This window comes from Neoarius graeffei, chromosome 19 (genome assembly GCF_027579695.1).
Source record: "Neoarius graeffei isolate fNeoGra1 chromosome 19, fNeoGra1.pri, whole genome shotgun sequence".
Lineage (NCBI taxonomy): Eukaryota > Metazoa > Chordata > Actinopteri > Siluriformes > Ariidae > Neoarius > Neoarius graeffei.
In genome coordinates this window covers 30,009,079-30,153,257 of record NC_083587.1, presented here as the reverse complement: position 1 = coordinate 30,153,257, position 144,179 = coordinate 30,009,079, and the positions used below count along the sequence as shown (strand labels likewise).

General features: G+C 40.5%; 2 protein-coding genes across 7 annotated transcripts; one reads left to right on the top strand and one right to left on the bottom strand.

Moving 5' to 3' along the window:
- Positions 1–26,327: 26,327 nt before the first annotated feature.
- gdap1 (ganglioside induced differentiation associated protein 1) lies at positions 26,328–54,340 on the bottom strand. The gene is made up of 8 exons (XM_060900583.1): positions 54,322–54,340; positions 51,823–51,876; positions 51,448–51,611; positions 42,184–42,376; positions 33,307–33,480; positions 32,472–32,566; positions 32,187–32,301; positions 26,328–30,665 (listed from the first exon to the last, which is right to left on the bottom strand). Exons 1-8 carry the CDS (start codon positions 54,338–54,340, stop codon positions 30,313–30,315), a joined length of 1,167 nt encoding a protein of 388 aa, XP_060756566.1. The 3' UTR covers positions 26,328–30,312.
- Positions 54,341–60,813: 6,473 nt separating this feature from the next.
- Positions 60,814–142,079, top strand: jph1a (junctophilin 1a). 6 transcript variants are annotated; one of them, XR_009650692.1, is made up of 7 exons: positions 60,814–61,372; positions 63,397–64,132; positions 112,911–113,029; positions 126,641–127,302; positions 127,451–127,547; positions 135,547–139,597; positions 140,461–142,079. XR_009650692.1 is itself a non-coding variant. In XM_060899980.1 (6 exons), exons 1-5 carry the CDS (start codon positions 60,994–60,996, stop codon positions 127,529–127,531), a joined length of 1,977 nt encoding a protein of 658 aa, XP_060755963.1. In that variant the 5' UTR covers positions 60,814–60,993; the 3' UTR covers positions 127,532–127,547; positions 140,727–142,079. The 6 variants fall into 6 exon arrangements, 5 of the variants coding, with proteins under 5 accessions (XP_060755963.1, XP_060755962.1, XP_060755964.1 ...); XM_060899980.1 differs by lacking the exon at positions 135,547–139,597 and having other exon boundaries at positions 140,727–142,079; XM_060899979.1 differs by having other exon boundaries at positions 135,547–142,079.
- Positions 142,080–144,179: the final 2,100 nt, after the last annotated feature.

The following is a 144,179-nucleotide window of genomic DNA, read 5'->3' as shown; positions in this document are numbered from 1 at the left end:
GCTTTTTCTGAGGTAAAGGCTGCACTGTGTGGGGGGCCACTTTTACACTCCCCTGACTTTTCTCTCCCCTTTATGTTACAGACGGATGCGTCGGACAGAGGGCTGGGGGCTGTTTTGTCCCAGGAGGTGGAGGGGGAGGACCGCCCAGTCTTGTACATCAGTAGAAAGCTGTCGGTGCATGAGGGGCGCTACAGCACCATTGAAAAAGACTGCTTAGCAATCAAGTGGGCGGTCCTCGCCCTCCGTTACTACCTGCTGGGACGCCCTTTCACCCTCTGTTCGGACCACGTGCCCCTCCAGTGGCTCCACTGCATGAAGGATGCCAATGCGCGGATCACCCGTTGGTATCTGGCACTCCAACCCTTTAACTTCAAGGTGATCCACAGGCCGGGGGCGCAGATGGTCATGGCGGACTTCCTCTCCCGTCGGGGGGGGAGTCGGCTGCAGGCCGGACAGTCGCCCGGCCTGAGTTGGGCGGTGGGGGTATGTGGCAGCGGGGGTGTGGTCAAGCATCGGTCTGTGACCGGAGGGCGGAGTCAGGGAAGATAAGTGGCAGAATCACTGCACCTGATGTTAATTAATGTGTTTGTGTGTCTTCCCCAGTGACCGCGCCCTATTTAAGGAGGGAGAGCGAGAGCAGAGGGAGCTCTTCCCCGAACCAGACGCCGGTTGTGTGTGTGTGTGTGTGTGTGTGTGTGTGTGTGTGTGTGCGTTTATTTTCTGAGTGTTCACTGAAAAGTGTGACAATAAAAAAACGGTTTACCAACCTGAACTCTGTCCTGCCGTCTTCTGTGCTCCGCCCTTGTGTAAGAACTGCCACATACACTCATTCTGAATTTGATGCCTGCAACACATTCCAGGAGGGGGCAACAAAAGACTGGGAAAGTTGTGGAATGCTCAAGAAACACCTGTTTGGAACAGTCTACAGGTAAACAGGTTAACTGGTAATTGGAATGGCTCAGTTGTTCACAAGCAAGGATGGGGTGAGGGTCACCACTTTGCATAAACAGTTCATCAGTTTAAAAACAATAGTTCTCAAAGTACAATTGTAAGGAATTTAAGGATTTCATCATCGAAAATCCATATCATCATCAAAAGATTCAGAGTGTCTGGAGAAGTCTCTGCACATGGGCACTCTACAAGGGGCAAGGCTGATAACCAACAGTGAACACCCATGACCTTCGATCCCTCAGGTAACACTGCATTAAAATCTGACATGATTATATAAAGGATATATTACTACATCAGCTCAGGAACACTTCAGAAAACCACTGTCAGTAAACACAGTTTGTCACTGCATCTACAAATGCAAAGTGAAAGCCATATATCAACAACATCCAGAAACACCACTGAATTCTCTGGGCCAGAGCTCATCTGAGATGGACTGACGCAAAGTGGAAAAGTGTGCTATGGTCTGATGAGTCCACATTTCAAATTATCTTTGGAAATCATGGATGTTGTATCCTATGGGCTAAAGAGAAAAAGAAACATCCAGATTGTTATCAGCACAAAGTTCAAAAGCCAGCATCTGTGATGGTATGGGGGAGTGTTAGTGCCCATGGCATGGGTAACTTGCATATCTGTGAAGGCACCATTAATGCTGAAAGGTACATATAGCTTTTAGAGCAACATATGCTGCCATCCAGACAACATCTTTTTCAGGGACGTCCCTGCTTATTCCAGCAAGACAATGCCAAGCCACATTCTGTACGTTACAGCAACATGGCTTTGTAGTAAAAGAGTGCGGGTGCTAAACTGGCCTGCACGTTTCCCATTGAAAAAACGTGGTACATTATGAAGTGCAAAATATGACAACAGAGACCCTGGACTGTGAAAATATTTCAAATCTGTCTTCTCAAATCACTAATGATGATTTATTATGGATGGTCAGTAACATATAAGCTCAGGACTACCAGCCCAAATGGAGATAAAATCTAGGCTCTAGGACCATTTCAATCTGCGGACTCAGTTTAAAGGTGCATTAATCTACAGTCTGGGTTAGAAAGGAATCAACCTCAATGTTACTTTTCCATACCATTCTATATACTGAGTGGTCAAAAAGTCAGGAACTAATGAGAGGAAAACTACATATACTTGATTTTGTATTTATTATTGACAATATATGCTCTCTCTATATGTTACCCCATGCTGTATGCATTTTCTCAGCTGCTGTATCATGTTTTTGTGGATTTTGCTCAACATATTCATATGGATTCCTGGTTTTTGTTTGTTTGTTTGTTGTTGTGGGGTTTTTTTTGACATCCTGTGTTTTTTTTACAAACATTGGTGGTGTTCTTGCACTTGCTTCAACAAAAGTCCAAAATAATCAACCTTAGGACACATGTTAACAGTGAATATTCTGATGTGGATGTCAGACGTTACACTGTATAGCCTATTTATTCAGACGTATCTTTGAAAGGCAATGAGGCTTATCCCTGCTAGCCCATTTATCCAGACGTATCTTTGAAAGGCAATGAGGCTTATCCCTGCTAGCCCATTTATCCATGTATAACTGCCTTGCCTGACTAAGGAAGATTTTGTGTTTAGGCATATGAGTAATCCTCATATGAAACCGAGATGTGTCTGTAAATCCTATTCACCTGTTTTGTTTTTTTTCCCAGGCCTGACAGAGGGATTAAGATCAGGATGGAAACAATATACACTGCACAAAATACCCCAGAATCCAGACATGGTTTTGTCTGGATATTTCAAACCGTGACCTATACATGATGAGATCCATGTTGGGTATTCTCCAATCATGGCACTGTCAAAAAAGCTCAAGATATAATCCAGATTCTTGCAAGATTTTAAAAAGATATCTCTGGATTCTTGGGGTTTAGCGCTGGTCTACAATGCTTTAATAGGATGACATATTTAACAAAGCAATTTACAGATGGTTAACAAATTAAAGAAAGAAATGAAGAAATGGGATGTTGTGCCGATACGGTTGAGGTCACTTGTCTTCTTAGAAGGAAGTGTCATGTCAAATCAATACAGAGTTCTTCTGACTGATCACCTTTATCCTATAATGAAACATTTCTATCCTGATGGGAGTGGTCTCATCCAGGATGACCCAACACCCATCCACAGTACAGTGTGGACACAGTGAATAGTTTGATGAAGATGAAAATGATGTAAATCCTTCACTATGACCTTCACACTCACCAGATCTCAAACCAATTGAACACATTTGGAAGATTTTGGAGGAAAGTATTATACAAGGCTCTTTACCTCCATAATGAAAACACCAGTAAATGGAAATCTTTTGAAAGCATGGTGTTAGGGGGAAGCCAAGGCCTAAAGGTTAGAGAAGCAACTTTGGGACCAAAAGGTCGCTGGTTTGATTCCCTGGACCAGCAGGAATGGCTGAAGTTCCCTTGAGCAAGGCACCTAACCCCCAACTGCTGCCCAGGCTACTCTGGGTATGTTGTATGTCGCTCAAGATAAGAGTGTCTGCCAAATGCTTGTAATGTAATCTTATCATTTCAGTACAATTCCAGGGACTTGCAGAATGTATTGAAGCTGTTCTGATGTCTCATGGTGGACCAATCTTACTAAGGCAATATATCTTGTTTTTCCTTTAATTTGTCACACAATTTATTTCTGTTAACAGGACAAATTTAGTGGACTGTACAGTATCTTACACATTACAGTGACTTACACTTTGGACACTGAGGTATCTAAGGAAAAGTTTGAGAGTTACTTTAGGAACCAGTCCATGTTCGAATAATAAAGTGAGCAGGAATGCTTGGCATGGCAGATTGTATAACATTGCAGGGCAATTTTTTTGCTGCTCTGCCCTGGTTGTGTTTATGCTCAACTTGTTTAAACATTTGAAAAGTGCATTTCAGACAGACAAGTGCAGCAGATTTCATCATAAACCTGCAATGGGCAAACTTACAGGAGGGCCATTCACGCACTCATGTCAACAGGCTAAACAGTTCAATCAGCAAATACCATAAAACTCCAACTGAAAGAGTTTCGGGAAGAAAAGCCCCTCTTTCTCCAAATGCCTTTCAGTGGGGCCAGTTTATTTGACATTCATGTTGTTCTCGGGCCATAAGGTCCCATTTTACATTTTTCTAAAAGTAAAGAAGTAAGAAGGACTTGTTCAGGTTCCTTTTTTGTCCTAAGTGAAATGAGATGGAATACAAGTGTAATAATAAATCTGAAAAAAAAAGATGATGTTAGTGGCATCCCATCCCCTGCATCTCTTAATTTTATATCCACCTGTACACACACACACACACACCTGCTTTTTAGGAGGACTCCCCAGCATGTGAACAGACTATGAGGCTCCATCTCATCTCTGAAATGATGGGAAGAAAGATTTTAGAATATATGACATATCTGGTACAAATGGGAACAACATCCATCCATCCATTATCTATACCACTTATCCATCAGCGTCACAGGGGACGCTAGAGTCAATCCCTGCTGACTTCAAACAAGACGCAGGGTACATCCTGGGCAGTTCGCCTACCTATCATCATTCAACCATTCACACTCACGGGTAATTTAGAGTAAACAGTTGACCTAATCTGCATGTCTTTGAACTGTGGGAGGAAACCAGAGCATCTGGAGGAAACCCATAGGCACAGGGAGAATGTGCAAACTCCATGCAGAAAAACCCCAAATGGCCATAAGGTGGAACCTTCTTGCTGGAAGGTCATTGTCCTAACCACTGCACCACCATGGGAACAATTTACATATGTACTATATAGTGTTTATAGTGTTGTGATAATATTGAAAATCCTACAGTCAGATTAGTGGGAATTCATTCACACCTACTCCACACACCCAGTAACCCAAGCTCAGGATCAAATGGGAACCCTGGAGTTTTGAAGTGGCGATATTTGGCATTGAAGCCAATTAAAATGAACCTTACTTTAAAAATAGTCACATGTGAAGTCACATGATGAGTAGAAGTAGAAGCATCATCTGTGTACATGCAGTAATGATTTAATGAAGGTTAATTCAGTGTTGTGTAGATACAGATTAGTCTAATACAACTGGCAACATCACTGAGTGAATTCATTTAAAGTGACATTTCAGTGAATAAGGACATCTGATAGAGATATTTGTTTGGCATGCTTGCAACTTGTTTTGTCTAGTTTCAGTTAAATCCTTGAAACTTATCTTCGCTCACACATCTGCTCTCTGTTTTTCATTAGGCTCTCCTGATCAGTAATTTTCCATCACTCGTTGAAGCTACCCTATCACACTCCGCCAACTCGGCTTTCTGAAATTATATCCTCCAATCATATCACTACACCACACTCTTGAATGTGGATATACAGTGCCTTGAAAAAGTATTCATACCCCTTGAACTTTTTCACATTTTTCCACCTTACAACCACAAACTTAAAAGTTTTTTATTGAGATTTTATGTGATAGACCAACACAGAGTAGCACAATTGTGAAGTGAAATGAAAATGATAAATGGTCTTCAAAATTTTAAACAAATAAAAATCTGAAAAATGTGGTGTGCATTAGTATTCAGCCCCCTGTACTCTGATACCTCTAAATACAATCCAGTGCAATCACTTGCCTTCAGAAGTCATCCAATTAGTTAATAGAGTCCTACTGTGTGTAATTTACTCTCAACATAAATACACTTGTTCTGTGAAGGCCTCAGTGGTTTGTTAGAGAACACTGAAGAACAAACAGCATCATGAAGACCAAAGAACTCACCAGACAGGTCAGGGATAAAGTTCTGGAGAAGTTTAAAGCAGAGTTAGGTTATAAAAAAATATCCCAAGCTCTGAACATCTCAAGAAGCACTGCTCAATCCATCATTCAAAAATGGAAAAAGTATGGCACAACTGCAAACCTACCAAGACATGGCCGTCCACCTAAACTGACAGAGCGAGCAAGGAGAGCACTGGTCAGAGAAGCAGCCAAGAAGCCCATGATCACCCTGGAGGAGCTGCAGAAATCCACAGCTCAGGTGGGAGAATCTGTGCACAGGACAACTATAAGTCGTACACTCCACAAATCTGGCCTTTTTGGAAGAGTGGCAAGAAGAAAGCCATTGTTGAAAGACGGGCATAAGAAGTCCCGTTTGCAGTTTGCCAGAAGCCATGTAGGGGACACAGCAAACATGTGGAAGAAGGTGCTTTGGTCAGATGAGACCAAAGTTGAACTTTGTCTAAATGCAAAGTGCTATGTGTGGCAGAAAACTAACACTGCTCATCACCCTGCACACACCATCCCCACTGTGAAACATGGTGGTGGCAGCATCATGCTATGGGGATGTTTTTCTTCAGCAGGGACAGGGAAGCTGGTCAGAGTTGATGGGAAGATGGATGGAGCTAAATACAGGGCAATCCTGGAAGAAAACCTGTCGGAGGCTGCAAAAGACTTAAGACTGGGAAGGAGATTCACCTTCCAGCAAGACAATGACCCTAAACATACAGCCAGAGCTACAATGGAATGGTTTAGATCAAAGAATATTCATGTGTTAGAATGGCCCAGTCAAAGTCCAGACCTAAATCCCATTGAGCATCTGTGGCAAGACTTGAAAATTGCTGTTCACAGATGCTCTCCATCCAATCTGGCTGAGCTTGAGCTATTTTGCAAAGAAGAATGGGCAAAAATTTCAGTGCTCTGAACACCTCAAGAAGCACTGTTCTTCTTCTTCTTCAAAGCTGGTAGAGACATACCACAAAAGACTTGCAGCTGTAATTGCAGCAAAAGGTGGCTCTACAAAGTATTGACGCAGGGGGGCTGAATACTAATGCACATCACATTTTTCAGATTTTTATTTGTTTAAAATTTTGAAGACCATTTATCATTTTCGTTTCACTTCACAATTATGTGCTACACTGTGTTGGTCTATCACATAAAATCTAATAAAAAACTTAAAGTTCATGGTTGTAAGGTGGAAAAATGTGAAAAAGTTCAAGGGGTATGAATACTTTTTCAAGGCACTGTATACTCATGTTTGTCTTTTAATAAACTGAGAAACCTCTCTGAACAGCTGTGTCCGAGTCAGGGACTGTTGCTCCTGGATATCAGTGAGGCAAAATCTCCTAGGTGGCAGAAGACTTGTATTTCTAGATCACTCATACTTTATCAATTCAACTTTCTTCAGTACAGACAACTCAAAATCTATCAACATCTCAACTGGTGAAACTACGTTCGTCCTTGATTCCTCCTGTCCTGATTTCCACCTTTTCCTTGCTTCCAGATGAAGGAGCTAAGAAGTGAAAAAGAGAAGCAAGGAATATGTCACTGAATTGATCTGATACCAGTCATTTAAATAACATGACTTGAGTTGATGAAGTAACAGACCAGAATTTATTAAAATGGCCAAGGAGACTCAACCAAGGTGAAAAGGATAAGGGAAATTTAAAGAAAGCTGTGTAAAAACTACACTGGAAAGCATGTCTGAATAAAGAGGTTAAATTTCTACTTTTGGAAGAAAGGATGGTGGAAACTCCATCAGGCAGGCAGAGAGAGAGAGAGAGAGAGAGAGAGAGAGAGAGAGAGAGAGAGAGAGAGACACTCTGGCATGGGGGGAAAAAGACAAATATCATCCCACACAGCTGAAAGTGAAGTGGCTACTGTCCCAGTCTGAGACAGGGAGGAGTTCATGGAAACTTTCATAAAGAGAGAGAGAGTGATGGATGCTATACCACATGTTTGCAATCCAAAAAAGATTTTCTGCATTGTAAAATAAATGCAAGCATTAATAACAAAACACAGAGTACCTCATTCATTATTGTAGTTGGGTGTAGGTTTTCAGATATTTTTTGAGTTTGTTAAATTACAGTTTTAAAAATAAGTAAGACCTGTGCAATGCTTAATATTAACCTTTCATAACACTGTGGAGGTTTTTTAGTTTATAAGTGTAAAATTAAAATTTTTATAAACAAATGTATTGCTTTGCCTTGCATTCATGCTGGTAGACATTTTTCACCTCACATTTCTCAAACTCACTCTAAGTTGGTTGCTCATGGGCAATCCTGTGCCATTCCTGCAGTTATGGTACTTTGATGGAGGACAAAGTACCACAGCAGTAATAGGCAGTCCTGTTTTAAATTTCCCTGGGAGCATCTGGCTAGTGCAATGTAGCAGCATAAACTACATCTCTAGCTGAACACGGAAGAAGGTTCCGGGTTTGAGCCTCAAGGCTAGTGGGGGCCTTTCTGTGTGGAGTTTGCATGTTCTCCCCGTGTCTGCGTGGGTTTCCCCCAGGTGCTCCAGTTTCCTCCCACAGTACAAAGACATGCAGATTAGGTAAAAAATACCCACTCCCTGGGGTTGCACAAGCCAGTGCATACTTAGTGATGGTCCCAAGCCCAGATAGATTGGGGAGGGCTGTGTCAGGAAGGGCATCCGGTGTAAAAACCTATGCCAACTCAAATATGTGGATCACAAATTAGGAAGGATGATCCACTGTGACGACCCCCAACAGGAGCAGCCAAGAAATAGATGATAATTGCAGTTGTGCAGTGTGTCATTGTCTGTGCATATCAAAATACACCCACAACAATGCCTACTTTTTGTAAATGCTATACAGACTGTCTGCAGAGAAAACGTCAGCAACATGTTTGTCGCAAATCCAGGGGGTCGGGTGCAAGTGCAGAAGTCTTTAGAAGAAGAAGAAGCCTTGTTTGATTAAATACAAACAAGACACAGTAAAGAACCAAAAATCTAAAACAAAGGACTAGACTAAGGTAAAGCAGGGCAAGGTCAGGAGACCTCACCATGAACACAATGCTTGGCAACTTAAGGAGGCAAAAACGCAGAACTTTATAAAGGTAAATAATTAGGGGAACACAAAACAGCTGTGCATAAACACAGGAAGTGAGGCAGACAACAAAGGAAGAAATTCAAAACTGTGAGTGAGAGTGCCCTCTGGCAGTCTGGGGGTGAAGTGTCCATGGTGAACGTAAGAATTTTGTTTGGGTTCATCAAATACTTCAGGCTCATAGAAAGCACGGTGAGCTTGATCAAGAATGAATATCTGAGAGAGTTGCTCCTCATTTGTAAGTTAAAATCCCTGTGTCCACATTGTGTCAGTAACAAATTGTTAATCACATATGTAAGGAATAAAAAACTTGAGGGTTTGCTGTTATAGAAAAATACCCAAGACAAGATGGTGTAATACAGCCCAATGTTAAGCAGAGTTATTAATCCCAACCTGAAGAGGCTTAGTTTCACTATTCATCTTTATTTATTAAAGAACAACACATCATACTTTTATACTGTTTTACATTTAATGACACACAACATCCAAGAAACAGGTTCCTGTTTATAACTTAAGTTATAGTAGGTACACGCAGTCATTTCCTCACTTTCTCTTGCAGTTAATAAGACCTCACAAAAGCAGCTTTTTGCCAAGAAAACATAAAGGGCAAAGTATTCTGTAATTAAGATTTACATATATTTTACGTTATTATGCCGTAATGGTGTCCTGTGGGAATGGGAGCAAAATGGCAAAGTCAAAACTTTAATCTATCCCCTGTCAACCTAGTAACATTTATGTGTTGTGACTGGTCACGACTTTGCTGGTGGTGACATAAATGATGTAGTGATAGTGCACTAGTACTACTTGTCCAGCCTCAATATAAAGCAACCACTGGCAAATTCAAAACAACAAGCAAAATAAACATCAGATATAAGCAAAAATGTTATAAATAATCTTTGCTTGAGCAAAACAAATGTTCAGAAACAGGAAGAGAACTCTCTCATAAGAGACATGATGCAGCTGAAATTGTGCCATGTTGTTAACTAGCCAGTGTCTCAGCTTGGGCATTTTACAACAGTAGACATGCCACTTTGTGAATTATATGTTATATCCAGTCTAGCATGGTTCATACGTCTCAGAAATCAGAGTTTAAGCCTAACTTTACAGGTAGCCTGAAGCTACATTTTGTGCTAAAATGAATAATAAGCATGTATGCCAAATACTTCAAGGCAAAATCAAATGTCTGAGACACATTGTGTATCTACTCTTTATTTATTTACTGTTGTGCTGGAGTTACAAGGCTAATGTTAATAACTAGGGCATTTTTTTGCTGATTGGCTACTTTTGGGTTAATGGGAAACATTGCTTCCTAGATTTGATTTTTCACCAAAACACTCCATTACAAGCTTTCTCGAAATTACTGTCATGTTTAAATCAAATTCATTACAAATACTGTAGGAGCAGATCAGTATGTCACACTAAATACACCCAGTTGTGTTGTCTGTGCTGTGACTTTCAAGAAGTGCTGTTAGATTTCAAAGCCCTCATATGACTTCGATGAAGCCTGCGTGTGAATACAAACTCAAAATTGGGCAGCAGTTCTAACAAGCTAACTGCATCAGCCAAATGGCTCCGTATTAAAAGGCTTTCAGACAAATTTCCCTTAACAGGTTCAAACTGTTGAGTACTGTCTGTTTTATAGGTGTATGCAAATGACTGGGAACTTCTAGCTGAATTAAAATTAAAAGAGTCTGTAAGTATTAATGCACAGATAATTTACTATATTTGATGAACTTAAAAAAATGCATGTGGGGGGGCACTACTTAGTAATGCCCTATTTGGCAGATATCACAGCTTGCAGATGCTTTTTGTAGCCAAGTGTTTTGTATAGAAGTCTTTCTATTCAATGTTCAAGATGGATGTTTTGAATCATTGACCTGTTGTAGAAGTCAGCCTCTTTCAGCTTCTTGATTGACCATCTCATTTGCTTCCAGAATTTGCCACACAATCCGAAAGTATAATTAAAGCCGCTAGCGGCCTTGATGGGCCCTCGCACATGTGGTTCCGCAACCCAGGACATCCCGCCACCCAACAAAACAGTCACATGTCATACGGTATATTCATCAAATGTTTAAAGGTGATGTGCATGTTGCAAATGCCATGACTGCTTGACAGATGAGAGATAGTCAGACAAAGACTGTGTGTGTGTGTGTGTGTGTGTGTGTGTGTGTGTGTGTGTGTGTGTGTGTGTTTCTGTGGTGTGAAAATGTACATTTATATATGTATAAAACTATACGTGTCTCCTCCTTATCTCTATCTCACGCTGTAATCTTACCGTAAGTCATCTTAGCTTTCCTGTGTCTGCAGTGTGTGTGTGTGTGTGTGTGTACATGCAGAGTTTTCATATGTCTGCAACAAAATGCACAATGATGGCAGGTCACTAATATATAGATTTAGGCACTACCTAAAAGCGGAGCTCCCATCTGCTTCTGGGCTGTAGAATTTTCTTATATCCTAGCCAGTCTCTTTTGTTTTATTTCTTTACTGGCTAGCACTGGCTTTACTGGCCACTAGGCGGTATGTATGACTGGTAATTACTAACACTGGCCACTGGGTGGTGTGTATGACTGGTAATTACTAACACTGGCCACTAGGCGGTGTGTATGACTGGCAATTACTAACACTGGCCACTAGGCGGTGTGTATGACTGGTAATTACTAACACTGGCCACTAGGCGGTGTGTATGACTGGTAATTACTAACACTGGCCACTAAGCGGTATGTATGACTGGTAATTACTAACACTGGCCACTGGGTGGTGTGTATGACTGGTAATTACTAACACTGGCCACTGGGTGGTGTGTATGACTGGTAATTACTAACACTGGCCACTAGGCGGTGTGTATGACTGGTAATTACTAACACTGGCCACTAGGCGGTGTGTATGACTGGTAATTACTAACACTGGCCACTAGGCGGTGTGTATGAGTGGTAATTACTAACACTGAGCACTAGGCGGTGTGTATGAGTGGTGGTACACGTACACCGACAAACCACAAAAAATCGACTCGATGGGTTTACCATTTTTTCTTAGGTATGGTGCTCTGCTGGAGCTCCACTATTATTGTGTGTGTGTGTGTGTGTGTGTGTGTCTGTTTGTCAGAAGGAGAGAGCGAGGGAGAGAAAGTGTGTGTGTGAGAGTGTGCTCATAGATGTTGCGTGTGCATGTGAGTGCATACTTGTGAGAGAGTGTATGTGTGTATGCATAAATATGCATATGACTGTGTGTGTGTATGAGTGTGCACAGAATTGTATATCATCAGACTCATGATATCCAATATTTTGTAAAGTTTCAGATCAATCCATCAATGAATTGAACATTTTTTCCCCATTTCCTGCTTGGCCAGATGGTGGCGATGTGCTAGGCATCTGAATTACACATGTGAATATCATCACAATCATAATACACAATATTTTGTAAAGTGTCAGATCAATCAGTTAAGGCATTGCCAATTTCTGGCACATTTCCTGCTTGGCCAGGTGGTGGCGCTATAACAGACAGGCCCATTGGGCATCAGGTTATCATAATAATCATAATATTTATTGAAGTAAGAAGTGTCCGACCATACAGTCAATGCACTGTGGCTTTCTGACACGTTTCCTGTTTATGTGGCAAGATATTAAAATCATAAGGCCATTTCAACATCTCATCTCATCATCTCTAGCCGCTTTATCCTGTTCTACAGGATCGCAGGCAAGCTGGAGCCTATCCCAGCTGACTACGGGCGAAAGGCGGGGTACACCCTGGACAAGTCGCCAGGTCATCACAGGGCTGACACATAGACACAGACAACCATACTGCATGTCTTTGGACTGTGGGGGAAACCGGAGCACCCGGAGGAAACCCACGCGGACACGGGGAGAACATGCAAACTCCACACAGAAAGGCCCTCGCCGGCCACGGGGCTCGAACCCGGACCTTCTTGCTGTGAGGCGACAGCGCTAACCACTACACCACCGTGCCGCCCCCCATTTCAACATATTACAAGATATCAAAAATCCCTTCGCAATTTAATATCAGTGACATCTTGGCATCACATAACAAATTTCACATGGATCTCATGAACCGTCTAGGAGGAACACGTTAAAATTCATCATGTGTCAAAACACACATATTCAAAATCCTATTCTTTCCTTGGCCAGTCGCTATACCAGACAGGCCCATAACGGTGAAAGAGTATCAGAATCAGAATCATATTACAAGATATGAAGTTCAACACTCAGCAATATCTTGGCATATGTTATAATATTTCAACATATTACAACATATCAAAAATCCCTTAGCAATTCAACTTCAGCAATATCTTGGCATTATGTTTGCCAAGTTTGACATGAATTTGATGAACTGTCTAGGAGGAGTACGTTAAAAATGACCACGTGTAATTTCATTCCAAATGGCCTTATGACATCATCATTCCAAAGTTCTACCCATTCATTTCAATGGGAAATGGAAAAAGGGGCGCTATGAAGTCCCTGGGCCATGCCCGGGGCCAAAAGTCTGTGGCTGAGTAGCAATGACAATGACTGATGTGTGTATCAAATTTCATGAGTTTTCGTGCATGGGAAATGCCTCAAATAAGACCAAACGCGGCAGAATAATAATAATAATAATAGTAATAATAATAATAATAATAATCCTTCGAAAAACAATAGGGTCTCACACCGAACGGTGCTCGGGCCCTAATAAATCCACCATCATGCTTAACAATTGGCAAGGTGCTCTTTTCATCAAATATTACTAATTCTTTTTCTCCAAACATACAGTACCAGTCAAAAGTTTGGACGCACCTTCTGATTTAATGGCTTTTCTTTATTTTTATTAATTAAAAGGCACTTCATGTCTTAAAGTAATGATGGCTGTCGTTTTTCTTTACTTAGTTGAGCGGTTCTTGACATAATATGGCTCACTATAGTTGTCAAATAAGGCTATTTACTGTATGTTTATTATTTACTATTTGATCTCAGATGCATTACGAAATTAAGAAATTGCACTAATTAACTTTTGACGAGGCACACCTTTTAATTGAAAAGCATTCCAGGTGACTACCTTATGTGCACCATTGGTGTGCCAGCTAAACCTTCCTGCAGGTCCTTAGTGTCATATACAGGTTTTGATTTGCTTTTATGGCCAGTATATGAGCAGTTCTATCTGAAAGTTTTCTTGGTCTTGCAAATTTTGCCTTGCCTTCTACAGTTCCCCCTTAACTACCACTTTTCAATGATATTTTGGACAGTGGAAACTGTGAGCTGGAAGCACTTTGATATCTTTTTGTAGCCTTCCTCTACTTTGCATCTATTAGCTTCATTTTCAGATCCTTAGTCAGCTGTTTAGAGGAGCCCATGGTTGTTGGGTGTTGGCACAAGGTTTGAGTAATAAAGTCAGAGAATTTATTACACTCTGGAATTGTTATTCCTAATAACAACTCTTGATCTGCCTAATGAGTCAATATTAAAGCTGAAACATGCTTGCAATGTATTGTGGGTAATGCACAAGTGTAATAGAGCAGTGTAGAAATAGTTTCCATAGATGTTTAACTTTTTTCCTGATTTCCTGATTTATCTAAAAGATAAACTTTTATTATTGTGAAATTATTATCTACAGCCTAACATATATGTGGAATAACACTTCTTAATTATATACAGTGCCCTCCATGCTTATTGATGCCCCTTGTAAAGATTAGTAAAAAGGGTTAGAAAAAAATCCCCCTTTTGGTGAAGTCGCTTCATCTCACACTGAAAAAATAAGAACAAGAGTGCTCCAAGAGCACAATATCCCCCACTGGCAACTATGCCATAACTCTGGTAAATGCAACTGAATTGAACGAAATTACAATATGCGTATTACTGACATATAACAAAGAATCCTGCCAAGTTTCGTGAAATTCCTCCAAAAATTGTGAGAGGAGTTGATTTCAGAAAGGGAGTACCCTTCCCAGGACGGATGGACGGACATCGCCACAACATAATTCCCCTTCGGGCCTTTCAGCCAGTGGGGGATAATAAAAAATTGTGAGGGAAGTTGATTTCAGAAAGCAAGCACACCTTGATGAAATTGCCAAAGTACAAGTTTGTTAATAATCAAGGGCATCACTCTGGTAAAATTTCCCCCAATTAAACAAAATTTCAATATGTGTATAACTGTCAAAGCCTTTTGCCAAGTTTGGTGAAATTCCTCCATAAATTGTGAGAGGAGTTGATTTCAGAAGGACGTACACCCTCATGAAATTGTCAAAGTACAAGTTATTTAATCAAGGATCAAAACTCTGGGAAACTTTCCACAAACGAAATTAAATCGCAATATGTGTATTACTGTCATATCACAAGGCCTTCTGCCAAGCTTTGAGAAATTCGTCCAAAAATTGTGAGAGGAGTTGATGTCAGAAGGCAAGCACACCTTCATGAAATTGTGAAAGTACAAGGTTGTTAATCAAGGGCCACAACTCTGGTAAAATGCGACCGAATTGAACAAAACAATATGCGTAGTACCGACATACACCGCCTCTTGTCAAGTTTGGTGAAATTCCTGCACAAACTGTGAGAGGAGTTGATTTCAGAAGGAAAACACACTCTCATGAAATTGTCAAAGTATAATTTTGTTAATCAAGGGCTGTAACGCTGGTAAAATGTCACCCAATTTAACGAAATTACAATATGCATCCTACTGACATATAACAAAGAATCCTGCCAAGTTTCATGAAATTTCTCCAAAAATTGTGAGATGAGTTGATTTCAGAAAGTGAGCACCCTTCCCGGGATGGACGGATGGATGGACAGACATCGCCACGGCATAATCCCTCTTTGGGCCTTTCGGCCAGCGGGGGATAAAAATCCAACCTTTAACTGAAATACATTTATCCAGAGAAAACAAATCCCTCATCAAGAAAAAATTATTTTCAACAAAAACACATATGCCACTATTATTGGGACCCCTGGAAATTATAGTGAACACAATGTAACTGAAGGATGTTTCCCATTTAAATTCTACATATTTGACCTGGGCGGCACGGTGGTGTAGTGGTTAGCACTGTCGCCTCACAGCAAGAAGATCCGGGTTCGAGCCCCGTGGCTGGCGAGGGCCCTTCTGTGTGGAGTTTGCATGTTCTCCCCGTGTCCACGTGGGTTTCCTCCGGGTGCTCCGGTTTCCCCCACAGTCCAAAGACATGCAGGTTAGGTTAACTGGTGACTCTAAATTGACCGTAGGTGTGAATGTGAGTGTGAATGGCTGTCTGTGTCTATGTGTCAGCCCTGTGATGACCTGGCGACTTGTCCAGGGTGTACCCCGCCTTTCGCCCGTAGTCAGCTGGGATAGGCTCCAGCTTGCCTGCGACCCTGTAGAACAGGATAAAGTGGCTAGAGATAATGAGATGAGATGAGATATTTTACCTGATTGGAGTGTGTAGTAACTTTCAAGCTGTAATCCATGACTTCCTGATGAACTGGGGTACAAATATGAGGTGACACAGAGGCCCAGTTCCCCCAGTCATCCATCAACATGGGAAAGATAAAACACACAAACTAGATGAAGAAGTATGTTGACCTTCATAAGTCAAGGAATGGTTATAAAAAATAGCTACTCACCTGAAAATGTCCATTTCTACTGTTAGGGCAATAATAATAAAAAAGTGGACACCAACTGGAACTGTTACAAACTTGCCTGGAAGAGGACCCAAGTTTATTTTTCCACCATGTACAGTGAGGAGGAGGGTAAGAGAGGCGCAAAAAAAAAAATCCCAAAGGATCACAGTTGGTGAATTACAAGAAAAAGTAAAATCTTAGGGTTTCCAAGTCTTCAAAACCACCATCAGACTCCACCTCCATGCCAACAGATTATTTGGAAGGTTTGCCAGAAAAAAAAAAGTCTGTCAGTTAACCACAAATGTAAGTGCCTGGAGTTTGAGAAACACGACTACAACTTTGACTGGAACTGTGTTCTATGGTCTGATGTAACAAAAATGGAACTTTTTGGCAATAAACACTCAAGGTCGGTTTGGCATAAAAAGAAGGGTGGTTATAATGAAAAGAACCCAATCCCAACTGTAAAATATGGTGGAAGTTCTATGATGTTTTGGGGGCTGTTTTTCCTCCAGAGGCCCTGGAAACCTTGTTATGGTACATGGCATCATGGACTCCATGAAATACCAGGATATTTTAAATCAAAATCTGGCCGCCGCTGCCAGAAAACTAAAACTGGGTCGTCATTGGATCTTCCAGCAGGACAATGATCCGAAGCATATGTATAAATCAACACAAAATTGGTTAGCTGAGCACAGACTCAAGCTTCTGCCATGGCCCTCTCAGTCCCCTGACCTGAACCCCACTGAAAACCTGTGGGGTGAGCTGAAGAGGAGAGAGCACAAGAGAGGGCCTCAGACCCTGGATGATCTGGTGAGATTATGTAAAAAGGAATGGTTTCAGATACCCTGCTCTGGATCTCCAAGCTCATAAACTGTTAGAGGAGAGACTCAGTGCTGTTTTACTGGTAAAGGGAGGGTATACAAAGTATTACAAAGCAGGGGTGCCAATAATAGTGACACGTGTTTTTGTTGAAAATAATTTTCTCTTCATGAGGGATTTGTTTTCCTCTGAATAAATTCATTTCAATTAAAGGTTGGGTTTTTCTCAATTTTTCAGTGTGAGATGACGCTACTTCACCGAAAGGTGGATTTTTTCTAACCCTCTTTACTAATCTTTACAAGGGGGTCAATAATCATGGAAGGTACTGTATAATTCATATATAATTATATAACCATTTCAAATCTCTTTTATTACAACATACCATCACTCCATATAGCCATACCTCTAACAGTCAAAAATGAAAATACTCTCACCAGCCATTTTACTGGGAACACCTGCACATTATTGGAATTAGGACCATATTGCCTGTTTTGTTTTGTTTTTCAGTCTTCAACTGCCTGGTTTTAGTGACCCTGTGTTCTCAGTTTCCTGTTCTTGGCTGACAGGTCTAGAACCCAATGTGGTCTTTTGATACCATAGCTCATCCACCTCAAGGTTTCACTTGTTATGCATTTTGAGATGCTTTTTTACACACCAGGGTTGTAAAGAGTGATTATTTGAGTTAATGCAACCTTCCTGTCAGCTCGAACCAGTCTGGCCATTCTCCGGTGGCCTCTCTGATCAACAAGTTGTTTCCACCTGCCGAATTGGATTTTTTTTTTTTTGTATTTCACCCCATTCTGTATAAACTCTAGCAACTAGGTTTATGTGTGAAAATCTCAGGAGATCAGCAATTTCTTAATACTCAAATTAGCCAGTCTGGCTTCAACAACTATGCTGAAATGTAAGTCACTGCAATTACATTTTCCCCATTCTAATGTCTGGTGTGAATATAACTGTGTACACATGATTTTATACAAACACAGTTAATATCTATATGGCCGGCACGGCGGTGTAGTGGTTAGCACTGTCGCCTCGCAGCAAGGAGCTTCCGGGTTCAAACCTCACGGCTCACAGGGGCCTTTCTGTGTGGAGTTTGCGTGTTCTCCCCGTGTCTGCGTGGGTTTCCCCCAGGTGCTCCGGTTTCCTCCCACAGTACAAAGACATGCAGATTAGGTAAAAAATACCCACCCCCTGGGGTTGCACAAGCCATACTTAGTGCTGGTCCCAAGCCCGGATAGATTGGGGAGGGCTGCATCAGGAAAGGCATCCAGTTTAAAAACCTATGCCAAATCAAATATGTGGAACAAATCCACTGTGGTGACCCCTAAAGGGAGCAGCCAAAAGAAGGAAAAGAAGATGCATTGCGCTGCTGAGTGTTTGGATAATTGCAGGAGTTTCTAATATCGAGTGTACGTTAAACCCTTCTTCTTCTCCCTGTTGCTGGGTTTCAGTCACGTGACTTTTCTTAGCGGTTTTACCGGAAGTGAAATAGCTGGTGGTCTGAACGGCTGCCGTAGTGCAAACAACTAGCAATAACTTATCAGAGTACGCTCGTAATCTAGAAGCCACTGCTCGCTTTAGATATATTCAGAAGATTGCTATGTGCAATGGAATCGACCCCTACAGTCTGGGAAAGAAGGATTTGTCATACGATCTCGAAAACTACCCTTCAGTCGAGTTCCCAGACATCTTGAACTATCTGGTGTTGCAGACGTCTTTCTACACCGCAAAACAGATGAAAGCGTGGAAGAGTATGGAGGCTTACAACTTTTTTGTACATCGCTGGGTAAAGGACCTCGGTATCGAGTCACTGCCGAATGAATCCTGTGTTGTTTTTGCCCGTGTAATACCCTGTCCACACTAGGGATTTTGTACCGATACGAAACTACTTTCGTACCGCAACACCTGTCCATACTAGCAACTATACCGGTACTGTAGCGGTATAACTGTATCGGTACGAAACCCACAAATGTATGGGTTTCGTACCGGTACAGTATCGGTACTGTAGCGCTTCGCGTAGTGTGGACAGATGAAGCGGCTCTGTATCGATACAAATATAATGCGCATGCGCAAAGTCACACACCTCAATTGATGTCTTCGCTGAATAAAATAGTGAAGAACGGAGATTCGTTTGTTTCTTTCTCAACTGCCTCGCACATTTTATACGATTCGACTGAATAAATGACCACCAGAAATACAGACTGTACACTGACAACAAAAAGCACACACACGCTGTTTCATCCGCCATATTCTCGGAAGGAAGTTACTCGGTAACCACGGAAACATTTCGCGCACGCGCATTTCAACTACCGTGAAAGAAAACCGCAAACATTTCTCGCTAGTGTGGACAGATGCACTAAACTGTACCGGTATACTTTGTATCGATACAGTTATACCACTTTCGTACCGGTATAAGTGTGAACACAGCACAAGTGTGTGTTTTTTTTTTAAGCTTTTCGTTCGCGTCTTTACAACGAAGCACTGCAAGCTGAAGTGTAAACAAACAACAGTTCGCTTGATTCTCACTTGTGTTCGTTCTTATCTCTCACGTAAATCATTCACAAAGATCATCAGAATCCCTTTTAAAAACCTGGATCTTACTGAAACAAGACAGAGAAGTGATCACGGCACATTGTAACTGTACGGCTGGGTAAGAATTCTGTCGCGACCTTCATGCATATGGACTTTGTGAGGAGGAAACAGAAACAGCTGGGGACTTTAGCGCTTCGTGACTAAAAACAGTACTGTAAAATAACGACACATAGCAAGAAAAGTACTTGGACAACACTAAGGACAGAGCTGAGAGGGATATACAAACCTTTCACCAAGTGATCACTGCAAACTCGAGCATGCTTCGACTCGGCTCCCTTCAATTTCAGCGAGAGGTTCAAAAGCCACCTTTGTCGACGTCTTTGTGAAATCCTGTGTTCGTTCACCCTTTTTTTATTAGTTCACAGGGAACCCTGAAGAAACTTTTTAATCAGTTTCACGTTTTGATTGATTCGAACAACCTAAAACAACGCAAGTGTGAGGCATTTTTCATGCGAGCAATGCACCTTCTCCGTACAAACGCTTTGTCAACTGAGCTTTGGTAGACCACCAGCTAAAGTTTTGAATAACTAATCAGGTGGATGTGACGTCACATGAAACCCAGCAATAGCTAGTAAGGGCTGTAAGTGCACCACTCATGGCATTTTAACAGTCCATCATTGGTGTGTCATTTAAACTTGGCAGATCCCATCCCTCTCCAAGCTTGATCAACGGACAATTTAGAGCAGCAGCCAGTTAGCCTAACCTGCATGTCTTTGGACTGTGGGGGAAACCGGAGCACCCGGAGGAAACCCATGCAGATACAGGGAGAACATGGAAACTCCACACAGAAAGGCCCCTCATCAGCCACGAGGCTTGAACCCGAAACCTTCTTGCTGTGAGTGAGGCGACAGTGCTAACTAGGGGTGGGTATTGCCAAGGACCTCACGATACGATACGCATCACGATACTTGAGTCACGATACGATATTGCGATATTCTACATAGTTCACTGAAAAATGTAAAATGCATTATGCATCTTAAAATCCGAGTTGTATGTATAGAGATGATAGTGATAATTCATGGGACAAACTGAGTTAAAACAATGTAATTCAAATTATCCATGCCATTTTATTGTAACTATACAAGCGCAAGTTACAACATATTTGCAGGAACAACACACTGTCTGAAACATTGAAAAGTGCAGTGGGCATCTTAGTCTCCCTGAGCACGATTATGAAACAAAGTGCAGTGTGGGTCAGTGTCCACACACTGAAACTGAATTGAAACCTCAGTGAATCATGTTTCTTCTGAACTTGGAGTAAATACTCAAAATAAAAAATGCAGTGTCTCACACACACTAAAATTGAAAATGCAAAATAAAGTGCAGCTTCTTGCCTTTGGCCTTAAATGACAAAATTAAGTTCACAGTTACAGTAAGTCACACATCACTGAAGTAGACGGGAGGACTTTGGCGCTGTCCAGTGTAGTTTGCTTCGGGTCGGGTTTCGGTGGCTCCGGCTGAGCTAATATGTCGGGGTGGTGTCGTGCTAAGTAAGTTCGCAAGTTTGTTGTGTTACCTGAATATCTAATTGGAGCAAAACAGGTTTTGCAAAGTGCGTACTCTTTGTCCAGCTCACTGTTTTTTTCTCCTTTCCTTTGGAATCCAAAGTACCTCCAAACATCTGCTTTAAAGTTTGGCGGTGTCTCTAGGTTTACGTTAACAGCCATGCTTGCTTGTTTTTTTTCCTCATTGCAACCGCCGGGGAAAAAAGAGAAGACGAAAAGTGCCTTGCAGTGAGGTAGGGGCACAGCGACACCTCGCGGAGCGGCGGTGCGGAAGTCGTACTGGATTTACAACCCGTCTGAAACATGATTTATTACTTGAAAAAATATCGCTATTCAAATTTTGAGTATCGATATTGAATCGGAAGACAAAGTATCGCGATATAATCACCATATCGATATTTTTGCCCACCCCTAGTGCTAACCCACTGCATCACCACGCTGCCCCATTAAGCCCTACAATAGCCTATATGTGAAAATGATACTTTTTGATTGAAACCACCCATTTCAGGGATTAAACTGAATACAAATTCCCATCTAATAAAATTCTTCACATGATTATTTTTTGGATTTCAATAAGGTTCCAACTCCCAAAATAATAATAATTTTACCCTCATAATAATAATAATAAAGCATCCAAATAACAGGAAACTTCAGTGAAATGCAAGTCATTACAGTATGTGCAAATAATGCATGTTATAATGAACTGTTGTATTTGTTCTACTTCACAATGACAGCTAAGCCATGCCAAAATGAAATCTGCACTTGAATATATTGTGCAACATTATAGGGCAGCATCCTTTTTGGCAGACGTTTGCATCATACTGTTATTCTTTTGTCTGAGGTTTGAAGTTCTTGAACTGGGATTTTTGAGATTTACCCTTCACAGAATCCCTCTCTGCTTGCGTTTGCCAAATATATTTGACTTCCTTGGATCCACAACGGCTCTATTGAACCAATTCGGATTCCTGGAGAGCTGCAATGGAAAAATACTGTCTAGATTTTGGCCCTGTCCTGTTGCCACAAAACACCTGCTGAATTTTAAACAACGGAATAGTGAGATGTCAAGTCCAATCATTTGAACAATAGGATACGTAATACACATATCCAGCTTGTGGTTTGTTTTTCCAGCTGCACCTTAACTAGATTACAGGCCACACTTGTTCTGTGTGCCAATTCTCTTTTTAATGCACCTTCGTTCACTTACCCCACTTCATGATCCCTTGGTTTAATCCTTAGATATCTCAAGAACTGTTTCCAATATTTTATTTTTGTTCAGATCACTTCAGGTAAATCTGTCAAGGTCATGTATAATCCTGCTCTTAATTACAGCCTCCATCATTTTGTGCTGCAAGTGCACACTTGTGCGATGGAACTGGTACACACTTCAGAGGTTTGAGGGAAGGTCGATGAGGGTGCAATGGAAACAGGTTTGGAACGCAGAGGAAATCTGATACTAAATAAGGAACTGCACTCAGCAGGGTCGAGGAAACAAGGGTTTACTGCCATCTAGAGGAAAACTAAATAATTATTAAATCATTACTGTTATTAACAATACAGAAACATTGTTTTGTTACCAATTAATAATTAGGGTTAGCGTTAGGATCAACATCATCAATGAAGATTTTATTTTATTATTTCATCCTTTATTTTTTGTTCTTTTTTTCACCCACATTTCTGTCCAAGTATGCCATTAGATGTGACAGAGGTCTTTTATTGGACCATAATGTATGTAAAGAGTTTTTTAAAAGTACACTACCGTTCAAAAGTTTGGGGTCACTTTGAAATGTCCTTATTTTTGAAAGAAAAGCACTGTTCTTTTCAATGAAGATCACTTTAAACTAATCAGAAATCCACTCTATACATTGCTAATGTGGTAAATGACTATTCTAGCTGCAAATGTCTGGTTTTTGGTGCAATATCTCCATAGGTGTATAGAGGCCCATTTCCAGCAACTCTCACTCCAGTGTTCTAATGGTACAATGTGTTTGCTCATTGCCTCAGAAGGCTAATGGATGATTAGAAAACCCTTGTACAATCATGTTAGCACAGCTGAAAACAGTTTAGCTCTTTAGAGAAGCTATAAAACTGACCTTCCTTTGAGCAGATTGAGTTTCTGGAGCATCACATTTGTGGGGTCGATTAAATGCTCAAAATGGCCAGAAAAATGTCTTGACTATATTTTCTATTCATTTTACAACTTATGGTGGTAAATAAAAGTGTGACTTTTCATGGAAAAACACAAAATTGTCTGGGTGACCCCAAACTTTTGAACGGTAGTGTATATTTGTTTACCATATCAATGAAATATTAATATAATATTTGAAATCACAAGCTCATGCGTCATTGCCAGAACAGTCGGTTCTTATTATCTACAAAGTTACATATATTAAATGGACCTGAAAAAAATGGCCAAACTGATATAATAAACAACTGTAGTTACTGTATTCGCCTTATATACTGTACACTGTCAAGCTCAAAAGTTTACTCTTAAGACAAAATGAAGAAGCCATAAGTTATAGCTTTTAGTCTGTAAGGTTCCATGGACAGTTATGTTTTCCCTCATGTAATAACACAAGTGTATCTTGATATTTTAAATGCTAACTTCTATAATTCCTGTACCATTTGTATTGTAACATGCTAACTGTAGTCCATGTGGAACAGTGTAAACATGATTCACTGTTAAACCATAGCTGTATGTATATGAAGTAGGACCAAAGTTTGCACTTCTCCTTTTGAATACAATTTTAATTGTACAGTAAATTATCTGATTGGTCAGACAGTGTTGAAGTAAGGAATAAAATACATGGGAGTATGATGTGATCTGAAAGGAAGTAGAGTTACCGCCACAAAGTTTATCATCTTCCAGTAACATGCCAAAAACTTTCTACTTCTTTTAAACTACAGTGATTTTATCACCTAGCAAACAATATACGTTTTATCCATTTATAGCTATACTTCATGTTGTGAGAGAATACTTATATACTTTATAGCACGTATAAACAATCCCAAATTGTTTGAGCAAGGTGTTCTGCAAGGTTCTCTGCTTGGGCCCTTTTTTTTTCTTTTCTTAACATACATGCTGCCACTTGGTCAAATAATTGGTTGCCATGTTCTGTGATTTCACTTTTATGCTGATGATATGCAGATCTTATATTGGTACTAGGTATAACTCATCTCTCCCACCCCCTCCACCATCTTCCTGCATCCATTATGTAAAGACTTGGTTGGAGTCCATCTCAGAGTGAACACAGATACAACAGAAGCTCTACTCACTGGCACAAAATATCTCTTATCTAACCAGCCTTCTCTACAACTTAATACTGAGGGTAATATTGTTGAGTCTAAATTTAAAAAAAAAAAGTATGCTGAAACTTGCGATTTTAGATCAAAAGCACTTTCCTTTGATTCTCATGTAAACTCTGTGGTTAAAACAGCATTCTTCTACCTTTGAAATATTGCACGCCTTCGTAACAGTCTCTCAGTGGATGATGGTGAAATGTTTGTCCATGCTTTCATTACATCATCATGCTTAGATTATTGCATTGCCCTTCTTTTTGGCCTCCCAGTTAAAACACTTGCTTGTTTGCAATATATTCAAAATTCAGCAGCCAGACTTCTCACTCTCTCTTACATCTTCTCAGTCATACTTTCTTTTTGCATCCATTACAAACTTCTGCCTGACACTTTAAAGGCCCTTTGTAGCCTCATTCCCACCTACCTACAAGACTTGTTACATCCTTATAACCACTTCCCACAGCTTAAATCAACCGATTCTGGTTTACTATTGATTTCCCAATATAGACTCTCTTCTATAGGTGGCAGAGCTTTCAGTGTTGTAGCTCCAAAACTCTGGAACATACTTTGCAAAAGCCTCAGGGACATTCCTTCCATCACACAATTTAGGACTCATCTTATACTATATAAAAAATCACCTTTTCTCCTTATGTTATCACTCTGGGTCTATCTAGCCCTGTTGTCATGTAGTGTTTAAACTGTGTCTAATCCCCCCCCCCACTCTGTCAAGTGTCCTTTTGTTTGAAAAAGGCACAATAATAATTTCAATTTATATTATCATCATCAACCAAAATAAAATATGTGGCTTGTTCAGTTACAGAGAAACCAGAGAAAGTACAGAGAATAGTATCATATGTTTTTGTTAAATAATTTTTTCTTGATGAGGGATTTGTTTTTCTCTGAATAAATTTATTTCAGTTAAAAGTTGGATTTTTCTCATTTTTTCAGAAGCTCCTTCACCACAAGGTGGATTTTTTTTTTTTTTTTTGGGGGGGGGGGGGATCCTTTGTACTAATCTTTACAAGGGAGGCCAATAATTGTGAAGGGCTCTGTAATTGTAAATGATATGTTTGGCTAAAAACAAAACAGCTCATCAGTCAAAGAACACCACACCTACAATGAAACATGGTGGTGGAAGCATCACGCGACAGGGTTGCGTCACTTCAGCTGTTACTGGGGCTCTCGTCCAGATAAAGGGAATCATGGATAGCTCCAAGTATCAATCTAGTTTGGCAGAAACCTGCAGGCTTCTGTTAGACAGCTGATTTCACCTTCCAGCAGGATAAATGACCCAAAGCACAAATTCAACAAACAAGTCAATAAAGGAATGGCTTCAGAAGAAGATAATCAAAGTTTTGAAACAGCCCAGTCAGAGTCCTATCAGAAACCTGTGAAATGACTTGATGATGGCTTTGCACAGGTAATCCCCTTTCAATTGATAGCTCTGGAATATTTTTGCAAAGAAGAGTGGAATAAAATTCCCAAAGCAAGATGTGCAAAGCAAAAGGTGCTTTAAGAAAAGTCTTAGTTAAGGGGTGTGCATACTTATGCAGCTAAAAACGAATGTACATTTGATACCTCCCCCCCATAACATTCCTATTTGGTTTGAGCTTATATTTGTTGGTTGCTATTCCATATTAAAGATGCAAAAAGATCTGACATGATTTATCTTGCTTTCATTTGTTGCATCATAAAAACCTGCAATTTTAACAGGAGTGTGTAGACTTTTTTAATCCACTGTATATAAATTTAAAAAAAAATGATGCATATAAAAACACAGTACACTGCCAAACAGTCATTTAATTATAGTATAGGACAGTTTTCAGACAGTTCCATACAGCACAGTTAAAGGAATGCCAAGTGTTTTATCTGACTCTGGGGTTCACTGTTGTCTGATACAGAATGCAAGCCTAATTAAATGCATAGCTTCACTAAATAAACCAAAGCAGTAATGAGATAAAGCAACCTCCCATGAGCAGGAATGTGCTGATATTACGGTTTCAATCCAAGATAATTCCCCAATTTCCTGTCACATGCTCTGAATTAGTTGCTGTGGAAAATTCAGGACAATAAAGAGGGTGTTTATCACCTTATATACATAAATTACAAAAAAGAAAGTGCTTAATATGCATATATTTTCACAATCACTGTATTTTCCAGACAATATCCTGAGTATGAGACGTAAATAATCTCATCGCCACGGACACACATTGCTTTGATGAATACGTCACAAAGTATTGCAAATGCTTGTGTATCATCGCTATAATGAAAACATCACAAACACGAGACTGTGTGAATTCTGGTTCTGACAGTTCCTCAACCTCAGCTATCACTCGAGAGATGTGTTGGACTGTTTTTAACACCGTTTTCATCATTATTTTTATTTGTACTTGCAGATGAATGAATTTAGTTATGTCCATTTCCCAGTATAATATAGATATTGAGGCAGTGCCTAAAAGCAGAGGTCCTGAAGAGTGTATGAGCAAAATATTTGCAAGGGCACAAAATCAACCTGATTGGAATAATAGGAGCGAGCAGCCGCAGATGACAACATGCACGCAGTGCCATTAGAACTAATTACCATGCAGCTGTTCCTGATTAGAGCGCAATCACAGCACAAACATCTAAGGACTCTCACACAGACTTTGTGAAGTATACATTCTGTACCCTGTGTCTAACGTTACCAAGCCTTGTACTTTGTATCAGTTTTCTGGTCTTGACCCCGTTTGTGTTTTTAGAATTTCAGTATTGTATTACCTCCGATATCCTGTCTGTGCCTCACTCCACCACTGCCTGTTTTTTTGACTCTGCCTTTGTCGATGTTTTGGATTGGTTTTCTAGCATGCTTTCAATAAAACTCTTCCTGCACTTACATGACAGAAACTGTCAACTGTCCAACAAGCTAGTGGACTAATAAAACTGTTTTAACTTGTTTTATATGAAACTGTCATGAGTATTATCCATAAAATGTATTAGTAAATAATCCCACGTTATTTTCTGAAAAGGCAAATTAAAAATAAGCGCTGGATAAAAACCCATCTGTCTTATGTAAATAAAGATACAAATTTCATTGTCCAGTAGTCAAGTGTTTATGTGATACGTTGCCTTGCACTTACAATCGGGTTCCCTGTGGTGGTACATTTTGTATGCAAAGACGTCGTATGGTCAAGCCATCAAAAATCAGGTCGATGCATTCTCTGAAGTATAGGGCTCTGCTCCACATGCAATGCACGTGGGGAGCTCTGTAATAAACAAACTAGTAGCTTAATTTAAAAGACTGTGACCCTGACCACACTAAGGACTGATCTTTATTTAAGCTTCAAATCTGACCACTCACTTGTACGGAAGTTAAAACTTCCTACTACCTAAAGGTTACTCCTGATGCTTATTAGCCATGTTTGCTAGCTAGCTAGTCAAGTTAACTAACCAATGCTTCCTGCAAACATCAGCATACTAACTTAGGGCGTATTCACACCTACGTTGTTTGGTCCGGACCAAACGACCAAAATTTCCCTTGGTCCGGACCTTTTGGGTTGGTCTGAATACAAACCACCGAACTCTGGTCCGGACCAAACAAGCGGACCGAGACCGAGCTGCAAGGTCGGACTCGGTCCGGACCAAAGGAACCCTGGTGCGGACCTTTTGGAGGTGTGAAAGCAGACCGGACCTAATCCGACAGTTTTGCTTTTTTGTACCTCGTGAGCTTCCGTCGTTTGTCGAGCATTATGGGAAACAGAGGCTTGACACTCCACCGCAAAGTGCAAACACTGTTTCGGTTGTCAAGGGAACCTTACAACAGTCGTTCAGTCATTCAGACCAGTGGTAGGCTAGACTACAGAGTACAAAAAATGAGTAGGGGGCAAACGTGGGCCGAGGAAGAAACGTGCACCCTTGTGGATATATGGGCAGATGTCCACATATCTGAGCTTTTGGAGAGAACACACAAAAATGCCGACGTGTTTGCTGTATTCAGTGAGAAAATGAAGGAGAAGGGGTTCACGCGCTCCCCAGAACAATGTCGGCTAAAAGTGAAGAAACTCCATCAGACCTACATTAAAATCAGGGACATTCTTTCAAAAAGTGGCAGTACTAGCGACTTGCGTGAAGAGCCAGAACTGTCACAACATGATGTGCGCTCATCAGCGCTATCCTCCGTGACTACTTTTGAACTTAACGCTTTGTGCACGTGTCGTCTCTGACCAATAGCTGAACGACCTCAGGGCGCGTGGCTTTGTTGACAGATTTTGGTCCGCTTACTAAAATGTACAGTGTGAAAGCGAACCGCACCAAAATGAAAAAAAAAAAAAATTTGGTTCGGACCAAAGCAAGTGAACTATCGAACTATCCTGGTCTGAATACACCCTTAGACTACTTATATGAACCAGTTTAGTTAAGTCTGGGCTATCTAATACTTCTATACCATTACACTATTTCATAGCTAACTTTTTACATGATGTCAATAGGTCAGATTTTGCCCGAGTGCTACAACACATTTCTAAGTAATGATTTTCTTTTTCAGCTTGTTGGCTTGAAGAACCATTTTACAAAGCATTGTTAACCTTTAACAGCTCACCAACATGTCAGCAGAAACTGAAAAAAATGTATTGTATTGGGGAGGAAAAATGGATAAAAACACTCAACTGATCGTTTTGGTCACATTTTGTAAAATCGATGAAAATTCAAGTCTATGGTGCGTATCTCAACAAGTATATTTATCATTAAGACTTAAACGACTAACGAGTGAATATTACAATCAGGATAATGCCACATACACGTTAGTTTGCTGCACGGCATCTCAACACATCATCTCTCGTCCAGAAATGGCAGTATACACTCACAAAGCACTTTATTAGGAACACTATACTAATACTGGGTAGGGTCTCAATTCTTCATGCCATGGATTTAACATCATGTTGGAAACATTCCTTTAAGATTCTGGTCCATGTTGATATGAATTGCATATCCCGCAGACTATTTTTAGGTGCACTTTCACAGTGCAAATCTCCCGTTCTACCACTTCCCAAAGGTGTTCTAGTGGATTCAGATCTGATGACTGGGAAGGCCACTGAAGAACAATGAACGCACTGTCATGTTCATGAAACCAGTTTGAGACGACTTTGGCTTCGTGACATAGTGCATTATTATGCTGAAGTAGCCATTACAAGATGGGCAAATTGCGGCTATGAAGGGAGTCAGCAACAAAAATAGTCTGTGGCATTCAAGTGATGATAGATTAGTATTAATGAGCCAAAAGTATGGCAAAAAAACATTCCCCACACCATTACATCACCTCCACCAGCCTGGACTCTCGACACAAGGCAGGTTGTGTCCATGGATTCATGCTGTTGGTGCCAAATTTTGACCCTACCATCTGTGTGCCTCAGGAGAAATCAAAATCCATCAGACCAGGCTACATTTTTCCAGTCTCCTTGTCCAGTTTTGTTGAGCCTGTGCTCACTGCAGCCTCAACCCATCTGGCACCAAAAATCATGCCATGGTCTAAATCACGGAGATCATATTTTTCTCCATTCTGATGCTTGATGCATCAGATGCATTACACAAGCTGCTGACCCGTATCTGCAGGATTTTATGCACTGCACTGCTACCACATGATTGGCTGATTAGATAATCGCATGAACGAGTAGGTGTACAGATGTTCCTAATAAAGTGCTCAGTCAGTGTACATGCATAGGCTTTGTTAAATTAAAAAAAAATTTTAAATTAAAAAAAAAAAAATTCAGGCCATGAAAAACCGACTATGGCTACTTCAGGACATAAGCATTCGCCTTTTCAAATAAAGAAACGCGAAATACGTTGCACCTCCTAACAATCCAATTAACACCGTGGTGCCTATGAAGGTTGGCGCTCTTTTCTTGGCCACTCTGAAAGCAGCTGGTAACACGGCTGATATGAGGATGTTGTTGACGTGTCCGAGGACCCTGCAGAACGTGGGGCGCGCAAGGACGCGTTCATAGTACGACTCCAGATTGAGCCGCGTCCCGTTGCCCCAGTAACGACGCGAGAGGCCGAGGAACTTAAGCCGATGGAGCGTGACGGCGAGCGAAATGTCGGCCATGCTGAAAAACTCACCACACAACCACGACTGCTGAGTTCCTTCCTCTATGGACAGAAAGAGAGGAGAAATTAAAATGGAAGACAAAAATGGAGATCTCTTAAAGGTCCCATGGCATGAAATTTTCACTTTCTGAGGTTTTTTAACGTTAAAATGAGTTCCTCTGACCTTCTTAAGTCACCCCAGTGGCTAGAAATTTCATAATGCGTAAACCAAACTATGCCCAACATTTGAGAATGGCGCATCAAAACGGCGCGTTGATAAGCTCTTCCCTTTACTACGTCAGCAAGGGAGATGATCCCCACGCCCCCCCTCTGGATTCCCACCCACTGTATGGATTGCCCCGCCCAGTTGTAGTGAGGAGACCATAGAGGACACAACAACATGGCATCAACTAAGCGAGCGAAACATGGAAATTGCGCTGTACATGGATGTGACAACACAGAAAAGAGTCTGTTTTTACTGCCGACGGGAGAGCCCCTGAAGACGCAGTGGCTTAATTTTATTTACTTCAATAATACGCCGTCGAGTCTACCTAAGACGGTGTATGTTTGTCGGAAGCATTTTCCTGAGGAATGTTTCCACAACTTGGGACAGTACAGGGCAGGTTTTGCACATCAACTGTCACTGAAGCCTGGGTCCGTACCAAGCATCCCTGCCGCATCAGCAACAAACACCGAACAAGTAAGTGTATAACTGGTCGTTTTGCCGTGTTTTAAAATCGGTGCGTTAGCCTAGCAATGGCTACATTAGCTGTGCAGCTAACCGCTTCCTGCAGTTAGCCAGGTAATCTGCGCTACAAAACTAAAGAGCATGCAGCATGCTCTGTTAAACTGAGTTTAGTCTGGAAATTGACTGTAACTTATGAGCTTATGTTTGACTATTGCTCCGCAATGCATGTCTTCTGTTGGATAAGCGATATGTTGCTGTAGTTGCTGCTTCTATCCTCTTTGGTTATGGAGTGCGTGTTCAAGCCTAGGATATTATACGTTCGTAAACTACCACTCCGAACACTCTCACTCTCTGTTCTCTGTGTCACGTTGAGTTTACGAAAGGAGTCCGAGGGAGAACGGGGTTTTGTCTTAGCAGCGTGGCTACAGGCGCTGATAGCAGCGAGTATGTGTGCGCAGCTTGGTCAAGCCCCTCCCCCTCCCCCCATGGCCCGCCCCCACCCTCTACCCTTCCCCGCCTCATGCTTCTCATTAGCAAAACGACGCACTGGGAAAAGGGCTGAAATGGGGCTTTCTCCCAGGAGGCTATATTTACGTGCCGAGGGTTCATTTCGAGAAAGGCTGCGGATATAACATCCGGAAGCCTCCACGAGCCCGTTTAAAGCATCAACAAACCACCATGCCATGGGCCCTTTAAGGGAAAGGGGTGAAGCTGAGGTGGTCAGTTCCAGCTCCATCAGAGTGAAATAAAGAAACTGAAGTTTGATTGAATGCACAGCAATATTGCGAACCACCAGTTGAAAACCTGGTATGATTACTACAAGTATAGAAACACTTATGACAAATTTCAAATGCCACCTTCAATTTGCACCGAAGCTAAGCGTGGAGTTTTGATACCTGGTGTCTCCTCTGCTCTTCTCTGCAGCTCTGTCTCCACCTGATCCATAACTTTCTCCAGCTCATCCAGAATCTTCTTCAGGAATTTCACATTGTCATGATCGAACAGCTTTGTCTAGACAGATTGATGTGAATTTCTTATTGAAGTCACGCACTGCTGCTTAATATTCTCAAAAATAAGGTAGTAATATTTTCTCGCATAAACAATATGCGTCATGATCCTATACGTTTTCATCTAATAGCCAAAGAAAAGATACTAATTTAGAGCAAGTGGACATTTCTTACTTTTAGACGTCTCTGTTTTGAGATATAAGCATCTTTAAGCTCAGGGTTTTCTTCTGCCAGTTTCTTCAGCTCAGATTCTGTGTTCCCGATTTGTGCTGTGAGAGAGAGAGAGAGAGAGAGAGAGAGAGAGAGAGAGAGAGATTATTACTTGGTAATAATATTCATTTATTGCCCCCCTTTGTGGTTTTTTTTCGTTTTTTACACTGAATGCATGCAATTCATACCTTTAATTCAACAATGATCAACTATAAAGAATGTCAAAGAATGAAAAAGGCTCATGAACAAACAGATCTATTACTTCAATAACCAGACTATCAGTAACCATGTGTAAATAACAAGCTTAATATTTGAAACGGTAGATTATGTTTCATAAATCTGCCCTGAGGGATCTGTGGAACTTATTTGATTGTTAAAAGTGGTCCATGGCTGTAAAAAGGTTGAGAACCCATGATCTATGAGATACAAAAGTGAGTTGCAACTCATTCTTTCTGAACTTGAAGGAAGAGTAATAAACCTTTAAAAAGAAGCCTGTTAACTGCTATAGGAAATTTCAGAAAGCTATGACGTCTTAAGCATTAACTGGCTGCCAAAACTTTCGCACACACCACAGTTCACGGTTCTCCCCGTGAATATTCATTTGACACCACCACCCAATATGTAAAACCACCAAGTAAACCGTACTTGTGCATGACATTTTTTGGTAAACTTATATTCTTATATTCGTGATCATTTTCTTTTCAAAGTCTATCGAAGAATATTTGTCCAAAATAAGGAATCTTTTCAAGAAGAAGTCAGCTCCAAGGTGTCAGTAAGCACAAATTTGTGTGTTGCTTACCGCGGATGCGCGTGTTCGCGTAGGCCGGGATGTGAGAGTCCACAGTGAGCTCAGGATGGAGAATGCAGCCATGTGTGTAAGCGTCCATGGGCAGGGAGTCCAGCAGCTCACGATAATGCTGAACTCTGTGATAATATGTACTTCCCGTCTCTGGAATCAGCTTTGGGGTTTTCTCTGAATCACACAGGATAAACACATACACATTAAATTCCTGTTTAAATCTGTTTCTGAGGAATGTAATTAATGATATTAAAAAGGAGTTGTGTGAAGAGTTCCTATGACTTGACAGCTGGTTTTTAAACCAGTAATAACCATATGATGTCTAAAATACCTTTAAAAAAACTGTGAGTCACAATACTGGTGTGCAATGGATCCAGCTAGTGTTTAATTTCAAGCTTCAGTTTACATTTTTATGGCCCTGATCTTAGTCAGAACAGATCTGCTCAGCACTGCACACATTTTTATTTGGATTTTTTTCCCCCCACATTTTCTCTCCAGTTTGGCTACCAATTTTTCCAAGACAGATGAAGGCAGCCAACTGCATCTTTTTCTTAAAGGTGACATATTATAGCCCTTTTCCACAGGGTGACACAGTTCCCAGAGGTCTTAATTAAATGTCTGACATGCTTTGGTCAAAATACCACAAGGGTAAAGCACCACAGCTCCCTTCTCACCCTGTTTAAACAGCCCTGTTCAAAACGGCCGATTTGAGCGCCTGTTCCTTTAAATATTAAATGAGCCACTGCTCACCCCTCTCTTCTTCTGCTGGCCAATCAAATGGCTCTTTCGTCATAAATATTCATTCACAAAGGCCATCAGTGGAGCTACTCAGACGAGAAGGTGGTATAATTCTTGTGACATAGAAAGTGGAGCCAAATCTAAACTGCTTGGTGAAACGTGATTTCTGAAATAGGCAGAACAAAAGAAATTGACTGGATTGTCTTACTTCAGAGTTTGTGGGTTATTAGACACCCAAACATATGTGCACAAGCACTAATGGCCCTTTTCCACTACCCTTTTTCAGCTCACTTCAGCCCGACACGGCTCGCGTTTCGACTATCTCAAAACAGCACGACTCAGCTCGCTTCAGCCCTGCTTAGCCCCCAAAACTCGCACGGTTTTGGAGTGGGGCTGAAGCGAGCCAAACCGAGCTGAGTGGGGCTGGGGGCGTGAGCAGACACTCCCCTGTGCACTGATTGGTGAGGAGGAGTGTCCTCACATGCCCACACACGCCCCGCGAGCGCGCTGGGATCTGTAAACACCGTAAACCCGGAAGAAGGAGAATTACGAGAATTATGAAGCCTTATGCGCCTCGCCTCATCTATACGCTCTTGCCAGTATCTGTTGGCGTTGTCGGTGACAACAAGCCACAGCACCAAGACCAGCAACACTAACGACTCCATGTCCTCCATGTTTATTGTTTACTATCCAGGTCGTGAGACTACCGCTTAAAAGATCACTGATGTCACTGTTTGCACCGCTTAACGACATCACGTGACGTCCACCCACTTTCGCTAACTCCACCCAATGTGTCCACCCACTTCCAGCCAGCACAGTTCAGCGCGGTTGTAGTCGAAATGCAACTCCAACAGCCCCGCTCAGCCCGACTCAGCCCAACTCAGCACGGCACGGCTCAGCCCAACTCAGCCGCGTTTGTAGTGGAAAAGCGGCATATGTGTTTTTCATAATACGTCCCCCTTTAACTGCTGCGCATGCTGTATCACAGGGCAGTATAACACACTCGAAAGAAAGCGCCATCTACCCTCTTCTGCATACATGAGCTCTCAGACATCCATAATTGGCCAATAGTACTGTGAGCTCCGCCCTTTTTCATTAAAAGATCTCTCACAAGGCATTCATACTTTGACAGAGCAGGTGGAGTCAAATGAAAGGAAGGCTTATAAATGTTTTCACTCCGATTACAATTAGTCACATAGTTTTAGAGGGCTCTAAAATTACAAAGTGCTTCTTTAAACAAAAATTCCATAATAACACTAAGAAATCACATACTCACCATTCACTGTCTGTCACTTTTATCCACATTTCAGGTCATGATGAACTTAAAATGGTGATGAAAACATAAAAACGTAAACAAAAGGAACACTTCCCTCGAACTGTAATGAACATGAAGGGTAAAATTATAAACAAACATGCAACAAATAATATAAACTATTTTTTTAAAGGTAGACTGCCTTTCAGATTTTTCAAGTTTAGGTCATAAAAAGAAATTTTCCCTGACATCCAATTATTTTTGTTTAGTGGACCAAAAGCTACTGAATTCAAATCACAGACTTTCAATTTTATTAGTTTTGTTTTTTTTAAAATACAACAATTAATGAATTTAGGGCCACATGGCCCTAAATTCTCCAGCTATTTTTTCCTTCTTCACCATGACCCAATTCAAGATACTATGTCATGCATCACATAGTGGGCTTTCCCTGTTCGTGCAAGGCATTATGGGATACAAATTTGAAACAGGAGAGAAAAATGGAGTACACGAATGAAACGTGAAAGACCGACTACAGTAACGGAAAGCGAGAAGAAAAGACGTTATGTTGCGAAGGAAAGGAAATGCAAGCCTAAACTAATAAATATCAGCGGTCAGCGAGCACCTCGGTGTGATCAGCTGTTCGTTTAGTGACAGAATTATGTAACTGTCAGTGCATGGTCAAAGTAAACTTGTAGATGGCAGTAATACAACACTGTGGATGCCAGCTGCCATAAAACCCAAAAGAAGAAGAAGAAGAAGGTAAACCTGCGCATGCGCACACAGACTTCCTCTGTCTGCTTGACTGCATGAAGCGAGTGATTTCATGCACATTATTTGCTCGGGAATCTCCTCAAATTAAATAACTTCCCAACCACAGAATGGCCTGGGTTTTTTTTAGATATTACAGAAATAAATATGTATCACAATGAACAAATTTCAGAGGGAACTAAATTTCACCGATTTTATGAAATTGAAAGGCCGTCTAGCTTTAATAAAAGTAAAATAAGGTTTATTAAATGGATATAAATAAAATGATAGACAACACTGAATTTAATATCAACAGATCTTCAATTAAGATACGTGAATCTTTTCATCATGGCACACCTTCAGCCTGTTCAGTGTGCTGAGTGCAGTATGTTTAGCCGTTCTTCCTCCATCGCTAGTGACAGCTTTATTTGTGATAAGTGCAGATTAGTTAGCTCTCTGACGGAGAAGATTATAGTGTTAGAAACGCGTGTCCAGGCTTTAGAGAAGGTTAGTGAGCGTCAGAACAGTGTAGTTTCTGTAGGGGAAACTCTGGATGCCCTAGGTGGAGTTAGTAATCCCCCAACTCCAGCGTTAGAGCCCTTACAGCAGGGCGAATGGGTGATGGCTCGGCGGCATAAGCGTAGAGCCAAAGCTACCGCTGAGGCTCGCCCACAGGAGCACCACTCCTCTCCGCTTCACGTGTCGAACAGGTTTGCTCTCCTTAGTGATGCACCCGCTGAGAAACCTGAAAGAGCTCTGGTTATAGGGGACTCTATCATACGGCACGTGAAATTAGCTCAGCCTTTTGGGGCACCAGCAGCTTTAGTCAGGTGTATACCGGGAGCCAGGGCGCCGGACATAGCAGGTAATCTTAGGGTCCTAGGCAAGCACAGGTTCTCAAAGATAGTTATCCATGCAGGAGCTAATGATCTACGCCTTCGTCAGTCTGAGGTTACTAAGAGTAACTTTGTAGAGGTGTTTAAATTAGTGAAGGCGATATCCGATGCTGTAGTATGCTCTAGCCCCATCCCAATGCGGCGTGGCGATGTAGCTTACAGCAGGTTATGGTCGCTGAACTGCTGGTTGTCCAGGTGGTGCTCTGAAAACAGTGTGGGCTTTATAGATAATTGGGCTAATTTTGAGGGCACTGCTGGCCTGTTAGGGCGGGACGGTATCCATCCCACTCGGGAAGATGCTGCTCTCATTTCCTGCAGCATAGGTCATAGTCTCAGAACAGGCCTAGTTAATTTCTGACAATCCAGAGCCAAGGCCAGGGAGCAGACGAACAGGCTAAACCAACTGTCTGCTAGCTGCACAGAGTTGTCACTCAGGGTCCACTACATCGAGACTGTGTCTGTTCCCCGGGCTAAACAAAAAGGTAGAAATATTCAGAGAGTTTGTTCCAGTAACCTAATCAATATAAAATTAGATCATACTGACTGTACAGCTGCTGCCAGCACCTTTGATCTAAAGGTGGGGCTAATAAATATTAGATCTCTTACATCTAAAGCGCTAATGGTTAATGAACTCATTACTGATCAGGAGTTTAATGTACTTTGTTTACCTGAAACATGGATTAAGCCAAATGAATATATAGTATTAAATGAAGCGAGTCCTCCTGGATACAGTTATATACACCAGCTTCGTCTAACTGGCAGAGGAGGAGGCGTCGCGGTGATTTATAATGATTATCTAGGTGTAGCACACAAACCTAGTTATAAATTTAATACATTTGAAGTTCTTCATACTCATATAATGTATGTAGCCTCAAAAAATAAGTCTACCCAGTTAATTCCGTTACTTATTATTTACAGACCCCCAGGGCCATATTCTGAGTTTCTTTCTGAATTTGTAGATTCTCTCAGATCTGGTTATTTCCTTAGACAAAGCTTTAGTTGTCGGAGATTTTAATATTCACTTCGATAACCCAGAAGACCCTTTGAACACAGCGTTTGTGTCCATTTTAGATCCAGTAGGGATTAACCAGAATGTCATAGAACCGACCCATAATGGTGGTCACACCCTCAATCTAATACTAACATTCGGGTTAAACGTAGAAAATATAGTCATACTTCCACAGTCTGAAGTTCTCAGATCATTATCTCATCTCATTCAAAATATGTCTGAGTAATAATATATGCACCTCACCATGTGCATTCACGTCAACTACTGCACAGAGCTTTATAAATGATCTCCCAGAATTATCAGCTTTGATTGGGTCACTGTCAGCCCCTGTAGAACTTGATCAGACAACTGAATGCTTAGAGTCAACGTTCCGCCATACCTTAGATAATGTAGCTCCTCTTAAAAGGAAAATGGTCAGAGACAAAAAATTAGCACCTTGATATAATGATGACACTCACACATTAAAACAGACCACTCGAAAATTGGAACGTAAATGGCAAATTAGTAAGTGTTCAAATTAGCGTGGAAGGAGAGCTTCCTGAAGTATAGAAAAGCTCTTAGTGCTGTGAGATCAACATATCTCTCCTCCCTAATAGAAGATAACAAAAATAACCCTAGATTCCTATTTAATACTGTAGCAAAATTAACCAGGAATAAGTCCACTATAGACACATGCACGCCTGTAGTACGTAGTAGCAACGATTTCATGAATTTTTTTAATGATAAAATTGAGAATATTCGACAAAAAATTCAAACTACTAATTTAAGGTCAGACAATGTAAGTGACCCTGTAGGTAACAATATAACTGTATTAGATCAGCAATTAGAATGCTTTACTCCCCTAAAAGAAACTGAATTACTTTCATTAATCTTGGCATCAAAAGCCTCAACTTGTGTACTAGATCCCTTACCTACACATCTATTCAAACAGATAATACCTGAAGTAATTGAACCGCTTCTAAAAATAGTAAATTCTTCTCTTACGATTGGCTATGTACCCAAATCCTTTAAACTAGCAGTTATCAAACCTGATTAAAAAACCTGACCTTGATCCCTGTCAGCTGTCCAATTATCGGCCGATATCAAACCCCCCCCTTTATCTCCAAGATCCTTGAAAAAGCTGTGGCACAGCAGTTATGCTTATATTTACATAGGAATAACGTCCATGAAATGTATCAGTCAGGATTTAGACCTCATCATAGCACAGAGACAGTACTGGTTAAAGTAGTAAATGACCTACCGTTGGCGTCTGATCAGGGCTGTGTCTCGCTGCTTGTGTTGCTTGACCTTAGTGCAGCATTTGATACCACTGATCATTCCATTCTTCTGGATAGACTAGAAAATGTGGCAGTTAAGGGAACGGCCCTCTCCTGGCTCAGGTCTTATTTAACTGATCGCTATCAGTATGTTGATATAAATGATATAAAAACTGATCTGGTTTTTGCACTGTTTATACAATGTCATAATACTCAGGTATCTGTCTGAATGTCCCTGCTCTGCACTTTATCAACATTGATGACTTGAACTTATGCTGCTATTTGCTATGCTGCTTTTTGTTGTACTGATGTAATACTGGGTCAAATGCTTACACTGGGTTACTTAGGGGGGTATTTATTTATTTATTTATGGGTTTGCACTTTATTAACTCTGCTGTATGGATGCTCCAAACGAAATTTCGTTGTTCTTTTTTGTAACAATGACAATAAATATTCTGAATCTGAATCTAAATGGTGATGTTTCTAGACGTACTGAGGTAAAGTTTGGTGTTCCACAAGGTTCTGTCTTGGGTCCACTTGTATTAGTTTCCACTGTTATGCTGATGACACACAGTCATATGTTTCTGCAAAACCTGATGAGAGACACCAGCTTAATAGAATTGAGGAATGTGTAAAGGACATTAGACACTGGATGCTTATTAATTTCCTTCTGCTTAACTCTGACAAGACTGAAGTACTTGTACTAGGAGCACATGCAGCTAGACGCAAGTTTTCTGATTACACAGTAACTCTGGATGGCCTTTCTGTTTCTTCACGTGCAGCAGTAAAAGACCTCGGGGTGATTATTGACCCCAGTCTTTCATTTGAAACTCACATTGATAACATTACCTGGATAGTTTTCTTTCATCTCAGAAATATTGCTAAGATAAGAAATTTAATGTCACTACATGACGCGGAAAAACTAGTTCATGCTTTCGTTACCTCCAGGTTGGATTATTGTAATGCCTTACTGTCTGGATGTTCCAATAAGTGCATAAACAAGCTCCAGTTAGTTCAAAATGCCGCAGCAAGAGTCCTTACTAGAACTAGAAAATATAACCACATCACCCCTGTCTTATCCACACTGCATTGGCTCCCAATCAAATTTCGTATTGATTATAAAATAATACTATTGACCTTTAAAAGCACTGAATGGTCTCGCACCACAGTACCTGAGTGAACTTCTGCTTCTCTGTGACCCGCCACACTTACTTAGATCAAAAGGTGCAGGCTATCTGCTGGTACCTCGTATAGTGAAGGCTACATCAGGGGACAGAGCTTTTTCTTACAAAGCCCCACAGTTATGGAACAGCCTTCCAAGTAATATTCGGGAATCAGACACAGTCTCAGTGTTTAAGTCTAGGCTGAAAACATATCTGTTTAGTTAAGCCTTTTGTTAATGGTATTTATGAGGTAAAGGTGTAGATCTGGAGGGTTCTCAGACATAGAGTGTTTGGTAAACTGGGATGTATGGATGCTGTCAGTCCCCACTCGCTTGCTCACTCGAGTTTGCTGACGGTGTAGCGGCTGCTGCTTTATGTCCCGGGGCTCCCTCATGCCTGTGTTACCTTCTGGCTCTCTCCTTTTAGTTATGCTGTCATAGTTAGTTGCCGGAATCCCTGCTTGTACTCAGTGCAATATGTATACTGTTCCTACTTATTCAGGTGACATTGGGCATACCAAACAACCTGTGTTGTCTGGTTGGCGTCTCATCGCAACGCTCCTGTGGAGGGTGGCCCCATGTGGACGGTTGGGGGTCGCGCCTGGAGGACGCTCTGGACTCTTGCAGTGCTGCTTTTGTGGCTGGAGACTGCAGTTGACTTGCTGACTTTGTGACTGCGGCTGTCGTGAACAGTTTTGCGCTCGGGTTTCCGTCGGTGGGGGGTTTATAGCATCAACGAAGCTGACTTTATGTTAGGACTGTTAATGTTATAGTCACGTTGTCTGTTGTTGCCCAGATGGGGATGGGTTCCCTTTTGAGTCTGGTTACTCTCAAGGTTTCTTCCTCATGTCGTCTGAGGGAGTTTTTCCTTGCCACCGTCGCCACAGGCTTGCTCATTGGGGATAGATTAGGGATAAAATTAGCTCATATTTTAAGTCGTTCAAATTCTGTAAAGCTGCTTTGCGACAATGTTTATTGTTAAAAGTGCTATACAAATAAACTTGACTTGACTTTAAAAATCCTGACAGGTGAGCCAATTCTACTTAGCATCATAAATACACAATGAACGTCATGTATATGGTTGCATCTGCCAAATAACTAAATCTAAACACAGTCCTGGTCAATACGACATACAAGCTCAATATTGTGATAAATGATATCATGGACGGCGGCACGGTGGTGTAGTGGTTAGCACTGTTGCCTCACAGCAAGAAGGTCCGGGTTCGAGCCCCGTGGCCGGCGAGGGCCTTTCTGTGCAGAGTTTGCATGTTCTCCCTGTGTCCGCGTGGGTTTCCTCCAGGTGCTCCGGTTTCCCCCACAGTCCAAAGACATGCAGGTTAGGTTAACTGGTGACACTAAATTGACCGTAGGTGTGAATGTGAGTGTGAATGGTTGTCTGTGTCTATGTGTCAGCCCTGTGATGACCTGGCGACTTGTCCAGGGTGTACCCCGCCTTTCGCCCGTAGTCAGCTGGGATAGGCTCCAGCTTGCCTGCGACCCTGTAGAACAGGATAAAGCGGCTACAGATAATGAGATGAGATGAGATATCATGGACATAATCAGTATTATCACTGAAGTTAGATTTCCATAGGTTCTTTTTCAATGATGTTTTCTGATATTTTATTCAATAACCTGTATATTGTGATACATCTTGTGCATCATGGAAATCAAGTCTTATGATAGGATATGTTATATTTGTCATGTCATTTTGCTTACTCATATATAAATGTAAATATTTAACCAATAATTTGACTAAACTTGCCAAAGCTCATTTAAGTCCTCATAATAAAGATTAAACGAGAGTTTAGTGTGTTTACCATCAGTGAAAGTTTCCTCCAAGTAATCCATGATCTGAGTCGGGTCACAGATGACACGATCATCATGCACCAGAACAGGCACCTCGCCAGCTGGGTTCAGACGCATGAACCATGGCTCGTTGTGTTCACTCAGGGGCAAGCTCACATCATATTCCTTACACTGCAAACCCTTTTCTGCTATGGCCAGCCTCACCTGCAACACACATACAACAGACACCGTGCTTTGACTGACTCACTGTCTGGGCTCATGTAGCGGTTTAGTGAAAAGCTATGGCTGTATATGGCACATCTGTTACTGGACTGACTGTGCAGGACGAATACTAAATTTCTGAACATTCTTCATGCATAAAAAAAAACAAGTAATTTTACAATTTGACAGTTTTAACATGGTTGCAGTTATTGCTGCACAAGGGGGTCACACCAGATACTGAAAGCAAAGGTTCACATACTTTTGCCACTCATAGATATGTAATATTGGATCATTTTCCTCAATAAATAAATAACCAAGTATAATGTTTTTGTCTCATTTGTTTTACTGGGTTCTCTTTATCTACTTTTAGGACTCGTGTGAAAATCTGACGATGTTTTAGGTCATATTTATGCAGAAATATAGACAATTCTAAAGGGTTCACAAACTTTCAAGCACCACCGTAAATACTAAAGCAAGTGGTAATTGTATATTTATAAATGTGCATCAACTTTGTGACTAGCTTTTTTTTTTTTTACTGGAATTTTCCCACTTACATCCATCAAAGATATTGCATTCCGTGACGTGCTGTGTACAACACACATGGTTTGCATTATTTTGTCCCAATGTATAAATGTACATGAATGGGAGAACAATAAAATGTTTAGCATTGGTCAGATAAATCATGAGCATCATGACTTGAGCCAAGAAAATATGGAGAAGGTCACAATTCACACAGCATGTCATGCCTTAAGACAAACTGGGAGTAGTGTGGCAGCAAGAAACATGCTCCACGGTCGCCGGTTCAATCCGGAGGCCAAACCTGGGTGGATTTTCACACGTTCTCCACGTAGCCATGTGGGTTTCCTCCCAACTCCCAAAAGCATAGTCAAGGAGCATATGTAACCTACTTTGCAAAATTTGCCAAGTCTGGTTTCTCAGTATTAACCCTTTATTTACATCCCAAACAAATTATTTTTACTTGTTGTAATGTCAGCAATCACCATTTTCACCAAAAAAAGGAAATGCTAAATATCGCATGTAAAAATGTAAAAAAAAAAAACATCCGTATCACTTAAGTCCATTATAACATCTGTATTTTTTTTAAAGGGCAGCACGGTGGTGTAGTGGTTAGCGCTGCCGCCTCACAGCAAGAAGGTCCGGGTTCGAGCCCCGTGGCCGGCGAGGGTCTTTCTGTGTGGAGTTTGCATGTTCTCCCCGTGTCCGCGTGGGTTTCCTCCGGGTGCTCCGGTTTCCCCCACAGTCCAAAGACATGCAGGTTAGGTTAACTGGTGACTCTAAATTGACCATAGGTGTGAATGTGAGTGTGAATGGTTGTCTGTGTCTATGTGTCAGCCCTGTGATGACCTGGCGACTTGTCCAGGGTGTACCCCACCTTTCGCCCGTAGTCAGCTGGGATAGGCTCCAGCTTGCCTGCGACCCTGTAGAACAGGATAAAGCGGCTAGAGATAATGAGATGAGATTTTTTTTTTAAATTACCCGTTTACTAACTATGTGAATAGAAATCATATATTTACATGATATTATCAAGTTAAGTTTAAAATGAGATATTTAAGTACATAGAAAACATATAAAAGCCAGAAATATTTTACACTATTGCTACAGAACTTGAGAATATTTATAGCTTATCTACATTCCAGAACTCGGCTCACAATCTCTCATTTCAGAAACTTCTGTGATACATTTTTTACTAAGCTGCTAGCAGTTTCTGTTTTTTTTAATGTCCAAACTACATCAAGAAGTAACACTCTGCCTAACACAAAACACGAAGGTAAAAGTAGTTATTGGTAACACATATTATGACCAGAAATAAAGCAGAATGAGCATTTTCTAAGAGCAGGCACGTTAAGCTACCTTCAAATGCGTCTACATGTTTATGATGCAATGAACTCTTCATCATTTGATATTCCATATTAATGAATAAGTACAAAACAAATGATGCTTCTAATTCGAAATATTATATTTGATGTGCAGGCTTCAAATTTTCATCTCATCTCATCATCTCTAGCCGCTTTATCCTGTTCTACAGGGTTGCAGGCAAGCTGGAGCCTATCCCAGCTGACTACGGGCGAAAGGCGGGGTACACCCTGGACAAGTCGCCAGGTCATCACAGGGCTGACACATAGACACAGACAACCATTCACACCTACGGTCAATTTAGAGTCACCAGTTAACCTAACCTGCATGTGTTTGGACTGTGGGGGAAACTGGAGCACCCGGAGGAAACCCACGCGGACACGGGGAGAACATGCAAACTCCGCACAGAAAGGCCCTCGCCGGCCACGGGGCTCGAACCCGGACCTTCTTGCTGTGAGGCGACAGCGCTAACCACTACACCACCGTGCCGCCGCTTCAAATTTTGTCTTATAAAATATTTTATTCAAATAAGGAATCACTTATCCCAGCTTTTTATTAAAAAGAGTTGGTATGTGGACACATTGTTATTAAGCATTAGCAGATTAGCACAAAGCATATTTACAGGATCGGTGCAAGGATGAAGAATCTGTTGTGGTTGTGTATGGCGAGTGCATGGACAGATAAGCATCAGACATTTCAGTAACTCTATAACTAACAGGTTCACTAGTTATCTACAATTTGTAAGAAAAGAGTTATATTCTTAATTATGGCAGACATCTGAGACAATCATGCAAACATACAGATAGGCAAAGATCGACACACAAAGAAGCGACTAACTTGCTGAAATATTTTTGCAACAAATCTCAGAGTTATGGGACCTCAACAGAAAATCAGTCACCTTGTTAAACACTTTTTTTCATCAATCTTGAAACAAACACACTTTTAGATAAAGAATCTATAGAGTAACAAACTCCTAAAAGCAAAAAGTTACGTCAGGTGAATAGACTGAGCAGTACACCACACCACCTCTGAGGTTCGAACTGATCCCACTCAGTAGCTTAGGTCCTTTTAGGGTTAAATGGGTATCTAACGTATGAACCATGCTTTTGACCTGAGTAAAAAGGTTGTGTGCCACAAATAACACCCATTATGGATATAATAATTGCATATTAGTATAGGTAATCGTATGGGGCCGAGTAAAATAAAGGATTAATTTCACAAGTGATTTCGAAGTTTTGAAAATTGCCCGAGTCGCAAAGCGACGAAGGCAATTTCAAAACTTCGAAATCACGAGTGAAATTGATCCTTAATTTTACTCGGCCCCATACAATTACTTGTTTATAACATATAGGGCCAAATTCATACTTCGGAAGCCGTTCAAGTTCACAACATTTGTCATTCACGTTTTCTGAACCAATCAGGGCGCAAGACTATCTTGCACATTTGAATCAGTTTCTAAAGCATTCCTTGTTTTCGCAAATCTCTCGCTTTTCCCTCGACGATTTTTCGTGATTCTTGAAAAGTAACATCTTTCAGGATTGATCCCGGATATTTCTCTTGTCTCAGATGCCGATCCAATGCTGCCTGCATTACTTTAAGAGAGTCTGGTTCGTAGTTTTCCCCATTTTTCTTTCCTCACTTCTGCATAAAACTGCGATAGCACCTTGTCTAACTCACAGTGTTCATATGCCACTAGAGAATCGGCTATTTGTCTTTCTGTGGCCCATTTGTTAAACGCGGAAAGCCAAAAATTCGTACTTTTTTTGGTATTTTCATTTTCGTTTGCAGCTTTCAATTGGTTTATCATCATTTCTTCATGGCGGCATGGTGGTGTAGTGGTTAGCGCTGTCGCCTCACAGCAAGAAGGTCCGGGTTCGAGCCCCGTGGCCGGTGAGGGCCTTTCTGTGTGGAGTTTGCATGTTCTCCCCGTGTCCACGTGGGTTTCCTCCGGGTGCTCCGGTTTCCCCCACAGTCCAAAGACATGCAGGTTAGGTTAACTGGTGACTCTAAATTGAGCGTAGGTGTGAATGTGAGTGTGAATGGTTGTCTGTGTCTATGTGTCAGCCCTGTGATGACCTGGCGACTTGTCCAGGGTGTACCCCACCTTTCGCCCGTAGTCAGCTGGGATAGGCTCCAGCTTGCCTGCGACCCTGTAGAACAGGATAAAGCGGCTACAGATAATGAGATGAGATGAGATCATTTCTTCATCAAATATAGCGAAACGCAGCATTGCAGAGTCAGCCATTTTGTTGACAAAATTTGCTAATTTTTGTAACCGTAACCAAGCAACGAACTAGCCAACAGCATTTCAGAAATACACCGTGTTAAGGAAAAAAAGCCCTCCTTGATTGACCAATCAGAATTGAGTAATTTGGCCTTATGTACACTACTGTTCAAAAGTTTGGGGTCACTTTGAAATGTCCTTATTTTTGAAAGAAAAGCACTGTTCTTTTCAATGAAGATCACTTTAAACTAATCAGAAATCCACTCTATACATTGCTAATGTGGTAAATGACTATTCTAGCTGCAAATGTCTGGTTTTTGGTGCAATATCTCCATAGGTGTATAGAGGCCCATTTCCAGCAACTCTCACTCCAGTGTTCTAATGGTACAATGTGTTTGCTCATTGCCTCAGAAGGCTAATGGATGATTAGAAAACCCTTGTACAATCATGTTAGCACAGCTGAAAACAGTTGAGCTCTTTAGAGAAGCTATAAAACTGACCTTCCTTTGAGCAGATTGAGTTTCTGGAGCGTCACATTTGTGGGGTCGATTAAATGCTCAAAATGGCCAGAAAAATGTCTTGACTATAGACCCCTTCGCAGTAAACGTCATTCATACGTAAGAGGAAATTGCGCGCGCAGCCTGGACTCAAAAAAGACTCAGCGATGCCTAGTTGTTGTGTTGTCGGTGTCAGAATCGTAGCAGCGATGGGGTTAAAATGTACAGAATTCCAGCAGGATCTCACCCATTCCAAAAAAAAAAAAATCGCCGACGTCTATGGCTACAAGCCATCAAACGTGTAGACTGGGATGAAAGCACTATCAAAAATGCGCGGGTTTGCAGCACCCATTTCATCACAGGTAAGATCAGGCTATTTATTAAATCTTTCTTTTTTATTCTTTCTAGTCTTCGTTTATCGATGTAGCAAAATACTTTGGTAACGTTTGTCTGATTAGCTGGGTCATAGTTACACAATGTAATGAATATTGTTAGCATGTTACCTTAGCTTTGCATGCAATTTTGTTTGTAGGAGAGGTCTCGCTTGACTCAAGCAGTCCAGATTTTGTGCCATCATTATTTGTGCATGCCGAAAATCACAATTTTAAAGCAAGGATGGAAAGGTAAAATTGTGTGCCCTCACTCTAAATGCCAACTTACGTTGACTGCTCTAACCTAGCTCCCGCCCCGTTCAGTTTCATTTCTGCTCTCTGCCTCTCGCTTTTTACGCAGCTCTGATTTCTCTTAGCTGCACTCTTTACACTATCATTCCTTTCATGCCATTCCCTCCTGCAAACTGCTGTTTAGTGTTGGTATTTGCTGTTGTAGCTAAAGCCACATTGCCATCACATCACTGGCATAATTTGATTAAAACAAAATTAATATGAATGTCCCATTGTTAATCAAGTTGTACATGCCCGCACATAACAATCATATGCGTCTAAAGACTTGTAGGCACGAAGTTTTTCGTGGGTGTACACTGAAGTCTTGTCAATAAGGTATGAGTATATATCTGGCCATTGTATACCAGGGAACTTACTAACATCGTCCGTCCACTCTTTAATTAAATGCGGATCCGGTAGGCGATATCCACTTGTTAGAGTTAACTTATTTATGTAGCATTCTCAATCTTGTAACGACAATTGTTTTGCATAATCTGACCGCTCATAATGCCGGTCTATGGGCAGCGCCATTGTTTCTGGGTCCAGGCTGCGCGCGCATCCTGGCAACGGTCGGTTTGTTTACAAACATGCGAAGGGGTCTATATTTTCTATTCATTTTACAACTTATGGTGCAGGGGCGATTTCTCAGAGACAACAAAGGAAGCCGAGCTTCCCCTAAAATTCTCTCCCCAAACTGCGGCGTCTACGACGTTGAATTCTCATTAAAACAATAACTTGCATAACATAATATATGCCCAAGATTGTATTTATGTTCATAACTATCCTGTAACTTATTTGAGTGATGTCTGACGAACTTACAGTTCGCTACGAGAATCACCTTTGCTGCCAGGCTGTAACCTTTCTTATTTCAATGGGCTCTATGGACTGGCAGCAGTGTTGCCAGATTGGGCGGTTTTAAGTGCATTTTGGCAGGTTTTGAATATATTTTGGGATGGAAAACATCAGCAGTATCTGGCAACACTGACTGGCAGCCGGGTATCCGTTGCAGTCTACGAGACGGCTCTGAACAGCCAATTTCGGCTAGTTGTTATTGGTTAAAATCAACAAAATCGTCACTTCCAGGGAAGCCGGGCTTCTCTGGGACTAAACGAGACAGTGGGAGGGACAAGAAGCCGGGCTGATAAAGGATTATTGGAGGTGGTGTTTGAAAGACATGAGGAGGGTGGTACTTCGGCGAGGAACACGGAAGCATGATCAGTCAGTCCCTAGCGGATGTCAAGAAAGTGTAGTCGTGTGCCAAAGTGCTGTCCGAATTTCTTTTCATATAAACGGTTCTTCTCATTGATGTCTCTGTACATTACTCTGTAAATAAATGTAAATATTACTTGTTGTGCTCTGTTAACTTTCATCCATTCTATCAGTTTGATCATTTGTGAATTCACTCGTTTATTTCATTTGTAGTTCAATCTGGTTGTAGGCTAGCTTGAGCCTTATTGGGATCTGCAGTGCTAGCTGCTAACAGAAATTGGTGAAGTCTCTGGAAAGCACAACCAGCTGGTATGACAGGGTCACAGACCATTTTCTGGAAAAGGAGCGGAGGGCAGAATTTGTGTATAAATAGTGTTCATGTTCATGAATCTGAAGTGTGTATATTGTTCAGTAATGTTAAGAGAATGGTGGGCTCTGTGTTATAGGTTATACCTGGGTATAATATTCAAGGTTCTGTGTGTTGCATAGCCTACCTGGTTATGAATTTCCAGACTGTGTTGCAGAAGATGTTCAAGGATGTGTTGCACAGCTGGGTGTTGTGTTAAAGACTCTGTGTTGCATATCAGGGTATGATGTTCAAGGCTCTTCGTTGAATAGCCAGTGATTTTTGGATGTTTGATATTTTTGATGAGGCACTAGCCTGGCAAGCCAGACTATAACATGAAATGTACAAGCAAAAATACTTTCTGCCACTAGGTAGGGTTGTCTAGTTCACTATGCTAATGGGGCACACCTTTCTATGCTTTGATATCCGGCCTACAGGTTTTACGATGAACGCGTAAAATGGGCTTCCCCTGTTTTAAAAACCAGCAGCCGCCACTGTTATGGTGGTAAATAAAAGTATGACTTTTCATGGAAAACACAAAATTGTCTGGGTGACCCCAAACTTTTGAACGGTAGTGTATTATAAACTATGAAACAGGAGCCTACAAACATTACAACAAGTCCAGATTTATGAATTTATATCTGAGCTTGTATATTATTACCAAAAACAAGATTGGCAAATTTTGCAAAGTAGCCTCCAAATATAAACAAATACCACCTGACTAAGGCCCCGGTCACACCGCCCGAACTTTGCTGGAGCGTTCCTTGAACGGTAGGGAGGGGGGGCCGAATTTCGACAACGCTCGTCACCGCACACAAAATGGGAAAAAAATCGAAAACACGGGCGTTGGCTTAGCGGTGCACCGCTGAAGCTGGCGTTGCTTTAGCGGTAGCGAGCGTTGGTATAGTGGCGTTCTGCGCATGCGGGCTTTGGCTCGGTGGGGGTATAAAGTTGGTTTAGCGGCATACCGCTTGTGACTACGGAGCTGAACGGATCGTTTTGATACAAGTTCTGATAGATTTTAGATAGAAGCTCCACCATCAGCTTGTCATACAGTCCATGTTCAGGCCTTCTCAGTATCCACTGTCTGACCCACACAACTCTGTCTCTCCTTCTTCTCTCTCTTCTCCTTCTGTCAACAGCTTGTTGCAATCTGAAGAGGTTCTGATTCTGCTGCTGGACTAGTGCACCAATCATAGCAAGTCTCTCAGCATCCATGGTGATACAGTTTTACTGTAACTTTGAGCAAATTCGATATAGATGAGGTCTGAACTCAACGGCAGCTCGATTCCAAATGAGCTCCTGGTCCATTTCTCCCCATATTTATAGCCAAATTCTGGTCCCGCTCCGACACCTCTATACCAACGCCAAACCAAAGTTCATCGCCGCCATGGATAGCTGCTTCAACGCCCGACACCGTTCCAGCAACCCCGTGTCCGCTCGTAAAACGCTTACAACCGCTCCACCGAAGTTTGTGCAATGTTTAATCGCCGCCCGGGCAACGCTGGCGAAGCAGCGGTGGTCCAGCGTTCAAGATTTCTGCGTTGGCCTAGCGGACCCAAGCGTCCACGAACTTGCGTCTAGCGGTGCCAAACTTTGACTGGGCGTTGGTGGAGTGGGGGTGAACTTTGCCGGGGCGGAAAATTGCCCCCTCCTCACCGCTCGCAATATTTTGTGCAGCTCAAAACTTTCGGAGCGGTAGGAGGGCCCCTCGAGAAACATCAGCGGTGGCCGAGCGTACACGGCGTTGCTTTAACGGGGGCCAACTTTTGTTAAACGGTGGTGAACGGTTACGAGTGGTGATGAATTTTTTTCACCATTCCAGGAACGCTCCAGCAAAGTTCGGGCGGTGTGACCGGGGCCTAATACCAGTATGTGAGTGCAGGGTTCTGTGCAATGAATTGTGATAGGCTCCAGATTAATAGTGACGCTGACCAGAATAGAGCATTTACAGAAAGGATGGGTGGATGAACTGATATCTACAGTATGTCTGTAACCACACCCTATTCAGTATAAAGTACTGAAAGCACCATTTTAGAGGTTTGGCCAGTTTGTAGTCACCATTGTGCTCAAAGGGAATGGGGCACCATTTATACACAATTCTACAGTTTACTTGTATTTTGCTGGAACTTTATGTAATAACTGTAGGTATAAAGGCAGCATTATATGTCATAATGCAGTAATTCAACAGCTTGTTGTGTTTTTAATGCTATGACCTACCCCATTCTTCCAGACTTTGTCATGCTTCCATGCTCACTTACCTTCTGTGAACTGAAAGACTGGGTCCAGTGATACAGAACCAGTTTCGACTCCTTCGTTTTGAGGCTTTCCATTTTCGCCTCGCTGCCTTTCAGCATCTCTGCACCTGCCTCTTCCTGGAGGAGAGAATCCTGCTCGTCCTGAGCCGCCATTTTAAATATCAACACTAGGGAGAGAGCCTTCAGCTATGAGACTTAGAAGGGAAAAACAACAACAACATGCAGCAGAGTCGCTTTTACAACATAGAGTTTATTGACCAGTCAAATCATGCGGGCTTTTTTTAAATACGCAGTTTTAAGCTCTATTTTTTAAATAAATATTTAATATATTGTTAGAATAAATATATTAGATCAGGTCCGTTGTCCCCGTTTTTTTACCCTCAACTTTAGTTCCTACTTGCGATTGGTTCCTATGTGCCTCAGTTTCAAGAACTAGTTAAGCATGATGGTTGTAAGAAAGGCGGAAATGTACAGTATAACTAGTGTTTCCTTCTCACATAAAGAGCATCATCTCAAGAACTTCGCTGTCATTAACCTTCATCCTACCAAGTGGGGTCCATCTGGACCCCGCACCTATATGTTTGTTTGCCATTTTAAAAATATGTGACATACTGCCTCACCGTTTTATGAATTTGTCGGAATTTATGTCTTAATTAAAACACTAAAGCACCGGAAGATCAGCTTTTTGCATTGTGAAGGTATAATTAATTTGTTACTGGGGTCCAACCGGACCCCAGAGTAAAGTTTATCTGTCTTTCATTTTATAATTGAATAGCACACTGAAAGTTAACTTATTTTATTTCTTTTATGTTCCATAATGAAACTACCAAGGCATTCCTTCTTGGGGTCCGTGTGGACCCCACTGCTGCAATAAGCACAGGCTGCAAAACAAAAGCCCGAAATTATTTTACAATTACTTTTTTGTTTTAAATTCTGTAAGAAAAGACCTAAGTTGTAATCCAGAATGTTTTACAGCTGCATGAGCTGCAAAAATCATGTATATAATGCCTTTTTTTTTTTGTGGCGCTATAATTTGCTACATGTATGCTAGTTATTGCAATGTTATTGCATTTATAATACATCATTGATATTCAGCCATAGTGGATTTTGTTCTTCAATAAAGTTATGTCTGTTTGCTGCATTGAATTGGTTCTTACTGCATTGATTTCAAGGTATTCCCTCCTGGGGTCCATACGGACCCCGCCTGGTAGTTTGTGTATGTAAAATTGGCTGGTAGGATGAAGGTTAAGTGTGTTCTTTATGCCTTGGGCCCTTAGTGTATTGCTGTTATTAATACAAGATGTTCTGAACAAAACTTATCTGGTGATTTTGTCTTTATAAGCTTTAATTTTAAAGAAAAGTATTGGGGTCCAAACGGACCCCACATGGTAAGATTAAGGTGTAAAATAGCATGGTAGGATGAGGGTTAAATAAAATGCATTTATTACTTTTAAAAAAAGCTACGTATTACTAAAACACCTTCAATTGACCAGTAGGTGTCACTGTATTATCGTTCCCCCAGTTCCACAGTAGGCCTACTAGTCAGAGCTGTAGAAAGTTTATGGAGTTTACTACTACACCTATGGCCTGATTTTGTATTTTGAAATACAGATACAGTGGCATTGCTCTTATACAATAGGTTTTTGAAGTGTACATTTTGTTATAATTACAATATACGTTATTTTAAAACAGACAATTAAACACAATTCTGAAGCACTTCTTGTAATATAGGTTTTAATTGTTTGGAGAGAACCTATAGCTAAATGGAGCATCTCTTTATGTTACTGGTTTGATAGTGTATGTGGGGGGTATTTACTTTCTGAATATTCTTTGTGCATAAAACCAATTTACAATATGATGACCTATCATGGGCGGCACGGTGGTGTAGTGGTTAGCACTGTCACTTCACAGCAAGAAGGTTCTGGGTTCAAGCCCAGCGGCCGGCGAGGGCCTTTCTGTGTGGAGTTTGCATGTTCTCCCCGTGTCCGCGTGGGTTTCCTCCAGGTGCTCCGGTTTCCCCCACAGTCCAAAGGCATGCAGGTTAGACTAATTGGTGGCTCTAAACTGACCATAGGTGTGAATGTGAGCATGAATGGTTGTCTGTGTCTATGTGTCAGCCCTGTGATGACCTGGCGACTTGTCCAGGGTGTACCCCGCCTTTCGCCCGTAGTCAGCTGGGATAGGCTCCAGCTTGCCTGCGACCCTGTAGAAGGATAAAGCGGCTAGAGATAATGAGATGAGATGAGATTTATAAAGCACATTTAAAAATGAAAGTTGACCAAAGTGATAGCTATACATAAAATATGTATAAAGGAAAAAACAAAACCAAAAAAACACTGAACATATAAAATGCTTGGTAAAGACTACCCTATATATAACCACACAGATTAAAATGCTAATTGGTAATGGTGTACGGTGGTGTAGTGGTTAGCACTGTTGCCTCACATCAAGAAGGTTCTGGGTTCAAGCCCAGTGGCTGATGGGGGCCTTTCTGTGTAGAGTTTGCATGCTCTCCCCATGTCTGCATGGGTTTCCCCTACAGTCCAAAGACATGCAGGTTAAGCTAATTGGTGGCTCTAAATTGACTGTAGGTGTGAGTGTGAATGGTTGTTTGTGTCTATGTGTCAGCCCTGTGATGATTTGGCAACAGGGTGTATCCCACCTGTTGCCCATAGTGAGCTGGGATAGGCTCCAGCTTGCCTTCAACCCTGCATAGGATAAGTGGTTACGGGTAATGGATGGACGGTAAAGGTGTGTTTTTCATCTTGATTTAAAAAACACAACTGAGCAGGCACGTCTGTCTTACACTATCCTGTTTTGCTAATTGTTTTATTGTATTGAGCTGCACTTCTTGTTTTACACAAACTGTAATCTTACACTCATATGTTACAACCATTTTCCACACTGCATAACCCTGTTTATAGCACATTAAATTGTCATGCTGTATAAATGTATATGGATGTGAGATCCATAAAAAAATATATTGAAATATAATTATCCATTGATCATTAGAGCTTCTGTTTTGTTATTCTAGTGCCATGATATGTATTATTTGGGTAGTTAAGCTGACTTCTGTGGAGTGAGATAACACTATGTTTATTAAAATACTAAAAAAAAAAGTATTACTACTAATATGACTAAGTGCAGACTAATAGACTAAAATATAGCAATACATCATTTTTGGACACTTAGCCTACCTGCTGCTTTTCCCTAAATATCACCTGTTTAGCTCAGGATGAAATATTTTATTTGGTAATAACTGTCTAGCTAAATTCACATAACAATTAATAAAGCATATCAACAAACTGATAATGTTACATGGGACAAAAGATTAATAGAAAACACGTTTTGATTCGTTCGTGCTTGTGAATCAGTTCTCCTGACTGACTCACGCTCAAAGAGTCGTTTAAAAAAGAACCGATTCGTTAATCAAACTAGGGTTGCCTGATTGGTCTCTTTTGGATAGTTTGTGCAACTAAATCGTGCTATGACAGGTGGACAGGTGGATGGATGGATGGATGGATTGGTGACAGTATTGTTTACATTAACTTTATTGCCTTGTTGTTTGGTGTCCCATTGATTTCAATAACCGTGATTTCAAATTTTATTTTGTATATTTCAAAACTCGGGCGGCACGGTGGTGTAGTGGTTAGCACTGTCGCCTGACAGCAAGAAGGTTCTGTGTTCGAGCCCCGTGGCTGGCGAGGGCCTTTCTGAATGTTCTCCGCGTGGGTTTCCTCCAGGTGCTCCGGTTTCCCCCACAGTCCAAAGAATGGTTGTCTGTTACCCTTTTTCCACCAAATCAGTTCCAGGGCTGGTTCGGGGCCGGTGCTGGTTCACAATTCGTTCAACCTGCGAGCCAGCTGAGAACCAGTTTGCTTTTCCATAGCTCGCGGTGCTAAGCGGAGCCACATCATTACGTCGCTGTATACGTCAGTTACGTCGCTACATTTGCATAAACCTTGGCGCGAATATCGAAGCAAAAACAACACGGAAGAAGCAGCAGCAACAACAACAATAATAATGGATGACTTCGCGTTTGTACAGCTGCTGCTTCTCGTCACTTAAAAATGTCGATCTTTTGCGGTCTTGTTATTGTTGTTGGTCTTAACAACTCCGCCCCCCCGCTGACATAAGCGGTTTTTTCCTCTGGCCCAGCAGAGAGTTGGTGCTACCCTGGAACCGATTTTTCTGGCCCCAGAGCCAGTTCTTTGTCAGTGGAAACAGAAAACACGGTTCCAAACTAAGCACTGGCCCCGAAACCAGCCCTGGAACTGCTTTGGTGGAAAAGGGGCATGTGTCTATGTGTCAGCCTTGCGATGACCTGGCGACTTGTCCAGGGTGTACCCCGCCTTTCGCCCGTAGTCAGCTGGGATAGGCTCCAGCTTGCCTGCGACCCTGTAGAACAGGATAAAGCGGCTACAGATAATGAGATGAGATATTTCAAAACTCAGTATGCTGAAAATAACTGTATGGCTCACCCTCTTTTTCAACAACAAACTAGGTTGCAAATATCAGAAATGTAAAAAAAAATGCAAACTATGTAATTCTATATGTAACTATAGAATTATGATTAGAGAAAATAAGGGAGTGTCTAATGTTTTATATACGTAGACTACTGCTCAGTCCATACAAATATACAAAGCCTTTCAGACCCAAAAAATGCTGATACAAACTATGCACTATGGAGGGGTGAAGGGAATACTGGTATCTGTGCTGATACATTTTTTGCATTTCTCACTCATAACATAAAACATTTTTAATTTAATTAATTTTTTTCTCTTGTAGATCTGGAACCGGGCGGCACGGTGGTGTAGTGGTTAGCGCTGTTGCCTGACAGCAAGAAGGTTCTGGGTTCGAGCCCCGTGGCCGGTGAGGGCCTTTCTGTGCGGAGTTTGCATGTTGTCTGCGTGGGTTTCCTCTGGGTGCTCCGGTTTCCCCCACAGTCCAAAGACATGCAGGTTAGGTTAACTGGTGACTCTAAATTGAGCGTAGGTGTGAATGTGAGTGTGAATGGTTGTCTGTGTCTCTGTGTAAGCCCTGTGATGACCTGGCGACTTGTCCAGGGTGTACCCCGCCTTTCGCCCGTAGTCAGCTGGGATAGGCTCCAGCTTGCCTGCGACCCTGTAGAACAGGATAAGCGGCTAGAGATAATGAGATGATACGAGAGATGAAATCTGGAACCTTCCCCATTTTAGAGCTGCTGCTGGAGGGTCAGAGGGTTCAGACTAGCTCTGGATCTGTCTGACAATGACCTTGACTGGTTAGGATCTGGAAAGGACCGCTGTCTTATGAATTTGAGGCTGCTCGCAGAAAATTCTCCTGTGATCCTGACATTGATACCCTGCCTTGGTATCACTGTAATCCAATAACCATTGTATATTTTTTTGTGCTGCTCATAGCTGCTTCTTTCTGCCCTGTGCTCATCAAGAGAACATTTTTGTACTTTTTGGGACAGTGCGTTGCTGTCTGTTCAAACAAAGACAGATGAAGTCACCCCCCTGGCTTTCACTTCAGTGACTTTTTCTAATGGTACTCAAGCTGGTTGCAAGCTTTATAGTACTCAAAACCAGAGATAAATTAAATGCACAAGAAAATGTATTGCATTCAATCAGGGTTGATAGCTGAGGTCTCTGAGACCACAAACAGAAGTTGTCCAGGCCTATATACTTCTGTAAGTGATAGCAGGACAAAACCATTGTTCATAACATATAATTAGGAAAAGTCATTCCTAAACTCCAACCTCCAGTAGAAAACCTTCCTAGAAGAGGTTATTAAAACAGCAAAGGGGGATTAATACTGGAATAGGATAGAGCTACTCAGAAAGAATATATGGGTCTGAAGGTCAGGTGTCCAGACACTTTTGTCAATGTAGTGTAATTTGATATTTAGATAAGATAAGATAACATCTCATCTCATTATCTCTAGCCGCTTTATCCTGTTCTACAGGGTCGCAGGCAAGCTGGAGCCTATCCCAGCTGACTACGGGTGAAAGGCGGGGTACACGCTGGACAAGTCGCCAGGTCATCACAGGGCTGACACATAGACACAGACAACCATTCACACTCACATTCACACCTACGGTCAATTTAGAGTCACCAGTTAACCTAACCTGCATGTCTTTGGACTGTGGGGGAAACCGGAGCACCCGGAGGAAACCCACGCGGACACGGGGAGAACATGCAAACTCCGCACAGAAAGGCCCCCGTCGGCCACGGGGCTCGAACCCGGACCTTCTTGCTGTGAGGCGACAGCGCTAACCACTACACCACCGTGCCACCCTATAAGATAACATAAGATATACTTTCATGATCCTTTGCAGGAAATTAGATTGTTACAGCAGCAAAGGCACAAACATTTTAACAATCAGTCCCACATGCACACACAGAGTCCATATTACATAAACACATACATATTACTGACAGAGTCCATATTGCATAAACAGACATATTGCTAAAAAAGTGTATCGACAATGAGCATAAAAGTGCTGGCAGTATATCTAGTCTAAAACAATGTCAAAAATAAATCTCATCTCATCTCATTATCTGTAGCCGCTTTATCCTTCTACAGGGTCGCAGGCAAGCTGGAGCCTATCCCAGCTGACTACGGGCGAAAGGCGGGGTACACCCTGGACAAGTCACCAGGTCATCACAGGGCTGACACATAGACACAGACAACCATTCACACTCACATTCACACCTACGGTCAATTTAGAGTCACCAGTTAACCTAACCTGCATGTCTTTGGACTGTGGGGGAAACCGGAGCACCCGGAGGAAACCAGGCAAAAATAAATAAATAAATAAATAAATAAATAGAGGGTTTAAAAACTAAAGCTAAGAGCATGTGGATAAAAGGATAGAAGCAATTATTGCACATTAAACAGTCTGATAGCAGTAGGCAGGAAAGACTTCCTGATCCTCTCAGTCCTACAGTTTGGAAGGATGAACCTGTGACTGAAAGAGCTGCGTTGGAAGGCCCCAAGGGCACAGAGAGGGTGAGTGATGATCAAGAATTGAGCTCAGTTTTGATAAAACTCTCACTCTGCCACATGCTGGAGTTTGTCAAGTTTTAGACCTATGATGGAGCCAGCCTTCTTGATTAATTTGTTAATTCTGTTCTTGTCTGCTGAGCGTGCCACCTCACCCCAACATACAACTCCAAAAAAAAAAAAAGACACTAGCTATAACTGTTTGATAAAAAGTGCACAGGAGAATGATGCACCTAGTTTCTTGACAGTGTAATAATCAAATACACTGTGATGTTCAAGTTCACGATGCTAAACTGAAGATTATGATAGAACGGCGTATGGGCGCCATGGTGGTGTAAGCACCAGTAGCCCTGGTACTCGTCTCACAGCAAGAAGGTTCTAGGTTCGAGCCCAGCGGCTGGCGAGGGCCTTTCTGTGTGGAGTTTGCATGTTATCCCTGTGTCTGCGTGGGTTTCTTCTGGATGCTCCGGTTTCCCCCACAGTTCAAAGACATGCGGTTAGGTTAACATGGGACGGCCTTGGGTTGAGGTGCCGTTGAGCGAGGCACCTATCCCCGGGCGCTGTTAGCATGGCTGCTCTGGGTATACAGTGGTGCTTGAAAGTTTGTGAACCCTTTAGAATTTTCTATATTTCTGCATAAATATGACCTAAAACGTCATCAGATTTTCACACAAGTCCTAAAAGTAGATAAAGAGAACCCAGTTAAACAAATGCGATAAAAATATTATACTTGGTCATTTATTTATTGAGGAAAACTATCCAATATTACATATCTGTGAGTGGCAAAAGTATGTGAACCTTTGCTTTCAGTATCTGGTGTGACCCCCTTGTGCAGCAATAACTGCAGCTAAACGTTTCTGGTAACTGTTGATCAGTCCTGCACACCGGCTTGGAGGAATTTTAGCCCATTCCTCCGTACAGAACAGCTTCAACTCTGGGATGTTGGTGGGTTTCCTCACATGAACTGCTCACTTCAGGTCCTTCCACAACATTTCAATTGGATTAAGGTCAGGACTTTGACTTGGCCATTCCAAAACATTAACTTTATTCTTCTTTAACCATTCTTTGGTAGAACGACTTGTGTGCTTAGGGTCATTGTCTTGCTGCATGACCCACCTTCTCTTGAGATTCAGTTCATGGACAGATATCCTGACATTTTCCTTTAGAATTCGCTGGTATAATTCAGAATTCATTGTTCCATCAATGATGGCAAGCCGTCCTGGCCCAGATGCAGCAAAACAGACCCAATCCATGATACTACCACCACCATGTTTCACAGATGGGATAAGGTTCTTATGCTGGAATGCAGTGTTTTCCTTTCTCCAAACATAATGCTTCTCATTTAAACCAAAAAGTTCTATTTTGGTCTCATCCATCCACAGAACATTTTTCCAATAGCCTTCTGGCTTGTCCACGTGATCTTTAGCAAACTTCAGATGAGCAGCAATGTTCTTTTTGGAGAGCAGTGGCTTTCTCCTTGCAACCCTGCCATGCACACCATTGTTGTTCAGTGTTCGCCTGATGGTGGACTCATGAACATTAACATTAGCCAATGTGATAGAGGCCTTCAGTTGCTTAGAAGTTACCCTGGGGTCCTTTGACCTCGCCGACTATTACACGCCTTGCTCTTGGAGTGATCTTTGTTGGTTGACCACTCCTGGGGAGGGTAACAATGGTCTTGAATTTCCTCCATTTGTACACAATCTGTCTGACTGTGGATTGGTGGAGTCCAAACTCTTTAGAGATGGTTTTGTAACCTTTTCCAGCCTGATGAGCATCAACAATGCTTTTTCTGAGGTCCTCAGAAATCTCCTTTGTTTGTGCCATGACACGCTTCCACAGACATGTGTTGTGAAGATCAGACTTTGATAGATCCCTGTTCTTTAAATAAAACAGGGTGCCCACTCACACCTGATTGTCATCCCATTGATTGAAAACACCTGACTCTAATTTCACCTTCAAATGAACTGATATGTAATATTGGATCGTTTTCCTCAATAAATAAATGACCAAGTATAATATTTTTGTCTCATTTGTTTAACTGGGTTCTCTTTCTCTACTTTTAGGACTTGTGTGAAAATCTGATGACGGTTTAGGTCATATTTATGCAGAAATATAGAAAATTCTAAAGGGTTCATTTCAAGCACCACTGTATGTGTGTGTGTGTGTGTGTGTGCGCGCTCACTGCTTCAGATGGGTTAAATGCAGAGAGGAATTTCGAATAAAGTTGTGCTTTCTTTCTTTCGAACCTGTTGTCAGCAGGTGCATCCTGGATGGTGGAACTCAATCAATCTGGCAACCCTGAATTCATCCCTGGCGCTCCATCTGCCTCCCCATTCACACTGGCACTCACTCACACACTCCTCCACGCACACACACACACGCACGCACACGCCCTCCAACCCTGCCAGCCGCCTCGCACCCATCCTCACACTCTCCCGCTCATGCTTATTTGTTTATGTTTATTTATTCTCCATCCGGGAAAATAAAAACACGCTGGAAAAGAAACGGAAAAAAGAAGAAAACAACAACAAAATCAGGATTATTAATCATTTCTGAATGACGGGCGGCCGGTTCGACTTCGACGATGGCGGCACTTACTGCGGCGGCTGGGAGGGCGGGAAAGCGCACGGGCACGGCGTGTGCACGGGGCCGCGCGGCCAGGGCGAGTACAGCGGCGCCTGGTCTTACGGCTTTGAGATAGTCGGTGTGTACACATGGCCCAGCGGCAACACGTACCGGGGCTACTGGGCGCACGGCAAGCGGCACGGGCTCGGCGTAGAGCGCAAAGGACGCTGGGAGTACCGAGGTGAGTGGAGTCACGGGTTCAAGGGCCGGTACGGAGTCCGTCAGACCCAGGAGTCACCCGCCAGGTATGATGGCACCTGGAATAACGGCCTGCAAGACGGATACGGGGTGGAAACCTACGAGGATGGGGGTGAGTACAGATGAGCTCGGATGGGTTAAACCACTGGAAGTGTAGTGTTACAAATAATAGGAACATAGGTGGCCAATTAGGGGCAGTTGTGCCACAACAGGTTAAGGGTCTGGGTTAGAGGTCAGGGGTTCGAGTTCCAGCATCATCAAGCAGCCCCTGTTGAGCCCTTGGGCAAGACCCTTAACCCTATCGGGTCAATCTATCCATAGAGCTGGGGAAAAGATGTAAAAACAAGAAGACACAGGTGGCAAATTGAGTTCATCCAACACCTGCTTTCCTTTATAAGTTGGATGTTAGCAAGATGGATTGTAAAGGTGACTGAATGTCACCCCATCAGCCCTGGTGGCCCAAAATTGGCTCAGTGGACAAAATTACATTGGACCAACTTTGGCAAGATGGATTGTAAAGGTAGCTGAATGTCACCCCATCAGCCCTGGTGGCCCAAAATTGGCTCAATGGACAAAATTACATTGGACCAACGTTGGCAAGATGGATTGTAAAGGTGGCTGAATGTCACCCCATCAGCCCTGGTGGCCCAAAATTGGCTCAATGGACAAAATTACATTGGACCAACGTTGGCAAGATGGGTTGTAAAGGTGGCTGAATGTCACCCCATCAGCCCTGGTGGCCCAAAATTGGCTCAGTGGACAAAATTACATTGGACCAACGTTGGCAAGATGGATTGTAAAGGTGGCTGAATGTCACCCCATCAGCCCTGGTGGCCCAAAATTGGCTCAGTGGACAAAATTACATTGGACCAAAGTTGGCGAGATGGATTGTAAAGGTGACGTCACCCCAACAAACCTGGTGGCCCAAAATTTGCCCAATGGACAAAATTACATTGGACCTAGTGTTGTTCCAGTGAATTGGCTGATATTGGCCCAATGTCAGTTCTGTCCCTGAGTAAATGTGTAAATAAAAAGTTTCAAGACATGAGATGGGAACCGATTTACACTGAAGAAGACAATGAGTTTATATATATATATATATATATATATATATATATATATATATATATAATTCAAAATGTGATTTGCATTTGTTTGTTTCTTTGCTTGCTTGGTTGTTTTTAGTAAATGTAATGTTTTGTGGGTTTTTTTTCAAGTCTGCTTGATTGAAACTGTTAAATATTGCAAACATAAAACAAGTAAATCAAACCTATATGGTATAGGTATAATATTAACTGTATATTTTAGAGTTAGCACTACAGGTTAGGTTAGACTGAACACTAAAATTAAAAAATGACAAGGAAATATTTACGTACAATTTGAAGAGCAAAAAAAAAAAAGAATAGGTAAAAATGCACAGTTTTTTTTTAAAATCAGAATAAGGTGAATATAGAGTTAGAAGACATAATACACACAGCAAGCTAAGCTCCAGTGTGAATTCATAAAGGGTTTAGTTTCAAGTAAAGTATCCCAATAGGGTAGCAAATGACATGGTGTTGTTTTTCTATTAAAAGTAATTATACATCATTGTAATTCTGATGAGATCGTATATTTATCAGATTAAGTAATCTGATTTGTAAATCTGCAACTGAAATTATAGCAATGTTTTGCATTACAGTTACAGATCCTAATTTATATTTTTAATTTCATGTTGCAACAAATCACAATTTACGCACTAACAGCATTTACGCAATTACAGCTATGACTCATTGATTATGCTGCCAAAGTGCACAGATTTGAGGGGGTGGGAACAAGCGAATGCTTCCAGAGATCTAAGTGAACAGTGACAAGTAGACAGATCTAGAAAGCTGTGAGAGGGCTGGGCCGAAACTGCGACTCCAAGGCATCAAAATATGCAAAAAGGTCATTCATAAACCCATAAAGTGATATGTAATTTCCAAAATGAATGCCTGAATAATGCATGAAGGAATCCAAAATGAGATGCTAATGAGATTCGTTTATACATAAAATGCTGTCTAATCTGACACAAAGACACAGAAAAATAATATTTTAATACAATATTGTCATAATCATCAAGAACCATGATAAAATGTTAGATGTTTTCTTGTTTTGTAGGTACATATCAGGGTCAGTGGATGGGTGGGATGCGTCACGGTTATGGCGTGAGACAGAGTGTCCCGTACGGCATGGCCATGACCATTCGCTCCCCTTTGCGAACTTCTCTGTCGTCTCTAAGAAGCATTCAGAGCAACGGTGCTGTGCTGCTACAGGATGAGGCCTCTAATGTGCCGGCCAACGCACGAGGTGGCTTTGTCTTAAATGTCCATGGTGAGAAGAAAAAACGCCCTTTGGTCCGGCGTGGATCGTTGTTTGGGAGTCTTCGTCAGCTCCGGAAGTCTGAATCGAAAAGTTCAATTTCAAGCAAGCGCAGCTCGACACGCAGTTCCGCCATGAGTCGTATCAGCTCGAGCGATGTCGAGGACGAGGACAAGATGGACATCGAGGACAGTGTAGACACTGAGGAGAAAATGGATGCCACAGTCACCGAGTCCTATGCAGGCGAGTGGAAAAACGACAAGCGAAATGGCTTTGGAGTGAGCGAACGCTCTGATGGCACCAAATATGAAGGGGAGTGGGTGAACAACAAGCGGCACGGATACGGCTGCACCGTTTTTCAGGATGGAACCCGGGAAGAAGGGAAGTACAAAAATAACACGCTGGTCCGAGGGATAAAGAAGCAGCTCATTCCACTCAAAAATCCCAAAACCAAAGAGAAAGTGGACAGAGCAGTGGAGGGAGCGAGGAGAGCAGCCAACATCGCCAGAACCAAAGTGGAAATTGCCGTGTCAAGGTAGGTGACCCCCTGAGGGTACCATAAATCTCTGGTGTTATTCAGTTGGCTGCAGAAATAATGATTTTTCACAGTGTTAACTTTCTTACACAAGACTCAGTCAGCCTTTAATAGAATAAAAAGAGATGATAGAGACGTGGACTGATTGGCTCCTCACTTGGGGTTCTGCCTGAGGGTCTGCAAGGTTGTGAGTTTAAACTTAGCAACTACCAAATCACTGAGTTCTTTGGGAGATTGTGAGTTCAAATACCAACAATACCTCAGTTATCTGTGACTGGGAGTCAGAGAGAACTTAACTGTCCTGTCATCTGCATGGGATGACCAACCTTTTTTCTTCCTGTCAGCCACAGTTGAGCTAGCTAATAACAAAGGCGATATTCACACTAGCAAGCAACAAGTTGGTTTTGTATCACTTGCAGTTTGTTTCTTGTGTGCGTGTATAGTAACTGCTACTGTTTTTAACTAATAAAACACAAATTTAATAATGCACTAATCAGTGTGAAAATTGATTGTGTTATTTACGTTACTGTACAACCCCGATTCCAAAAAAGTTGGGACAAAGTACAAATTGTAAATAAAAACGGAATGCAATGATGTGGAAGTTTCAAAATTCCATATTTTATTCAGAATAGAACATAGATGACATATCAAATGTTTAAACTGAGAAAATGTATCATTTAAAGAGAAAAATTAGGTGATTTTAAATTTCATGACAGCAACACATCTCAAAAAAGTTGGGACAAGGCCATGTTTACCACTGTGAGACATCCCCTTTTCTCTTTACAACAGCCTGTAAACGTCTGGGGACTGAGGAGACAAGTTGCTCAAGTTTAGGGATAGGAATGTTAACCCATTCTTGTCTAATGTAGGATTCTAGTTGCTCAACTGTCTTAGGTCTTTTTTGTCATCTCTTCCGTTTTATGATGCGCCAAATGTTTTCTATGGGTGAAAGATCTGGACTGCAGGCTGGCCAGTTCAGTACCCGGACCCTTCTTCTACGCAGCCATGATGCTGTGATTGATGCAGTATGTGGTTTGGCATTGTCATGTTGGAAAATGCAAGGTCTTCCCTGAAAGAGACGTCGTCTGGATGGGAGCATATGTTGCTCTAGAACCTGGATATACCTTTCAGCATTGATGGTGTCTTTCCAGATGTGTAAGCTGCCCATGCCACACGCACTAATGCAACCCCATACCATCAGAGATGCAGGCTTCTGAACTGAGCGCTGATAACAACTTGGGTCGTCCTTCTCCTCTTTAGTCCGAATGACACGGCGTCCCTGATTTCCATAAAGAACTTCAAATTTTGATTCGTCTGACCACAGAACAGTTTTCCACTTTGCCACAGTCCATTTTAAATGAGCCTTGGCCCAGAGAAGACGTCTGCGCTTCTGGATCATGTTTAGATACGGCTTCTTCTTTGAACTATAGAGTTTTAGCTGGCAACAGCGGATGGCACGGTGAATTGTGTTCACAGATAATGTTCTCTGGAAATATTCCTGAGCCCATTTTGTGATTTCCAATACAGAAGCATGCCTATATGTGATGCAGTGCCGTCTAAGGGCCCGAAGATCACGGGCACCCAGTATGGTTTTCCGGCCTTGACCCTTACGCACAGAGATTCTTCCAAATTCTCTGAATCTTTTGATGATATTATGCACTGTAGATGATGATATGTTCAAACTCTTTGCAATTTTACACTGTCGAACTCCTTTCTGATATTGCTCCACTATTTGTCGGCGCAGAATTAGGGGGATTGGTGATCCTCTTCCCATCTTTACTTCTGAGAGCCGCTGCCACTCCAAAATGCTCTTTTTATACCCAGTCATGTTAATGACCTATTGCCAATTGACCTAATGAGTTGCAGTTTGGTCCTCCAGCTGTTCCTTTTTTGTACCTTTAACTTTTCCAGCCTCTTATTGCCCCTGTCCCAACTTTTTTGAGATGTGTTGCTGTCATGAAATTTCAAATGAGCCAATATTTGGCATGAAATTTCAAAATGTCTCACTTTCGACATTTGATATGTTGTCTATGTTCTATTGTGAATACAATATCAGTTTTTGAGATTTGTAAATTATTGCATTCCGTTTTTATTTACAATTTGTACTTTGTCCCAACTTTTTTGGAATCGGGGTTGTATGTGCTAGTATTGTTACTAGCTTTATTGGCAGATTAGCCAAGCAAGCTAACTGTACTAGCTATGTACTAGCTTATAAGCTTTATTATCTCTGTAATGACATCGTATAGAAAGAGTAAATATGAACCTGTGGCAGATAAGGACTAAAGTTGCAAGTGGGGAACTGAAAAAAAACCACACAGATTAGCATTGATTCAAATGGCAATTGTCTAAAGCATAATTTCTCCATGATGTGCTTAGAAAATTAATAGTTGCCTATTTTCACTTGCTAGTGTGAACGTAGGGTGGGGGTGTCCAATCTTATCTGCAAACAGCCGGTGTGTGTGCAGGTTTTCATTCCAACCTAGCAGGTGCCTCACCTGATTCTGCCTGTTCAATTAGTTTTTATTTTAAGCCTTTAGTCATCAAATGTACATGAGAGCATGGTGAAATTCTTTCTCTGCATTTAACCCATCTGGGAATGTGAGCACACATACACCCGAGTCCAGCCATTCATTCCTGCTGGTCCAGGGAATCAAACCAGCAACTTTTTGGTCCCAAAGCTGCTTCTCTAACCTTTAGCCCATGGCTTCCCTAATGTTGGGCTTCACTTTCAGTAGACATGTGTCAATTAGTGTGGTTTCTGTTTGGTTGGAATGAAAACTTGCCCCCATGCTGGCCCTGTCTGGCTAAGGCTGGACACCCCTAAGGCCAAAAAAAAAAAGTGTGTTTCTGGTTACCCGACCGACCCTAATCCGTACCGCCCGACCCTAAACTTTTTTTCGTTTTTTTTCCCAGTTGCGACTTTTACATATAACCCAACCGCGAACCGGAAGTTTTTGTCACTCACTGGGAAAATCAGGGTTTTCCACAAGCGCCGGCTGCCGGCCATACAGCCGACTACACAATTAAGTCCAGCCGACTACTTTAATGACTATTATTTTTGTAGCCCACAGGCTCTAAATATTCATTTTCAATTGTAATAAAATTAAATGTTTATCTAACGGACTGACAATAATGTCAAACTGAACCGCACTCATTTAAGTTGTGATTCGTGCTGTTTGTACCGATAATAACCACAAATTCCCCGCAGACTTCACTGATCAGGGGAGAGTAACTCATCCGCGGCCCCGACATGCGGTGTGCGCGCGCACTCGGCGGAGGCAGTAGTGTGTCGGGGCCGTCGGAGGGAACAGAAGCAGAGATGACGCTTATTTTGTCTTTCACCTAGAGACATGATTCAAACTTTAAAACGGAGACAAAATTCTCCTGTGTGGATCTGGCATTCAACTTTTTTGCTGGGTTCTATACTTTTTGATCAGTCACAGATCAAATACCATGAGCACACCTGGACAAATTCAGGCTTTATAATGGGTGTCTATGGCGTTACACACCAGTGGCGCTCAGGAGTTTAGAGTGGAGGCAGCTTGAAAAAAAAAGCTCTAACTTTCTCATTTAAACTGTTTTTTCAGCCACAATTTTCTCTCTACACACACAACTTTCTCAAAAGTTGTAGTCACACATTGTGTGAATCAAGACAAGTGTCTCCCTGAGCGATAGGATTTACAGTTTTTGAATGAGAAGCCTGAAAGTAAGGAGAGGACAGCCGCGCTCTCCCATAGACTCACATTATAAACGTGGCAGCGCTTTTACTGCAAAATCAGAAAAGTCACTTGTTTTTAACTCGCTCTAGTGTCCACATTTTTTACACTAGGGACAAAAAAAAGTACATTTATGTGTTCATGGGAGCCTTGTAGCACTCAATGTGAAAGAATTTTGTGAATAGCTCCTTTCGTTTCCGTGTAAATCAGCGTTGTTCGAGGAGAGGGAACTCTGAGAAAAAGCGCTCTTTGCTTGTTATATTGTGTCTCTTCCCTGCACCGTTACCAAGGCGACGAGCTCCACTCAGGGAGCAGAGAGGGGCGGGGCTGCTCTCTCTCATGGTGTATTGAGCTGTTATATTTACAGAAAAATTCATGTTAAAAGGTGTCTCATGCTGCATCAGATTCATCAGAAGGTGGTAACTCAGGTGACCTGCAAAGAAATTCATTATATTTTGTGAAATTATTCCTGTCTAAATATAGGTTATGGCAGCCATCTTGAAAAAAAAAATTCAAAAAAAAAAATGCCTGCCTACCGACCCTAGTTTTGAAATCTACGTAACCGGAAACACACACATTTTTTTTTTTTGGCCTAATACAGACCAGGGGTGGGTTTCCCAAAAGCATTACAGCACAAAGATCATTGTTAAAGGGGAACTGAAGGCAAATTTTTTTATTATCAAAATTCTATTTATCTAATTTTATAAAATGTAGGAATGCATTTCTGACAGCTATTTTGTCACTGCTATAGCAAGTTATGAGTGTTTGAAATATGCTATGTAATATATCAGTCAAAGCAATGGCCATAAACGAGATTGGCTGAGACCTGTGCGAGACATCGTAGGACGGAAGTAAAACGTACAGCGGAAATCAAAGTGACCAACATCTGCCAACGTTGTCAAAAGATGCGCGCGCCCTTCTTTGAATGCTGATGTAATCATGCCGGAAGTTTTCCGTGTCCAAAATCGCTCCCTACTCACTATACAGGGCACTATATAGTGGGGACGCCATTTTGTAGTGCTGTCCGAAACCTTAGTGAGGATTATTTACACCCTATATAGTGCACTCAAAGTATCCCACAATGCACCACGAAAAGTAGTGTACAACCAATGGTCAGCAACCAAAGCAATATATCCCATCATGCACTGCAGTCGCGCTGAAAAATCAAATTAAAAAAAGTCTCAAATTTGATTTAATAAAAGGCAGCGGCAAAGAGGAAAGTATTCAGCCTTGATTTAAAAGAACTGAAAGATGCAGGTACTTTGTATTGATTAATGTGGGAAATGCACTCAGTACAATATGTATTGATCACAAAAATACATGCATGTATTTATTATTTTGAAAACTCACCAGCTGCCTGATCTGGCACGTTTAAATTGTGCGACAGTAATGACGTAAATACCAGCGCGACGGACTAGTGTCTGAAAGCGGTTTTTTTTTTTTGCATTTAACCAATGATTCGAAGTCGTATGGAATAATCTCCATCACTGATGAAGCTGGCAAATCTCGAAATTAATCTAAATTGGAATGAGATGGTGATCTGGCCGCTGTGTAAACAGTTTTCAAAATGGCGGTGCTGACACTTCACGTTTGAAGTCTTGCACAAGTCTCGTGAAGATCATGCGGATAAGCGACGCCTGACATGGACCGTATGAACTACATTCAACATGGCTAAAAACAGAAAAGGCCGATAAGTGTAATATAATATGCCAATATGAATCACAATATAAGGTTAATAAAACCGAAAACGTAATTGAATAACATATTAATTAAGAAAAAAAAAGCAAATTTAAAAATGACTTTAGTTCCCCTTTAAATGGTAGAGCAAGCAGCACAATGAACACTCTCTCTCCTAGTTAAGATGCTCTTAGTGTTAAGAGGCTTTTGGGAAACCCACTGTAGGACAGTTAGCGCTCTCCTCTGAACATGTTCAGCTGCCCAGGTGGCAGTCTGAGCAGATGAAGTGTCTTTACTTTGACCTTCCAGATTGGTAGGTGATGTATAATAGAGGACACTCAAATAGTGGCTGAAACTTGGCTAAAACTACAATACCAGTCAAAAGTTTGTACACCCCTACTCATTCATACGTAGGTGTTTCTGTGACTATTTTCTACTTTGTAGAACAATACTGAAGACATCAAAACTATGAAATAACATCTGGAACGTATATGGAATTATGTGGGAAACAAAAAGTGTTAAAAAACAACATGTATTTCATCTTTTAGATTCTTCAAAGTATCCAGCGTTTACCTTGATGACGCTTTGCATGCTATTGGCATTATCTTAACCAGCTTCATGAGGTAGTCACCTGGAATGCTTTCTAGTTAACAAGTGGTCTAGTTTCTTGCTTTCATAATGCATTTGAGATCAAACAGTAAATAATAAATAATAAAAATACAGTACATAGCCTATTCCACAACTGTAGTAATCCATATTATGTTAAGAACCGCTCAACTAAGTAAAGAGAAACGGCATGCATCATTAATTTAAGTCATGGAGTGACTTTTAATTAATAAAAATAAAGAAAAAACACTGAATCAGAAGGTGTGTCCAAACTTTTGACTGGTACTGTATATAAAAAAAATGCAGGGGGGCGTCATGGCTCGGTTGGATGGGGCGCCGTGCCGTGGATCCGGGAACCTGGGTTCGGTTCCGGCCCGGGGTCGTTTCCCGGTCCCTCCCTGTCTCTCTCTCTCCCGCTCGTTTCCTGTCTCTGCACTGTCCTATCCAATAAGGGTGAAAAAAGCCCAAAAAAATCTTAAAAAAAAAAAATGCAGGACAGCCAGAGAACCACTGCAAAGCAAAAACAAAACCCTATATAATAATAAGTTGTGGTTTTGTTATTTATTTATTAACCACACAACTCAGTTTAGACTTTGGATAAAAGTATCTGCCAAACAAATAAACTTAAAAGCGTTTTGCTTTCCCATGTCGTATGGCCAATACTTTGATGAGTTTGGTCTCTTGTTATTTGTCCATAGAGAATCGGGGGAGTTTCCTTTTATTGTATGCGCGTTTCTTGTATCTCTTCCAAAACCAGTGGCTGCATTAGAGTAGTATTTTATATTCAAGGCTTAAAATGACCTTTCGATCAAAGCACACTGAATACATTTAAGAAAACTCACACATGCAGTTACATAATACGAGCAAATATAATAAGAAGAGTTTAGCTTTCAAGAAGCAAAGGATATTACTGACTCATTTTATAGCCAGTGTGGGTTTTATTATACTGTGGTCATGTAGAGCCTGCACTGCCAATCAAAAATTTGGATACATCTACTCGTTCATTTTTTCCACTCCGAGTAGCCCACTAGCTTTTTATTTAAATCCTACCTCCTAATTCCCAAATATTTTTGGACAAATTGTTTTTTTGTTTTTTTTTCTTCACACATGCCGTGCAGCGCAGGCTATAGCGTTATAATGCTCATGGATAACGTTCAGTTCATGGAAGAAGAAATAATTAAACTTACTATAAAAGTTTTCTGAATGTAAAACTGCATTATATATTAAATTCAGTACCAGTCAAAAGTTTGTACACCCCACTCCTTCATAGGTTTTTCTGTATTTTGACTATTTTCTACATTGTAGAACAATACTGAAGACATCACAACTATGAAACAGTGTATGGAACATATATGGAATTACTGTATGTGGGAAACAAAAAAGTGTTAAAAACCAAAATATGTTTCATATTTTAGATTCTTCAAAGTAGCCAGCATTTACCTTGATGACGCTTTGTACACTATTAGCATTATCTTAATCAGCTTCATGAGGTACAGTAGTCACCTGGAATGCTTTTCAATTAACAGGTGCTTCGTCAAAAGTTAATTAGTCGGGGGCGTCGTGGCTCAGGTGGATAAGGCGCCATACCATAAATCTGGGGACCCGGGTTCGATTCCGGCCCAAGGTAATTTCCTGATCCCTCCCTGTCTCTCTCTCCTGCTCATTTCCTGTCTCTACACTGTCCTATCCAATAAAGGTGAAAAAAGCCCCAAAAAAATCTTTAAAAAAAAATTAATTAGTGCAATTTCTTACCTTCTCAGTGTGTTTGAGATCAAATAGTAAGTAATAAACGTACAGTAAATAGCCCTATTCCACAACTATAGTAATCCATATTATGTCAAGAAGCGCTCAACTGGGGGCGTCGTGGATAAGGCACCATACCATAAATCCAGGGACCCGGGTTCGATTCCGACCCGAGGTCATTTCCCGATCCCTCCCCGTCTCTCTCTCCCGCTCATTTCCTGTCTCTACACTGTCCTATCCAATAAAGGTGAAAAAAGCCCAAAAAATATCTTTAAAAAAAAAAGTTAATTAGTGTGGGCGGCACGGTGGTGTAGTGGCTGGCGCCTCACAGCAAGAAGGTCCGGGTTCGAGCCCCGTGGCCGGCGAGGGCCTTTCTGTGCAGAGTTTGCATGTTCTCCCCGTGTCCGCGTGGGTTTCCTCCGGGTGCTCTGGTTTCCCCCACAGTCCAAAGACATGCAGGTTAGGTTAACTGGTGACTCTAAATTGACCGTAGGTGTTAATGTGAGTGTGAATGGTTGTCTGTGTCTATGTGTCAGCCCTGTGATGACCTGGCGACTTGTCCAGGGTGTACCCTGCCTTTCGCCCGTAGTCAGCTGGGATAGGCTCCAGCTTGCCTGCTACCCTGTAGAAGGATAAAGCGGCTAGAGATAATGAGATGAGATGAGTTAATTAGTGCAATTTCTTGCCTTCTCAGTGTGTTTGAGATCAAACAGTAAATAGTAAGTAATAAACATACAATAAATAGCCCTATTCCACAACTATAGTAATCCATATTATGTCAAGAAGCGCTCAGGTGGCTAAGGCACCATACCATAAATCCGGGGACCCTGGTTCGATTCCGACCCGAGGTCATTTCCCGATCCCTCCCCGTCTCTTTCTCCTGCTCATTTCCTGTCTCTACACTGTCCTATCCAATAAAGGTGAAAAAGCCCCAAAAAAATCTTTAAAAAAAAAAAAGAAGCACTCAACTAAGTAAAGAGAAACGACATCCATCATTACTTTAAGACATGAAGTGCCTTAATTAATAAAAATAAAGAAAAAATGTTGAATTAGAAGGTGTATCCAAACTTTTGACTAGTACTGTATGTGCTATACCAGTCTTGACTATTACCGCACTACAGCATCTTTTATTTGTTTATGTGAACAGTTAATGATATTTAGTTTTCTAATTATCAGTTTAATATTAGAAATCCAGAAGTTCTCTTCCACCCAAATGAAAGCATTCAATACGAATTGAATAAGTGATTATTTCAAACAGCTTTGGGGATTTCAGGGAAGAATATTGTTTAAGTATTAAACCTTAAACACACATCACAAGCTAATGTGCAGTACACACTTGTTTTTGTATGCTTTTCGCCACCCGATCCCTCCATGTATCAGTTTCTTATACACTGCACTCTGTAAATAGAGTCTATCAAATCTCTAAAGATAAAACAGAAACGTCTCACAGCTACATTCAAATTACTGAATCAGCTTAGGATGTTTACAGATCAGAATACATTATTAGCGTATTTATACTTCGGTTTCTATGCTCAGGAAAATCTGTGTCGGTATAGCGCTTTATAATATCACAGGATTTGCTTAATATTCAAGGAAGAGTGCACTGCGTACTGATAATATACTGTGTATACTATGTATAGTTTATACTAATTATAGTGTAACTATAGTGTAAGATGCATTTACTATCTTATACATTATGCAATGCTGTAGTGCTGTATAAACTGTATATACACTGTAAAAATGATTTGTTGTTTTAACTTAATACCACTTGATTGCCTCATTGTGCTGACTTACTATATGAGTTTCAATTAGCTCAAAATTTTGAGACAAAAGGCAACCAGGTTACTCATTATTTTTGTTTTTTTTTCCCCCAAAAAAATCGAAAAACTGGAAAAGAGACACGTCGGAGATGTAAAACTTCAGCGCTAGCGAGTGACTGTGATAGTTTGTAAACAAACATGGCTGCGAGGTTTGCTTCGTTAAAAGCGGAAGATTTTGAGAGAATTTTGGCTGCCAGGCCGCTCCATTGTGTGTAGTTGGTGATGTTGATTTTAAAAGTAACTAAGTAAATAAGACAAGGAAAATAATAATAATATTCGGCTTGACTGCGCTAGCTTTGGCCTTCGCTAACACTACACCGGCTGGAAGGTAACTGCACTCCCACACTAACAGCACCGAGTCACGGCTAAGCTAGTGTTGGATTTCGCTAATGCTACTGCTACACCGGCTGGAAGGTGACTGGACTGCCGCGCTAACAGCACCGAGTCGTGGGTAAGCTAGCGTTGGCCTTTGAGAATGCTGATATGAAGAGAGTGTGTGTATAATAATAATAATATTGGCTGGCTTTTTTCATAGTATATCAGATATATTCCATTCAGTATCATGCTAGCTGAATGGAATATATCTGATAGACTACTCAAAGCCAGCCAATATTAATTAATTATATCAATTTTAATATAGTTTGAGAATTATATGTAAAACGTTATAGTGCACTAACACGGTATATTGTTTTTATTTGAATATGCTGTACATTATACTACGAGTTAAATGATAGTTATACTATCTAAACATGACTACGCTATATAGCATGTTAGTATATTATATTTTATGCTATCCTAACTCCTTTTTTTACTTTCATGCTATATAAACTATACTTTTCTGTTTTGGGGTCGTTGCTTTTTTTTTTTTTGTGTGTGTGTGTGTGTGTGTGTGTGTGTGTGTGTGTGTGTGTGTGTGAGACTAAAAATGTAACATACAAAAATATGGTAGCATTTTCTAGACTTTATTCAAATTCAGATACTAATCAGAAATTGCTGATTCAAGCAGGGGTTTGCAGTTGCAGTCCCCTTATGACGCATAATTCAAATTCATTTGCAAAAACATATATTTGCATAAATTTTTCACATTTTACAGTCAGTTCCTTAACTGGCGTCTGTTGTTAGTTTGCTATATTGAAGGGGAAAAAAAGGTATTAGCAATTCATCCATTTGCGATTGCATTCCCCTTTCCTCACACTCCAGCCTGGCCAAAAATAAAACACCCTTGCAATCTCATTTGCATTTTCTCCATTTCACACCAAACGGAGGCAAGTTGCTGCTGCATCTAGAGATTTTCCTTTAAACAAATGGTAGTTGTTGTTATCGGCCAATATTGTACAACTCCAAAGTGCACTGTTAATAAGAGAAACTCGCAAGTTTGTAAAGTTAGCGTGGCTATTATTGGTGTTTGTGAAAGCTACAAAATCTGAGCATTCAGATTTAAGTTTGATAGAGCTATCTCACTGACAGTGAGAAAATGAAAAATGCAATTGCAAATGGATTACTACTGGGTTTTTAATATGGCATAATCATAACAGTTTGAACTTGAATGAAATATCAAATGGACTTTGGACATTTATTTTGGTCTTCGCAACTGTTGAATCTGTTATACCGGTTGTAAAAATTTGGGCTTTCTATTAGCATCTGAATTGGAATAAAGTCTGAAACATACTGCCACACTCTCAGAAAATAAAGTACATTATTGTACCTTTAGGGGTACAACGGCTGGTCACTGCCACAGTACGCTCTAATGTACTTACCGGTATTTGTACCTTTTATATACTGCTTGGGAACATATATGTACCTTTTTGGCCCTAAAAAGGTACACATATGGCCCTTTTCCACTACCCTTTTTCAGCTCACTTCAGCTCGCTTCAGCTCACTTCAGCCCGACACGGCTCGCGTTTCGACTACCTCAGAACAGCACGACTCAGCTCGCTTCAGCCCTGCTTAGCACCCAAAACTCGCACAGTTTTGGAGTAGGGCTGAAGCGAGCCAAACCGAGCCGAGTGAGGCTGGGGGCGTGAGCAGACACTCCCCTGTGCACTGATTGGTGAGGAGGAGTGTCCTCACATGCCCACACACGCCCCGCGAGCACGCTGGGATCTGTAAACACCACAAACCCGGAAGAAGAAGAATTACGAATTACGAGAATTTCTGAAGCCTTATGCGCCTCGCCTCATCTATGCGCTCTTGCCAGTATCTGTTGGCGTTGTCGGTGACAACAAGCCACAGCACCAAGACCAGCAACACTAACGACTCCATGTCCTCCATGTTTATTGTTTACTATCTGGGTCGTGAGACTACCGCTTAAAAGATCACTGATGTCACTGTTTGCGCCGCTTAACGACATCACGTGACGTCCACCCACTTTCGCTAACTCCACCCAATGTGTCCACCCACTTCCAGCCAGCACGGTTCAGCGCGGTTGTAGTCGAAATGCAACTCCAATAGCCCCACTCAGCTCGACTCAGCACGGCACGGCTCAGCCCGACTCAGCCGCGTTTGTAGTGGAAAAGCGGCAATAGATACCTTGAAGTCCAATAATGAGTCCTAAGAGGTACAATAGTGCACAGTATACCTAGAGGATATTACACAGCTGCGTGAAGATATGAAGTTTATCTTCGAGTGGTGAATGTACAGTATCATGAGTGAGCGAAGTGTATGAGTGATATATTTTCCACCACTCGAAGATAAATTTCATATCTTCGTGCCACCGTGTAATCTTCTTTAGATTATATGGACACATCCACAAAAAAATATGCAAGTTAATCAAATGAATTTTAATGTTGAACCGGTTAGCCATTTTGACAATGTGTCAAGTCAGTGAGAAAACACTGGGAGTGACATCATCGGAGTGAAATATAGGGAAATATGTCACTCAGATCCACGATGTATTTCATATGAAAAATGCAAGTTTTTCAACACGAGAAGATAAGCTTTATATCTTCAAGCTAACAAGTGATTTTCTTTTTATTATATCGACACATTCATAAACAAAAAGTACCCAAATTTATCAAAACAATTCACTGATTTCTTCATGAGTGACATATAGAGATTTATGTCACGGTTTTGGTTCTCCATATCCCAGATGTAGCTTGTATGAAAAATACAAGTGGTGTATTTCTCAGTAAAACACTTGTGTACATATAAAATAATAACATGAGAATGTGCTATAAACATGAATATAAGAACTGAGGCAGAAGTTTAAAGTTTATTGATTAGTGATTTCGTAGAGGAGAGTAATGAACGTTGATTAAAACAAGCTGAAATTTGCTGAAGACAACCTCTCAACAGTGAGTTATTGACTTTATTAACATGTGTGTGGGTGTGTGTGTGGGTCGGTGGCAGGCTTGTAGTACTTGAATCCAGGACTCGGACTCGAGTCCGACTTGTGCCCTAATTTTAAGGACTCGTGACTCGACTTGGACTGGAGCACTGATGACTTGGACTTGGACTCGGACTCGTGCATTAACTGAATTAGGACTCATAAATTGGAGAGAAGGACTCGTGAGTTTTCCTTTATTTTTTTGTAACATGCCATAACAATTTGGCATAAGATATTTATATCTACATTAATTTTTGTACTAATTTCATGCAAGGGTGTCACACCTGCACGCCTCATAGACTTTTGGGCGCGCTCCGGACAGCGCGTGTGCCAAGCGGACTCTCGCGCATGCCATAAATGACTTGCACCTCCACAGGATTAAGGCACAATCAGCGTGCCTATATAAAAACTGTGAAAACACACATACTTTGCAAAGTATTGAGTTGTGTTCCTGACGCGTTATCGAGCCTTATTTCTTTGTTTGGTTTTCTGATCCCTGATTTCCTGTTTCTTGTCTTTGATTCTGCCGAGTCTATGATAACCTGTTTGTGCCTCGCTCGACCTATTGCCTGTTTCACTGTTTTATGATTTTCCCTGCCGTTCTGGATTGTTTACCATCTTCACTTGTATTAATAAACACACCTTCTGCACTTACAGCCGTCTCCCAACCATCTCTGACAGAATACTTCACACTCCCTGATAAAGAGAATTCACATTCACCTGTTTATACGTCATGTTCAGGAACAAACTAATGTTAATGGCGCTAAAACAGCCATCATCAAATGGTGCAGTTGGAGTCTTGTTCTCGGACTCGACTCGGATCAATAGTGGATTCGACTCAATTTTTTTAATGACTTGGACTTGACTCGGACTCAAGGTTTAGTGACTCGACTGGTCAGTGGGTGGGTAAGTGTGTGTGTGTGTGTGTGTGTGTGTGAGATCAGCCATTCATTATAATTAAGCCATCCTGGTTAGTCTGTTTGCACACACACACACACACACACACACACACACACACACACACACTGCAAATCAAGTGGCCCATTTGGCTTCTTATACCATGTTCACAGTACTTTACACCACATTAAATTATATGTTGCAAGAAAGAATGACGTGTAGCTATAGAACAGTATGTGAAAACACACTGATCCAACTGTGTGTGTATGAGTGTGTGTGACCTGAGATAGGTTAACCACACACAGCTTGGCATTTGGTCCTCTTGGGAGTGCGGTTACACTCGCTACCACACACACACACACACATGCACCCACACTGGGGTCATTACAGGGATAATGAAATTAGAGTAAGGTCATTGTACTACATCTTAAATGTGTTCATTTACAACAGAACTCGTGGTCATGTTAGGCCTCTGTGGGATTTTGCCATGTATATAAATACCTCAATATTACATAGTGAGCATTATTCACTATCAACTTTTAAGCTAATTGAATACAACAAAAGCTTATTTATGTAGTATTTCTCCCCACACAGTATTACAGAAAAAATACTGTATTGGTTATATATTGTAGCGTCTCAATCTATATAACCAAAAGTATTTTTTACATTATAAATGCTAATTTGAGACATCACACCTGTTACCAGTCAAAAGTTTAGACACCCCTACTTATGCATAGGTGTTTCTGTATTTGGACTATTTTCTACTTTGTAGAACAATACTGAAGACACTAAAACTATGAAATAACCTATGGAACATATATAGAATTATGTAGTAAACAAAAAAATGTTAAACAACACGTTTCATATTTTCGATTCTTCAAAGTATCCAGCGTTTACCTTGACGACACTTTGTACACTATTGGCATTATCTTAACCAGCTTCATGAGGGAGTCACCTGAAATGCTTTCCAATTAACAGGTGCCTCGTCAAAAGTTAATTAGTGCAATTTATTGCTTTCTTAATGCCTCTGAGATCAAACAGTAAACAGTGAATAATAATAATAATAATAATAATAATAATAATAATAATAACAATATAGTAAATAGCCCTATTCCACAACTGTAGTAATCCATATTATGTCAAGAAGCGCTCAACTAAGTAAAGAGAAACGACATCCATCATTACTTTAAGACATGAAGTGACTTTTAATTAATAAAAATAAAGAAAAAAACATTGAATTACATGTGTCCAAAGTTTTGACTGGTACTGTGTGTATTTGGCTGATAACTAAGTAGCATGCTTATTGTTGTGCTGCACTCATGAGGATGCGTATTTGGAATAACTAGTTAAACTTGTTAGTTGAAGACTCAACGACCAAAAAACTCACTAATTATTGATGATTTTCTTATTTCATATAAATCATCAATGAGGCATGTGTGCTTTTTTGTGTCCAGTTCAACAAACCAAAGAGAAGCTATAATGTTTTTAAACATTAAAGGAGAACATATTAGGAACAACTCACTTTTTCAGTGCTTGTGCACATATTGGGTATCTGGAGCCTACCAACTTTGAAATAATACACCCAGTCAGTTTCTTCTGGGCTGCCTAGCTCAGAAAACATGAGCTTCAACAAGCCGTTCAGATTTGGCTCCTCTTTCTATGTCACAAGTGGAACTTATTAGAATTATACCACCCCATCATCTGAGTAGGTTCAGAACTGCATTAGCGAATGAATATCATGAGGCAAGTGCTACCTGTTTGGCTAGTGGAAGAGGGGGGTGGGGTGAGCAGTGGCTCATTATCATTTAAAGGAACAGGAACTCAAATCCGCTGATTTGAACAGGGCTGATTAGACAGGGTGAGAAGGGAACTGTGTTTTATTCTTATGGTATTTTGACCAAAACATATCACAGATATTTCATTAAGACCTCAGCGAACTGTGTCAACTTGTGGAAAAGGGAAATAAATTGTCACTTTTAACACATGAACAAGAGAAAGTGAAGTTTTGTTTTGTAAATTGGGAAAATAAACTTGTAGAAAGAGCCATTTAAAGAAGAACTGAAGGCAAATTTTTTTATTATCAAAATTCTATTTCTCATTTTATTAAATATAGGAATGCATTTCTGACAGCTATTTTTTCACTGCTTAGCAAGTTATGAGTGTTTGAAATATGCTCTGTAATATATCAGTCCATATGTCAAAGCAATGGCCGTAAATGAGATTCGTTGAGACCTGTGCAAGACATCGTAGGACGGAAGTAAAACGTACAGCGGAAGTCAAAGTGACCAAAATCTGCCAACATTGCCAAAAGACACGTGTGCCCTCTTTCGAATGCTGATGTAATCAAGCCGGAAGTTTTGTTTGTTTTGATAGCAGTCAGGAAAGTTTGAAGAAAGTAGGCAGTAATCGTCATTTAAACTCATTTTTGTGCAATATTTTGTTTGGAAAACAGTTCATTTGGTGGAATAAATGTGACACAAGATGCCAAGGACACCTGGCTGACACTTCACGTTTCAAAGTCTCGCACAAGTCTCGTGAAGATCGCGCGGATAAGTGACGCCTGCCGTGGACCAAACGAACTACATTCAACACGGCTAAAAACCGAATAGGCTGATAAGTATAATATTTAATTGCAATTAGTTGCCAATACGAGTCACGATATAAGTTTACTAAAACCGAAAACGTAATTGAATAACACGTTAATTAAGAAATAAAGTAAGTTTAAAAATGACTTCAGTTCCCCTTTAATAAATAGCATCATCATCATTATTATTATTAATATTATTATTATTATTATTATTATTAGTAGTAGTAGTAGTAGTAGTATCATTACATGTTTAGGACCACTATGTAGAGGTTAAAATGGTAGAAATTTTGTTATACAGTAGTGTGCAAAAGTCTTAGGCACATGTAAAGAAATGCTGTAGATCAAAAATGGATTAAAAATAATGAAATGAAATGTTTAACACTAAAAAATTACTATAAACATCAGTAAGCCATAATAAAGGAAAAAAGTCAGTATTTGATGTGAGACGACCCTTTGCTTAAAAAAAAAATAGTAGTCTGAGGTACAGTGAGTGCAGTTTGATAAGGAAATGAGCTGTAGGTTTTACTGAGCATCTTACAGAACCAGCCACAGTTCTTCTGGACTCTTTGACTGTCACACTCGCTTCTTCATTTTGCACCAAAACCCAGCAGCCTTCATTATGTTTTCTTTATTAATCTGAAAAGTGCTCTCTTATGTAATATGCTGCTCAGATACAAACTTTTTTTTTTTCTGTAGCATTTAATTTTGTTGGAAAACGAACGTTTGGACTCTAAAATGTTTTTGTATTGACTTGATAATATAGAAGTCATAAAATAGAAATTTATAACAAAGCTTGTATGAAAAAAAATTGGGTGTCTAAGACACCCAATGTGGTGAGCAGAAAAGCATCTCAGCATGCAACAGCAGAAGACCACATTGGGTTCCACAGTACTGTATCTGCCAGGACCTCTTTACGTGACTATGTCATGCATCAACACAATCGCGTGTCCATTTGTTTATTGTTCATTTGCATGCATTTATAATGCCACAACAGTGTGAAAGATGGACTGGAATGGATAAGCAGAATCAGATAAAATTGAAACAATGCCCAACCCTACCGCCAGTTCCTACCCACCAGCCAGCTCTCTATAACAAAATTTGTGTGAAAAAAATAGGAGGCCTAAGACTTTTGCACAGTACTGTATTTCAGGCAAAGAAGTTTTATACTTTTATCATAATTATTTCAGATTACAAACTAAAAATCCACAGTGCACTTTTCACTGAAAATAATATAGAAATAATTTTATGAATATTCTAGGAAAAAGAGAAGAACGGTTGCTTTGCAAGCACTGTAATGACTTCAGACCTGCAGCTCTTACCCAACTCAATGACAGTTTTAGAAAGGATAAACTGGAGATGTATTGTATCGAGAAAGACAGAGTTGAGATGATTTATGCCGAGCCTCACACTTCGGTTTATGTGTTTAGGCGTACAAATCTAAATCATGGTAGCAAAAAGAGAAAAATTGGCATTTTCATGAAACCAACAAATTTACCATAATGCTAAAATGCACTGAGTGGTCGGATTATAACTCTCATTATTATATCTAACAGTTGACTTCTGTTGAAATTACTAGCATTAAAGGTTAGCGAGTAAGTGTAAGGCCATGAAGGACATGCAAATCTGTTTTCCATGTAACACTATCACTCTGTTACACACACAGCTTTAGTGTAGATATCCAGACAACGGCAGTCCACTTTAACGCAATGTGAAGATGAAACTTTTATTTAACTGTTCATTCGTCCATTCATTCATCTTAGCTCAAAATCTGTTATATATGTAAACGTATTAAATATTATGTAAAAAAAATTATTAGTAAGAACTATTTGTTCCTTTTTTATTCATTTTTTGTGTATATGTTGAAAAGTGGAGCATTTTTAATGTAAGTGTTCTCTCTTCTTGATAATATAATACATGGTAATACATGGTGAGTGTATCAATAAGAGAGAATAGGATAGAGTGTTGATGCTAATGAAGCTGTTCAGTCCTCTTCAGTTCCCTCGTACCCTCTCACATGTCCTCTTCTGATAAGCACCGCAGTTAGTATTCCCTAGCTTCAACCGTCTCTAGGCTCCGGTGTTACCTAGTTTCTGCTATTCCCTTATTCCCAGCTGTACCTAGTTTCGCTGGTTTCTTTGCTTTGTAATGCAACATTATGCAGTATGAAAGTAAGCGGGATAAGATGCAGCACGTAGCTATGTGTTTAGAATAAATGGTGATGTAATGAGTGTGTGGCTCAGACTCTCCATGACTGTGTGTTTGGCTGACGCTGTTTTCATGACATCATCTTGGTGCTTCTGTTCAGGATATTTAACAGAACAGTAGTTGATTGAAACATTCACCGTTCATTGTTTCTTCGCTGAAACGAGCCTCAACGTTAAGAAACGTTTGGATGGAAATGTAAATCTGAAAAAAAAGTTTGTGTAGAAGACATGTGGCGGTTAAAGTGTCTGTTTAATAAGCACGGAGCCCCCCGCCTTGTCTGCCATGGTGTGTGTGTGTTTAAAATGCAGTGGTGTGTCAGCACACTCCTCACTCCCCGGCTGACTAAATAAGGCAAGGCAGCTTATCACCGCTGGACAGAAATACACAACCCAGTACACAGTGTAACACCACTTCATCACTATTGATTGATCTGATGTGTGTGTGTGTGTGTGTGTGTGTGTGTGTGTGTGTGTGTGTGTGTGTGTGTGCTTGCTTGCTACATATTGAAGACCAGAATAGGTTTTTCCCAACATTTTTGGGAAGTGAGGACATTTTGGCTGGTCCTCACTTCTTCAGAGGGCTGTTTGAGGGTTAAGACGTAGCGTTGAGGTTCAGGTTAGAATTATGTTTCGGGTCAGTTTAGGGTAAAGGTTGGGGTTAGGCATTTAGTTGTAATGGTTAAGGTTAGGGTAAGGGGCTAGGGAATGCATTATGTCAGTAATTTCCCACATAGAAGTACAAGAGTGTGTGCGTGTGTGTGTGTGTGTGTGTGTGTGTGTGTGTGTGTGTGTGTGTGTGTGTGTGTGTGTGTGAAAATTCATATTTACAAAGTGGTATTACGAGATGGAGGGTGTGTCTTGGTCCGGAGCTGCTTAACATAGTAACTTCAGGAGATATCTCTGCCACACGATACATAGACGTCTTTGACGTAACATCAAAACTGTTATTTCTTCACACTCTGTTGCTAATTTTGGTTAATGTTTTGAATGGTTTAAACTTAAATTCTTACAAATTCTTACACATACTGTAGCATCTTTACTGTAATACTGTTGCTTTGCTGGCACTTGGTTAATACACCTATATACAGTACACACACCTCATGATATACTGTATATTATTCTATCCACATTCAGTGGATATGAGCGATCGCCTACTCTGATCGGCTACTCTACTTCTAGGCTATCAGCTCATATACCGTGAGTAGAGAAAAACAAAATGGCAGAGTGTGTTGCTGAACCAACTAAGGACGAAATGAAAACTCTACTTGAAAACAAAACCCCCAAAAATACAAAAAAGCAACAAAATATGGAATAAAAGTATTTGATGGTAAGAACATTTCTTTTTATTTTCCAAGAATTATTATTATAGTGTTTTTTCACAAATTTCTACTGTCATTTCACCGGTTTGTTTACATTCAAAACGGAAATGATTTTGTTGGACATTTTGTATAAAGGTTTTATTTATCAAATTTGCAAAAAATAAAAATGCTCTGTTTTTCAAAATCCAGTGAATGTGGAAAAAATAAAACAGTTATTCCACTCAATCTTGTCATGTATGGCTTATAACGCACCTCGTCGGCTATCAGCTCATGTATGACTCAATTTCGTGGAATAACTTAAATATTTCTGACGTATCCTCCACCCCTAACATGTATATATGTTTTTGAAATTTTTGCTATGATCAGACATTCAGTCTGTTCATGACCGTAGAGTTCATGGCAATTGATTTCTTCCCAGCAAAGTAATTAATAGGTTTGCAAATCATGTGAATTAAAGACACAAGACAATCCAAGCAATAACTCCATAATTCAAGCACACAAATAGCGACCTTGTGCAGAGCTCTTGGTCTCATAAATGGATGAGGCTGGAGTGCATATGAGAGAGAAAGAGGCCTGAAAATTCCCGTTGACTATGGCAGCTTGTACATAGAACACCTGTGCATTGTTGTAGCCCATTACTATTTGCAATTCATCAATATGCTCCGCCTCCATAGATAACGCGCACTGAAGATTGACCTAGAGGCTTGTCATAAACAACATTATCTGAAAACATAACCTAGATCATTACGCTTTATACTGATATTTTCCTGATTGCGATTAACTATTGTAAAAGAAAAAAATATATACACATTAATCATTCAGAAAAACAGAAATATGAGCATTTCTACCATGTCAGATTTTAGAAGAGTTGAGGAGTGTGTACAGTAATAATATTACCAACTGTGTAGTCGTGAGCTGCTTGCTGGCAGCGACAATACCATGGATTTTTAGTAATGTACAGTAAATATTTAAAACCCATAACACATACATAACAAAACAATTCCCATAAAAATTTTCAATTTTAATAAATTTCTTTTGTAAATCGGTTGTCTAATGTTCACATGGATGACATTTTTAATGTTGATCTTTGCAGGAGATAAAAATAACAGGGTATTTGTTCACTTGGTAATTGGTTTTAGATTTGATGCTTCATTGTAGGACCCTGGCGATGACCTGGCGACTTGTCCAGGGTGTACCCTGCCTCTCGCCCATATTCAGCTGGAATAGGCTCCAGCTTGCCCGCGACCCTGCACAGGATAAGCGGTTACGGATAATGGATGGATGGATGCTTCATTGTAGGCATTTTTAATCTTCACAATCTTGCGCTTTTTCTCTATCAGATGAAAACCAAAAATGCCATTTTTGACCATTTTCAGCCTAATATTTTGATGGCATTCCTAATAAATATAATTACCGTAACTGACGTTAAATACAGTACAAGACAAAAGTTTGCACATCGCCACTCATTCATAGATTTTTCTGTATTTTGATTATTTTCTACATTGTAGAACAATACTGAAGACATCAAAACTTTGAAATAACATATAGAACATGTATGGAATTATGTGGGGGAAAGACTTGAAAAACAAAATATGTTTCATATTTTAGATTCTTCAAAGTAGCCAGCGTTTACCTTGATGACATTTTGTACACTATTGGCATTATCTTAACCAGCTTCATGAGGTAGTCACCTGGAATGCTTTCCAATTAACAGGTGCCTCATCAAAAGTTAATTAGTGGATTATTTTCTTGCCTTCTTAATGCATTTGAGATCAAACAGTAAATAGTAAATAATAAACATACAGTAAACAGCCTTATTCCACAACTGTAGTGATCCATATTATGTCAAGAAGCGCTCAACTAAGTAAAGAGAAACGACATCCATCATTACTTTAAGACATGAAGCGACTTTTAATTAATAAATATAAAAAAAATCCTAATTGAATTAGAAGGTGTGTCCAAACTTTTGACTGGTACTGTATATACTCGTTTAATGTTAGCTAGGTCAAACACATTGCTTGAGTTCCAAGAACATGTAAGATGTGGGGGAGGGGCTTCCAGGGGAGAGGGTCGGGGCTATTAATATCAGAGAGTTCAAAACACCGGCACAAATCGTTCCCGATTCATATGTTGATAGGCTTATCTCATGAAACACAACATTTGTCCAGCAGAAATACGAGTTCACTGAACGGGAAAGGACACAGGACCTGCATTTGCTTCTCGGAGTTCTTACTTGTACTCGCATTGTACTGACTTTATCTAAGACCTGCAAATTCATAAGCCTTGGTCTTGTAGGCCAAAAAAAAAAAAAAAAGGCAAGACCATAGTATCCTTGGCTGCTGAAACTGGAGAAGCTGCTAATTATGAAGTAGTGCTCACACTTTGCTGTTTTCTTAATGCTTGGTGTACAACTGGAAATAAAAATGTGATGTCCTGTCCACTGAAATATATGAGGGTGTTGATGGTATATTTCTATTTTCTATTGAGGGCTCAGTTATTCAGTGAGAGAAGCTGCTAGAATATTGTTAAAGCAGACTTGGTAAGATGATCTCTTCATTAGTTTATCAGAACAATGTAATGTCGAAACAATGTTCTGTTTGATTCTCACCCTCTTAAAATAATCTTATATCAGATTTCGGGTGACACACTGAACATGGAAATCATGTTTGTGACTCTGATGCTTTAATCAGTACGGGTAAAGCAGGTCACTGAAGGAGATTTGAACTGAATTAATGTATTAATGTATTTCTGCTTTGGTGCCTTGTGAATGTGTCAAGGTACTGTACATTATATGGATGATGGAAAGACAGTGGCAGTAGAAGTGAGACAGAACCATTGGGAACATCAGCATTTTCATCACATGTATTGGTACATTATTAAAAACCAAAATTCTTCCTAAGTAAAATTATGCTCTGATGAAATCATTAATCTTCTGAAATCATTAGGATCACGCGTCTTTTCATGAACACAGAGAACACAATCATTTGACTGTACGGTAGTTTAAGTGCCAAGTTTAAGTCATGTTCCTTTCTGTAACTGCTGAAGTCGCACAACTTTCTGTCGACACACTAATAAATCAGCATGTAATGATTCACCCAGTTCACGATTCGAATTGATTCACAATACTGGGCTCACGATTCGATTTTCCCACAATATTTTTAAAAAAATTAAAAGAAGAAACTTTTGTTACCAAAATAATGCAACATTTATTTCCCTATCTTTTATCAACTGAAATATTACTTTTGTTAAATAAAACTTTTGTTTCAATTTCTTAATAACCAACAATAATTATTTACTCACATATGTAAAGGTTGGAGTAAAATATTTTTGTGCATTATTAGTGCTGTGTTACTTCTGCCTAGGGTAAAGTCACGTGTATTCCCTCTATTGTATGGTATTACACCCTCTGCTGTCTAAACAATGCAATTACCACTAAAAAAAACGAAGTGATTAGGCAACCTGCTAATAACTGCGATTCATTTTTTATCCCCCGCTGGCCGTAAGGCCCGAAGGGGGATTATATCATGGCGAAGTCCGTCCATCCTTCTGTCTGTCCTTCCGTCCCAGAAAGGGTTCTCACCTTCTGAAATCAACTCCTCTCACAATTTTTGGAGGAATTTCACGAAACTTGGCAAAAGGCTTTGTTATAGGACAGTAATATGCATATTGCAATTTCGTTTGTAATATATTGTAGCAGGGGATATTGTGCTCTCAGAGCACTCTTGTTATTTCATTGATTCACATTGTCATAAATTTGTATTTATTAGAGGGTGTTAACATCCTTTTTGTAAACAAACATTCCATGACATAGAAAAGCACCAAATTGATGACTCGATATCAACATCAGCCTTGCAAGATTCAGGATGATTTTAACAAGTAGATGACGTTTTGAGCCATTTTTTTTCACGCAAAAAATGCTGATTTTTTTAAATAAAAATGGTAATTTTGGCAATATTATCATGAGTATTGATGTTTTGTTTTGTTTTATTCCAGTACATTCATATCATTTAGTTTACAACTCAAAAACACATTTAAGTTTGCGGTGCTTCTTTAAACCTAAAGGTTAGGGTACTGAGAGAAAGCAAAGAGTGTGTGTGTGTGTGTGTGTGTGTGTGTGTGTGTGTGTGTGTGTGTGTGTGCTCGCGTGTGTGTTAGTTAATGGACTGTGATGGTCTTGGACAGTGATACTGTGCTGAGTGTGCATTACTGTACAAAAATATTCCTCAGCCACAAACCCATTAAAAATTCTTAGACCTCTATGAATAGCGCAGTGAGCTTGTGACACCTGCGCCAGCACTTAGTAATTACACAAACTAAGCAAGGCCAAATCTTTTTTTTTTTCACTCTTATTTCATAGCAGATCAAAATTACATATAAGGAACTGAATTTGTTTTCTTCTGGATGTGCTTTTGATTTTTCCATAATTACCACTGAGGTAGTTGAAGTCTAGATCTCAGTCATTTTTATTTCCACCACAGTGCTTGTGTGTGTGTGTGTGTGTGTGTGTGTGTGTGTGTGTGTGTGTGTGTGTGTGTGTGTGTGTGAGACCATATGGAATTGTTTATTTTGTTATTTGAATCAATCAGCTGGAAAACCAAGTGCCATTCTGTGCTATTCTATTGACAGGAGAGTAAAATGGAAATGGGTGAGGCTTGATTGGGCAATTACACACACACACACACACACACACACACACACACACACACACACACACACACACACACACACACGGTGTTGCCAGGCAATGTGACCTTTCCTTCACCAGGTTTAATCTGTGAATACCGGGTGTTGAATTCAGTTCAGGACGCCGGAAGAAGTGTGTGTGTGTGAGAGAGAAAGAGAGAGACAGTGTTCCGTGAATGGACACTACAGTGATTGCCATGGTGACTCTTCCACTCTTCTTGTTACACACTCTTTTTTCCAACTGTGGGTGGAAGAGAGAGAGAGAGAGAGAGAGAGAGAGAGAGAGAGAGACCTGTTGGCTATTTAGATGTCAATTTAGCATTATGATTTTTTTTTTAAATCATTAAAGTAAATCAAGTTTTGAGCTTTTCTTATCTTTATAGAATATAAAACCATAATAACTGTTATTAGATTGTGGTAGCATTTTATAGGCTGAATTTAATGTTCATTAAAGTCACATAACTGCTCTTAAAGGCAGGGTAGGCCTTTTCGTTTTTGTTATATTTCTTGAAATTCTCTATACATCCTGACAGCAATGAATAAATCAAATTTTCTGACAATAAAAGGAAAAACGATCCTTCATCTGTGGCAATTACAGGGCTGTAAAAAGCCCATCCAGTCATTTCATCTGGTCGGAATGAAGTGATTGGATGGCCTACCTGTGCACTCATTGCGCATGCCCGGAGTCTTCCACAAGGCTAGGCAGGTGTTTTGCAGACATATTGCGAAAACTAGCGAGCTAGTCGACAGCTGTGAGTACTAACAATAGCTGTGTTCAGTGTTTACGTTTATTATGAGAATGTTAAGTGTTTTCTTACATGTGAATGAGACATGAGGTAGTTGGATATGACAACGATGCACTACGCCCCTACGCTCAACTCTCTCTCTCTCTCTCTCTCTCTCTCTCTCTCTCTCTCTCTCTCTCTGTGGTGGACTCGTGCTCCAGCAGTAATCAGGAGGAGCGCTGAAGGGAAGGGGTGGGATTTTTCAGTTGGATACTTTCAAAGTCTTGCTTACTCTTGGTGCTGGGTTCTTCAAAATTACATACCCTGCCTTTAATACTGTAAATCTAGATTGCATCTGACATAAAGACCGTGAATCTCACCTTAAATTAGAAGTTTAAAAGGAAGCTTGGAAACTGCAAAAAAGAGGACTTAATTTATGGGGACTGCTGTAATCAGATCAGCTGTTTTGCTTCTTACAACATGGTTAAACTTGCACTGGAATATTTCCTCTTTGAGTCCTTACTCATACAAATTTTAAATGTTGTGCCAAGATACCGCTTGCTTTCACGGACTACAATCTAAGTATTTATGATACATAACCACAATTAATGACAGCTGTAGCTAGAAATTGTTACCCTTTTAATTACCTAGCCAAATAATTAGCTGTTATTATAATTTAGGTAAGGTCAATCTATTTATTGCAGATGATGCAATGAACTAACTGCTAGCACCAGCTAATTAAGTGGTGCAGAACTAGCAAGTAAAATGTAGTTGAAAGACCTGCTGTGTTGCCTTGATTTTGTGACAAGATGTATTTTCAGAAAATAAACGCATCCCTTTGGCTATAGCTATAGCTAATGTTACGACAATAACAACATCACCAAAAGAAATTAATCTACTGATTCATATCTGGTGGGCGGCACGGTGGTGTAGTGGTTAGCGCTGTCGCCTCACAGCAAGAAGGTCCGGGTTCGAGCCCTGTGGCCGGCGACGGCCTTTCTGTGTGGAGTTTGCATGTTCTCCCCGTGTCTGCGTGGGTTTCCTCCGGGTGCTCCGGTTTCCGCCACAGTCCAAAGACATGCAGGTTAGGCTAATTGGTGGCTCTAAATTGACCGTAGGTGTGAATGTGAATGGTTGTCTGTGTCTATGTGTCAGCCCTGTGATGACCTGGCGACTTGTCCAGGGTGTACCCCGCCTCTCGCCCGTAGTCAGCTGGGATAGGCTCCAGCTTGCCTGCGACCCTGTAGAACAGGATAAAGCGGCTAGAGATAATGAGATGAGATGAGATTCATATCTGCATAATCCAACAACATTAGCTTAGTTAATGTATTAGTTACTTTTAAAGATTTTTTTGGGGCTTTTGTCACCTTTATTATTGGATAGGACAGTGTAGAGACAGGAAATGAGCAGGAGAAAGAGACGGGGAGGGATGGGGAAATGACCTCAGGCCAGAATCGAACCCGGGTCCCCGGATTTATGGTATGGCGCCTTATCCACCTGAGCCACGATGCCCCCATTAGTTACTTTTAATAGAAAAACCAAATCAATAATAAGCCTTTGACATCAGAATCTACATCTGATTATCTTCCAGCATGACTATAAAATTGTGTTTTTCTCCAAATAGTGAGTAGGGTATGGAGTTGGGCTCCATAAACTTCAGCTTCACATTTCCATCACTTTTTAAGAAGTGGCTTTTTGTGTTGTGTGAAAATCCAAAGCTGGTTGTATGTCCTCACTGAATAAGATCTATTTTTGAACTACACACCAGACCGCTGGCCTCTCATGCATTTTAATAAAGTATATTTGAGGGAATTCTTGATTACTGAGAACAGAGCTCAGCTTAGTCTAAAAATACATCTGACATTTGTCATAATCATTACAGAAGTACAAGTGGCTGGGTATTTGAAAAATTGGGAAAAGATTATACAACCCCGATTCCAAAAAAGTTGGGACAAAGTACAAATTTTAAATAAAAACGGAATGCAATAATTTACAAATCTCAAAAACTGATATTGTATTCACAATAGAACATAGACAACAAATCAAATGTCGAAAGTGAGACATTTTGAAATTTCATGCCAAATATTGGCTCATTTGAAATTTCATGACAGCAACACATCTCAAAAAAGTTGGGACAAGGGCAATAAGAGGCTGGAAAAGTTAAAGGTACAAAAATGGAACAGCTGGAGGACCAAATTGCAACTCATTAGGTCAATTGGCAATAGGTCATTAACATGACTGGGTATAAAAAGAGCATCTTGGCGTGGCAGCGGCTCTCAGAAGTAAAGATGGGAAGAGAATCACTGATCCCCCTAATTCTGCGCCAACAAATAGTGGAGCAATATCAGAAAGGAGTCCGACAGTGTAAAATTGCAAAGAGTTTGAATATATCATCATCTACAGTGCATAATATCATCAAAAGATTCAGAGAATCTGGAAGAATCTCTGTGCGTAAGGGTCAAGGCCGGAAAACCATACTGGGTGCCCGTGATCTTCGGGCCCTTAGATGGCAATGCATCACATACAGGCATGCTTCTATATTGGAAATCACAAAATGGGCTCAGGAATATTTCCAGAGAACATTATCTGTGAACACAATTCACCGTGCCATCCGCCGTTGCCAGCTAAAACTCTATAGTTCAAAGAAGAAGCCGTATCTAAACATGATCCAGAAGCACAGACGTCTTCTCTAGGCCAAGGCTCATTTAAAATGGACTGTGGCAAAGTGGAAAACTGTTCTGTGGTCAGACGAATCAAAATTTGAAGTTCTTTATGGAAATCAGGGACGCCGTGTCATTTGGACTAAAGACGAGAAGGACGACCCAAGTTGTTATCAGCGCTCAGTTCAGAAGCCTGCATCTCTGATGGTATGGGGTTGCATTAGTGCGTGTGGCATGGGCAGCTTACACATCTGGAAAGACACCATCAATGCTGAAAGGTATATCCAGGTTCTAGAGCAACATATGTTCCCATCCAGACGACGTCTCTTTCAGGGAAGACCTTGCATTTTCCAACATGACAATGCCAAACCACATACTGCATCAATTACAGCATCATGGCTGCGTAGAAGAAGGGTCCGGGTACTGAACTGGCCAGCCTGCAGTCCAGATCTTTCACCCATAGAAAACATTTGGCGTATCATAAAACGGAAGAGATGACAAAAAAGACCTAAGACAGTTGAGCAACTAGAATCCTACATTAGACAAGAATGGGTTAACATTCCTATCCCTAAACTTGAGCAACTTGTCTCCTCAGTCCCCAGACGTTTACAGACTGTTGTAAAGAGAAAAGGGGATGTCTCACAGTGGTAAACATGGCCTTGTCCCAACTTTTTTGAGATGTGTTGTTGTCATGAAATTTAAAATCACCTAATTTTTCTCTTTAAATGATACATTTTCTCAGTTTAAACATTTGATATGTCATCTATGTTCTGTTCTGAATAAAATATGGAATTTTGAAACTTCCACATCATTGCATTCCGTTTTTATTTACAATTTGTACTTTGTCCCAACTTTTTTGGAATCGGGGTTGTATAATCAGCCTCAGATTCCGGTTCTTGGCTGACTGGAGTGGAACCCCATGTGTGTGGTCTTCTGCTGCTGAAGGACCCCCCAAGTTTTGGCATGTCATGCGTTCTGAGATGCTTTTCTGCTCACCATGGTTGTAAAGAGTGTTTATTTAAGGTGCTGTAATATAGACTTCCTGTCAGCTTGAATCAGTCTGCAGTAGGTTTCCCAAAAACCTCTTAATACAAAGAGCGTCTTAACTAGGAGAGAGAGTGCTCATTGTGCTGTTCGCGCTACCTTTGTGCTACGATGCTTTTGGGAAACCCACCCCTGGCCATTTTTCTGTGATCTCTTTTGTCAACTAGAAAAGCACTCGGAGAGCGCAGACCTCCGCCAAGAATCCCTTAAAAAAATCCGGGATCCAGAAGGTGATCCGGATCACCGCCAAAATTTAATGGATTGTTACTTGTGCCCAGTCACATCTCTGGAAAAAATTTCAGAGCAATCTGTTCATTACTTTTTCCGTAATGTTGCTAACAGACAAACCAACAAAACAAACAAACAAACCAACATTACCGAAAACATAACCTCCTTGGCAGAGGTAACAAGGCATTTCCACCTGCAGAAATGCCACTCACTGGATGGTTTTTTTCCACACCATTCTTTAGAAACCCTAGAGACTTGTGTACAGTGGGGCAAAAAAGTATTTAGTCAGCCACCAATTGTGCAAGTTCTCCCACTTAAAAAGATGAGAGAGGCCTGTAATTTTCATCATAGGTACACTTCAACTATGAGAGACAGAATGGGGGGAAAGAATCCAGGAAATCACATTGTAGGATTTTTAATAAATTCCTCGGTAAAATAAGTATTTGGTCACCTACAAACAAGCAAGATTTCTGGCTCTCACAGACCTGTAACAACTTCTTTAAGAGGCTCCTCTGTCCTCCATTCGTTACCTGTATTAATGGCACCTGTTTGAACTCGTTATCAGTATAAAAGACACCTGTCCACAACCTCAAACAGTCACACGCCAAACTCCACTATGGCCAAGACCAAAGAGCTATCAAAGGACACCAGAAACAAAATTGTAGACCTGCACCAGGCTGGGAAGACTGAATCTGCAATAGGTAAGCAGCTTGGTGTGAAGAAATCTTGCTGTGGGAGCAATTATTAGAAAATGGAAGACATACAAGACCACTGATAATCTCCCTCGATCTGGGGCTCCACGCAAGATCTCACCCCGTGGGGTCAAAATGATCACAAGAACGGTGAGCAAAAATCCCAGAACCACATGGGAGGACCTAGTGAATGACCTGCAGAGAGTTGGGACCAAAGTAACAAAGGCTACCATCAGTAACACACTACGCCGCCAGGGACTCAAATCCTGCAGTGCCAGACGTGTCCCCCTGCTTAAGCCAGTACATGTCCAGGCCCGTCTGAAGTTTGCTAGAGAGCGTTTGGATGATCCAGAAGAGGATTGGGTGAATGTCAAATGGTCAGATGAAACCAAAATAGAACTTTTTGGTAAAAACTCAACTTGTCGTGTTTGGAGGAGAAAGAATGCTGAGTTGCAGCCAAAGAACACCATACCTACTGTGAAGCATGGGGGTGGAAACATCATGCTTTGGGGGTGTTTTTCTGCAAAGGGACCAGGACGACTGATCCGTGTAAAGGAAAGAATGAATGGGGCCATGTATCGTGAGATTTTGAGTGAAAACCTCCTTCCATCAGCAAGGGCATTGAAGATGAAACGTGGCTGGGTCTTTCAGCATGACAGTGATCCCAAACACACCGCCCGGGCAACACAGGAGTGGCTTCGTAAGAAGCATTTCAAGGTCCTGGAGTGGCCTAGCCAGTCTCCAGATCTCAACCCCATAGAAAATCTTTGGAGGGAGTTGAAAGTCCGTGTTGCCCAGCGACAGCCCCAAAACATCACTGCTCTAGAGGAGATCTGCATGGAGGAATGGGCCAAAATACCAGCAACAGTGTGTGAAAACCTTGTGAAGACTTACAGAAAACGTTTGACCTCTGTCATTGCCAACAAAGGGTATATAACAAAGCATTGAGATGAACTTTTGTTATTGACCAAATACTTATTTTCCACCATAATTTGCAAATAAATTATTTAAAAATCAGACAATGTGATTTTCTGGATTTTTTTTTCTCATTCTGTCTCTCATAGTTGAAGTGTACCTATGATGAAAATTACAGGCCTCTCTCATCTTTTTAAGTGGGAGAACTTGCACAATTGGTGATTGACTAAATACTTTTTTGCCCGACTGTATGTGAAAATCCCAGGACATCATCCGTTTCTGAAATACTCAAACCAGTCCATCAGGCACCAGAAACTATACTCTGGTCAAAATCACTGAGATCCCATTTTCCCCCTTATTCTGATGTTTGATGTGAACATTTTAAACTGAAGCACTCCACCTGTATCTCTGCTTGATTTAGTGCATTGCACTGCTGCCACTGTCAGAAATGGTGAGCTGAGGTGAAGTGAAGACCCAAGAGCAGACTCAAAACAGGCAGTGTACAGAAAAGAACTTCTTTAATGAAGTTGAGGGCAGAGGTACAATAGGACTCAGGCAAAAAAATCAGTGGTCAAAGAACAGGCCAAGAGGTCAAAACACAGGCAGGCAGGCATGGTCAGGGACAAAAACAGGACAGAAAAATCTTCACAAAAACTGAAGAAAATAGGGACAAAGGAAACCCAGGTAGAGGAAGCAAAAAACACAATCCAGAAGAACAGGCAGGTAGAACAGGGGCCAAAACTGGACAGAAAACTAGACCAAAAAAAATACGGAACAATAGGCAGGGGGGACTCGAGAAGTCACAATTCCAAAAGGCTGTAGCGAGGCGAGGAAAGTCTACAAGAGACAGTCTAGTAACTGGAGTAGCTCCAAACAGCTCTTAAAGGTCCCATGGCATGAAATTTTCACTTTCTGAGGTTTTTTAACGTTAAAATGAGTTCCTCTGACCTTCTTAAGTCACCCCAGTGGCTAGAAATTTCATAATGTGTAAACCAAACTATGCCCAACATTTGAGAATGGCGCGTCAAAACGGCGCGTTGATAAACTCTTCCCTTGCCTACGTCAGCAAGGGAGATGATCCCCACGCCCCCCCTCTGGATTCCCACCCACTGTATGGATTGCCCGCCCAACTCAAAAGTTGCTGTTTGTCCTACCAAGCCTACTGCGCATGCGCAGAACACATGACTACATTTTGTAGTGAGGAGCCCATAGAAGACACAACATGGAAATTGCGCTGTACATGGATGTGACAACACAGAAAGGAGTCTGTTTTTACTGCCGACGGGAGAGCCCCTGAAGACGCAGTGGCTTAATTTTATTTACTTCAATAATACGCCGTCGAGTCTACCTAAGACGGTGTATGTTTGTCAGAGGCATTTTCCTGAGGAATGTTTCCACAACTTGGGACAGTACAGGGCAGGTTTTGCACATCAACTGTCACTGAAGCCTGGGTCTGTGCCAAGCATCCCTGCCGCATCAGCAACAAACACCGAACAAGTAAGTGTATAACTGGTCGTTTTGCCGTGTTTTAAAATCGGTGCGTTAGCCTAGCAATGGCTACATTAGCTGTGCAGCTAACCGCTTCCTGCAGTTAGCCAGGTACTCTGTGCTACAGAAATAAAGAGCATGCAGCATGCTCTGTTAAACTGAGTTTAGTCTGGAAATTGACTGTAACTTATGAGCTTATGTTTGACTATTGCTCCGCAATGCATGTCTTCTGTTGGATAAGCGATATGTTGCTGTAGTTGCTGCTTCTATCCTCTTTGGTTATGGAGTGCGTGTTCAAGCTACCATCTGTGGGATTATGACTGAACGCCTCTAAGTCAGAATCCCGCCTAGACGTGACGATACCGCAGCACCGCGGATCTTCGGTTGGTCTGGCGAGGTCGCGCGGGTGGCCCTCCAGCGGCACCAGCCGCCCGTGGAGGCAGCGGTTCTCCCAGGGGCGAGTTGGGGGGAAACGGCAAAGTCCCCACTCCTCCATGGTAAAATTGCTCAGTTTTACCATGGGCCTCAGGCTGAAAAAAAACCGACAAAGTCCCAGTTTTACCATGGGCTCGAGTTGTACCATTTTTTTAGACAGGGCGGACGGACCAGGGCATTCGCCCGCCTGGCCGTGCCCGACGAGGGGCACTCTCGGCCGGCTTGGCAGGCAGACGGCAGCCCCTCCCCATGGCACGCCCCCATCGTCTACCCTTCCCCGCCTCCTGCTTCTCATTAGCAAAACGACGCACTGGGAAAAGCGCTGAAATGGGGCTTTCTCCCAGGAGGCTATATCTACGTACCGAGGGTTCATTTCGAGAAAGGCTGCGGATATAACATCCGGAAGCCTCCACGAGCCCGTTTAAAGCATCAACAAACCACCATGCCATGGGCCCTTTAAGAAGGCCCTGGCTGATGGGAGAGGAGTTGTAACAGGTGTGGGAGTGCCGCTGCAGGGAAGATGGCCTCCAGCAGGGCAGGACTGAGTTCCTGTCCCGGATCCGGCCTGGAGCCGGCGTGGAAGTCCCACAAACTCAGGCATGGATGGACTGGACCGGACTGTGACAGCCACAAGCTTGGCTGATTGAATAATTGCATGCATGAACAGTTGTATAGGCATTACTAATAAAATGGTGAGTGAGTATGTATGGCATCGCAACAGTTTTAAATAACTAAGCAAAAAAAAAAGATGTTCAGGTAGAATTTATTTTTATATGTGAGTGTCGCACACAGCAAAACACCAAGGTCTTGATTTTTTATGCGTGCAAACTTGATAACACTTGCATATATATATATATTTTTATTTTTTTTTAAGAAGGTGGGCAGAAGGGCGGCACGATGGTGTCGTGGTTAGCGCTGTCGCCTCACAGCAAGAAGGTCTGGGTTCAAGCCCCGTGGCCGGTGAGGGCCTTTCTGTGCAGAGTTTGCATGTTCTCCCTGTGTACGCGTGGGTTTCCTCCAGGTGCTCCGGTTTCCCCCACAGTCCAAAGACATGCAGGTTAGTTTAACTGGTGACTCTAAATTGACCGTAGGTGTGAATGAGAGTGTGAATGGTTGTCTGTGTCTATGTGTCAGCCCTGTGATGACCTGGCTACTTGTCCAGGGTGTACCCCGCCTTTCGCCCGTAGTCAGCTGGGATAGGCTCCAGCTTGCCTGCGACCCTGTAGAACAGGATAAAGTGGCTAGAGATAATGAGATGAGGTGGTCAGAAAGGTTAATAAAATTATCATATTAGATTTGACACAAGTTCACACCGATTTTTATCCCCTGCTGGCTGAAAGGCCCGAAGGGGGATTATGTCATGGCGAAGTCTGTCTGTCTGTCTGTCTGTCTGTCCGTCCGTCCCAGAAAGGGTTCTCACCTTCTGAAATCAATTCCTCTCACAATTTTTGGAGGAATTTCACGAAACTTGGCAAAAGGCTTTGTTATAGGACAGTAATACGCATATTGCAATTTCGTTTGCAATATATTGTAGCGGGGGATATCATGCTGTCAGAGCATCTTGTTGTATTTTTCATTAAGACAGCTCAAGACATGTATAATGTTTATTATTCTGTCCACATTCACTGGATATGAGCAATCACACACTCTGATTGGCTACTCTACTGCTAGGCTGTCAGCTCATATACCATGAGTAGAGACAAACAAAATGGCGGACCGTGTTGCTGAACCAACCGAGGACGAAATAAAATCTCTACTCGAAAACAAAACCCCAAAAATACAAAAAAGCAACAAAATATGGAATAAAAGTATTTGATGGTAAGAACATATCTTTTGTTTATTTTTCAAGAATTATTATTATAGCATTTTTCACAAATTGCTACTGTCATTTTGCCAGTTTGTTTACATTCTAAGCGGAAATGATTTTGTCAGATGTTTTGTATAAAGTTTTTATTTATCAAATTTGCAAAAAGTACAAATAAAAATGCTCTGTTTCTCAAAATCCAGCGAATCTGGATAGAATAAAACAGTTATTCCACTCAATCTCGTCATACACGGCTTATAGCCAACTCAGTGATATGCACCTTGTCGGCCATCAGTTCATGTACGAGTCGATTTCATGGAATAATTGTTAATTATACAGTATTGTAACGTTTGAATTGTGTCATTCAGGATGTTTTTAGCGACGATAGGGATAATGGATGAAAGGTTTTTTTAGGGGATTTAAGATAGCAAGTCAACTTGGTACATTATGTCACTGCTGAAAGTAGCATGTGGCTGAACACAAAACCAATAATCAATCCAATGAACATAAGAACTCACTGACCTTTGGATTTGGTGCACATTCTCTTTCTTTTGTTCATGGCTAGAATACTAATACAGCAAAATCCATATTGTGATATTAAAAGCATGTTTCAGTTCAATTTGTGTCCCACGTGATCATCCATCCATCCATTATCTATAGAGATCTTGCAGTCACGTGACCGGAAAGTACACAACCACCATCTTGTCGGTCAAAAACACCGCTGAATACTGCTGCACTCGTGTACAGAATGGATCAATTTCAAACGACGGACTACACGGCTCATTTTTCTAATGAACAGATAACTAGATATATGTCTAAAATAAACGATCTACAGATTTATGACCCTTATGGCTTACCGGACGGAGTTTTCATGACCGGATTTTGAACTGCCAGCGGAATACCTGGATGTGTATAATTACCTCATTAACTTTCCCTCTCTGTTCAGTGGTGAAGCACTGCGTGCTTATAAATCTCTGGACAGTTTTCTTTACAGAAATTCAGGATTTGTCAGCGACTCAGATGTGGCATCTTGTAAACAAGAATCCTCATTGGATGGGTAAGTCACTTAAGTATTGAGTATAGCACTGACCAGCCGATTATAGAATAGAATAAGGTAATTCCAAATCGTCCGTGTTGTTTACATGGATCTGGCGTTGGAGAGGTAGAGGCTTGGCAGTGGAGATTTGAGTGGCTGTTTTCTGAGCTTAGTCAACAGGCCAGCTCTGCAGCCTCGCTTTTGCTTCCGTTCCCGGCGCTGCCTCCTTCGCTTTGCTTCCGATAACAATCCACGGAGACCCCGCTGGTCTCGCTATCTTGTCCGGAATGTTTTTTTTTTCCTCGTCCGGAATGTTGTGCATGCAATGGAAATCGCTACAAACCGTCATTTTCTGCTGGAAACCAATGTCCAGTAAGTCCATACGGTTGTAGTGGATATTGAAGTCCGGTACAGACGAACAACACCCAAAAATACACACAAAAAACATAAAAAACGTGCACAGGTAGGGAGAGCTTGTAGCTGCAGCCGTTGTAGTAGAATTGTATATAGTAGGGTTTTCCAGAAGAAAAGGTAGAAGTAAAAGCAGAAGTAGACCCAGAAGTAGAAGTAGAAGGCGGAATATGGCGTTTGACCGACAAGATGGCGTCTGTCACAATCTGGATCGGCTGTGACGTCACATGCAAGTGCTCCATAGACCCCTTTCACTGACGTCACCCGAAACCGGAAGTAAACAGACCCTGCGCCATTTTGGAAGACCAACAAACTCGTGATAACGGCAGCGGTATGTGAACCCACGAGAATAAAGTGGAGTGGCAAACGACTTAAACAAACAAATCTGAGCTGTTTTATTTATGATTTATTGGCCCAACAGTAGACTTGAAAGAAACCTGTGTGAGACTTGGCAAAAAACTGTGGATATAATGGATAAGTCTGTGCATGATCTGCGGACACTTTAAGGTAAGCAAACGCAAGAAATTCAGATTTAAAACATGCTAAATTGGCCCCAAGTTGATAACTGTATGAGGAGCAAGCCTCCCAGACTTCTACAATTTAATAATAATAATAATAATAATAATAATAATAATTTAGGATGGTTTGGGGCTTGCTCTCCTTCCTATTATATAAATAAAGCATAGTTGTTGTGTAGGCATATATCATAAATACATATGTATAATTTGGATAAATTAATCTAAATTATGGATACCTTAATAGTAACAAAAAGTATTAATTTTTCAACTGAAAAGATATATTATTAAAAGATAAATATCAACAAGATTACCTTGGCCATAACTATGTGTAGGTTATTCTTAATAACAGCTGTAATATCACGAACCAAGCCACTAACAATATAATTGTAAGCCTGTAGCCCTTTGTAGGCTTTCAAGTCATCAGCAGTGTAGGCGCTGGGTGTAAACAACAAATAGTTTACAATGTCTGGGTAGCAAACAGATGGCAGAATTGGTGTCCGGTCCTCCTTATGTATCTGACACGGAGAAATAATATAAATTGTGCTGCCTACCAGATTACAGTCGTCTGTTTTATTGTATCAGTACTAGTATCGGGCGGCACGGTGGTGTAGTGGTTAGCGCTGTCGCCTCACAGCAAGAAGGTCCGGGTTCGATCCCCGTGGCCGGCGAGGGCCTTTCTGTGCGGAGTTTGCATGTTCTCCCCGTGTCCGCGTGGGTTTCCTCCGGGTGCTCCGGTTTCCCCCACAGTCCAAAGACATGCAGGTTAGGTTAACTGGTGACTCTAAATTGACCGTAGGTGTGAATGTGAGTGTGAATGGTTGTCTGTGTCTATGTGTCAGCCCTGTGATGACCTGGCGACTTGTCCAGGGTGTACCCCGCCTTTCGCCCGTAGTCAGCTGGGATAGGCTCCAGCTTGCCTGCGACCCTGTAGAACAGGATAAAGCGGCTAGAGATGATGAGATGAGATGAGATGAGATGAGTACTAGTATCACTTACTATACTCATCAGTCATAGATTAGTCCAGTACAACATGACCAGCTTGCTTTTTTTCCATTTGACTGTCGCAAGTTTTTTCAGGCTGGTACAGTCAAAAATTGAAAAAAGTTTTGGCTTACTAAACTAGTCATCGATTCTACTAGTGTATTAATTGGAGTCGACATGAAAACGTTAGGTAAAAACTAGTACTAAACCAGTACAATCTCTTCTTCAAAGTTTCACCAAATGGTTTTATTTATGCAATTTAAAGCTCATAATACTGTATAACTTTGGTCGAGTAAAAACACGGAGCAAAAACATGGCTGAATCCTGAATGACTCCTATTTGTTTAAATAGGGGACTACATAGGTGGCAAAATGTAGTTTCTTTTTCCCTGCCATGGAAGCGCACTTGTATACTGAGGAGGAAAGCGATTTGCATTACAGCCGTGAGGCGGCTCGGCTCGGTTTTCCCTTTCGGGTGCTCTCGTTTTCTGTTAGAATTTGGTAAAGAAAAAAAAAATTTATTTACCAGCTTACTGGGTCCATTAACATAAATCTGACAGCTGCCAAGGTCGGGATATAAACTGTGTGCTTGGATTCACATAATTTTTTCTGAGTCTTATCATATGGGTCAAACCCATCAATCACAGCCAGTTTCTCCACATGCCGTGCCCTTTCTGCAACTGGTAATGTACTCACATAACCCGAATTATCATCCATCATGTCACTTTACTCTCGCTCGTACTTTGTTTTATATTGTGAGTGCATGTACTTGGTCTTCCAATATGGCGCCTAACAAAATCTCGCGGCGCGGTGACGTCATGTGAAAGGGGTCTATACTGCTTCTCCATCCGGCTCATGTAGGAAGCTGGAGCCAATCCCAGTTGAGTTTGCACAAGAGGCGAGGTACACCCTGGGCAGGTTTCCCAGGAAGGCCTATCTGTTGCAGGGCTAACACGGACACAAACAGCCATTCACACTCACATTCATATCTATGGGCAGTTTAGAGTAGCCAGGTGACCTAATCTGCGTATCTTTGGACTGTTGTAGGAAACCGGAGCACCTGGAGGAAACCCATGCAGGTATGAGGAGAACATCCAAACCCCATGCCACTGCCTAACTTTGGCGGAAGTACGAAAAGTCTGCAATACGCAAGCGCTTTATCCAAAGCATGCGCACACTGTATGACATGTTCCAGCAGTGCCAGATCTGTACTGCTCACGTGTACATTACATTATTACATTTTATGGCATAAAGAACACATAGTGTTTTCTCTGAGAGACAGTGTTAGGCTTTTGATTATACTTTATACTTTTGATAATATCGTTGAAGTACTGTTTTTTTTTTTGTTTTTTGCAAAGCATAACATTCACTGCTGGATTAAGGTTGTGAGGTTTTCACTTTGTTATAAATCTGTTATAAAACTGTTTATCAAGAAGTACACATAGTTTAGACATTGAGGTTTGAAAACCACCAGATTTTCACTCAAGTAGCGTTCTTCTCTAGTGTTTACATTAGGGCTGTAACGATATGCGTATCGAAATCGCAATATGCAGAGCCACGATCCGTATCGCGATACAAGAAGGCAGAATCGCGGTACTCCCTTTCAAACTTCTCCTCAGCCCAAAAACAGAGGCGCTTCCAAACTTCAATTTATGAATACACTGTAAAATATAATAAGTTGACTTTACTTAAAAAAAATATGCAAAGTCGTTGCCTCAAAAAAAGTCATTTATGTTGATTTAGATAAATTAGATTGGGTTAACTTATTTTTTGTGAGTTTGCAGTACTCAAATTAACTTAGATTAGTTTGATTACATTAACTTATTTATTTTGAGTTTGCAGTACTCACATAAACTTATATTAATTTGATTACATTAACTTATTTATTGTGAGTTTGCAGTACTCATATAATTTTGATTACATTAACTTGTACTGTAAACTTAAAATAAATAAGTTAATGTAATCAAAATTATATAAGATGAGTACTGCAAACTCACAATAAATAAGTTAATGTAATCAAATTAATATAAGTTTATGTGAGTACTGCAAACTCAAAATAAATAAGTTAATGTAATCAAACTAATCTAAGTTAATTTGAGTACTGCAAACTCACAAAAAATAAGTTAACCCAATCTAATTTATCTAAATCAACATAAATGACTTTTTTTGAGGCAACGACTTTGCATATTTTTTTTAAGTAAAGTCAACTTATTATATTTTACAGTGTACTTTACTTTTTATTTAAATTACATTTTAAACTTACTTAAATTACTTTTATTTTTTATATCTATTAGTAAGTCATTTTTTCGCCGACCTGCGACAATCTTCTGCGAGTCACGCAACGTCCACACTCGCCACTGGCAGAGCATTCATTTCTTTTAAGCGGTCGCCATTCTGGTTGCGACGCGGGGAGTGAATCTGTAAACAAGCAGCTCATTGGCTGGCTAGGTGTGCCACAAGCCAATCACAATCACTTGACCGGAAAGGCATGCAGTGTTGCCAGATTGGGCAGGTTTAGGTGCTTTTTGGCTGGTTTTGAACATATTTTGGGGTGGAAAACGTTAGCAATATCTGGCAACACTGAAGGCATGTCTGCTTGGGCGGAAGCCTTCTGCGGCAGTTACATTTTGACACGCGAGCAATGTTTCACCATAAAAATTCCGTAATTTCCATCTGTTTTCCGCGATCACAGAAAATCATTGGCCCTATGAGAGTGAGACAGTGAGAGAGCCACCCCCCAAAAAAAAATCTTAACGGATTTACACGATTTGGAAAAATGACTTTTTCAGAACCAAAAAAAACAGAGCTTCCGGCTCAACAGTATTATTTTGAGAAATAAAACAATCTTTGGATATACATTTGTTCATTTTTGCATACATATTACTCATTCTCTGCAGTGGTCTGAATTATTTGTTATTAAATAGTTAATGTAAGTAAGTAAATGTTAATAAGTCAAATTTACTACTTTAAAAAAACATTTTTAAAAAAATCGTGGGCGTATCGAATCGTGGGTCAAAAATCGCGATACGAATCGAATCGTGAGTTGGGTGTATCGTTACAGCCCTAGTTTACATACAATTTGTGTTCGCCGCTTTCCGGTTTTAACTTTTTTACAGGATAATTATTATTAATAATCATTATTTTTGCTGATATTCATTATTATAGTTCCATCATTATATTTCCAGATATTCAAGTAAACTATACAGGAAATTGTAAATAGTATTTTAATAATAATAGTAAAGTAAATTAGAGTAGTACAGTAATTCAAGCAGTACTAGTATAGTAATAGTCCTGTAAATTAACAAATGATTAAAGCTATACTGACTTTCAGATTTTTCAAGTTTAGGTCATAAAAATAATTTTCCCCGACACCCGATTATTTTTTGTTTAATGGACCGAAAGCTACTGAATTTGAATCACAGACTTCCAATTTTAATCTTTTTCTTTAATTAATAGAACAATTAATGAATTTAGGGCCTCATGGCCCTAAATTCTCCACTGTTTTTTTTCCTGCTTCACCATGACCCAATTCACGATACTATGTCATGCATCACGTGGTGGGCTTTCCCCGTTCGTGCAAGGCATTGTGGGATACAAATTTGAAACAGGAGAGAACAATGGAGGATGCGAATGAAACGTGAAAGGCCAACTACAGTAACGGAAAGTGAGAAGAAAAGACGTTATGTTGTGAAGGAAAGGAAACGCAGGACCAAACTAATAAATATCGGTGGTCAGCGAGCACCTTGGTGTGATTAGCTGTTGGTTTAGTGACAGAATTATGTAACTGTCAGTGCACGGTCAAGGTAAACCTGTAGATGACAATAATACAACACTGGATGCCACGACGGAAAACCCAACAGAAGAAGGAAAAAAAAGAAGGTAAACCTGCACATGCGCACACCGGACTTCCTCTGTCTGCCTGACTGCGCGAAGCGAGCAATTTCATGCACATTATTTGCTCGGGAATCCCCTCAAATTAAATAACTTCCCAGCCACAGAATGGCCTCGTTGTTTTTAGATATTACAGAAATAAACATATATCACAATGATCAAAGTTCAGAGGGAACTAAATTTCACCAATTTTATGAAATCGAAAGGCCATCTACTTTTAATGTAAATATCATTTTCTATTTGGGATAGCTGTCCGTTCTTACATTATATTGAAAATACATTGAAAGTGACTTAAGTTTCTTTCATTTTTTGAATTGAAACAGAACAGCATGATGTACTTACTATGAAATATAAAATAACATGAAAACCATTGTGTCATAAATTATTCTTGCTGCACACGCACATTACAGACCAGACATTTCATACTTCTGCCAAAATCAAGCAGCAACACCCCATATAGAAAATGTGTATAAAATGTAATAAACATACTGTTAACTAACTACAGCAGAGCTTTCCACATGGAGTGACGCTCCATACTTAAGAGAATATGGTAATGCATCAACCTGATTTTTCATCACTTTCGCAACTGTCCGACATCCATACACACGAATGACATGCATGTACCACCACAGGGAACCTGACTGTACATGCAAGGCAGTCTATCTCATAAACTCTTGACCACCGGACAATGAACTTTGTATTTTTATTTACATAAGATAGATGAGTTTTATCCAGCACTTATTTTTAATTTGCTTTTTAAAAAATAACATGGGATTATTTACTAACACTGTCGAACAACAGCAGAGAGTCTCTGATGGTTGCATATGCATTTTATTCCTCTTGAACACGAGTATTACATCGAACACATTACATCAAACACCATATACTGTACACTGAGCACCGTGAAAACTAAAAAATAATAATAATAATTAACGTAACATGGTTGTAAACAAATACACAATTTTGCAGAGTAATGTTTACAGACTATCCTCTGAATATTACACACCTTGTTCTGCTCAACCAAGAGTGCAAACCTGTACAGGTTAGCCAAACGTGTAGCATTAGCCTCTACGCTCAAAGTCTGGAATTTCTGGAATATGATGGAAGTCTATTTCAGAGGTGGAATATTAGGGAATTACAGTGGCGCTTGAAAGTTTGTGAACTCTTTAGAATTTTTTATATTTCTGCATAAATATGACCTAAAACATCATCAGATTTTCACACAAGTCCTAAAAGTAAATAAAGAGAACCCAGTTAAACAAATGAGACAAAAATATTATACTTGGTCATTTATTTATTGAGGAAAATGATCCAATATTACATATCTGTGAGTGACAAAAGTATGTGAACCTCTAGGCTTAGCAGTTAATTTGAAGGTGAAATTAGAGTCAGGTGTTTTCAATCAATGGGATGACAATCAGGTGTGAGTGGGCACCCTGTTTTATTTAAAGAACAGGGATCTATCAAAGTCTGATCTTCACAACACATGTTTGTGGAAGTGTATCATGGCACGAACAAAGGAGATTTCTGAGGACCTCAGAAAAAGAGTTGTTGATGCTCATCAGGCTGGAAAAGGTTACAAAACCATCTCTAAAGAGTTTGGACTCCACCAATCCACAGTCAGACATTGTTACAAATGGAGGAAATTCAAGACCATTGTTACCCTCCCCAGGAGTGGTCAACCAACAAAGATCACTCCAAGAGCAAGGCGTGTAATAGTCGGTGAGGTCACAAAGGACCCCAGGGTAACTTCTAAGCAACTGAAGGCCTCTCTCACATTGGCTAATGTTAATGTTCATGAGTCCACCATCAGGAGAACACTGAACAACAATGGTGTGCATGGCAGGGTTGCAAGGAGAAAGCCACTGCTCTCCAAACAGAACATTGCTGCTCGTCTGCAGTTTGCTAAAGATCACGTGGACAAGCCAGAAGGCTATTGGAAAAATGTTTTGTGGATGGATGAGACCAAAATAGAACTTTTTGGTTTAAATGAGAAGCGTTATGTTTGGAGAAAGGAAAACACTGCATTCCAACATAAGAACCTTATCCCATCTGTGAAACATGGTGGTGGTAGTATCATGGTTTGTGCCTGTTTTGCTGCATCTGGGCCAGGACGGCTTGCCGTCATTGATGGAACGATGAATTCTGAATTATACCAGCAAATTCTAAAGGAAAAGGTCAGGACATCTGTCCATGAACTGAATCACAAGAGAAGGTGGGTCATGCAGCAAGACAACGACCCTAAGCACACAAGTCGTTCTACCAAAGAATGGTTAAAGAAGAATAAAGTTAATGTTTTGGAATGGCCAAGTCAAAGTCCTGACCTTAATCCAATGGAAATGTTGTGGAAGGACCTGAAGTGAGCAGTTCATGTGAGGAAACCCACCAACATCCCAGAGTTGAAGCTGTTCTGTACAGAGGAATGGGCTAAAATTCCTCCAAGCCGGTGTGCAGGACTGATCAACAGTTACCGGAAACGTTTAGTTGCAGTTATTGCCGCGCAAGGGGGTCACACCAGATACTGAAAGCAAAGGTTCACATACTTTTGCCACTCACAGATATGTAATATTGGATCATTTTCCTCAATAAATAAATGACCAAGTATAATATTTTTGTCTCATTTGTTTAACTGGGTTCTCTTTATCTACTTTTAGGACTTGTGCGATTCTCTGATGATATTTTAGGTCATATTTATGCAGAAATATAGAAAAGTCTAAAGGGTTCACAAACTTTCAAGCACCACTCTGTGTGTGTGTGTGTGTGTGTGTGTATACACACACACACACACACACACACACACACACGTTAACTAGGTGGTTATTAACTATTGTCTATATTAATGTATTAAATTCAGTAATACATGTCAGTTTACACTCGTGAAATTGAAATGTACACAAATAATCCTACACTATTTGTTTTTTTATATTCAGGAAATAGATACAATTTTAATATTCATATTTGGATGTGGAATGCGATTGAATTGATATTACTGACTTTAAGCTATGATCCTGAAGTAGTTTGCTGGCTTAAGCAGATTAAATGTGTGTATGCATCTCTGTGTGTGTGTGTGTGTGTGTGTGTGTGTGTGTGTGTGTGTGTGTGTGTGTGTGTGAGAGAGAGAGACCAGATTATGTGCTTTAACCTGTCCCCTTCTGTACATTTATTAAAGCAAGACCTGGATTTGATTAAAGCAGGGGCTCTGGGACATGCAACAGCATACCCACACACCCCGGCAACTGGTATAGGCGGAATAAACAATCGTCTTTGTCCTCTTCATTACTCTGGGTTTTCAAATTCCTCAGAAACAAAATATATTAATATTTTGACTACTGACCTGTCAAACACCAACCAATATGCAGACCTGCCAAACCCAAAGAGGAATAATGCGTAGTCCTGCTGAAGGGGGGGAGAAAATAAAAATGCAGGGAGTTTGAAACACACACAGACACACAAAATCCATCTCCTCCAACTGCTTACCCAACCAGATTCAGGTCATGTCTTTTCTCATGCTAATTCATGCTTCTTTTGGTGCCTTAGTCATGGTTACAGGTTTACAGCCAGACAGGCAGCTGACTTTTTCATTTCAAGAATACACAGACATTTGTAATATCATGCTACTTCTACAATACTGATCTGAGGAATGTGAGACTACAATGGGCACGGGTTAACTGAAATTGGACTGTGGATGCTCATCTGCTTCCTGTAGCCTCAGATTCCTGTTCTCGGCTGACAGGAGTGAAACCCAGTGTGGTCTCGTGCAAGGTTTGCTTTCTGAGATGCTTTTCTGCTCACCACAGTTGTAAAGAGTGATTATATGAACTTCTGCATCAACAAGGCTTGCAGGTTCGGCTTCCAGAGCTCCTGCGCACTGGATGTTTTTTGTTTGTTTGATTGTTTTTCTCATCATTACGTATAAACTTTAGAGACAGACGTGCATGAAAATTGCAGAATATCAACAGTTTCTGAAACATAGTTAGTTTTTTTTTTTTTTCTTTTTTATCAGACATCTAATTTTTGGGTTTGTTTACCTGACATGTTTCGACGTACAACTTCCGTCTTCCTCAGAGTGTCACCGGATGTTAATTGGTGACGCATCTTTTATCAGCTGATGTTTCCGAAGGCGTGGCCTTCCTGTCTGGTTTGACAGGTCGGTCACGCCTTATACTGTCTGTTCGTCCCCTGCAAGATGGCACTCCAGGTATGGGAGAGCATGTACGCTCCCTCATCCCGGTTGATGGTCCTCGGGCTTCGCTTACGGATCTCTATGGCCTCCCTGATCCAGCGCTGATGTTTGTTATCTTCTGTGCGGATGACTCTGGCATTCCCCCAGTCCATAATGTGATTTTCCCATTTTGGGTTTGTTTACCTGACATGTTTCGACATACAACTTCCGTCTTCCTCAGAGTGTCACCGGATGTTAATTGGTGACGCATCTTTTATCAGCTGATGTTTCCGAAGGCGTGGCCTTCCTGTCTGGTTTGACAGGTCGGTCACACCTTATACTGTCTGTTCGTCCCCTGCAAGATGGCACTCCAGGTATGGGAGAGCATGTACGCTCCCTCATCCCGGTTGATGGTCCTCGGGCTTCGCTTACGGATCTCTATGGCCTCCCTGATCCAGCGCTGATGTTTGTTATCTTCTGTGCGGATGACTCTGGCATTCCCCCAGTCCATAATGTGATTTTCCCATTTTGGGTTTGTTTACCTGACATGTTTCGACATACAACTTCCGTCTTCCTCAGAGTGTCACCGGATGTTAATTGGTGACGCATCTTTTATCAGCTGATGTTTCCGAAGGCGTGGCCTTCCTGTCTGGTTTGACAGGTCGGTCACACCTTATACTGTCTGTTCGTCCCCTGCAAGATGGCACTCCAGGTATGGGAGAGCATGTACGCTCCCTCATCCCGGTTGATGGTCCTCGGGCTTCGCTTACGGATCTCTATGGCCTCCCTGATCCAGCGCTGATGTTTGTTATCTTCTGTGCGGATGACTCTGGCATTCCCCCAGTCCATAATGTGATTTTCCGTAAGCGAAGCCCGAGGACCATCAACCGGGATGAGGGAGCGTACATGCTCTCCCATACCTGGAGTGCCATCTTGCAGGGGACGAACAGACAGTATAAGGCGTGACCGACCTGTCAAACCAGACAGGAAGGCCACGCCTTCGGAAACATCAGCTGATAAAAGATGCGTCACCAATTAACATCCGGTGACACTCTGAGGAAGACGGAAGTTGTACGTCGAAACATGTCAGGTAAACAAACCCAAAAATTAGATGTCTGATAAAAAAGAAAAAAAAACAACTAACTATATATAATATAAGACATAATGAACGTAATCGAAAGAGTTTCTGAAACATTCGTGGAAATCACAGTGCTCTCTTGGTCGCAGTCTCTGAGTTCTTGTATGTGAAAGACGGTAGATAGCTCTTTCCTCAAAGTGTGTTAGACTGCCCTGTGATGGAGCATGAGCAGCATTACAGGTAAGAATTCACAGGTGACCAAATTAGGAACCTACTCTGTATTTCTAGATATAGTAAATAAAAGTATTTCTAGGTAAAATAAAAAAAAACTGTCCTGTTTATCAGAGTCATGCTAGCCGATTGTGTGGTTAGCACTCTCGGCCACATGATATTACACAAGGAGTAGTTCAGCAAGAAATATTGGCTTGCTTTTTTGTATTTAGCTGACAAGATACACTCACCGGCCACTTTATTAGGAACTCCCACCTACCTGCTGTTTTATGCAGTTCTCTAATCAGCCGATCCCTTGACAGCTGCACAATGCATAAAATCATGCAGATACAAATCAAGAGCTTCAGTTAACGTTCACCTCAAACATCAGAATGGGAAAAATTGTGATCTATGTGACTTTCATTGTGGCATGGGTGTTGGTTTGAGCCAGATGGACTGGTTTGAGTATTTCAGAAACTGCTGATCTCCTGGGGTTTTCACACACAACGGTCTCTAGAGTTTACACAGAATGGTGCGAAAAATAAAAAACACTGAGTGAGTGACAGTTCTGTGGGTGGAAACAAACGCCTTGTTGATAAGAGAGCTCAGAGGAAAATGGCCAGATTGGTTCAAGCTGCCAGGAAGGATATAGCAACTCATATCATCACTCTTTACAACCGTGGTGAGCAGAAAAGCATCTCAGCATGCAACAGCAGAAGACCACATTGGGTTCCACTCCTGCAGCCAAGAACAGGAATCTTAGACTCAACAACAAGTTCCTATTAAAGTGGCCGGTGAGTGTATTTTTTGCACACTTTGGTGTTTGATGTGAATGTTACCATGGATTGAAGCTCTTACATGGTATCTGTGTGCTTTTATGGATTAGCTGCTTCCATGTGATTGGCTGAATGAAGGAATGAGCAGGTGTGCAGGTGTTGCTGGGTGTATACTGTGTTTACTGAGTGTATAACAGTGGATAGTGTTACTATAATAAAGATTATATGAGATATATTTTATGTGGTTTGGGGACACAGTGTCAGAAGAGTCACTCGAAAAGGGAACATCATTACTCTTGCAATTTCTATTTCTATAACTAGTTAGTAGCCTGGGAATTAATTGTCAAATGATCTGTTTGAATAAATATAGAAACCACAGGAAAAACTACACACATATGGTTTGCTGCTCACAGTGTTGTACATTTCTGTAATCAATATTGATGCACAAAATAAAATGATGGTACTGAATGTGTTAACATAGAAAGTAACAGAAAAAATAAAATCCACAACTGTAACTGATAGGTGGAGACCTCTTGCAAGTTTCTGCACGGCCAAGCAATCAGACATTTAGGAAAAGACCAAAGAGATACAATATATTATTTATTGCATATGCAAATGTAAAATTATTAAGGACACAGTATAGGGACCCACAAAATGAAGTTTAACATTTCTTAAAATGGCAGATGTTCATCTTCAGTAAGAACTCAAACTAGACATGAATTCCAGCATTTGGGATGGAGCCATTATTTAGATTAGTCAGATGGTGGTGTGGGCGGGACTTTACCATTCACAACACACCCACGCTGATGTCTATTTTGAGCAACGGTTAAAATGCATATACTTGAAATATGAACTCTTTTGTGCACCGTGATGACTGATGAATTGTGTGGCTAACATGCAGGAACTCTACTTCTTTATGTGTGTGTGTGTGTGTGTGTGTGTGTGTGCGCATTATGCCTATAGGCTATCATTCATTTTGCAGAGCAGAAAGGAAGGAATAATATGATGGTTACCAGGCTTCATGTCACTGTGTATAGAATCATCAGCTGTCTGTCTCTCTAATATGTAGATCTATAGTGCTGGCTAATGAATCGTATATGTGTGTGTGTGTGTGTGTGTGTGTGTGTGTGTGTGTGTGTGTGCTACAGGACAGCCCATGCCAGAGCAAAGAGTGAATCGGCAGACCAGGCTGCCGTTGCTGCTGACCAGGAGTCTGATCTTGCAAGGGCTATAGCAAGAGAATTAGCTCCTGACTTCCAGCAACCAGGTATACAAACACACACACACACACACACGCGCGCGCGCACACACACACACAGAACCTAGTGTTTGCTCTGAGCAGCAGGCAACTCAACGCTACAAAATGAAATACTCATATAATGTACAGTCTTGACTGAGCAAGATCCTGACTTAGATGCTGGTGGCACAGTAATGAATACTTTACTCTTTGCCTTTATAATGATTTAATGTAATGACAGCCAGTGTGAACTGAAAAGTGTTGCAGAGTGACTGCAGCTTTGCTGAGTAAAATGTGCTTAAATGTGCTCGATAATCTGGAGATCTGGAGTTAGCACAGAAGAGAGCTGCTGTTCTGCTGTCTGGATGGAAAGGACTCGAGGTGTGCATCAGCCCTGGCATCCTTCAGGACGATAAAATGTTACATCAGTGAGCAGTTCTGAATTTCATGCCAACCCAGTCTCACCAAAATTAAAAGAAAAATTATTTGCAGCACCTTCCTGATGGGCGGCACGGTGGTGTAGTGGTTAGCGCTGTTGCCTCACAGCAAGAAGGTCCTGGGTTCGAGCCCCGGGGCCGGCGAGGGCCTTTCTGTGCGGAGTTTGCATGTTCTCCCCGTGTCCACGTGGGTTTCCTCCGGGTGCTCCGGTTTCCCCCACAGTCCAAAGACATGCAGGTTAGGTTAACTGGTGACTCTAAATTGACCGTAGGTGTGAATGTGAGTGTGAATGGTTGTCTGTGTCTATGTGTCAGCCCTGTGATGACCTGGCGACTTGTCCAGGGTGTACCCCGCCTTTCGCCCGTAGTCAGCTGGGATAGGCTCCAGCTTGCCTGCGACCCTGTAGAACAGGATAAAGCGGCTAGAGATAATGAGATGAGATGAGATGATTAGACGTGCCGGCACGGTGGTGTAGTGGTTAGCGCTGTCGCCTCACAGCAAGAAGGTCCTGGGTTTGAGCTCAGCGGCCGGCGAGGGTCTTTCTGTGCAGAGTTTGCATGTTCTCCCCGTGTCCGCGTGGGTTTCCTCCGGGTGCTCCGGTTTCCCCCACAGTCCAAAGACATGCAGGTTAGGTTAACTGGTGACTCTAAATTGACCGTAGGTGTGAATGTGAGTGTGAATGGTTGTTTGTCTATGTGTCAGCCCTGCGATAACCTGGCGACTTGTCCAGGGTGTACCCCGCCTTTCACCCGTAGTCAGCTGGGATAGGCTCCAGCTTGCCTGTGACCCTGTAGAACAGGATAAGCAGCTACAGGCAATGGATGATTAGACGTACTAGGCTCATGAATTAAGCTGTACTTCTCTTCTCTGCTGGTTTTACAGGCTTGTTTGATGTTACATGGTAGCGCGGTACGGTAATGCAGGTATTTTCCAAATGCAGATATGGTTTACACTGTAAAATTCTTTAGGCTAATGAGAATATGGAGAGTTTCTGCATTTTGGAAGGAAAAAACTGCATTGCTGTACTGCATTACCACAACTAGAATGACTTGCGAGGCTGATTATGGAGTAAGATATGAAGCAAAAAAAGCAACATTTGCGGTGTGGCACTGCCTGACACCTTTGTCTGATTCATTTATTCATTTATTCATTCAGATTGAGTTACTGCTATTTTCCTGGCAAAGCTGTCTTGGCTTAAATGACATTTGGCAGGTACAAACAAAAATAACATACACCAAAAAAAGCATTCTCCCTATCGCCGGAAGCTCGACGATGCCACACCCAGGGAGCCAAGGAGCAAAATTGGCCATGTACTGGCCACTTTAATCGAAACTTGTTGATCCTAAGATCCCTGTTCTTGGCTGCAGGAATGGAACCCGATGTGGTCTTCTGCTGTTGCATACTGAAATGCTTTTCTTCTCACCACGGTTGTAAAGAGTGATGATACTGTCTGAGTTGCTATATCCTTCCTGGCAGCTCAAACCAATCTGGCTATAGAGTGCTCCGAGATGATGCTAAAAATAGTAACCATGCGGTCGGCGTGGCCATCTTGGAAGTCACTCACTCCAGAGCGCGCGTAGAGTACACATCATAGAGTACACATTCACCGATTCGTTTCCGCGTTAGAGGGCTTAGAAGCTTGGATTTTTTAAGAATTTAGACATCTGAAGTGATGGAGCACTACTGTGAAAGTTTGGATAAGCAGGCACGGGAGCGTTATGCTGAGAAGGTACGTTTCATTGGGAATGTAGATCCATACACTGTTAGTGAGAAGGAATGGAAAGCTGACCCCAGCTTGTTGCCGCATAATTATCAATTATTTTAGTCAGTGAATAAAATGTAGGCCTAGTATGTAACTTGTACTAACAGCATGTGTACATAAACATTACTAGGCCTAGATCTTAAATGCCATTTGATGCAACAATGCACTGCAGTAGACATAAGCTACCTAATGTGACAAATATATCCATTAATCATTGCTGAAAGTACATAGAAAAGATAAGTTTGTATCACATTTATTTTAGTAACTAATGAAATTCAAGACAATTTAACCTACCTGTCACAAAGTGATCAGAACAAATCCGGATACAGTCTAGTCCTAAATTTGATCGGTTAATGGCAGCCAGCCACTGTCGTCTCCTCCGCTCGCTTTTCTCCTGTGCTGCAATTCCCGGGTTTGTCACGACTTCAGGGAGTCTGTGGAAGCTTTTGCCACCCTTTTCCCCCCGGCTACTACAGCCAACAATGACACACGTATTCGGCATTTTGCTTCGCTGAGCAACAACAATGCACTGACACAGCGACGTTTGACTTCCAATATGGCCGCCGCCGGGTTCGCGCTGATCTCGAAGCACTCTATTTTCCTCTGATCTCTCTTATCAACAAGGCGTTTGTTTCCACCCACAGAACTGTTGCTCACTCAATGTTTTTTGTTTTTCTCATCATTCTGTGCAAACTCTAGAGACTGTTGTGTGTGAAAACCCCAGGAGATCAGCAGTTTCTGAAATACTCAAACCAGTCCATCTGGCTCAAACCTACACCCATGCCACAATGAAAGTCACTTTGAGATCACAATTTTTCCCATTCTGATGTTTGAAGTGAACGTTAACTGAAGCTCTTGACTTGTATCTGCATGATTTTATGCATTGTGTTGCTGTCAAGGGATCGGCTGATTAGAGAACTGCATCAAACAGCAGCTGGATGGGTGTACCTATTAAAGTGAGCTGTGACTGTATATGAGAAGGATGGTATACTCTTTCCTCTGTCAGTAACTAATCATGGGTGTCTGTGAGTTCAGGTATGTGGAAAAGGGTAGATAGCACTTTCCTCCAAGTGTGTTACTCTGCCCTGTGACATGAGCAGCAGTTTGAAAAGATGCACTTGATGACTTGCTTCATGTGTCTCAAAGGAAGGATGTGTTAGACTTCACCCTCCTTGTTTGGTAAGTGCCATATGATGGGAAGAGCTGGCTGGTGGGTAGGAACTGGCGGTAGGGTTGGGTATTGTTTCAATTTTATCTGATTCTGCTTATCCATTCCAGTCCATCTTTCACACTGTTGTGGCATTATAAATGCATGCAAATGAACAATAAACAAATGGACACGCGATTGTGTTGATGCATGACATAGTCACGTAAAGAGGTCCTGGCAGATACAGTACTGTGGAACCCAATGTGGTCTTCTGCTGTTGCATGCTGAGATGCTTTTCTGCTCACCACATTGGGTGTCTTAGACACCCAATTTTTTTTCATACAAGCTTTGTTATAGATTTCTATTTTATGATTTCTACATTATTGAGTCAGTACAAAAACATTTTAGAGTTTCCAAACGTTTGTTTTCTTGTCTCATCTCGTCTCTCGTCTCGTCTTCATCCACTTATCCGGGGCCGGGTCACGGAGGCAGCAGTCTGAGCATGGAAGCCCAAGCTTCCCTCTCCCCAGACACCTCGGCCAGCTCGTCGGGAAGAACACCGAGGCGTTCCCAGGCCAGCCGAGAGACATAGTCCCTCCAGCGTGTCCTGGGTCTTCCCCGGGGCCTCCTCCCGGGGGGACATGCCTGGAACACCTCCCCAGGGAGGCGTCCAGGAGGCATCCGAAAGAGATGCCCGAGCCACCTCAGCTGATTCCTCTCGATGTGGAGGAGCAGCGGCTCTACTCTGAGCTCCTCCTGAGTGACTGTGTTTCTCACCCTATCTCTAAGGGAGCACCCAGCCACCGTGCGAAGGAAACTCATTTCGGCCGCTTGTATCCGCGATCTTGTTCTTTCGGTCATTACCCGAAGCTCATGACCATAGGTGAGAGTCGGAATGTAGATCGACCGGTAAATCGAGAGCTCCTTCTTCACCACGACAGACTGGTAAAGCGACCGCATCACTGCGGAGGCTGCACCGATCCGCCTGTCGATCTCACTCTCTATCCTTCCCTCACTCGTGAACAAGATCCTGAGATACTTAAACTCCTCTACTTGAGGCAGGACTTCTCCACCAACCTGGTTCATTTTCCAGCACAAAATTAAATTTTACAGAAAAAAAAGTTTGTATCTGAGCAGCATATTACATAAGAGCCCACTTTTCAGATTAAAAAAGAAAACATAATGAAGGCTGCTGGGTTTTGGTGCAAAATGAAGAAGCGAGTGTGACAGTCAAAGTGTCCAGAAGAACTGTAGCTGGTTCTGTAAGATGCTCAGTAAAACCTACAGCTCATTTCCTTATCAAACTGCGCTCACTGTACCTGAGACTACTGTTTTTTTCTATTTTTACTATTTTTTTTATATTTGGTCGTCTCATACCAAATATTGACTTTGCTTCATTTATTATGGCTTACTGCTGTTTATTGTATTTTTTTACTGTTGAAACATTTCATTTCATTATTTTTAAGCCATTTTTGGTCCACAGCATTTCTTTATACGTGCCTACGACTTTTGCACACTACTGTACCTATGAACATCCTTCAAAATATGGGTAGTTCTTTGGTAATGGAATTACATTCACAGCAAAATGTGGTGACTTTTTTTAGTTGCAGTACTTTCTCACTGTATGGGGTATATTTTAATGCTAAAAAAGCATAGAAAAATTGGCTCTGAACACGAAACCTTTTATGAGGAAAGGAAAGTCACTAATGGAATTACGTCAGAAAAAAACTGAACTTTCATTTCTTAAAATTCGAACCAAGCTTTCACTGAAGCAACATTGCTATAATTGGGGTGATAATTTTTAAATATGGTTTTCAGTACATTTTGCCTTGGATTCCATACTTTAGCAATAACACTGAGCTGACAAGTAAAGGCAATCTTAATAATTTCATAATTTTGGCCTCTCTGCTGAAGAATTGCCCATATGTAGCTTTTGCTAGGGGTTATTGCAGAACTGAAATTAAAATTTTTTACGGGTACCCAGTGCTTGGCATTTTTGGATTTGGTTCTAATTTGGAATCAAGTTTCGTTTCCCAACCTTAATTGGCAGGTGGCTAAATTGGGAAGAAAATGGGGGGACAATCCCAAAAAAACATTATAAAATAAAAATCTAACCCCGTAAACACCTCTAGAAAGGACAGGCTTCCTTTCCACCCTGTTTCTCAGAGTTGACACTAGCCAGTTGTGCAGTTAGCACTTCCTTCCAGGCATGTTCCTCGGCCACATGCCAAGACACAAAAAGCAGTTCAAAAAGAAATAGTGGCTCGCTTTTTGTATGTGCCTTATGAGACGAGACTGGTAGCAGCAGTGATTAGGTTAGAGCAGAATCAGCTAATGGGTGACAGTCAGCTAGAACTAAATTGGGATAATAAAGGGTCTTTAAAGTGCATATCATGGGTAAATTCAGGAGCAAGATCAATGTAATTCTCCTATTTTATATTAAACTTTGGTCAAATATCTGTAACATTCTGCATTCTCTGCAATTTTTTTACCTTGTGCAATACCAGAAAAATTCAGTTGAAATCAAGCCATTTGAGGCGAATTGGTCCGCCTCTGAAAAAACTTGGCATTTGAATTTCCCAGGAAACATTGATTTTCGTGATGTCATCTGCAGGACGCCTCCCTCTGAATCCGATGTCAGCGCTGGTTTGTTTATGAGAAAACGACCCGGTGGTTTTCTGCAAATTTCTTCAACATTATCACGTAATTATTAAAATGGTTAACAGATGTATCATAGGAGGGTGTAGCAACACCAATCATGATGGGATTAGTACTCATCGTTTCCCAAAAGACCGGACAATGAGAGAGAAATGGGAGCGCTTGGTCTACACAGGCTGCGCACTGAAACCGTGCAAAGCTCTCGCAGCCTGCTGGCGCTTCCGCAGGTAACGTCACGAATCTGGCTCCAGACTCCCTTGGGATTTTTCCAGACGCGTTTTGTTATTTTATTTTTTTCTGCTGTAGACAGATGGCCTTGTGCAAAATTACCCTTCTGGATGAGTGTGTAAAGGGACATACTTTCATATTAAAAAAAAAAAAACGAAATTGGTTCAGAATATGCCCTTTAATCTCTGTGTGACAATTGGAGCTCTTATTCTTTGAAATCACTTTGTAGTTTGTTGAGTTTTTCATGCCATGGTACTTAAAGGAGTTTTCTCCCACACTGCTTTCACACACTCAATTCTGCCGAGCAGCTGAAACTGGTTTTACAGGCAGATGTAATGTAAGACCGCAGCTATTGAAAGCTGTTTCTATGACTACAATGAAGCACTGTGTTTGGTTTGGAAGTACACAAAGCTTTTGGACGGACATTAGCAGCACAGAAGTCAGCTTGTCCCATAACAACACAACCATTCATTACCAGCAATCATTTCTTCAGTTTCAATTAATAAGTCTCAGTCAATTCTGTCTGTAACCATATTACACTTAGTCCGACCCAGTTCCATATTGGGGGTGAATTTGTTGTTGTTGTTTCAACTTTTAATAACTTTTAACATATTAATAATTTCACAGCTTTCCACTATTCTCATGTTAGATGTTATTCAACTGGAAATCAGTGGTTGGTAGAAGAGAGCAACTGGACTTGCTTGAAGATTCTTGAAAACGTTTTGCCTCTCATCCGAAAGGCTTCCTCAGTTCTGTCTGACTAATAGGGAGTATCAAGTATTTATCCTCTCATGGATCATCATAGACTCCGAATCAGAATGCTGATGGCTGCATTGTAGGTGGCTGATAAAAGATGTCAGGTTCATTTTTGTCCAGGTTGACAAAAATGAACGATCCTCTCTGGCTAAGATGTCTGCCAGTTTTCTGGAAGTCCTCTCATACTCCCGCACCAGTCGAAGGGATCTCATCCCAAAGTGCGTAGAAACATATCTGTGAAGAATCTCCGTCATCCAGGTACATAGTAATCTGTGGTTGGTAGAAGAGAGCAACTGGACTTGCTTGAAGAGTCTTGAAAACGTTCAAGCAAGTCCAGTTGCTCTCTTCTACCAACCACAGATTACTATGTACCTGGATGACTGAGATTCTTCACAGATATATTCAACTGGAAAATATTGAGATCCCAGAGAGAAAAGTTTTTCGGACAAAACCAGGAAGATTTCAGTGAAGAAATTTGGTGTTTATTTCTAATTTAAATGATAGATTTAGGCTGTTAGAGAGAAGTGTAAAAAAAGAGAGAGAGATCATGGGACCATATTATCAAACCAAATGAACATCATCAGAACATTATTGATGATGAAGATGAAGGGGAAAATAATTTATCCTTGGGGTACACCTTGAGGATTTTTGTTTTCCAAATGGATACCTGCTAGTGAGATGGGATAGGACAGTAAACCAAGGAAGAGAAGTCAGAGAAATACCGATATTCTGTCACCAGCTATTTCTGAGATGAGAGAGCTTGCCATATCAAACGTGACAATAAGCAAAATGAAAATGTCAAGAGCACCCCTGAGAACAGGCTGCAAAAGATCAGTGTTAACTCTTATAAGATGATTCAGTGCTGCATAGTGGATAGACCTTGAACTGTAACGTCTCATAAGCATTTGGATCAAACAAAAAGAACAGGGTCTGTAGTAGATTAAACCCAGGCTTCTGGAGAATTAATGTATGCAGAGCAGTTTGACAGTAGGTGTACAGTATATAGGCTGACTCAAATGACTCGTTAAGAAGGTGGGAGATAATAGTTGAGCAGGTTTCAGGATCAAGACAGCAGGTGGAGGGAATTGGTTTACAGATAAGGACAGAGATAACGTAACTGAAGAACTGCCATATCTCAAAACATCATAGTCAGAAGTCCTGAATGATCCTGACTGCTGTTTAACAGCTAGCGCTTCACACTGCTGACAAACTGATAACAGGTAACAGTCCTACATTAATACGTTCAGTCTTTTTTGCAATCCAGTGTTGCAGTGGCCAAATACTTTGCAGCATTTTTAAATAATGTTATCATGCTCACATATGTACAGCAGGGGCAATGTTAAAAAAAATCTGTTAAAAATATCTGATAGAGAGTATCAATCAAAGGTTTGTACACCCCCCCATAGGATTTTGGGTATTTGGACTATTTTCTACATTGTAGAACAATACTGAAGACATCAGAACTATGAAATAACATACAGTGGTGCTTGAAAGTTTGTGAACTCTTTAGAATTTTCTATATTTCTGCATAAATATGACCTAAAACATCATCAGATTTTCACACAAGTCTTAAAAGTCGATAAAGAGAACCTAGTAAAACAAATGAGACAAAAATATTATACTTGGTCATTTATTTATTGAGAAAAATGATCCAATATTACATATCTGTGAGTGGCAAAAGTATGTGAACCTCTAAGCTTAGCAGTTAATTTGAAGGTGAAATTAGAGTCAGGTGTTTTCAATCAATGGGATGACAATCAGGTGTGAGTGGGCACCCTGTTTTATTTAAAGAACAGGGATCTATCAAAGTCTGATCTTCACAACACATGTTTGTGGAAGTGTATCATGGCATGAACAAAGGAGATTTCTGAGGACCTCAGAAAAAGTGTTGTTGATGCTCATCAGGCTGGAAAAGGTTACAAAACCATCTTTAAAGAGTTTGGACTCCACCAATCCACAGTCAGACAGATTGTGTACAAATGGAGGAAATTCAAGACCATTGTTACTCTCCCCAGGAGTGGTCGACCAACAAAGGTCACTCCAAGAGCAAGGCGTGTAATAGTCGGCGAGGTCACAAAGAACCCCAGGGTAACTTCTTAGCAACTGAAGACCTCTCTCACATTGGCTAATGTTAATGTTCATGAGTCCACCATCAGGAGAACACTGAACAACAATGGTGTGCATGGCAGGGTTGCAAGGAGAAAGCCACTGCTCTCCAAAAAGAACATTGCTGCTCATCTGCAGTTTGCTAAAGATCACGTGGACAAGCCAGAAGGCTATTGGAAAAATGTTTTGTGGATGGATGAGACCAAAATAGAACTTTTTGGTTTAAATGAGAAGTGTTATGTTTGGAGAAAGGAAAACACTGTATTCCAGCATAAGAACCTTATCCCATCTGTGAAACATGGTGGTGGTAGTATCATGGTTTGGGCCTGTTTTGCTGCATCTGGGCCAGGACGGCTTGCCATCATTGATGGAATGATGAATTCTGAATTATACCAGCAAATTCTAAAGGAAAATGTCAGGAAATCTGTCCATGAACTGAATCTCAAGAGAAGGTGGGTCAGGCAGCAAGACAATGACCTTAAGCACACAAGTCGTTCTACCAAAGAATGGTTAAAGAAGAATAAAGTTAATGTTTTGGAATGGCCAAGTCAAAGTCCTGACCTTAATCCAATCGAAATGTTGTGGAAGGACCTGAAGTGAGCAGTTCATGTGAAGAAACCCACCAACATCCCAGAGTTGAAGCTGTTCTGTATGGAGGAATGGGCTAAAATTCCTCCAAGCCGGTGTGCAGGACTGATCAACAGTTACCAGAAACATTTAGTTGCAGTTATTGCTGCACAAGGGGGTCACACCAGCTACTGAAAGCAAAGGTTCACATACTTTTTCCACTCACAGATATGTAATATTGGATCATTTTCCTCAATAAATAAATGACCAAGTATAATATTTTTGTCTCATTTGTTTAACTGGGTTCTCTTTATCTACTTTTAGGACTTGTGTGAAAATCTGATGATGTTTTAGGTCATATTTATGCAGAAATATAGAAAATTCTAAAGGGTTCACAAACTGTCAAGCACCACTGTATGGAACATATATGGAATTATGTGATAAACAAAGCAAGGCAAAACCTATATATGACACTAAAGACCTGCACAAGGTTTAGCTGGCACAGTAGTGATGGTGCACCATTACTTCCACAAATCTGCATGGAAGAGTCATCAGAAGGAAACCTAAGCCTGGGTCCCATCACAAAAGTGAACATCTGATATATGCAACCCAATATCTAAATAAGCCAGCAGCATTTTGGAAAAAAAAGTGCTTTGGAGTGATGAAGTAAAAAGGAACTCTTTGTCACAATCGCCAAAGTTACAGAAGTACCAGTCAAAACTTTGTACACCCCTACTCATTCATAGGTTTTTCTGTATTTGGACTATTTTCTACATTGTAGAACAATATTGAAGACATCAATACTATGAAATAAGATATGGAACATATATGGAATTATGTGGTAAAAAAAATGTTAAAAAACAAAATATGTTTCATATTTTAGATCCTTCAAAGTAGCCAGCGTTTACCTTGATGATGCTTTGTACACTATTGGCATTATCTTAACCAGCTTCATGAGGTAGTCACCTGGAATGCCTTTCAATTAACAGGTGCCTCGTCAAAAGTTAATTAGTGCAATTTCTTGCCTTCTTAATGCATTAGAGATCAAACAGTAAATAGTAAATAATAACAATACAGTAAATAGCCCTATTCCACAATTGTAGTAATCCATATTATGTCAAGAACCGCTCAACTAAGTAAAGAGAAACGACATCCATCATTACTTTAAGACAAGTGTATTTTAAGTAATAAAAATAAAGCAAAAAACATTGAATTAGAAGCTGTGTCCAAACTTTTGACTGGTACTGTATACAGTATATCATCAAATGGGGAAGAATTACTAGCTGTGCTTGGATGGTTTTCTCTTGAATACTGTAATCACAACCATAAATTAAACTATAACATTACACTCAGAAGAATTAATGCCTGCACGTGTGACTGACATTTACATTAAATTAACACAGAAGTGTGTGAGAGCAATGACCTTTTGGTGCAGCAGAGCCTGCTCCATTCACATCTAAAATGACCATGTTGGAATGACTGCAATTGCAGAACAGTGATCAAGTCCCTGACTCATAGCAGCTGTCCATTCCTTCACTCAGACCTGTGAATATATGACCTCATCCCCCTTCTTCTGTCCTCCCTCTCTCTCTTTTCAACCTTCCTGTGCAAGGTGCATAGTTGATACAAATGGTCATCCCCAACCTCTTCGTACACTCCTCATGTTGGCATGTCACTTAAATATGCATAGTGCCACTTGAAGTGGGTAACCTTTCTAAATTATTATCAGTGTAGATAAATGTGTGCAAGAGCAAAAAGCTTTGTATGGCATTGTTCACCATGCTCTCAATTCTTGTCTTTCCATTTCCACTGATTTGTTGTGTCTGTGCATTGAATCTGTTTTTAGGCAGGAATGCAGCTTTTAGGCAATCTCCTGTCTAGCAAGGGATAATTGTGTGTTTCAGAAAAACAAGATCAAAAACCATTATTGCAGTTCATAGCATGTGTTTATAACTGATGTGATTCTGCATATATTCTGTAGATTTTGATCTTAAAACTTTTTACTTCCTTGTTATCCACCACTCTTCAGGTAAGGCATTGCACTAGATTTTGGAGCGTCGCTGTGGGGATTTATGCTCACTTAGGCCCTGTTTACATTATTTCGAATCAGCGGATCATCAGATTAACGTTTTTAAAACGATTCGCGTACACACACAAATAGCAGGAAGTGAAGTCCGCGCCGTTTTTCAGCAGTTGCGTCACATGACCAATGTGGCATGACCAACGCCAGCGAATCAGGAAGGTGGATGTCACAGTGACGTTGTCCAATGACGACGTCAGCTAGAGCTCAGCACTGCGTATCCTCGTTCCTCAATGTTTACACAGCACCGGATCAGATACGTACTGGGTTGAATACGTGGGCCCTGGCGGATTCAAATTGTTCTGCCTGTGGAGTCGTTTCCCGGCGTTTTAATGTGCACGGACAGTGCATCCGCAACGAAAACGATACGGATACGGTCTAATGTAAACACCAGCTTAGCCACAAGAGCATTAGTAAGGTCAGGCAGTTATGTCAGGCGAAGAGGCCTGGGGTGCAGTCAGAGTTCCAGTTCATCCCAAAGGTTTTCAGTGGGGTTGAGGTCAGGGCTCTATGCAGGACACTCGAGTTCTTCTACTCCAAACTTGGCAAACCATGTCTTCATGGACTTTGCTTTGTGCACAGGGGCATTGTCATTCTGGGACATTTTGGACCTCTTTGTTTAATTGAATGGAAATTAACAATGTTACAGTGTTCAAAGACGTCCTAGGCAAGTGCGTGCTTCAAACTTTGTGCAACAGTTTGAGGAAGGCCTACATATGGGTGTGATGGTCAGGTGTCCACAAACCTTTGGCCATTTCGTGCATTTGTCTAATGTGAATGATATTAAATATGCTGTTATTTGAATTTAATACTCAGGAGTTTTTAGTGTGAAGTGATTTGGGGATTTTTTTTAGACACATGCCTGGTGATTATTGTCATGCTTATTCTGATGTGCTGTTATTTCAGCTTCTCATAATAGACAGTAGCAATCCCTCATCAGTGAGTTTCTGTCTGATTAAAGGGAGATGAGGAAAGTGATCCTAAAGCTTTATACAGGCCTTATTTTGAATCTGTTTAACAAATTGCAGATTAAATTTCTTTGGTGTTGGTTTAAAGATAAGTCTCTGTGGAGTCACAAGATCATGCAGAGGATCATGTTTTATGTATATTTGACTATAAATTGAAACATTGGTTAAAGATTGTTGATATGTTAAAGATAATAAAGATGTTTTATATCATTTTACATTATACAGTATAATATTCATAAATGGAAAAGAATCATAGTTGTAAGTGACTGAAGACTTAGTCATGAGTCTTTACTGAGTTATCCAAACCATGTGTGGAATTTACATGGACAGCATTAAGCACAAACAAACTCATACTCTGCTTATATTAATTTACTGCATGCAATTAGGATCAGAAGAGACATTAATCTCTCTAAGCATTTGATGTTCCTCTTTGCTGTTATTAAATTATGCAGGCTTAAGTTGTTTGGTAATGTCAGATTTCTCAGAAACACCATTATGCAACTCCAGGGTTATGTTGTTACTGTTTAAGCACTCATTTCATAACACAAGTGAATTTGATTCATGGACAAGATACTTTTCCAACAAGCTTCAGTGCTGGTACTGAATCTATAGTCCGGAGTGTAGTCATTGCTGTTTATCATGTTTCTCTATATCTATACCACAGTCTTTACTCCTCAGACCAGTTGACACATATGCTCACATATTCTTCTGCAAAAATTCATCATTCATTAAAAAAAATGGTATCGAACGTTCATGAATGTTTGTGCACATGATCTGGCCTTTTAATCTGTGTTCCTGGCTGGAGTGTGAATCACATGGGTTGATTGGACAATTGTTTCAGATCTTCAGATATCAGTATATCAGACATCTGTATTAATGCCTTGGTTAATAACCTTTCCCCATGCTCGATCTTCTGTTCCTGTTTTCACAGGCCTTGAGTACATCAAGCAAAACTTCACTGAACATGTTGAAGAGATTAAAGAAGCTCCACCAGAGGAGGAGAAGAAGGAGGAGAAAGAGTCTTCATCAGGCAGTCCCTTTTATCGCCGTGGCACGACTCCATCACACTCTCCTGCCCACAGCCTGACTCCCTCACCTCCATTATCACCAACAAAAAAATATCAGCAAACGAGTACTGGTGTGACCCGAAAGATCAGCAAAGAAAGCGCTACTGCAACCCGAAAAATTAGCAAAGACAACAGTGCTATATCCCGTAAGATTAGCAAAGATGAAAGGGCCACCACCGTAGCCGAAATTAGCAAAGTTCCTGCCATCAAAATTCAAGATACTGCACCACCAAAGCCACCCAAGCTCAACAAACCATCAATAAACGGCCAGTTACACACTGCTTATCATAGCTATTATGTGAAAACACAAAAGATCGTCCTTCCGCCAGAAGAACTGGAAGATGAAGAGCCTGAAATGACTCAGTCCAGTTTAGCTCGAATGCCACCACCTCCGAAGTTAGTGCCATCACTCACGCCAAAACCAGAGACAAAGCTCAGGAAACATGAAAGTGTAAAACCAAAGAGTCTCACTGAAACCAAGAAAGCCAATGTGGAGATCACGAATGAGGTGTTAGAAGATGATACGGTGAGTGTTGTCCTCCCTGCTGTCTACATCGTGTAAAAAAAAAAAAATCATAAAACATGGCCTGTGAGACATCCAGTGAGGTATATAGGTCTACCTGGTGTTGCTTTCTTTTGGAATAACTCAACTGTTTGTCTAATTTACATTCCAGGGTCTGAATTCTATTTTAGTTGCCATGGTGATGCTCTTGAATATTGGATTGGCCATCATTTTTGTACATTTTTTGACATGATTGCACAGTGTTTCAGGTAAGCCACCATTTGTTGAGCTTAACACTTGACTTGGAAATGTAATCATGTTTTTCTCTTCCCACAAATCTCCAGTTGTTGTTGTTTTTTAACATGTGATCATGAATCTGCTTCTAGGGAATTTCATATGCAGAGGTGCCACCATCTACGGTTTATCTGTAACATTCAAAATTTGTGATCCCTTGCTACAGTGATAAGCGAGACACTTTTACGCATTTACACTGCAAAACATATCTTAGCAAGTGAAAAGATCTTGAAAATAGTTGAAACGATCTATCATTTCCTCTTAGAAAGAATGCAAGACACCAATTCTGAGATTATTAAACCTAGTTCTAGATTGCAACCAACTTATTCTAAGGTGTCTTATCAAGTAAAAAATATCTGTCCGTGCAGCAAGATAATTTCACTAGTATTAAGTAATTTTCTCCTCAAATTCAGTTTTCAATTTTTTGCAGTGTACAGCAAAATAGGAAACAGCTTTTTCTGCGTTTTTAGCTGAAACAGCGGAGAACATATGTGAATAAAATTCACCCATCAGAAAAACCTGTTCACTGAAGGGGAATTGAAGTAGGACGTGAAAGATGCATTTTTTTCTGGTAGCAGTTACTTTCACTTCGAATTTATCTATGTTAAATTTGATAAAGTGAATTCGCAAACCTGTATCTTGTGAGCCAATAGAAAACAAGAAGGCAAAACTGTGTTTATGTTTGTTTTTTTAGTCAGGAAAGAAAGACACGTTTATCCTTATTTATTTCCTGACTGTTAGCTAGCTAATGTTATCCCAACATGCTCTAAACCATTACATGATAAGGGCTGTTTCACAATCAGGGTATACTGTACTTTTCAGGTCCACAGGAGTCCAAAAATCAAACCTCAGCTTTTTGTGTTTCTCTGCTGCCAAAAATGACCTTTTGAGATGTAAATAAACTGTGCAGAATTTCACAGCTACAGGTCATATACTGTTCATGTTACTTGTGTTGAGAAGACAGCATATAGTGTATTTCTAAAACTGACCCACTTTCTTATAGTCCACAAGAGTATGGTATACAAAGTGAAAAACTATGGAATTTTATGTCATTTCAAGTACAAATTTTCCAGTACTGTGCAGCGATGTTTGTACACAGTGATAACTGTAATAACAACTTAAGTGGTGACCACAATCCTTGTGGTTTTCCAGAGAGGACACTTTTTATCACACTCACATTTCAACCACATGCAAAGCTCCGCTGCAAATGTGTCTCGCATCTCTGTCAAGTCCTGTTTTTTACTGTGCAACAACAAAGTATTCTGCTTCAAAAGAGAAATATTTTCTTGAAAAATTATTTACAACCTCATCGTATGGTGAGTTTTTTTTCCGTAGAAACATTTTTGATGGACAAAGGATTCTGTGAGAGGCACTTAGTTTACCAAAAAAAAAAGTAACTTCCACTTAAATATCTTTCTGTTGTGAATGAAAGTGCTGTATACATCCCAAAGTAAAACCTAGTTAGTGCTAAAAAAAAATGCAATTCTGAATTTAACCAGTAAAATCTAAGTGTAATAATTGAATGAAGTTGAGTTTGCATGGAGTTTGCATGTTCTCCCCATGTCTGCGTGGGTTTCCTCCGGGTGCTCCGGTTTCCCCCACAGTCCAAAGACATGCAGGTTAGGTTAACTGGTGACTCTAAATTGAGCGTAGGTGTGAATGTGACTGTGAAGTCTGTGTCTATGTGTCAGCCCTGTGATGACCTGGCGACTTGTCCAGGGTGTACCCCGCCTTTCGCCCATAGTCAGCTGGGATAGGCTCCAGCTTGCCTGCGACCCTGTAGAACAGGATAAAGCGGCTAGAGATAATGAGATGAGATGAGACCACAAGGTCAAAACTGAGCCTGCATTTGACTCTTACAAACATATTTATAAGAACTTACAAGAGACATTATTGCTGTTGGTGTGCTGGTGTGTCTCTGTAAAATAAGGTAATAAGAAACTCCAGCAGATATAAACTGGACCTAGTTGCAGGAGTTCATTGGTGTTATTCAAAAAGACAACCATGATTGTGAAACAGCCCTTATGCAAAACAAATTCTGCTTTGGTGCAGCTTGATGGTGTCATGTGACCAAAAAAGTCTGGCTGCATCTGACTGAACGAGGTTCAAATGGGTTAACGGTATACCAAATGGTGAAATGTGTTTTTATGTTTTCCACTTATGTATTGACATACAGGTCATTTGATAATAATAGTTCAGGGTAGGACGTGATGTGCGTCACTACTGCTATTTTCTTTCGGTTAAGCTATCATAATTTCCTCATAACTCCCACCCACTAGCTACTGTAGTAGTGAAGTCATGTGAAGCCAGCCAACCCAATCTTTTTGAACTGCTGTTTATGATACATCACAGGGCATCGCTGTCATCTTCCTCATCACAGATGTCTATAATTGGCTAGTGTCGCTGTGATTGACAGGTGAGAGAGTAATACCATCCCTTTCACCCAGAGAGCTCGGGCAGTTACACTCTCTTAGACTCCAGTCATGGATAGCTGTGGCATCTACAAGATTCAAACTTGTGATCTCCTAAGAATAGGGTGAATAACTTTCTTTTAAAGATATTATGTAAAGAATAATTAAGTTAATAAACTGTAAATATCCTTCACTATAGCAGACAGTGTACAATGTCTTTTACTTAATAAAAATAAAGAAAATCCAATGAATTAGAAGGTGTGTCCAAACTTAACTGGTTCTAGTAAGCTACAGTACTGTGCAAAAGTCTTCGGCACCCATCTCATCTCATTGTCTCTAGCCGCTTTATCCTTCTACAGGGTCGCAGGCAAGCTGGAGCCTATCCCAGCTGGCTACGGGCGAAAGGCGGGGTACACCCTGGACAAGTCGCCAGGTCATCACAGGGCTGACACATAGACACAGACAACCATTCACACTCACACCTACGGTCAATTTAGAGCCACCAGTTAACCTAACCTGCATGTCTTTGGACTGTGGGGGAAACCGGAGCACCCGGAGGAAACCCACGCGGACACGGGGAGAACATGCAAACTCCACACAGAAAGGCCCTCGCCGGCCACGGGGCTCGAACCTGGACCTTCTTGCTGTGAGGCGACAGCGCTAACCACTACACCACCGCTTCGGCACCCTATTTTTTTTTTTTTCCATGCAAACTTTGTTATAGATTTCTATTTTATGATTCCTACATTATCAAGTCAGTACAAAAACATTTTATAGTCCAAACATTCGTTTTCCAGCACAAAATTAAATTTTACAGGAAGAAATGTTTGTATCTGAGCAGTATATTACATAAGAGATCATTTTTTAGATTAAAAAAGAAACCATAATGAAGGCTGCTGGGTTTTGGTGCAAAATGAAGACGCGAGTGTGACAGTCAAAGTGTCCAGAAGAACTGTGGCTGGTTCTGTAAGATGCTCAGTAAAACCTACAGCTCATTTCCTTATCAAACTGCACTCACTGTACCTGAGACTACTATTTTTTATTTAAAGCAAAGGGTCGTCTCACACCAAATACTGACTTTGCTTCATTTATTATGGCTTACTGCTGTTTATAGTATTTTTTTAATGTTGAAACATTTCATTTCATTATTTTTAAGCCATTTTTGGTCCACAGCAGTTCTTTACATGTGCCTAAGACTTTCGCACACAACTGTATGATGGCACTTCTGCATATGCAAATACAAAGGATGTAATTACACCTTGTGTAAAATTAATGCCGTCCTAATAGGGCAGAAGTTTGTGCAGAAACATTTGATCATGATCTTTATTATAAAGATATTGCTGTAAAAATATAGTTAGAGAATTTATAGCTTTTTTTTGTGCACATCATGTGCTAATTCTGATAACAGGACTGTAGTTGGCTGGATATTTTTTGGTTGGTGGATGATGACACTGAGGTGTTTAAAGGTTACTGATTCACTAACACATCAGTGTCACTACTGTGAGAATAATCCACCATCCAAATAATATCTGGTCAACAGTACCTTGATGGATGGATGGATGGAGTTGAACAGGGCTAATAAATTATGCAAAGCTACATATATAGACAATGACAGTACATCTATAAAGCAACCGATGTACTAAGTGTAGCTGCAACTGAGGTGGCTCGACACTGCCAGGCAAAAGTTTTTGAACATTCTTTTACATATTTTAACATTTTTGTTTAGATGGCTTTTCATGCTCTAAAATCCAAAAATTTAACCAAAGTTATAAGTAAACTGAGAAATTAATCAGTATATTATTTAATGCTTATACTACAGCACTGTTCTTGAATCTGATTGGTCAGATATATTATTGCTGCTATAACAGAAGGTCTGACTCAACATGGGCACCTTGGCGGTACTGGGGCTCAACCTCTGACCCACCAATCAATAACCCAGCACTTTAACCCATTGAGCCTCCATTGGACATCTCTTTATGTGTGTTAGCTGTTTGTAAGAGTCAGTAGGTTTTCCACATCAGGAAAGTCTTCAAAACAGGGGAGTTTATATTTTTCAGTTTCTCAATAATATGACAAGCTATGGGATTGTTTTTGTCTTATTAAGTTGAAAAATAAAGGGAAAAAAGAAATTTACAGATATATTTATTACAACCCCGATTCCAAAAAAGTTGGGACAAAGTACAAATTGTAAATAAAAACGGAATGCAATGATGTGGAAGTTTCAAAATTCCATATTTTATTCAGAATAGAACATAGATGACATATCAAATGTTTAAACTGAGAAAATGTATCATTTAAAGAGAAAAATTAGGTGATTTTAAATTTCATGACAACACATCTCAAAAAAGTTGGGACAAGGCCATGTTTACCACTGTGAGACATCCCCTTTTCTCTTTACAACAGTCTGTAAACGTCTGGGGACTGAGGAGACAAGTTGCTCAAGTTTAGGGATAGGAATGTTAACCCATTCTTGTCTAATGTAGGATTCTAGTTGCTCAACTGTCTTCGGTCTTTTTTGTCGTATCTTCCGTTTTATGATGTGCCAAATGTTTTCTATGGGTGAAAGATCTGGACTGCAGGCTGGCCAGTTCAGTACCCGGACCCTTCTTCTATGCAGCCATGATGCTGTAATTGATGCAGCATGTGGTTTGGCATTGTCATGTTGGAAAATGCAAGGTCTTCCCTGAAAGAGACATCGTCTGGATGGGAGCATATGTTGCTCTAGAACCTGAATATACCTTTCAGCATTGATGGTGTCTTTCCAGATGTGTAAGCTGCCATGTCACACGCACTAATGCAACCCCATACCATCAGAGATGCAGGCTTCTGAACTGAGCGCTGATAACAACTTGGGTCGTCCTTCTCCTCTTTAGTCCGAATGATACGGCGTCCCTGATTTCCATAAAGAACTTCAAATTTTGATTCGTCTGACCACAGAACAGTTTTCCACTTTGCCACAGTCCATTTTAAATGAGCCTTGGCCCAGAGAAGACGTCTGCGCTTCTGGATCATGTTTAGATACGGCTTCTTCTTTGAACTATAGAGTTTTAGCTGGCAACGGCGGATGGCACGGTGAATTGTGTTCACAGATAATGTTCTCTGGAAATATTCCTGAGCCCATTTTGTGATTTCCAATACAGAAGCATGCCTGTACGGTATGTGATGCAGTGCCGCCTAAGGGCCCAAAGATCACGGGCACCCAGTATGGTTTTCCGGCCTTGACCCTTACGCACAGAGATTCTTCCAAATTCTCTGAATCTTTTGATGATATTATGCACTGTAGATGATGATATGTTCAAACTCTTTGCAATTTTACACTGTCGAACTCCTTTCTGATATTGCTCCACTATTTGTCGACGCAGAATTAGGGGGATTGGTGATCCTCTTCCCATCTTTACTTCTGAGAGCCGCTGCCACTCCAAGATGCTCTTTTTATACCCAGTCATGTTAATGACCTATTGCCAATTGACCTAATGAGTTGCAGTTTGGTCCTCCAGCTGTTCCTTTTTTGTACCTTTAACTTTTCCAGCCTCTTATTGCCCCTGTCCCAACTTTTTTGAGATGTGTTGCTGTCATGAAATTTCAAATGAGCCAATATTTGGCATGAAATTTCAAAATGTCTCACTTTCGACATTTGATATGTTGTCTATGTTCTATTGTGAATACAGTATCAGTTTTTGAGATTTATAAATTATTGCATTCCGTTTTTATTTACAATTTGTACTTTGTCCCAACTTTTTTGGAATCGGGGTTGTATATCTGTATTAGATACAGATATATTATATTTATATATTATACAGATACAATAGATGTTATAATGTAAATCATAACAGGAATTATACTGTCTCATAAATGTTCCACAACATTAAATGTAACTGTAAATAGTTTAAAAGCATGACATTCATTAATAAATTAAAAATTGTTTAAAAAAAATATCTGTGGTATAAGAGGAATAAAGCACTTCAGGGCATGCTGTTATAGGAAAATAAGACCATGATGGTAACAGTAACTCCAGTACTTCATCGCATCATGGATTATTTCCCTAAAACAGCACAGTGCCTCATGTTTTATTCTTTACTTAATGAATTGGTAAATGTTAGAAAGGGAATTATGTTTTATTTTTATATACAGTGCCCTCCACAATTATTGGCACCCTTTGTAAAGATTAGTAAAAAGGCTTAGAAACAATCCACCTTTTGGTGAAGTTGCTTCATCTCACATGCAGACTAGAAGAGCACTCATTGGAGTGCATATCTCCGCCAAGCCACATATTCACAATTGCACACAAATCTAAACAATTGTTCCTTGGCCCATGGCTCACTTTTCCTCAAAACTTCATTAGAATCCATTCACTAGTTTTTGAGTTATATTGGGAACAGACAAGCAAGCAGACAGACAAACAAACAAACAGAGGCGAAAACATAACCTTCTCCAGCAAAATGACAAAAATCCAACCTTTAATTGAAATAAATGTATTGAGAGAAAAATCCCTCATGAAGAAATAATTTTTTTCACTAAAAAGGTTTTTTTTCAGTGTGCGATGAAACGACTTCACCAAAAGGTGTTTTTTTTTCAAACTTTTTTTTTAAACTAATGTTTACATGGGGTGCCAATAATTATAGAGGGCACTGTAGATCTACAGTACTGTGCAAAAGTCTTAGGCACCCTATTTTTTTTTCACACAAGCTTTGTTATAGATCTCTATTTTATGACTTCTACATTATCGAGTCAGTACAAAAACATTTTAGAGTCCAAACGTTTGTTTTCCAGCACTAAATTAAATGCTTCAGGAGGAAAATAAGTTTGTGTCTGAGCAGCATATTACATAAGAGAGCACTTTTCAGATTAAAAAAGAAAACGTAATGAAGGCTGCTGGGTTTTGGTGCAAAATGAAGAAGCGAGTGTGACAGTCAAAGTGTCCAGAAGAACTGTGGCTGGTTCTGTAAGATGCTCAGTAAAACCTACAGCTCATTTCCTTATCAAACTGCACTCACTGTACCTGAGACTACTATTTTTTATTTAAAGCAAAGGGTCGTCTCACACCAAATACTGACTTTGCTTCATTTATTATGGATTACTGCTGTTTATAGATTTTTTTTTAATGTTGAAACATTTCATTTCATTATTTTTTTAAGCCATTTTTGGTCTACAGCATTTCTTTACACGTGCCTAAGGCTTTTGCACACTTCTATAGACTAACTCGAGTGAGAAAAGGCCAGTCTTTATCACTCTAATCCGACACATGTAGCACACATATTGGTGTTCTAGGCTTGCAGCAGTAATAGTGGTTAAACTGTAATAAAACATAAGACACTTAAGCTGTTTAAAAACTTTTGACTGGCAGTATACCAAAATGACAACCAAGAATTGTAATGAGGACTGTTATTCTAAATACTAATTGTGTACCGTGCAGCTTATTTTTACTTACTTTATTCCCATTTAAGATGAATTTTCACCTATAAACACTTTCATTAGAGAAGTACAAGTAAGAATGGAATGATATTTCTTTCAGTGGAAGAAATTTTTTGCAAACTGTAACCTTCGAATCATTTTTATTCCTCAGTCTCATGGAAATAACACAGTGTTACATTAAACTGGCGCTGGTCCTTGGCCATGGGAGCAACAGAGGAAGTATTGGAAAATAAGAACCCCTTTGGAGGACGACATGACTTTTCATGGCTCGTGTAGCGGTATGAAAGACTGACTGTTAGGGAAAAAAAAGAAAAGCAACAAGAAAAAAAAGGAGAGATGTGTGTGAGAAAGAGTTTAGGGTGTACTGATCCAAGCTGGCCGCTCTGTGTGGAAACGTCCGTTGCAGTTTTACATGACAGGCACAAACAGCTGCCTCGTTTCTTTCCCGTCTGACGTGTTGGGTTCGGAGATTTATGCACAGTGCCAAAGGAATGTGTTCAGTGGACTTTCCACGTTGGTCAGAGAAAAACGAACACGCACCACGGCCTCCATCGCCAGTCTTATAACATTACACAAGCGTTACTGTTACTGTGGGTAGGCATGTGCTCGATAGGATCACAGTTTTATGATATTAAAAATATCTTCTTTTTATATTGCTTTCAATAAATTACTTTGCAAATATTACTAATCAGACCATATTCTCCAGACTCGCTCCAGGCAAGAAGTATTCCAGAGTTATACAAGTTATATTATAATTTATAATTTATTAAATATTGTGATATATCATATAACTGATTATCAGCACATGTCTGTCTGTAGGAACATGCCCTATTGCATGGTAGCATTTTATTCATTTTTTCTCACAGATGTATTTCAGTTCTCCATTATTTTTCATTTATGAATTTTTTCAAAAAGAAGTTATTGTATAAAATGTGCAATATGATTTTTTTTTTTTTCAAAATTATATACCACACCATCCAAAGGCTTTTAGCCAACAGATCACTTTGTTCCATAATTGATTACAAAAATAATAAATAAAACAAAATGAAAACGATACGACGATGAGATGACGTTTAAGATGGAGAGGACTGTCTACTGCAATAAGAATCACCATGCGTGCGCGCGCACACACACGGGGGAATATTGTTTACTAAAATGTAAAGGAGGTGAAAATGTTTATGCTGTATGTATTTGTGACTCGAGCATTGCTCATCGTGCATGCAGTTTCTTTGATTTGGTGCATTGACGTTCGTGCAAATGACTAGGCATGTGGCGATAATCGGCTAAGATTTTATCACGGTTTACAGTGTATTTAATATATACAGTGGTTATATAATTATTAACTATTCCTTTGAATATGAATATGTTGTTGTTGACAATGATGATATTTTTACATAGCAACACCATTTTAAGAAATTAAACAAAAAAAATAAGAACTACAACGTCAAAAGCAACCTTAAAATGATTCATGAAATAAAATAAGAATTTTGTCACCATGACGTTTCTAAATGCAGCTTATCATAGTATCAGTGAAAGCCAAAGAAATACACAAAGTAGCTTCACGTCTATTATTGCATTATATCATATAACTGATTATCAGCACATGCCTACAAGTGAGCAGTGGATGAAAAATTATTTTAGATATGTTTTAGACAAAAAGGTCTGAGCTTTGTTTGCATGTTAGAAAACTGAATATTCTCTGAAAACTCTGTTTGGTGCTGAATTAACCCCTTCAGACCTGTTTTTTTTTTTTCTAAATACAAAACATTAAGGTTGTTGAAAATCTACAATTTTAGACCCTATTGTTATTTTTATGCCATCGAATATAAGCATCAGCAGTCAGAACATGTGTAAAATCACCAAATTTCCTTCCTGTTCTTTTTTTGGCTGCGTTCACATTACCAAGCTGAAGTGAGTCAAATCTGATTTTTTCATTAATGTGACACTGATCTGATTTTTAGAGCTGTGTTGACACAGAAATCCAGTCTTTTCCAATCAGATTTGAGTCACTCTTGTATGTGGTCCTAGATCGGATACATATCCGATTCATGACCATGTGACATGAATGAGAACGGTCAGATCGGAATTGATGTGGCTTTTTGCCTATATGCATCCTCTGAGCGCTGTATTAATCACCCAGCATTGGCAGGAGAGCTACAATAACTGCGAATACAGCAAAAGGTAGCCATCTGGCTTTTTTTTTTTTTGCCTTTTCAACCTGATCATGTACAGCTGATGAAGTGTTTGCTGTCCTCCAGAGAAAATGCGATGTATGTATTAGCTACTATTGCGTCCATTTAGTCAGTTTTAATACCGAGTTCAATCAGAAATATGCCATTTTTTGTTGGCGATGCAGATGACATATCAGTGTGCGCATACGTGCCGTTTCGGAGGACAGATGCATTCACGTTACAGTTGATAAGCAAATCTGATCTGAGCAAAAAATCAGAATTGAACCAAGAGGCCTGTAATGTGAACGTAGCCTTTGATAGCTCCATCAGGGTTCCCTTCAGAATGATGCAGATTTTCTTTTTTTGTGATTCTCAGTGGGGTAAGGTTCAGGTCTGATCAGTTACCCACGAGAGGTATAACAATCCCAGGAGTCGGGTTGATGCATTGATTTGACCGGGAATTATTGAAATTATTCGATTCAGCAACAATCATAGATTATCATCAAAAAAAGGATGAACAACTGGTGTGTAAAAATAATTCATATTTCTAAATTGATGTCGATAATTTAATTTGCCAGCCTGTACCTTTTTATATATATTTTTTATTTTTTTCCTCCCCAGTTTGGTCATTTGGCTAAGTCCCACCCACTAACTATCTGTCCCCTATCACACAACAGCTCCCAGTGAGACAGGTGAAGGCGTGAACACGTGAGTCCTCTGAGACGTATGAAGCCAGCGAACCAAATCTTTTTGAACTGCTGTGCATGGTACGGTATGTCACAAGGCAGCATACCGCACTCAGAAGGAAGAGCTATCCACCCTCTTCAACATACCTGACCTCACAGACACTCGTGATTAGCTAGTGTCACTGTTGCACCATTCGGGATCCCTCGTTCATCATCTTTTGTGAATTCAAGACAGTAATAATTGGCCTATTCCAGATTCCGAACAAAGTTCATCACATATTGATTAGAATTGAAACGGATCATATCGTAGCAGGTTCAGAGGTATCATGAATTGTTACATCATGAATCAAAATCGTACCATATCGTGTACAAGCTTGAGGTTTATTTATGAGATTTATTACCGACTAATTAATCAGACTTTTACATTTATACATTTTTAATACAATTCCTTACATGTATCATGTAATGGACACAGTGTGTGAAGGGGTTAATTCAGGTACGTGATACATTGAATGACGGATGTGTCGCAGTTAAAGTGTCTTTAACTACTGTTTACCTCAGAGGAATGCAAAAGAAGAAAAATGAAAAAAAAAAAGGAAACAGGTCTTGTCTTAATTCTTTAGTAAGGGAACACTACATTGTGCCACTGTTTTGTTTCATTATTGCTGGCACAGAGTGGTGACTTTATTGGACTTATTACCAAATCTGTGTGCATTTATCATTTCAATGAAGGCTTATTTATTCTATAAGTAGTAGTGCATCAGTATTGTTTCAAGACATGAATGAAAAAGGGCTTACATAGGCTATGCTGTATTTGTTTTTATTACTGCTTTGCATAATCGATTTCAAATCCACTATGTACCAGAAATAAGTCCAATATTTTAAAAAGGCTGTCTCTTGAGACATACGTGCACTACAGTACATACCATCAAACAAATATGCTGTTTTACTCAGTTGTGACTGGAAGGTCGATTTCTTTCAAGCTTTATTATACAGTACATCATCTCTTCTAGTGTGCTGTGTATGCAACGTTTCTTACTTTACTCACAGTCGCTTACTGGCTTCTCAGTTTAGACAAGAATGCAATGCAGGGATATTGAATATAACTGTGCCTACTGAATATTATGATTTATTCTATCCACAGTCACTGGATATGAGCAATCGCCTGCTCTGATTGGTTACTCTACTACTAGACTATCAGCTCATATACCATGAGTAGAGAAAAACAAAATGGTGGAGCGTGTTGCTGAACCAACTGAGGACAAAATAAAAACTCTACTCAAAAACAAAACCCAAAAAATACAAAAAAGCAACAAAATACAGTATGGAATGAAAGTATTTGATGGTATGAACATATCTGTTTGATTTTTCAAGAATTATTATTATCGCATTTTTCACAAATTGCTACTGTCATTTCACCGGTTTGTTCACATTCTAAGCGGAAATGATTTTGTCAAACGTTTTGTATAAAGTTTTTATTTATTGAATTTGCAAAAAGTACAAATAAAAATGTTCTGTTTCTCAAAATTCAGTGAATGTGGATAGAATAGAACAGTTATTCCACTTAGTCTCATCGTACATGGCTTATAGCCAACTCGGTGCCACGCGCCTCATCGGCTGTCTGCTCATGTACGACTCGATTTCATGGAATAACTGTTAAGTATTGTACCACTGATGATTAGTATAAACTGACGATACATGTATAGCTCCAAAAATTTTAAGGCAGTCAAGCAGAAAAATATACAATCCATCATTAAATTAATATTGTATAAAAGAAATGCGATTTAATAAATGATCAAAATAAATCTAAATACACTACCGTTCAAAAGTTTGGGGTCACTTTGAAATGTCCTTATTTTTGAAAGAAAAGCACTGTTCTTTTCAATGAAGATCACTTTAAACTAATCAGAAATCCACTCTATACATTGCTAATGTTGTAAATGACTATTCTACAGTACAACACTGATATCGTAAAGTCCTTGGGATATTGGAAAAAACTTTATGATATCAGAACTTTATGATAAGCCTAAAGTCACTTTTTAATAGAGAGCAAAGAAACACACTTTCAAACTCAATCTTTATTTGCAAACACATAACACATACATGCATTATATTTAATAGTAACATCAATACATCAGAAGAAATCTTTGATTGTGGTTTGTTTGACACTGATCACATGGTGATTGACATCAATATCATTTTCAATAGCTAACAAATCCTTCAAATATTCCTGCATCTTGGGAAGGGGTCGTCCAGGGAGGGCCACCATGTACCTTCGAAGTTGATTGAGACCTGCCATGGCACTGGCATATGATGGCTTGTCAGAGTCGTCAGATGTTTCTTCAGATATTTCTTCTGCTTCTTCTGGCTTGCTCTGAACTTCTGTCACAATCTCTTCATCTGTGAGTTTGGATGTTGTCTCCATGTTCTTGTCAGCATTGACAAAGTCTTCTGGTTCTGTACTGAATCCACAGGCCTGCAGGTTTGCTGCAAGGATGGCTAAGGGGGATGTCGTCTTCTGGGTCATCATCTTCAACTGCAGACTCAGGAGACTCGGGAAGTTGAAACCCACAGTGGGGGCTCTGAGTTAAGATAACTTTGCAGGCTTCTGGGGTGCTTGACAGGAAAACTTTATGATGTGTAATTTATGGCCCCTGGGGACATCAAAATGACTTTACATTATACCTAAAATTTATGATAAGCAAGTTTATGATAAGCCAAAAGTTTTATATCATATTTAATGGACTTTATGCCGGGAAATGAAAATCACTTTACATTATCCATAACTTTACAATATCAGTGTTTACGATATCTGTGCTGTACTGTAGCTGCAAATGTCTGGTTTTTGGTGCAATATCTCCATAGGTGTATAGAGGCCCATTTCCAGCAACTCTCACTCCAGTGTTCTAATGGTACAATGTGTTTGCTCATTGCCTCAGAAGGCTAATGGATGATTAGAAAACCCTTGTACAATCATGTTAGCACAGCTGAAAACAGTTGAGCTCTTTAGAGAAGCTATAAAACTGACCTTCCTTTGAGCAGATTGAGTTTCTGGAGCATCACATTTGTGGGGTCGATTAAATGCTCAAAATGGCCAGAAAAATGTCTTGACTATATTTTCTATTCATTTTACAACTTATGGTGGTAAATAAGTGTGACTTTTCATGGAAAACACAAAATTGTCTGGGTGACCCCAAACTTTTGAACGGTAGTGTAAGTTTACAAGCAAAATAACAGAATGATGGCTATACTAAACGTCAAATTACATATGTACAGTAAATAAGAACTATTTTTATGGTGTTTTACAAATCTAAATCATTGACTATAAAGCATTACGTGGTACCTATTTTGCCATTTTATTTTTCCCATTCTTATAAATATTTTTTGTGTGTGTGTGTCCATGTGTTGCGCAGCAAACCTTTTTGCGATGTATATGGCCTCTGTTCATGTTTTCTCAGTTGATTTATTGTTTTACTAACTAATTAAAGGGCAGAATTATTTTTCTAAAATGAACAGCTATTGCACAAAGAAAACATTTATAAACAACAGTTTTACTCTCTTTTTACAAAGATTGGTCCGTAACCCAAGTTGGTATTTTTCTAACGTTTTGCACATTTATTTTAAGGGTGACTGACTTAATAATCAATTGTGGCACACATTTTTGACAAATAAAAAAAAAAACATACATTTGATTCAACTGATTAATAAGGAGCCTTGATTGTAGATATAATTCTACCACTGGAAGAGAAGAAATGTATGATTTTTGGCATTTGAAGCACATTTAAGCCCCAGTGACATTTGTGCTCTGGAGATTGTAATAAAAATGATCTGTGTATAACAATAAAAAAATGTTATGCATCAAAAAATGTATCTTGTTATTTTTCATAATTCACAACTTAGAAATATTGTGTCTTGTTCCTGCTTGTCTCATTATACTGTACTGTTTATTTTTATGTACATAATCCTGATGGAACAAAGTCCCAAAGTCCTTCCTGTGTTTGCGGATCCTCAGGAGAAAATAACGTATGGCAGAATTGGAATGCTACCAACACCACCTTTCTACTTCACATTTCTAAACACTATTTTTTTTTTTTTTAATGAACACTTTTATTAGGCTCTTGCCTAGTCGTTTCTAAGAACATAGCACTGTAAGCAGTATAAGCTAAGCTCAAATCCTGTCAGCGATTTCCTTTTACATGCCTAAACGTGGACATGGAGCGTATATAGAGTTGTGATTTTACAGATTTGCTTTCAGGCATGTAATTGTACACTTGTTCCGAGGCCATGATGAGCCTGTAGCATGCTGCTAAATTTAGATTAAGTCTCGTAAGCAGTGAACAGATCCCACCTACTATTTATTTAAAAAAGCATTGCCAAGACATCAATAGCATGCAGGTCATCTTTCCATACTTTTCATAACTCCGTCCAGCAGACATCACCACTGAGACATTTAATTAGTTTATAATGATGATTGTCACTCAACTATATTACAGTTACGTGAACAAAGCTCAAAACAAAATACATTGAAGTCGGTGTATGTGATGTCATCAGTTATTGCTAACTTTTGGCAGATTTACAGCTGATACAATGGTTAAAAAAAAAATGGAAGAGAAGACCACGGTTTGTTCCACATGAGAGGAATAAAACAGTTCATGGCATGCTGTGGAAAATATAGGATTATTTTCATATAGCAGCCTGTCCGGAAGTGTTGTTTTGCTCTTGTACTACAGCAAATTGCCAATTTTTTTATTTATTACTGAATGGCACATACTTTGCATCCATTTATAGTTACATCATTGTTGTGGAATGTCCGTGAGACAGGTTAGGTCCTGTTACCACTTTTTTAATGATTATTATAGCAGGTACGCTCACTGATTATAGCAGGTACGCTCACTGTCCACTTTATTAGGAACACCTGGACACCTGCTCATTCATGCAGTTATCTATTCAGCCACTCGTGTGGCAGCAGTGCAATGAAAAAAAAAATCCGGCAGATACAGATCAAGATCTGGTTCACTTAATGTTCACATTAAACATCACAATGAAGAAAAAAGTGTGATCTCTGTGACTTTAACCATGGTCTGGTTGGTGGTTCTAGATGGGCTGGTTTGAGTATTTCAGAATCTTGTGAGATTTTCCACACGCAACAGTCTCTAGGGTTTACACAGAACCTTAACTGAAGCTCTTGACCTGTATCTGCATGATTTTTATTTTTCATTTATTTATTTTTTGCATTGCGCTGCTGCCACATGATTGACTAGGCAACTGCAGGAATGTGCAATTGTACAGGTGTTCCTAATAAAGTGGACAGTGAGTGTATAAACAGTTGTGTAGTCACTATATAAATGATAACATACTGAAACGAGTACATTAGTATAAACATAGTGATTGAACTACAGCTGGAACTACTGTCAGAGCTGTTGTTACAGAAGATTAATCAACACCTTCTGACCGGTCAGGTTAGAAAATTGAACAGCGCTGTTGTATAAAAGCAATTACTGCCTGAGAGCAACAACTATACCAACTGATGCAACCACAGCGTTGCTTTGATAAGCTATAATCCCAGAAAACAGAATTCACAGGACATAAACTACAACCCCGATTCCAAAAAAGTTGGGACAAAGTACAAATTGTAAATAAAAACGGAATGCAATAATTTATAAATCTCAAAAACTGATATTGTATTCACAATAGAACATAGACAAAATATCAAATGTGGAAAGTGAGACATTTTGAAATTTCATGCCAAATATTGGCTCATTTGAAATTTCATGACAGCAACACATCTCAAAAAAGTTGGGACAGGGGCAATAAGAGGCTGGAAAAGTTAAAGATACAAAAAAGGAACAGCTGGAGGACCAAATTGCAACTCATTAGGTCAATTGGCAATAGGTCATTAACATGACTGGGTATAAAAAGAGCATCTT

Bases quoted from the DNA above. Each gene is read 5' to 3' on its own strand.
- jph1a (XM_060899980.1), top strand. From the start codon at position 60,994: ATGACGGGCGGCCGGTTCGACTTCGACGATGGCGGCACTTACTGCGGC. The intron at 61,373-63,396 runs GTGAGTACAGAT...CTTGTTTTGTAG, and splicing joins GGAAACCTACGAGGATGGGG to GTACATATCAGGGTCAGTGG. The intron at 64,133-112,910 runs GTAGGTGACCCC...TGTGTGCTACAG, and splicing joins GTGGAAATTGCCGTGTCAAG to GACAGCCCATGCCAGAGCAA.
- gdap1 (XM_060900583.1), bottom strand. The intron at 42,377-51,447 runs GTAAGTGAGCAT...TGTGTGTTGCAG, and splicing joins AGTCTTTCAGTTCACAGAAG to GTGAGGCTGGCCATAGCAGA. The intron at 32,567-33,306 runs GTAAGCAACACA...TCTCTCTCACAG, and splicing joins CGCGAACACGCGCATCCGCG to CACAAATCGGGAACACAGAA.